Raw genomic sequence first — 128,139 nt, 5'->3', positions numbered from 1 at the left:
TTTTATTAACTAGGGTGGGACAGGGAGAGGTGAGATGGTAGAGAGAGAGAGAGAGAGAGAGAGAGAGAGAGAGCCAGAGAGAGAATAAGGTGTGCAGGGAGTCCCACCAGGTGCTAATAGATTTCCTGCAGCTTTGAAACGTTTACTTGTGCCGGTCTCCTGCAACGGACTCAGGTTTCATCTGCAGCAAATTACCCGGACCCAAGTTTGACCTCTCTTCAACGCAACCCCCCCCCCCCCCCCCCGCCCCAAAAAAAAAAGACATGCCTGTGTCACACACATTCTGACACACACTTCCATAGAGGGACTGACGCGTGCATGCCCCGACAGTTACGGCTGCACAGCACTGACATACATCTACAGTGGTGACATGACTTTACAAAGTGGTTTTTTTTTGTTCTTCATATTTTTTTTTTTCTTTCTTTCTTCAAACGGAAAGCTCAACATGTTGAGAAATCGATCCTGCCGGTTCTCCTGATCCCTTTCTGTGTTCAGACAGGAAGCAGGAGGAAGCAGAAGGCTGCAGGTAGCTTGACTCCGCTGACATTTTACAATCCAGGCAAAGTTCCATGTCCGGGAAGTGTTGTAAAAAGAAAGAAGAGCGCAGAGAACTGCAGGAGGTTATGCCAGAGGATACAGAAAAATAATAAATAAATAGATGCATAAATAAATAGAGAAAAATTAATGAATGTGAGTTGATGAAACAATTCATAGATAGAGAGATAGAGATAGAGATCGATAGATAGACAGATAGATAGATATTTACACAATAACCAAAATGTATAACTGGAAACCATGTTTTTCACCTCATCTACTGGTTCTTGGACTACATTTGGGAAATATGGTGTGTTTTTTTTAAACATGGACACCATTTCTTTTCTACCAATCAAGAAGTATGCTTGGATAACAACAAGCATGTTTCTAAAACTACGTAGTCAACTAGTTATTAAGGTATTTAACAGATCCTGATTGAGATTGAGAATGGTACCTCTCATAAAGTAAGTACAACTGTCTCTGCACTCACTCCCCCTGAAGTAATTACCCTCAAACACATTTGCACTTACTCATCTAATTACCTGAGCCCACCCCCCCCCCCCCCCCCCCCCACACACACACACACGATATAGATCTTTGATATTTGCGGTAAGTGAACTTTTTTGTTTACGTGCTAGTAATTTCTTCATTTCCCTGTGTGTGCGTGAGGTGCCTGTGTCTGTGGTGAGTGTTTGTAAATGAGTCAGAGCAGTTACCTTTGCTTGGGGGAGTGTACATCACTTTCTCTATAGGCTAAAAAAAAAAAAAAGTTTTTATGAGTTTGTTTATCTGTTGTATGTGTATTTTATGCATGTGTATGTATGTTTATGCGTGTGGGTTTGTCGAAACGCGAGCGTAGAACTCCAGCTGTGTGACGCAGCTGGAGGCTCGTTTGAGCCATGCTAGACAGAGCTTGGCGTGTCTGACGATCTTTAAGAGTCAACTTTCTGTGTGTGCCAGACTTAATCACCCCGTGTTATTCCACACGGATGAAACGCCGCCTGGCCGTCCCAATCGGACACCTGGAGCTCACGGCGGAGGAAATAACTCACCCTCCACCAGAACGTAAACGTCTGCCACGTCTGAGCGTCGGTGTTATGTCACCGAGGTTCTATCTGATGGGGCAGCGAGAGACACCCCACCCCCCCGTGTGAGAGTCAGTGCAATCGGTGGCCCCGCAAACCAGGTCACCGTTCGTGACTGTGAGCTATGAATTTGTCTGAGGGAGACAACGACAAGCCAACAACAGTCCCAGCAGAGGAGATGTGGATGCTGACAAATCACAGACAGTTGGATTTGCCATCAGTGTTTACTCGGCATGCGTGACTGATTCAGCATGTATCACTGCTTTATCAGGAATTCTCTCTTATCGCAAACTAAATGAGCGTTTCCTTCTCAGAACTGACTCATCCACATTAAACAGATTTACCCACTTAATTGTTGACTCTCACGATATCTAGAAATATTGTTTTATTTAGCTACTGAATCATTTCAATGCATCAAACTTTGTCATTTTCTCCAACATTGAAGTGAGTTTCTCCTCTTGAGTTTCAGATCCGATTTACTCGCGTAGTATTTTTTTGGTTTGAACTTCAGTGTTATGCCGTTAGACGCTCTGCAATAATTCAATGAAACTGAATAAAAACTGCACACAGGGTGAAACCTAGTTGGGAAATATTACTATACAGAAAAGTTTCATTACAACAATGACCCTATCCATAGTCGTCAAGTCTGTTACCATTTCCAAACTGGTTTGAGTGCCTCATCCATCCTTTAACTGACTCAGTACGACTGAGGACTGCAGTAGTATGTTGCATGGCAGCGTGAACCCTTTACGTTAATCACATTCACACACCAATGGAGACTGCGGCCATGCGTGGACAGGTTGAGATGGGAATCAAATCTGCAACATTCCAATTGGGAGACGACCACTGTACCATGCCCCCCCCCCCATTTTCAGAGCTGATAATTCTAGTTAAAAAAAAAAAAAGGTGGAATTTGGTCTCTGTGTTTTAAAATATTTACAGTGGTGTTTGTTTAACTCTAGCAGACGTTCGACTGATTGATCCTGAAGAAAGGTTATATGCAATATGACACTTTATTACCAAAACAAGACCTATTAGAGGATTAATACTACAAACTTGAGAAACATGTACAGAACATCAAAAGCTGGAAATGTCACTTATGTTACCAAACGTCTTTGTGCTTTTACTTTTGATACTTAAGTATATTTCACAAGAGGTACTTTAAGACTTTTACCCAAGGAATTATCTTATGGAAGACTTTCACTTTTACCGAAGTAGATTTCAAGCAATGTATCTTTACTTTTACTTAAGTTACGGCTTTCAACTTCTTTTAAAAGCGCTGGATTCTCATGTGCCAGAAGTTTTAAAGTAACTCTACTAACTAGTCGCTGTAATACCAATATTGTGAAAGTCACACAACCCTGTTTAAAGGAGCCAACAGGAGTTTCTCAAACACGTTATTGTATTAATGATAAACGGCATGAGGAAATGTTTGAGAGTCAATCACAGCGACATTTCCCAGTCGGTGTTGAAAAGCAGCCCAACATGTTTCCTTCCCTGTTTTGAGCAGCATCGTTTAAAAGAACCGTCTTGACAGCTCGTTTCTGGAAGTCTTTGTCAGTGCTCCTCTGTTTTCTCTCTCCTCTCGCTCGAGATAAGACCCAGTCATATTTTCAGTCAGGGACAGCTGATACAGAACCATGGGCGATCGCCGGTGATTCAAAAACCACATCAAACCTCCGGTGCTGGTCACTGGTGGAGGGGAAGCGTCGCACATCTGCTCAAGTTATTTTTCTGTTTTCTTGATACAGCTGGGACTTCAGTGTCACTTTCTCTGTGGTAAAGAAAGAAAGAAAAAAGACAAAAAGAAAAGCAACATGAAAGGAACATGAAGCAGCAATGCTACCAGACTGCAGCAATTACAACAAAGTGAGTACATTAATGACCCGCAGATGAATCACAAAGCAAAAAAAAAAAAAAATCCCAACAGGGATCCGAAGCGCTGTGGAGACACAACAGGGCAGGTGGAGGATATTTGCAACTTGAGCTGTTCCGCAAGCATGAAAAGAAGATTTTGGACTTGGCCGAGGCTATTTTGTAAACTTCGAGTTCCTCGAAATCCTTTTTATCTTTTCTTTCAGGGAGTTCACGTTGCATGAAACCATGTGGACAATTTCTTTTGATTTTTCTTCAGGAATTAAGCTTGGAATCGATTAAAAGACACTTCTGTTTACATGGATGAAAATATAGGCCTTTCCCATCTTTATCTGTGTCAATTTCCCAATACGAGGCTTAATAGTTTCAAGCTGACATTCCATCTAAAGTGAAGGCCACGAAAATACTCTCTTGGCAGCTGTAATTCTCACATAAAGATGCTCATTACGTTGCAATTTTATCATTGCATTCATGTTGTGATATTCGCCCTGCAGGCAGAAGAGAACATGTGTGGTCAACAGGGAACTCCAAGCTTGAAATGAACCCAAGACTAAACCTGCCTCTTTTGAAGCAATCGTCACACTTTAGGGACGAAAACCCGTGAAAAATAGTTTTCTACTTGTTATCTCTTTGGAAAAAATGGAATAGGATTTTCCATGCAAATCCATGTGGTAGTGATTGTGTTGCTGCATCCGCAATCAGGTATGTTTTCTTGAAACAACAGGGTACCAGAAGATGCTCAGTCATGATAAAGGAAAGCCATACTTTGACTGTAATCTCTTTCATCCTAATCTAATATGTAAAAAAAGGCATAGGTTTATGTAAGGCGCTGTGGGCAGTCGACTGTTCACCCGCAGGGTTCGGTCTTTCTGAAAAAGAGAAGCACATTTTGAAGAAAAAACAAAAAAGTCCCGTGGGGAAGAGCAAGATTTACCAAACATATCAATCTCAGCTCCCCTGGTGCCTTGTAAGCATCACAAGATATTTATGACGGCGGCCCTGATGGGCTCTTGAGCCCACGCCAAACAAATGCCTTTATGAGGTGTTTGAAATTTAAATGATGGGGTCTGAACTAAATTTGGAATGGCAGTGGTTAGAAATGTCCCCCGGGAGCTCTGAGTCGAAGTAACGACCTTCGAAATCACACAGGGAAAAAAAATTAAAAAATGAAGGGGCGGGAGATGTGGAAACAAAACAAAACCTCAGTAATGCCTTGGTGGTCTTGTTCTTTGTTGTCAATGTTGTTTCCTCCTAAACCCACAGTTGTTCGCTCTCCCCAACAAGCACTGTGCGTAACGGGACGCTTTGTAGCCTGCAAATGCAAAAAACAAAAAGTCTCTCGGCGGTGTTCGCTTGGCATAAAACAGGTTTCGTGAGGGGACCGACGGAACCTCCAGTAATCTAAAACCAGTCCCTTAAACATCACTTCTATGGAGCAGGAAAGGAAAGCGCAGGAACCATATCTTCTTCATCTGGCACGCTGAGGAATGCAGGAGTAAGCATTAGCTGAGAAGAGGGAGAGAAAGGGGGTTTGAGAGCAGGACATGCATATGAAGCACTGAGCCACACTATAGTGACCATACAGGTATTTAAGATACCCTCTTTTCAAAAAGTACTTCTGCTGGTGAACGTGTAACATCACCTCGACGCTCGCTGGGAAATCTTCTTTTTGAAAAACAAAAACCGCTGCTGTAATGAGAGATTTGTTAATACTTGCAAATGTAATTACTTACATAATAAACTTTTCATATTTACTCTGCGAGCCGTTTACATATGGGGACTTCAGGCCAGATATCAATCAGTGACAGAAGGCCACAAGCCCAGAGACTTAGGATAACAATCAAAAACACAACAGGAGTGACCTCTCAGCGTAAACCAACAGGGTCGTCTTGTTGCCAGACGCGAAATCCAGAGCCCCTGGCAGGAAATCCACCGTGTGCTGTTGACATCGCAACTCATCCGTAACAGACGAGGAATAACACTTTTTGGAAAGGAAGAGTTTGGGGAGGAGGTCAAAAAAAAAAAAAAGAAGTGGGAGACCAAGACAGACAGGGTGCCGTCACAGGAAAACAAGGCTTTTAGCACAGCGATAAATCTTTCATACAATATTCACTCAAGAAGGAAAAAAAGAAGAGAATACATTAAAAGCAGAGATTACACATGGCAAGAAATAAACTCCATTTTCAAAAAGAGATTCAGAGGATGCAGGCCTAAGGGAATGTACTGTGTCATTTCTTTGCATTACGGTGGTTTCCTGATTGAATGGAGATTGTATGCAGACCTTTAATAAAGGCGATTTAATTTAGATGAACAAAAATAACAATTTTCTAACATGCTATCCATCTTCAATACCCACTTTGTCCGCGTTAGGGTCGCAAGGAGTTTCATCATTGAGTAAAACAATTTAGGTCCTGTTAAATGTTTTCAAGTGAAAACGTTAAATTTAAGTGTCCATTTCCACGACGATGGAGCTCAGGACCACTGGAAATGGCTCCCAAATGGAAACTTTTCAAAAATGCTCCATCTCTGTGGGAATGGTAGAGAATGCAACTTTTTGAAACACTCCGACTTTCCATGGAAACGAGGGAAATTTAACTTTTTCTGAAACGCTGCTACTGTGCATGTGCACCACGGCCGAAGTAAATAGTTGGATGGAAATGCGAAACATTTCTGAAAAGTGCGTATTCACATCAAACGTTGGGCTAACGTGCACCTCGTTCTATTATTGGAGGAAGTTGCGATACCTGGATAAAACATCCACACCGCGAGAACATGCAAACCCTAACCCCAAAATGCCCCGACCTCGATTCCCGATCAACCCTTCTCACTGTTAAGACCAGACCTGTACCCACCACACCACCGTGCAGCCCTCTGTAAAACACATTATTTCAGATTATTGGACTCTATGTGGTCATTTAACAGCTGTGCTACCAACAATAAAGGCCCATTTTTCAAAATTAAAAATAAATAGTAAAAGACATTGTAATTGGTCCTTGTTTAAAACGTCCCTGAGCGCCTGAAGGATTTGAGGTTTTTTCCCCCTCGTTCGTCATGGCTTAGCAGCGCTGCATGCATACAGGACCAGGGTTAGTTTAACGTTCTATAATAAAAGCGTAAAATGAGCCTGTAGTTTGTCTTTGGGGGGCAGTGAGGAATAGTAGCTCTAAGACTCTGGACTTGAGCACAGCTGGTTTCAGGTTCAAGCACAAAGCGGGCTGCGTTAACGAGAAAGTCACTTCCCATTTGATCAAGGCGGAATAGGGAAAACAGGAATTATTGCAAATTTATGACCAGAGGCACATTAGAGTTCGCTGTTAATGGACGCGTCCTTGAGCTGGACTCAGTGTTGCGGGGAGATGAGGCCGGACCTCCGAATCCTCGGTTTCTTTTCCTGGACTGTTGATCTTGGCCGGACGTCAGTTTCTGATGTTGGCTAGACACTGGGAGAGCAGACTCAGGGTGCTTCCTTCTCATTCTCACACACATTTGGATGGGAAATGTACGTTGGCAATGTGACAGGAGTTAGTAGAAATCTGATCCACTGCGAGCGAAAAAAAAGACATTTTGCAAAAAAAACCAAAAAACATGGAAATCAGCCAGAATCTAAACACAATGCAGCTTATAGTAATCATAAACCTTTATTCTGAATTATACCTTATTTGCACAGGAATAAACACGTTGCTCCTCAGGATTATAAACATTGTTTTAGTTTTTTCCAACATTAATTTTGTATTTTTTTTTTTTACATGTCGAATTCTGCAAAGAATCAGGTTCCACTAAAGTGTAACATATTAAAGCACAATCGAGGGAGACCGATAAAGAGGCCCACCAAGCCCCTCCCAGAACTTACTCTGGCGAGGCGTGACTCGGTGGATACCTCCATCGAGAGCCTGCCATAAAACCGAAGGCAGTGGACGATTGACTGACTGGTCCGTCAATCACCTGCCGAAGAGTGGCAGCCCGGGAAGAGACAGGAAAAGAAAAAACACACACGCACACACACACACCGAGCAATCGTAAAGAATCCAGAAATAAAAGAAGGCCAACCCACCCGATCCATACAAAGAGCACCAACAGAATCAAAAACACTTCATATCACATCGACAGTAGATTATTCCTGAGGTGACAGCATCTGATTTTAGCACTTAAAGAGTTGAATGGAACATCTGGACAACTGTGAAGCTCTTTCTCAGGTTCTCCAACGTCTAAAACGCATCCAGTTCCTACTTTTAGTCTGTATTTTTGCGCCCAAAATGACCATACCAGCATTTCACTTCGCCATATTTTACTACAATCTTTCCAATTAGAGACCATTAGGTCATGTTTGAATAATGCAACTACAATAAATCAAGACAAAATCAAATGTACAGTTACACTGATTGCCCCAATAAACAGTAGGTTGGTGAAATAGTAACAAAGGATTTTGATCATGCTAATGACAGGAAGGAATCTGAACAGTTGTCCTCCATTAAAGTTTCATAGCAAACCGTCTGATAGTGATCGAGACGCGTCAGTTTTTTCTCAGAGAATCGGAAGTCGTGACTTTTACTAATTAGGTTAAATCGCTGGTATGGTCATTTGAATAAAAGTGACTCGCAGATGGCTTGAAACAATCAGACAGACCCTTGAACGCCACGGCGATTTCCCCCTCTTCCCTCCAGTCGACTCAGGGCGGAGCCAAATGCTGTCTCCCCAAGAACACGGCAGTATCAGCTGATCAAACCTCAGTATTTCACAAACAAACGCCTCACGGTCGAGATATTATGCTTCCCGACATCGTACACTAAAGCAGGAGCACACCAGGTAGTTTTTTGTTCAATCTTTTTCATTTTTCTTCTTCTTCTCCATAATCAGCATTACCATGCAGCACAGGAAAACAACGTATGAAACGTATGTCTTGCCTCGGTAACATTGCATAAATGTTATAGTAATGATAATAGGTTTCTCCATGAGAGAATAAGAATCCTACTGTATATGGCACTTGATATTTGAGTGTTAGTAAATGAGGAGCATAAATACCAGTGTTAGTTTCACCACAGTTTCGGTTGGTTATAGTTAAAGATAGGAAAAAAAAAAAAGTAAAAAACAAATAAATATGCGTCAGGCTTTTTAGACAGTGATGGATTTGTTTTAATTATCATGGCGTCTCTTTGCCACAAAAGAGAAATGCTTACTGCACAAAACCCGACACCATAAAAGTTTAGAAGAGGATAAGTGTCGGTAGAAATATGCAATGTGGCTTTCGCTTCCCCCTGGGAATTAAGCAGAATTCCAAACATCCCACTCGTGTTTATCAAATAAAGTCTTGCGTAAAAGAGGACGCACGCGCTGGTTGTGATTTGGTGGTGAAGGGAGCATCCTCAGATTCCCTCCAGCGTTGACGTCTCCAATGCCAAACATGAAAATGCTGCACATTTTCAAACCACGAAATGGAAGGAGAGTCGGTAAATAGGTGATCAAATAAGTGAAGGTATATAAATGTATCTCACGTCGCCTCCATATTGATCAATCTTCCTTGTACTTGTCAGACAAAAGCAGAAACCAACATCGTCTGATTTATCAAGGGTAGTAGCATCAAATAGACCATAGAGTGTAGGTAGCTTGAGTAATATTTACATCATATCTTGACAGGCTGTGGATAAATAAATTACCCATAAACACACTACATCTTCAAAAGTTTCCATACTGATTTCTTTTTCCAGTGTCCAGTTCTGGTTCTGTGAATTTAAAGTATTATTCTTGATTTTTTTTTTTTTTTTAACGTATTATTTGGTTCTGCATCAGTGGCTGAATTCTTATCGGTGCATTTAATAAAGAAAAATGTCTGGTTCCTTAAAAACCATGTACAGTAGCATGGGCACATTGTCTTGCCTGCTTATGATGCATTTATATGGACCGAATATGAGAAAAAGGCACACTAAATGAACGGAGATGAGCTTACATGGGAGGAGGAGGAAGAGTGTGGACAGACTGCCGTTGTATAGTAGTTTTCACTTGTTGACTTCACAGTGTTCTAAACTGTAAGGAGTTTCACCACTTGTGTTGGGACAACTAACTGCATTTTCCTTTTTTTTCTCCCCGTACAAATTTAGACAAACATGTCCAAAGCCATGTTTCCATCTATTTGCATCCGTCAAACTGCGTTTTCACCACAGCCCAGCTTTTAAATGTAGCTTCAATTACAACGCAAAGGCACTCTGAGTGGCGAGGATATTTATCTGGATCTCAGGGAAAGTTAAATCTTAAACAAAAAAAATATATCGGTCCGCTAGTGTTTGAAGTGATCCGGTTTACAAACCAACAAACAAACCAACTGGAAGTAATGAAAGCATTTATTTACCTTCCAAAGACTCCAGAGGGTTGTTGCATTCTGGCAACGTTTCATAGTAATTGAGTTCTTTTTGTCTGTTTTTCCGCTCATAAACAGCATATGGGGATATACGGAGTTTGCCAACATAAATAATGAACTTGACGCTGTTATTTATGTTGATCTTTTTTTGTTACTTTTACCTGTAATTCATGACAATAAACAGTTGCTTAGTTTTTACATCCAATAGTGGATTTCGTCATGTATTAGGAATACAGGAGAAACGCAAAGGTCTCGATTCAACGTATTGTTTTTTTTCCATTTCTGGAACAACGTTTGAAATTTTTGGTTCATTGTAGTTTTCCTGTAGGGACACTAGTGGGTACTGTTGTTTGTTATTGTAATGAAAACACACAAACGTGTGCAGAGAACGAATCACTGAAAACATAAACAATGGGAGAACACAGACATTCGTATGAACAGACAATAAAGTTGGATTGTGATTCTGGGTGACTCAACTATAAAACTACCAAGTACCAGGAGAATTTGTGCAGCAGTTCAGAAAAAAAAAAAAGATTTTCTTTTTTCCTGTGGCTCTGAGTGCTCATCATGCATTTTAATTTAAATTCAACTTTCCACTCCATACATGCCTCCCCCCCCCCCCCCCCCCCCTCACACGGAACAGCAGGTTGATGCTATAATGGCTGTTATTAAATGAAATATGAAATTTCGACTATTTTTGTCAGTGTCATACCAGGATAGCATAGAATACATTAATACTTTTAGAGAGAGTACATATTACTTTGACTTAAAACACTCCAAAATGGTGTCTTTTGATCTTACCGTACCTTGCATTTAAAATTTATTTACATTATTCCTGTTTAAATATTGCAAGGAAAAGGCATTCTGGGAAATACTACTAATTTTAATCAGTTTCCTTTTACTTTCTCACAACCAGTTTCTCTGGTCCATCCAGAGTGAACTGGCACATTAAATCAGATCATTAAGTCAGATTCTATATAGACTGCAGACTAAAACGCTATACATTTTGGCATTTATAAGATAAATAAATGCTGTTCCCATTTTCAACTCATGCCGACAGCATGATTGTGTGGAATATGTCTGAAATTATTTTATGTCAATCAATGCCTTTGCTGTCTTGCATAGATTGTAAAATGTCAGCGAAAAAAAAACCGTATAGTTTAAAATAAAGTAATCTGAGGCTACTTTCACACAATCAAATGTGGCCGTCATTTAAGTATTTGAACGCCCTCGCCTTATATTAAAGGTTTTGAAAGACATTTTCTTGGTGCTCAACTATTCATTTTTGACTGCAATCAGATGGAAATAAATAAAGACAATGTCTGGGCGCTTGCGAGTGTATGAGTTGGCAACAGTGGTAAGATAACGTTCAATATACAGTCTGACTGAAAACCGGTCATATACTACAATTGGAAACAGATTTCTAGTTTCTGGGACTGTCAGATTATGGACAATGGATGGTGTTTTTAAATCAAGAAATAGCACCTCTAGGGTGCAGGAAAGAGAAATAGTCAAGAAGTGAACCCCCTTTACAGGCTATTTTACTAGCATCAGCAAAATAATTGCATCCAGAATAATAATAATTTAAAAATAAATAAATAAATATTTGACAAAAAACTATTTATTTGCTGCTGGGACCCCAATCTGGATTAAAAAAAAGAAAAAAAAAATGAAGATAATGAGTCGACTTTAAGCCCCACTCGCAAATACGACCACAAAAGCTCTTCCTGTCCCTGCAAACACTTTACTTTACAAGCGGCGGTTATGTATTGCAACCCGAGTGAGCTATATAATGAAAGAACAACAGGATCATGGAGGTGAGCCTCATGAAGCCGTGACCACATTAGGCTGGTGCAGTGAAGACAGTCTAATGAGCGGAGGCTTTGGTCCGTCTATCCACGGGCTAATTTGCCAAATCTCTGTGGGTTTTTGTTTTTTTTTCTGGATTGTGGTGAAAACGCAGACAACAAAAGGGCCGAGGGAACGTTTAAGGTTGTCGGGAGCTTGTCCTGGGCTGGAACAGTTCCGAGGGACCTTTGAGTGCAAACGTGGGTAGCAAAACAAATTCTTCTATAACCCTCATTCAAGTTTATTTTATAGCGTCATTCAAACAAGCGGTAAAAAGTCATCCTGACACTTCATTCGGCTAACCAACAAATCGTCAAATGAACGTTTACACTACGGCTCTTTCCATTCCAAAACTACCATGTCGGGGTTTAAGTCTGAGTCACAGAGTTCACATGGCACGAGAATCTTTAGTCCACCGAGGGAGCGCAAGACATCAGCCAGGCTCATCCTGATGGGTTAATGCTCGCTATGGCACCGGAGTTTGGACTGGATCAAGGCAGAAAGTCTGATTACTATTCCCACTCCTGCTCAGGACCATCAGCTAATGAAGGTAAAATTCATACACTCTGAAAACAAGCGCTCTGTGGCAGTGGAAAGGGGTTTAGCTGTTTGTGCATAAACGGAACGACAAAACACGATTTCCACACCGCAAACAAGAGTATCCACATGAGAAGACGCCAATGGCTTCAGAGAGAGAGAAATGTCCTGGGTGGAGTGACCTAATCGACTCAGCCGAGAGGAACAACTTGGCATCAATTTCGGAAATCTTTGCCGAACGGCGTACCAGGAGGGGAAAAAAAAAAAAAAAAAAAAAAAAAAAGCAATAAAATGCCTAAATAACTAACCACTGCAAATCGATTCAAAGTAAAAACAGAGCATACTGCTGCAAAAGGGAAGCGCTGTTTCTGGCAGTGGTGAATGAAACAGGTCATTTAACAGCGAGTCCCCACATCGTGATTTAAAGTCCAGGATACTGTAAGGCAGTCCCAATGTCTTTCTTCAGTGACATCAAGCTGGATAAAGTCCCTTATTTGCCAATCGAAAACAAATGTTCCTCTAATCTCTGCTGGCAGGGACCTTTAAAGGGACGAGGAGTAGAGGAGTAGGTCAAAAGGCCTTTTATCATTCAAATTATCATCTTGTCACATACATTTCTTACGTCACTTGTACCCCGGTGAGATCACTTTGAGAAACCCCTGAAAATGAAGAAGAAACTGGCAGAACGTGGAGCTCACGGGTTTTTTTTTGTTGTCGTTTGTTTTGTTCGTTTACGAGCGCTTCTCGCCTAGCGTTCCTCATTTCGGTGGCAGCGCTGCATGCCGGTTTGCCAGGTTGGGGATACGGAGGGAGGGACATAAAGATGCAATGTGTTGTTCAGAGGTCATGATGGGATGGCGTGGCGTCTGGAGTCGGTGGCGATCCAGAGCAGCACCAGCTGCAGGGCCACCGTCAGGCAAACCGAGGGGCTCAGGCTGGACACCCCGCCGCATTCAGGATCCTCCTCCTGGTTCCAGCCGAGAAGGCGGGGGGGGGGGGAAAAGTTAGTTATTTGAAGAAAAACACTTCACTAAGGGGGGCAAACTCATTCATTAAGTTCAATTTAATGTCAAGTCGCTGGATCAATATCATGATAAGATAATAGATTTTACATTATTAAGACCATTGTAATTAAATATCGTTTTACAGAAGCTGGACAAGTTGTTGGTTTTTTTTATGTATGATAAATGCATTTATACTGTTACTCAAGCAAGATGTATTAAGATTGTTATCCTTTTTTTGGGAATTCTTGTAGCATACATTATATTTCAATTGGAAAATGAAACTGATGGACATTTGCTATTCACTGATGCTCATTGATTCTCAGGTTTCTGCAGCTTTAACCTCGTATTTTCATTTATGTCGATAATGTGACTTTATTCGCAAAGAGTAAATCCAACAGATCTTGTCATGCATCCATACATTCATTAAGAAACAGTGACATTGATTACTTCTTTTCAGTTCAGTCCCTGTTTGAACATTTCCAGTGAAAATGCATGGTGAATTTTTTAAGACTGCAGTTCTGTGCGTTTGACAAATTTGTTACACATACAACTGAAGAACCTTATTTTCCCTGTTTAAAGCTTTTGTGACTCTGATGTATTGTTGGAATTTAAGTAGCAGAGACTTCTGGCACGACTTTCCATGCAGGCCAGATTTGCACAACATCAGACTGAATAAAGGCATATGCGTTTTGACAGCGACAGTGCTACTTACAAATCCACAGATAAAACATCTTTTTGCATCAAATGCTCTGCAGTTGGTTTAAATTTGTGCCAATGAGGAAACATTTTTTCTATATATATTTTATTTTTTAAGTCATCTTGGACAGAGTTGCCTTGTCTATAGTTTTCCCAGCAGTTGTTATTATTTTGCATGTGAATTTCTTAACTAAGATTTATGAATAAATCCCATTTGAATAACTGAGACTGTAGTCAAACATTGTAATCTACTCTATTGACATGAAAAGGAGAGAATCATCAAATATTCATATTGAAATATGGCTGAAACAGCCCTGATAATATACTATACTGTGTGTACTTACTTGTTTGGATAAAAGGTTCATAATGCTGGCACATCGATGAATTATGGTGTCATTTTGTAAATGGGTTATCGACACGATTAGCCTGAACAAGCAGTGTTTATGATTTTACACGGCCATATTTTGAATGACTATTGGTTCTGACTGGGTCTCTGGCTTGTTTTGTCTCTCCAACCTGACAACAATGCCATTTGAGGATAATTTTTTAACTCCTTTGCCATGTTCACAGATATCAAGAAGCATTTATTTAGATGACGTATTAGACGTTAGAAAGATGTCACACCTCCAATGGAGAAAACATCAGTTTGAGGTTTCTATAAGACTTTGTGTCATTACTTTATTAATAATAATAATAATAATAATAATAATAATATGTGTCAAGGCTCACATACACAATTAACCAAACAAGTTGACAAAAATATATAAACATAATAATAATATTAATGATAACTTTTTTTGGACCTGTCTGGAAAATTTTAAGTGAGCAAAAACGACAAAAACTGCTTGATAATGTATCACTGTAGGGAAAGAGAGAGGTAAAAAAACAAAACAAACTTGAGACATATTAAAAAGGACACATGAAAATCTCGATACAAATGAGAAGTGAGTGGTCTGTTTTTGAGAGCGTCTGCACACACAGTAATCATTAGAGACACGAGAGCCAGAGACAATAATGATAGATGGGAGGCTGAAGAGCATGGATTTCAGTTCAAAGTCAGGTGAGTCGGAGGAAACGTTGACGAGAGACAGAAACGGCCGGGGAGGTAAAAGTCGGGGGGGGGGGGGGGGGTGAAGTCAGACGGTAGTGTAATATATGAGAAGGGAACAGGTGAGGGGGACGAGTGTGGGAAAACGATGGAAAGAAGACTCAAAGAAGTGGGAGAGAACGAGAGAGAGAGAGAGAACAAGGAGATAAGGTGAGGAAACCACAGCGAGGACAGGAAACTCACAGCAAAGCCAGAGACTGGAGCATGAGGTAATGACAACACGGTAATGAGTGAGTGACAGAGCGAAAGAGAGAAAGAGAAAGAGAGGGAGAGGGAGAGAGTGTTATGGGACTGACCCGAGACAGGACATGAACAGTGGCAGCAGTAACATGAGCAGAGAGGCGGCCAATGGGGAGCCTGCGCTCCGTCGGCACATGGCCTCATCCTAACCATCAACAGCCAATCACAAGGCGGGAAACAGAGAAAAACAGAGAGAAAGAGAGAGAATCATGCAGAAAAAAAGGTTCATACTGTTAGCAAGTTAGGAAGCAAATCGCAGCATCGATTAGTTCAATAGTACAAGAGTGAGGCATTCAGAGAGTTAGTGTGTGTGTGTGTGTGTGTGTGTGTGTGTGTGTGTGTGTGTGTGTGTGTGTGTGTGTGTGTGTGTGTGTGTGTGAATGAGACAGTGCAGGCAGAAGAGTTCATTTTAAAGACACTGACATTAAGGAAAAAAAAAAAGACTATAGAGTGAAAACAAACAGCATTCAAGCAGTGAGGTTTCACATGCAGAGACTCAGCGCGGCTCATAAAACATGTTTGTTTGGCTTAGTTATAAGTTGAGTAGCAACCAAGCCGTTTGTCATCGCATGGGAAACCTGTACACATTATAGAAGAGAGAGGTGAGGAAAAAAAGGACAACGTGCACCACGTAAAGATAGAGATAAGTAGCGGAAAGCTGCAGTGGGTAGGATTCCTCCTCTGATAGAGTGTTTCCATATCATGGGAGCAGCTTAAGTGTCCTGGAGCGTCGCCACCGACGAGACGTGACCTACTAAACCGGAGTGAAAGCCTTCTGTTGTCTGCTGCCAGATATGTTTCTTGTGCACTTCCTCTCGCTTTTCAGGTAAAATAAGGAAAACCGATTAAGCCGAACAGGAGCAAGGGACATTGGTTTGATCGTTTTTACACATAAAATACATTATACAGTATGTTCTACTACTTTAATACTTCTTATTGGTTGAAACTACAGATTGTGAATAATGAATAATTTCCAATAGTATTAGATTGTAGGGGTAATTCTAGATTCTCCTCACTTGTCTGTACTCTCTTCTCCTGATATAATTAAAACCAGCCTGGTGGTTCTTTTAACCTGCACGGAAGTAAAGTTTTAAATTCTTAAGCCCTAATGCATAAAAGGCTGATATTGATCTTGATGTGAACTTGATGTGACTTTCACATGAAATATTTTCTGTGTTGTACCTCAAATATCGACTTTGCGACTGATCATCTCCCGTGATACAAACATGACACTTTTTCCAGGAAATTGTTTTGTGTCAACAAGAGCCTAATGCTCACACAACTCATGGGAATACTTCTGTTTTGCTTGTAATGTCACTTAAGGTGTTATTCATAGTTGATCAATTGATACATTTTTTTCTACTCAAAGCTATGATTGGATTGAATCATGCTTTCTTTCTTTGCAAATCATTACATTAAAATATTTTAAAAAATTCCTTCTGGCATTAATAAAATATTAATATTCTATTCTAGTTAGAGGTTTTAACTAACTGTTTTGTGCTGCTCTCAACATCTCTCCAATTATACCTAAAAAAAATATGGAAAGAAACAAGTTATTTCAATATCTTAAAATGTAGCTTCTCTAACCATCTTACATTCTCTCATTTGTTTATTTCACAGTTTTAAAAAGCACCATGACACACAAACGGGAGAGTTCGAATGATGGGTTTTAGCTTGTTTTGAATTGTTACAATGAAATTATTTAAATTAAAAAATGAAAACAGCAACAAAAAAAAAAAAAGCAACAAAGTCAATGTTTAAAATATGAAGTTGTCAATCAAAAGTGGGAGTGAAACACCTTTTCAAATGTGTTCAAAATGGACGCAATCGGAAAAAAACCCCTCCTCTGACGATTTGACAGGATCTGTAATAGCCGTTTAATTTTGGGGGAAAAAACGCGGCAAAGTTCATGTTCAAAAAATGTATTTCATTCATTCATTCATTCAGTCTGCCCCAGTTTTTATACACGCAAACCCTTAAATAGTTCAGGCCATGTGTGTGTTGGTGACACATGGAGTCAGTTGAGAGTCTTTAGGTCAAGTGGTTTGTTTAAGTAGGTGTTGGATCCTAGAAGGGGAGAACGAAGAGCTGCGACGTCAGAGACTCAGGCCTCATCATCTGTCTAATGATGGTGGTACGAGTTAGAAATGTCTCAATTTAAGGTTTAAGAATCGGACATAGTGGGATGATGTTCATTTTGTCGTTTCTTTAAATGGACAAATTATCCCCCGGGCCTCATGTTTGACTTCAGCATCTTCCTCTCAATTGTTTTTTTTAAACATAATACACTCCCCTTGTTTCCATTCAACGCTCTCGTGACAATTTCCAGTCACATAAGAGCAACGGTTCATTTAAATCTGCTATATACTACCTGTTCTCTACCAGATAGCGGGTTAGCGACTGTCTTGTGAACGTAGTGGAACATTTAGCAGCTGTGGAGTCGGATATTTCCCCCCCAGGAGCCAATGAAAACCAAAACGGAGCCGAGATGGAGTGAATATTTTGACTCCCGCTCACCAGGTGGCTGGGTACAAGTCCCATAATGACACTTAATGTTAGAAGTAAATAAACACCGATCCGCTTCTTCAATGATTTAGCAGTTTGGTCAAAATATACATGAAAACCCTACGTGGAATGAAAAAAAAAAAAAAAAAGGAATAATGCAGTTGAAATCAAGCAAAGATTGTGACGAAAGCTACTTACGTGTTCATTGTTGTCAAAACAAGCTGCAGGCCCTTTCCTGTACCGAGGATTGAGGGCCATTTCGCAGGGATTCGGACCATTAGCTGGATGAGTTCAGTCAGGAACAAGTCACAACTTGGTGATGTTAACAATAAATATGGCTTGCTGGCTGGCTGGCTGGCTGGTTGGCTGGCTGCTCCCCCCCCCCCCCCCCCCCCAAACTTGTTTACTGCACAGGAAAAGTTTATTATCTTGTGATTATTAAGGAAAATCCTGATTTTTAATTAAAATCCTAAATCTTCAACTAATTGTGGAAATAAAAAATAAAAAAGTTGTCTCTCTTTCAGGATTTCGAGCACATTGCCCAATGCCTCAAAGATGTGGCAGTCATTTTTGAGCATTTGTGTTTTCCAAGCAGCTATATCTGTAATTGAGCACAGCCCTGTGTGTTTAAAAGAACATCATAGATTTGTTTGTAAGCTGTTCAGCAGACTTATCCCACACGACCATCTGCCATACAGACTCCCGAGCGCGAGCCAGCGCGGCCGAGCCTCAATTGCGAGCCAGTTTGTAAATGTCAATTACCGCGGAAATGCGCGCCCGTTATTACGGCTGTGGGATTTAGAAAAGACGCAAATGGGTGGTGGTGGTGGTGGTGGGGGGGGGGTTATGAACGACGGGAAAACAACCTATTTGCAAAAAGGCAAGAGGCTATGCGCTCTCTCTTCACGGCGAGATTCTTTCAAAAGGTGAACGGTGGAAAAAAAAAGTGAAATAAAAAATTGCATCTCCCCATGACCGGTTTGTCAAAGCTGTAAAACATCTGCTCACTGAATCAAACGCGCACGTCCTCTGCCAGATGATAGCCGCGTTCGGTGAAAGGATACACTGCTGTTCGTCCTGTATTAACGGCTTCGTGTCACAGGACGTGCAGGTGCCTTTTGCATCAGCGATGATAAAGACCAGGTTCGTCTTGGGCAGCTTTTCAGCGTGGTAGAGCCTGGAGAGGAGCGCGCACACACACACACACACACACACACACACACACACACACACACACACACACACACACACACACACACACACACACACACACACACACACACACACACACACACACACACACACACACACACACACACACACACACACACACACACACACACACACACACAGGAAAACACACACAAGAGACACACCAGCAGTTGTTGACACGTGGGCTCGAGTCAAGGAAAGATACGATTTCACTGAAACGCGCTCACGAGAGATGCGGGAAGTTGAAGACTTCACCAGAAAGAGGAGGTTTGAGCAAGTTTCGGTTGCCGGATTTTATCTTTGTTTCTTTCTTAAAAGCTACTAAAGTAGACAGTAATTATCCGCCACATGTGATCAAGAAAGCTTTCATCTTCAGGCACAGTGAAAAATGCAGCACTCTCCGGGCCGCCTCTATGCCTCGGGGCGGCGTAAACCTGCTGTGCCACCCCGCTGTCCTCTCACTTTTACTGAAACCCACATGTCGCTGGTGCGCAAATGATTTTCTCTGCTTTTTTTTTTTTTTTATGGCGGTCGTTAAAAAGAAACGTGTGCGCGGCTAATGTGCAGAACGCCGCGCGGCATGCGGGGCAAGCACTCCATTAGCCGGCACGAGGGGGTCTTAAAACACCGTACATATACACACACATATAAGAACGTGCCAAGACGGTGGTCCACACCAAGTGACTTGACTTCACCTTCATGGCATGTGAATTTTTACAGCCCCGTCTTTAGCGCCATCGCTGGGGACTTCATTTGTATCTCATGGACGGAAAAAGTATCGGCCACAACTCAAACTCAGGAGCTTTGGTATAAAACATGCATGTTTGTATAAAAGCCTGCTGCGTGAGGTTTTTGTGGCGGACTCTCGCGTGTAGTTTTTTTCTTTCTTTCTTCTTTTTTTTTTTTTTTTTACCTTGAGCAGTTTTCACAGTCGACGGAGCCTCTGAAAGACAAGCTGTCGGTCTCGTAGAAGTACTGCGTCTGCTCCGTGATGCACACCTCCTTCAGCATGGCGTCCGACGCCTCGTCGTCCATTTCGGCTGCAGGAGGCCGTCACGTTCAGATTTATATGGCACGTCACAAACTTTTTTTCAATCCAGCAAACAACTTTAAAGTCCCACAAATAATCAAAATGCAGAGGTGTGTTTCAATTTCAGGTCACTTGTGGAACATTTTGTGCTTTAATCCAAGCACAAAAATTACTTTTATTTTCACTGGGATTTGGCAATAGATTTCTAAATTTGTTTCAAATTCTAAACCACAAACATAATGGAATATGCTTTATAAAGTATAATTTTTACATGATTGTTGGTATTTGTAGAGAAATTGAGCTGAACCATTGGCTAGTTTTGTGTTCAAAGAGACTTTTCTTTTTTCTTCTCTTTTTCTGTATTTATTCAAGTGTAAATAACTTCTGCTACTGACGCTTGTTAGCCTCTGGTCAGGCAAACACGTCTGCAAAAACTTCAGCTGCCAACTAATTCTGAGGAGAACAGATTTGTGTTTGTGGTCATGACGGCAGTGAAAACTTATTTTTACAAAAAAAAATCAAAAATAAACACAGACGCTTATTTCCATAACGGATGTTACACTCTTTAACGGACCACAAATGAGACATTGCCGTCCCGTCATTAGACAGCAGTTTGTTGTTTTGAATTGCTAATGACATATTTGTGTGCACACAGGATATACACACAAACACAAAATCCGCATTTTCACAATCTGGCAACATTTGACATCCTCTGACGACAAGTATCCAACGGTGATTACAAACTATATCGCGAGCACATTATTCCACCATCTGCTGAGTATTGCGTCAAGATTTTAAGACAGAAAACGAGCTTTTTAAAAACATTTTGTGGTTAAAAATGCACATATATAACAGTTAAAGCTGCACAGTGGGCCATGGAGAAAAAAAAAAAAAACACGATTAAAACCTATCCGATGTATGAAATTGATGAGTGCTCACCTGCGTCCAGGAAATTAGGGAATGTGATGCTGACCAGCAACTGTTGCAGTATTGACCTGAGAGCAAAAGCAAGTCCCAAAGATGAAAAATGTCTGGATTCATAGGAACGTATTCTACAATAAATCATTTGTGCGACTGCTGACGCAAACCAAAACTAAACCAACAGCCCGCTTATGTGTGTGTGTGTGTGTGTGTGGGCCCTGAAGACAGATTTCTTTCTAATTTTAGAAATTAATTTTAAAAAGCTCAAAATTCATATATATGGTCACACGGTCCTTCCCCCTTAAGATACGTTTTTATTGGACATATTGTAAAACAAGCTGTTAATGACATCAGGATGGAGGAACGAAGCATAAATCAAGAGAAGATTTTGTGGAATGTCGACTGTCTTGGGAACAATTCAGCTATTAAACAGATGCTATATGTCCATTTGGAGGAAAAAAAACCAAAACAAAAAAAACTCTTGCCTGCTTTCCATTACAATCTGGGTTTAAGGACTTATAACGCTGGTTTTTATACTGTATATTTCTGTTTCTGGGAAAAAAAAAAAGAGGATGACACTAATGCTAAACATATTAAAAAATGTGACCAAGAAAATGGACTTACCAGGCTGCAGCTGTCGCCCACCATCCTAAATTCAAAATATCTGCTATGGTAGGCTGTGAGGGACAAACAAAATGAGGATTTTTTATCAGTAAAACACTTAATCGGACTTATGAAGTAGAGTTTTAACAAATCATTTAAAGCTGGTTGTTAGCCACTCTGAACATCCTGTTTATGTTTACAGTGGCTGCAGACGGATCAGCTTTACCAGGCACAAAGACCAAAAGGTCCAGTCAGAGATTTTCCCTTTTTCCTCCCTTTTTGGGAGGAAATTAGAACGCAATCCTCCTCGACAGATGTGAGGATAAATATGTAAACAAAGGAGCAGTGAGAAAACAAAGTAGCACACGGTTTGAATAACGGCCCCGGCATGCTGCTTTGATTAGGGTTAGCATGCGAGGGCCTTGTTTTGGTGAATCAGGCCTGTATTCTTTTCCTTCACTCCTTGATGGCTGCTTGAGTCATCAAGGAGTCCCAACTAACCGTGTTAGAGGCATCACTGACTGTTGACAGCGTCTTTGATCAGGGGGAAGAAAAAAAAAAAAACCTACAATCTTTCATCTCACCTTGGCCACTCAAGCGTTCTGTACACATTTATGGTCCCAGCTGGGAAATCGCAAGTTTCACTTGCCCTCGATTTCTGAAACTATGAATACTGTTTTTTTTTGTGGGAAATCTTTTTTTATTAGTTATCAGCTCATTACCACTCCCTGTAATATAAACCTTTCAGCGTCGGGGGAAATTCATCACCGTCACTGTAATGCCTGCAGACAATTTGCATCATTTCACTGTAAGTTAGACGTTGTGGAAGTGATGAAAACCAGCACCGGTTTCTACATCTCTCGCCGCGTTAGCCAAGCACGCCGGACCACCTAATCCTGTTACTGCGACTGCAACTCCCCACTCTAACGCTTTCACCATACCCTCTGTTTCCCTTCTCATCTGCGAGATCTAGATTTATGGCTCCCCTGCGAGCGATGGTCTGTGTGTGTGTGTGTGTGTGTGTGTGTGTGTGTGTGTGTGTGTGTGTGTGTGTGTGTGTGTGTGTGTGTTTCCGTGAATGTGTGTGACCGATTTAAAGTGTAGGTCCAAGCACGACTGGCTGTTCTTGTATTTGCCCCTCTGCTCATATTGGGAAACAAGTAAATGTATATGTACGGATATCAAAAGGTGTGAACATGCTTGGAGCTTGCACATATGAAATTGTGTGTGCGTGTGTGTGTGTGTAGTCGGTCTCTGGCTTATGTAACTCACCACGTAGACGGATCGCAGGCCTGCAGCCGCCTTGCTCTCTTTTTCGGGGTCACAGAGTGACTGGTAGTCGTAGGTGCTCTTGGAGGTGAACAGGGATGAGTTGACCAGGTTTTTCATGAGGATAGGATCGATTACGCCAAAGAAACGCCCGATCTGAAGTTCGGAGGGATAAGGGGTAGAGAGTTTAAAAAAAAAAAAAAGGCTTCTTTCAACGCAGTTGTGCAGCAGGACATTTGATTTTTATGATATAAATCATAAGACACGTGTCTGAGGGCTCGGAGGTAAAAACCTACCAGCGGGGGTTTGACCTCTTCGACCCCAACAGGGGAATAATATCAGAAACAAAGAACCATTGAAACTTTTTAATGAAGAAAAAAAAAATGCTTCTTATGATAGTAAGCATGAACAAAAGCATACATGTGTTCACAGCGAACAGACACTGACGTGCTGTAAATCTCCCCCGGACTAGGATGATAGACTTCAGAATAATCTGATTAACACAGTCCACCAGACGGCCGTAAATTTCCACCCCGAGGAAGTAGTTTGTCTCGGCATCTCAGAGGTGTGACACGACCACGTGCATGGAAGCGTTTAAGTTCTTGTGTATCCAGGAGGGAGTTTGTACAGTAAGTAGCACCCATCCAAGTGTGTGTGTGTGTGCGTGTGCGTGTTCAAGATGTGGAGCTGTGTGTGCACCCATGATGAAATGCAAACTATCCTTTTCCTTTGCCTTTTGTAAGGTCAGTGTTAACAAGCCGCCCTCCATATATCCATTCCACTTTGCTCCAACAGCCAAAGGATATATAAATCTTCCAATCTATAAGGTAAAGGCAAGGCCTTCTCATCTTTCCCTGTGTAACAACACAAATAATGAATTAACAGTCACTGCCCTGTTGGCTGCAGACTCCCCGAGGGTTTTTTGTTCTGGAGAAAGAAAAGGCAGGCGCGAGAGAGACATAAAGCGGGAGAAAAGGCGAGAAGCTTTCAGAGAAACTTTGCTCCTGTAGGAAATATGATTGAGGGCACACGGTCTTTTCTCCAAACAAGGTCTCCAAGTTTTAGTGCTGCTGCCAAAACTTCAGAGGGCAACTGATTTATCCAGCGCGCGCCGGGCCCTGATTAGGAAGGAGCTGAGGCCGCATGAAAAACATTTACTCAGACGACGGCGGGGGCCCACTGTTAGCAGAGTGTAGCGCAACCAGGGGGTCGAGAGGTGCGGGCTTTTTTTTTTTACATTTGGGTTCATATCAGTTAATGGTAGGAAACAACGGGTCAAATTGTGTTTTCATTCTTTACTAATATCGAGAAGGGCAATTTGAGACTGATGAAGGATTGTGAACAGGTTCTCACCCTTCAGGACAAAGTGGGTTCTTGTTTAGGTTATGAGCAGCGTAGATTTAATTTCAGCGCATTAATCAAAGCTCCAGTAGTCTGAAGGTGTAGAATTCCTACACATTTTAAATGAAAACATTTACATGGTGGTAGTTTTACCAGTAACTAGTTTCAGCTGCGTTTTATGAATACATTTTCCTCCGTTGCCATGGAAACTGATCAACTGTTATCCGACCCCTCCCATATTCAAAGAAAAGCCCTTTTCCTCTAATCTTCCTTTTTTTTTTGGGCACCGCTTCATCCAGAGGTCACCGGGAGTCGCACCTTCTGGCATTTTAGGGTCACCACTTAATCTCAAATTCACTGCCGGAGGAAACTGGAGTACATGCAGAAACCCCAGGAAGACAAAGTTTCCCCAAGAGTTGAACCGGGAACCTCACCACGAATGCATCAACTGTAAAACAGCTGTTCAGAGTAAATAATTAAAGGAGTGTCAGGCAGAGTTTAGTTTAAGGGACACATACAGCCCATTGGAGTAGTGCCATAATAAGCTTCAAATTAAAGCTTTGGGGCAGCGTATTCGTAATGAAAATGTTGATGTCTGAGCAAAAACTAAACAATTACTGAAGAAAATGATGGCGATCTAAATAAAAAGAAAATTTTGATGAGAAACTTTGGTGCAAAATACAGTGAAATGTCAAAAACGCTGTTGCATTATTGATGTTTTTACAAACTCTCGCTGGCAGCATGGCTCACAGGCTTTATGTTTGACACCCTTGAATTAAAGAGCAGAATTAATTCAATGGACACGTCGGTGGTGTCTGCGTCGTATTTTATTTTATTTTTTTAGACAATCATCGCGACAGATGTTACTGACGTGGATAGTCATGACAATTTAGCTGAAATTCTCACATCAATGCGAGAGACTTTGAACTGCATTCAGCCGCCACATGACTGAACAATACTGCGAACGTTTTTAATAATGTTCAGCTTTGTGATCTGAGCTCCATCTGCATACACACACAATCTCAGAAGGTCATCCATGTGGCGAACCAGCGGTTGTTGCTTTCTGGTTGCCTCAGATCTTGAGAGTGCCTGACAATAAAGGCAACAGTTTGTAGTGTTGATTAAAAAACACAAAACAGTGTGGATTCAAGAGATATTTTTGCAATATGTTGTATTTCATTCAAAAGAACAGAAAAACCGCCACTTGTACGGACAAAACTGTAGCAGAGCAGAAAATATGAGTCATTACAACAGTAGATAGACTTCTACACGCTGTTTAAACAAGACTAAAATACTGTTTATGCTCACATGTTGCACTACAAGTAGCCATCTTGAAAACAAAGATACAAGTCCTTGAAATTGCCCCGAGTTCACCCCGGGATGCCGATATGAAGGGGGCGGGTCTGTTAATACTGGGAACAGTTTGGATTTCTGAGCCTTGACATATTTGTAAAGCAGCTGAACGCGAAGTTTACCGAGATGTCCTCAACATAAAGGTTCACCTCACAGACTGCCTGCGCCACGCCAGGAATGGATGAAGTACAAGTATGATGGAAGTTTGGAGGATTGCTGAGTTTTGCTTGCGAGTGTCCGGATTGTTTCTTGCCTTCGGCTGGACTCTGCAGCAGCATTTCCTCGGGGCTCTTGGGAATAATTTGCTTTTAAAACAGCAAAGTATGCAGACTGTTGTATGTTTTGCATGGGAAAAGTTCTAGTTTACACTGGGTGTGTCGGCTGAACTGATATTTTGATTGCTTTTTTTTTTCTTTTTATTTAATTGTGTACTACTTCTTATTTAATTTTTTTTCTTATCTTCGTTACTTCACTTCTATGGGCACTGATATCATGAAAATAACAATAAATTCAGAAGATTAAGAAAACAAATTGAATAAAAGTGGACTATGAGTAACCCCATAACGGTCAGATAGCTGAACGGACGCAAATGAACCAAGCTCAGTAGAGAAATATTTAGAAGTTAAAGGTTGTGGCTGTCATTTCTACAAAGTGCCTTATTTGGGATGCTTATTGATTAAATAAACACACTGATTATATGATGCATGTTTTCTGTTTAAAAAAAGGGGGTTGTCATTTCAGAAAAAGAAGCTCTCATTGGTTTTCAAAATTAAACTGAAGAGAAATAAAAGACACTATAAAAACAGATTGTTTTAACCCTTACCTTTTAAAATTGATTGTGTCGCTTAAACATCAGGACCCAAACACTCAATCTTGCATGGACTTTAAATATACTCAAATAAATACAGAAAGTCTCCAAAAAGGTAGATTTTTGCAGTTTTATTCATAAATCACCTCTGGCCTTTTCTAACCACTAATGGAGTTTTAATACTGAGGAATAAATCATTACTTACTCAAGATAACTGTACCGCCTCATGTATGAATTATAGCTCATGGACACACGTTGGTATCGGTTAGTAGCCGGTAAAAAGACCCAGGTTCAATTCCTCACTGAGGGCCTGTATCTATGGAGTTTGCATGTTCTCCTTGAGCTACTCCGGTTTCCTCCCACAGTCCGAAAGCAAGCGTTTGAGATGATAACTTGCTTTTAGGTGTGAATGTTTGTCCCTTTGTGTGCTCTGTGGTGACCAGTCAACAGTGTGTTGTTGTGGCATATGAGTGATTCTCGATTACATGGATGTGAGGACATTTATCTCTCCGTGTCAGCCACACATGTTCAGAGTGTATTCATATTCCATCTAATGGCTTCTCTCCTCACGATAAAGCAGGCGAAGGAGATATTTGGATGGAGCATCTCATTCACAAGTTCAATTGAAATCTTCTCTGCTTTTGTTTTCTTGTGACGGCTCACCTGACTGATGTATTCATCTCGGTTGGACATCACCAGGAAGCCGCCGTCGTCCAGTATCACACAATCTACGTACTGTAATTACAAAGAGCGGTCAAATAGGTGCTGACTTCCTGTAAATATAAGTAATACTAGAAGATATGAATGTGGATCACTCGCCTCATCATTCCTTTGACAGCCGCAGATCTCATCGTTGCACTTTAAGAACAGGAGAGCAGGTTGATGACACATTGTGGATCAAGTGTGTACACCCACATATTTCTGTTTGCTCCACAGATGTAATCTACTTACGTTTGTCTTGTACGTAGTGTTGATGAAGCTCGCCATCCATGACCCGATGTCCAGCTTCACACCGACCACTGTGACGAGACACAAAAAGCCAGACGTCCTCGATCATGTTGGACCTCCGAGTAAACTTTACACCCTGAACTTATAAAATGCAAGCTTGGCAAATGATCACAGGCCTCCAGACAACTTGATGTGTGGTTTGTGTACGTGTGTTTGTGTGTATGTGTCGGACCGAGAGGGAGAAATAGACAAATGAGGTGAGGTGGCCATTAAATAAGAGACCGAGGGCGTGTCTAGAGATATAGGAGCACCAATTCAGTTTAGGCTATAGGGTTGCAAATACAAAGCACGACAGTGAGAGTGAGCGTGTTTACGTACAGGTGGCAGCGGAAAAGACACAATTTGAGATATAAGATTTAAGCATGCAAATACAATTTGTGCATGTCTGTACTTGTGTGTGTGTGTGTGTGTGTGTGTGTGTGTGTGTGTGTGTGTGTGTGTGTGTGTGTGTGTGTGTGTGTGTGTGTGTGTCCTCACCAGCCGGCTTGAGCGTGATACTCTTAATCTTCAGGTTTATGGCTCTGCTCACGAGCACCGAGTCGTCGCTTGCTGCAAGAAGAACAAAGGAAACGCTGTACGGAGACTGTATACACATTTCATTTTTATTAAAACATTTATTGGCTTTCGCATTACACGCACTCTCGCTGAGTAAAGTTAGTATTTTTTTAACTTCGGCCCGATTGTGTCCCCATGCTATTGTGACATCGGTGTAAATCACCTTGAAAGAACAGCTCGGATCTAGTAAATCTCAGCATAATTCAACACACGTGCGCTAAATCTCGACTCCAACAACATAAAAAGGTTCAGTTATTATTCAATTAAGGAAAAAGTGGCATTTCAGCAGGTGTTTCTTATATGTCAACCACGAGTTAAATAACAGAAACCCACTTCAATGACTTTTCTCAAAGTAAAAAAAAAAAAAAGATTATAACGAAATAAGCAGCGAGTTAAAGTATTTGTTGTTTAATAGAAACACATTTTTCTAAGACTGAGTTTCTTTCAGGTTTAATGGAGAATAAATTAAATGATAAAACATTCTTTAATGCAAAGCCATAATTGAAACCTTTATGACAGTTGCAGACTATATAAATCCTCTCACATCGATTATGCAATAATCTCTCACTCACTGCCATTCTCATTGGCTTGGTAGGGTGTTGGAGTGAAGATGTACAGGTCGTTGTCCAGACTGCGCTTGTAGAAACTTGACTCGTACGTCTCTGCCTCTTCTTTCCAGTTCAGCCCAGCACTGCCCGACAAAAGACACACAGATAAACACGATGCCATTGTCAAACCTTTCATTGAGAAAAGACAACTCATCCCACAAAGCAGACGAGGACACTCCTGATCATCAAGGGACATTGGTCTTTTTTTTTCTACAAGATTCATCTTCACAATATTCATGAAAATGGAGTGTATAGAATATTCCCAGTTTAAGTTAAAGGGGTCATATTATGCAAATGTCACTTTCTAATGGTTTATGATCTAATTGCCTCATCTCTGAATGGTGTTTTATCCATTTGTACATTTCTTCCATCAATAATTTGTTCTTTCAATGCATATTAAAATGTTCATTCTTTTTCTACACAAGTCATTCCTTTAAAAAAACAACAACACATATTGACTTCCTCTAGTTTTTGTCTTTACTTCCTACCTTCCTTTGACCTTCAATGGTTGAACTTCTCATTATTGTTCATCGTCAATGTGTCAGTTTCTAACCTCCACAGTGAAGTAGAATCTCTGCTGCAGCTCTTTAGTTTAGGTAGTTCAACAAAGTCAAACAAAGTCCCCTGAACTAACTCGTCAATATCTCGCCTGGTCCAAGAAAGCCCTGAGTATCCGAGGGAAAACCCTGGAGAGAAATAAGCCCATAAGAGGCCACTTGGTTTGGCCTTTACCCCCATGAACCAGACACTGGCAGTGACTAAAGGACTTTTTAGAATTCAGCAAATTATTTGATGCTATAATTTCTGAAAGATCAAGCGTGACACGGGGACGTTTTACCTCTCTCAGCAGACCGCACCATATTTCTTTATCAGATAATCCCAAACATATTATCCACCTCTTCCCGTGCTCCTAAATCAACCCGCCCTCCTCTATCTTTTGACAAATACCTTTTGGGGTAGACTCGTGTGATCCCTCCATCAGTGGCAACAAATCTGGCCAAGACACCGGGCCTGACGAGCAGAGAAAATAAAGCTATAAAACATACAGTTACAAAAATCTGGAATGTGACTCCTGCCTGTTTGACATTTACTGTCGATGCTGAAATACTTGAGCCATCTGTACTCCATTTTTCCACTTGGACATTCATTATCAGACACCAAATATTGGCGTTTCACTCACTGCAGCTTGCTTCCTCTCCAAATCTTGATCAGGTCTGAGGTAATGCCAGCGTCCAGGAGTAATCTGTTCACCAGCTCCACATTGCCTGAAGAGCAGAATGTCAACGTGTTACCGTCTGCGTTGGCTTTAGAAGTCTCTCGGTTGGTCAAAACAGCAAGCTGAACCCTTGGAGGTCGTGAAAATATCTCCTTTATTTCAACATTGTTAATGGGTGTTCCGAACAGGTTGGTGACTGGTGTAAGAAAGTCTTTCTGCAGACGTCCTACAAGACCACATGACAGATGTAACAGCCGATAAAAGCTGCTCGCCCCTCGCCCACTTTCTCTCTGGGCCTTGCCCGCCACTTTGAACCCTCCGACGACCCGCTCCAGTCCATTAGCATCGAGGCTCGTTGATGCACACCCACCACCTCCTCCGACCTTTATGACACACCACACACATCAGAGAAAACAGCTGGCGCAACACTTTATTTCCCCTCCTTCTCCACCTTCCTTCCCCCGTGCAGTGGTTTTCATTAGAGATTCTTTATTGGAGGCAGCCGAAGGAATTCCTAATGTACTTCAACTTCTTCGCCACTGCAGTGGCTTAACCAAGCAAGGCGTGTAACGACGCTCGAGCCGCCAGGAGTCCACATGGGCCCCGAGCTCCGAGCTCCCTCCACCTCCGCGGACTCCATTAAACTCGCAGCCAATAATAGTGAAAGTAATATCTAAATTGAGTGCAAAGTTTTATTGGATCGATCGCGTCGAGACGTTTGAAGTGAGTTTTTAAACGCAAACCATCAAACTGAACTATGGCGCATATTAAAGGGGCCCTTTTATAAACACCAGGGGACCTTTTGTTTTACTCAATACCCCCCCCCAAAAAATCAGCGATTCATATCATTGAGCGTATGCAAGAAGTGGCAAGGATGTTAATGCGTTGGTCAGATGTTAGGGAGAAGGTCCATTGGCCCCTGATTTGTGTTTTATTGCTCCGCTCGTGCTCGCGGCTTGACGTGTCCTGCTCTTTCTCACAAACACACAGTAATTGGATGAGGTCGAGCGGCTATAGGTGGGGTGTGGAAGGCATATTACTGGTGAATACTGTGCGCGCATGGGCGTGTGTGTCACATCTAAGCTGACGTGCCTCACACATGTGCAGTCAGGCGTGTGATGGTCAGACTTTTAGAGTTAGCATCAAAATGGGTAACACGAACACAGGGGGGGGGGTTACACATTACAAAAAAGCTTTGCCTGGTCATGCACACCAAAACCCTCCAGCCAGGTCTGCATTTCACTGCAGAGGGAGACCTCTGGGAATACGTTTTGGTTGGCGCAATTCCATTAAATGTTCGTAATACTGAGCCAGATGTCTGAGATTTATTCACATAAACATACTGGAGCAAATATTTTCGGGCTTAACACTTTCCCTGGCGGAATCCCTGGCATATGAACTTTGTTTCTTGAGGACAGAAGAAACTTTTTTTTTTTTTTTTAAGATACGTACACATAGGATTGTTTGGAGTCTTTGTGTCGATGTACATGTTAAAATCCATGAGGAACTCGGTGTTGTTGGAGTTCTTCTCTGGTGGCTTTAGGTCCTTGCAGTAAACTCTGCGGCGGAATCAAAGCAGCCTTCGTCAAACATCGGTGAAAAAACATCAAGTGGAAAATACAAAAATGCACGTGTCTTACCTGGGCGCGATGAACGTGTAGCCATATTCGTCAAACTTGTCCGCCATCAAGCTTTCAGAAACTGGTGGCAAGTTTAAGATATGATGAGTTTTCCTGTCACGTAGGTTAATACTAGCGAGGTTATTGCTCTAAACATTGAACTGAGAGTATAGAAGAGGTGTTGCTCCACTGGAGCACAGTGCAACACTTGCTGAATATTCAACTGTGCCGTTTAGACAAAACTCCCACAGAGACCACAAACTGTAGTGTCATATCTGCACATTTCTGACCGTGTGTGGCCTATGTAACATGAAGGGTTCTGGAATAAAAGAAAACGGAGGCTGGATTTATCACCCACTTCACATAACTGCACTAAGTAGAAGCAAATGGTCTGAGAGCTTAAACTGCGCTGACAACTAACACAACAAAGGAACACGGTGCTGCACATCCACCTGAGAATCAGGTTTGGAAGGAGTCGGGGTGGGAGTCGGCTTCAGCCAGGCGAGCTGGGTGAAGCACGACGTGGGTCTGAGGACGGGAGGAGAGAGAGGAAAGTAAAGAGAAAAATACTTGCCATCTTTCCCTGGAGTGGAAAAAATCCCAGCAGAGAGAAAGTGAGCGAACAAGAGGATCATCCCCCAGGGAGGTAAAGACGAGATGGGAGGGGGAGAAATGGGAGGATGGGGGGGACAGGGTAAAAAAAAACAAAAAAACCACAGGGGTTAAAGGTGACAATATTTTATTCACAGAGCGAGTCCTGAATAGAAATATTGCATTCTGAACAAAAGGTTTTAGGTCTTTGGATGTAAATGGGGACGGTGCCGACGGGGAACACAAGGAGAGTTTTAAAATGTGGCCAGAAGGTTTTTAAGTGGTACATCTGTGTTTTTAGCATTAGTATTAGCATTTTTTTTGGTGAGCACAGTCGATCTGCGGCGCTACTAGACGTCTGTGATGTGTTTGCATTACAATAAAACAAGAACGGGGAGGACTTGACCGCAGTTCTCGGTGTTCCTTTGACATGCTCCAAAGCACGTCGCATCGACTGCATGGCAAAATTTCACATGACGACACGGCTACTCCTTCCTTGGTGGTCAGAGTTGGTGGAGGTAATTGCACCCATGTGGTCTTTCTTTGATATCTGGTCAGTGCTCACTAATCCAACAAAGTATCCAGTAATGATGGATAGCGGTGAGATTTGGGGAGTGACGACGGAATACATTTGCTGGACTCCCGCACGCCTTTGTGCTCCGATGACATTTTTGTCAGTTTTATAAATTCGATCAAATTTTCACTCACAGACGTGGATGAATTTCAACATAGCACAGAAACACAGGAGAAAGGCGATGCTGGCTTGGCAAGTCGAGGACTAATGTGAGTGGGAATTGCTACATGACAGCTTTTTAGCCTTTTTCTGATACTCAAGTTGAACGTAACACACAAAAGAATGACCAGCGAGCTCTACCACTGTGCTGCGGTAAACGTTCAATCTGAACCCACAAACGAGGCTGAAGCTGATGGCGAAGTACACAGAAGGACAGACAGAATAGACGGGGGCCTAATATGTTAAGAGGGACCCTGTCTTTCATTAGGAGTTATTTAAAAAAAAAAAAGGTTGTAAAAACCCAGTATGAGTCAAACAAGAGAAAACCAAAGAAAACAAAGTCACACAGCGGCTCATGTTTTGGGTACAGACTCACAGCTTTCTCCTTTATGGCTTCACCTTTAGGTAATACAAACATCCTGTCCTCTGCTGCACTGGGTTAGTGCCAAAACCACATCTGAGGGCCATTGCAACAGGTGGGGGGTTAAACACATACATGCAGCCGCAGACACACACACACTGTCTGTGACACTCGATGGGCACGCATTGCATGCGAAGCGCTGGTTCCGAAGGCAAAAGGCCAGCTGGATTCAGCAAAGCATGAATTGTCATTACTAATCAGAAGCCAGTAATTGAAGAGAAACAGATAATGGACGGAACAAAATGCTCCTGGGTTTGTGAGCTTGTAAAGCCACACAGAAACAAACCAAGTTAATAAGTGAAGTTACATCCAAAGTCTGCGTGCGGTATGAGAGGGAGGCGCGGGGGGGGGGGGGGGGGGGGGGGGGGGGGTTTAGAGGATGAAGCACAAGAGGAGGATACTTGCCCAAAAACGCTGCAGAGGGGTGTGGAGGGGGGGTGGGGTGGGGTGGGGGGGATCCGACACACCGGGAATGGTCAGGGGGAGGACGGGGAAAGAAGGGATTGGAAAAGAGAGCAGGAGAGGAAATCAACCAACAAGGTTTTCACAATATTTTATTCAAGCTGACATTGAATAAGAATATTGTATACAGAAGTAGGAAACACTTAAAAGTTTGAGTAAGCAACTGCTGGAAAAACACGAGAGGTGTTTCGAGTAATCCAGGAATCAGAAGGGGCGCGGTGACGTGTTACGACGCTAAGACACGGTGCAATCCTTCACAAACATCTTCGAGATGCGTTATTTACAGTAACTGTTAAACAGTGGAGAGTGAGTCATTCAAACACAAGAGTAACTCAGTAAATCAAAAATGTGAGTTTTCTTTTAAGGGAGCCATCAGCACGTGCAGTTGGAAATGAAAGTGAACATTTCAATGTTAGTTTTGTTACTTTAAAATTGTTTTCATTATTGAAATTAAGATTGGGACATTAATCTAGTGGTGTTTTATGTTTCCCACTTTTCAACTCAGTGCACCTGAGGAAGCAGTGGAGTTGTTGAAAGTCTGCTCCCACTGATCAGCCGACACAGTTTAAGAGAAGATAAAGAAGTTTTTAGTGTTTTGATATTCAACGGACGTTTAGTCGAATGATTGGTTCTAAATTAACATAATTCTTACGAGATGATCTCCACAGTTGATTTACCGTCACTGTTGTGTTGGTCTCGTGTGGTAAAAATGTCTTCGCACAGCTTTACATGATCTTATGAGTCATAATATTCCTCTGTATTATGACGATGTGGCTAAAATTTAAGTGCCAAGAGTTTCTTTTGGGGAAATATACAATATTGGTATCCAGATTACAAAACACTTAAAACGCAGTTTTAAATAAATAACCAATATTCAGTATGATCCAAAGTTTGCGATGGAAGTCATGTGATGGAATCATTTGCATATAGTGATGTCACAAGACGGTGGCCATATTGGATTACACATTTTACACAGTAAAATTCTACATAAAAGCAAACATTTAAAGGTATAAAAACACACTTTCAGCATTTGAAATTGAACTTATTTGGACAGTAGATTTATTTTTTCTTGTCATCAACCTCTTTTGTAACTCTTATCATGACCTCCGCTGTGCTTTGGGTCATTTTGTGCTTACACACACCTCCCTGTCAGCCTCGCTTCTGTAATCCTTGTTAACCCTCTGGGGCCTGAAGCATTTTGTGCCGTTTTTCACTACAATTCATTTTTCCTTTATATCTCAGATATAAAATTCTTAAACCTTGCCTTTTTTGGTGTCATTTTGTTCAGGACAACCTCATAAATGCATTTCTGAAGTATTTTCATCACTTTGGCATACTGTATTAAAACAGTGGATCTAAAAACACCATAAAATTACAAATTCGGGTGGTAAAAACATAGATTTATTGACTATAAAATTCACAGACATGGTTAACGAATCATTTAGTTTACTTGTAAAGTAAATCTAAACTATAATTAACTAAAATGTATCAAAACAGGACTGAAAAAACAGTCCTATACAGATATTTACAGTGAAATAGAAGCACTGCCTCAGGCGTTTTTGTAAAACTATTTACAAAAGGTCACACATATAATGTCAGGTGAAGACAAATGATTTGTGCCACTCAAAAAAACAGATTCTGTCCAACACAACACAGAGGGACACATCACACATGGCATTTCCATGAAGTGTTTTTCCTTTTCTTGTATTCCTGCAGGCAATTTTTACATTTTAGCCTTTGGCTGTTGTGGTGGAGCTGGAATGGTGGGGACAGGGGTGGGGGACAGCTGTCCTGGTCTGGAGGACACCTGTCTCCTCTCTAACAAAAATAAGCTGAGGTCTTCAATATTGTCATCAGAATCACTCTCAAACTCAGTGTCAGACTCGATGCTCTTCTTCTTCAAAAAAAAAAAAAGTCGGAGCGCCTGATTGACGTTCATAAGGCGCGTCATTGTTTTGATAGAAAAAAAAAAAGAGTTCACTTGAAACTAAAAAACACTCTAATCTCACTAACTACGCACTCACTACACACTCACTACACACTAACTACACACTCACTAAAAGGTCAAATCATGATAATAGTCGCTTTTTCTCTGATATAAATCTCACCTCACTCTCTCTGTCTCTCTCTGTTTACTTTTTCACGGGTGAACTAAACAAAATGACACCTCCCACTATGGAAACTTTTGATTGGACATGGGCTCTTCTTCTCAACCAATGAGTGAAAGGTATACTGGCACATTACAAGTGTTGTTTTTTTTGCTGCTCAGTTACTTTCACTTTCACTCCTGACCGCTCTTCTGCACCTGACGCACTAAAATATCGCGGAAAAACACGGACACAGTTTTCCTCATATCTCCGCTTTTATTTGGGCGATCAACATCATTTAAAAACGAGCTTGTAGTTTTATATCTGCACTTTCGACACGGGTTGAAACACTGGACCAGATGACGCTGTGCTGTGACGCTACTGCCTTTTCAAACGGTCATGTGATTTTGACGCTGCAGAGCGTCAATCGGCCCCAGAGGGTTAAAGCAAAGCCTCAACATCCTCAGCGTGCTTCCTCACGTGGACTGATCATTATTAGAAGTTAAATATTCTCTCTCACAATCAGTAAGTTCCTTACCAGTGGAAAAAAAAAATCTCCCTGTGTTGATGTGTTCCTGTAAATCGCTATTTATCCCTCCAGCTCATCACGCTGCCGAGACGCTTACATAGAGGACAAGTTATTAACTTGTTATTTCAAAAACGCTGAATATAAACACCCACAAATGACGTCAGGAGCGAAGCCACATCTGCCTGCAATCTACTAGTAGCAGATAAAAACAAGATCAGGCAATATTGCATGTGTAACTACGGCTTTTGTTTTTTATATTTCCACTGATGCTTGTCACAGTATTAAGAGTTCAGTGCCCACAGGGTTAATATTGTGGACAAATTTGAAAAGCTCTTCTAAAACCACCAATGTGACATCTGGTTTAAGCTCATCGCTCCTGGGTCAAAATGATCTTTCATCATTAAAACGCTTTGTGACCTTTAGAAATGATGTGGAAAACACACAGTTGTCAATGCCGAGTTTGAAAAAATAAAACCCAGAATGCTGATGTTGCGCAAGCATGGATAAATTAATTTGCTGAAAGAGTAATCTGAAACAAAATGTGTATGAATTGAAAACAGTTTTGCATCAAATAGCATGCTATTGAAATGCATTTTAATACAATCCTCTAAGTAATCAGATATTTTCCCAAATAACTCCAATTTTTTATTTTTTATTTCAGTTTGTGTGAATCTGAAATACATGAAAGTGGTTATTTTTCTGTTGTATTTTCATAGAATTGTACTTGTATTTCTGTCTTCAACACGTAACAGAACCACACAAATGCAATTCCACTGAATTAAATCATTAGAAATGCAGGTATGCGGCACTCAACCTGGCTTGGCGAGCTGACATTAGGTTATAATTATTATTATTGATATTAAAGGTATAATAAGGCCATGTAGAACTGCAATCAGCACCATAGTATTGTATGTATTATAAGTACAAGTACATTTCCCACAGTAAAAAAAAACAAACCCTTTTCTATTTTTATTCCGAGTTAAACTGCATTAAAAAATTAGACCGAGTTGGAAAAGACGCCGAGGTGATTTCAAAGGAGACTTACATTTCGCCTGGGTGATGGTGTCACCGATTGTGGCTCGGATGTAATGCATACTGTACTCGGGAAGGACCAGGGCCAGGCTGGGAGAGCACAAAAACAAACAACAACAGAAAAACAACTTTTTTTTTTTTTTTTTTTTAATTCACGGGATTGCATCATGGTGCCACTGCAAAGCATTTTCCTGCAGGAGGAACGGATGATCTCAACATTACAAAAGAGTTATGAACACTTACATCCCATTGCTCCACCTCAGTGACTTTTAATTGTCTCGGGGCTCAAGATCACATGCCAATCTCAGCGAGGACAAAACGTGTCGATGGGAAACATCTGGGGTTTCTTCGCAGCGGGGCTCGTAAAGTTTGCTATCTGCATGCAATGGGGGCTGTTATGGCCGAAAGAATAATGAAGTTTGTTTACCTGTAGTCGGTCCCCTTCACTGGCGCAAATGTGTACGTCCTCATACCTTGGTCGATGTAACGCTTGGAAAACAAGCACATTGTCAGTGCATTTCTAAACAGATGTTCCTCCAGTTGTTTCTCCAGCAAAATACAATTACCTCATCCTGAGACTTCACCAGCGTGGATATAGTGTAATTTCCTGTTAGTCCATCAATCATTTGTTTCCGGATCTGTTTGGTAAACAATTACGTTGACAAAGTGAGGTTGTATTTTTTTTTCTCTTTTTTACACGAGTTAATTTAATCACAAGTTCTAATCATCTGTTTTCCAAACCTCCACTTTGATGTCATTCTCCAGCTCGGCGTCCAGAAAGTCCAATGTTACAGGTTCATGAAACTTGGCAGTCTGTGCAGAAACGTAAGCAATTAGTCATCACCCCACGCTTTTCATATTTTAGCTGGCTTAGAGAACCAAGGATAAAAAAAAATTATAAAAAAAAAAACAACTGACCAGAACACTATGGCTTTTGATCTTCCGAACCCCCCCACACAAAAAACAAAATACAGTTTGTAGTCTTTGAACAGGAATTAATTAGAAACTAATTCTCTGGTTAATGAATGTAATCACATGTAGCCAATCAGTGTGCATGTAATACACCAAAAAAGTGTGTTTTTCAAATGGAAATGAGTAACATGTTGCCTTTGCTTCCACAAACGTTATCCTAGGACCACAAGTTAAAAAAAGGACCAAAAAAAAAATGTACACCCAAAATATAAGCACGACAAAAGCAAAAGTATACTTGGGATTTCTGCAAAACAACATTTAGTAATGTAATAAATGGGTTTATTATAACTCGGTACGGCATTTCAAATGTTTGCAGAAAGACTGAGAATTTGTGTTTCCACCATAACAGGTAGATTGTGATGAGTGACATACACATAAATGTTTATTAAAAGTATAATTTAAAGTAATTTTAAGTTGTTTTTTTTCCTTTCTTGTGGCGCTGCGTATATGTAATGAAAACGTCTATATGTTCTCAAAAACAAACAAATACCAATGAAAATGACTATGAGCTCAATATTTGAATGAAACCTTCTGTTCCAAAATACATGTCCAAAAAAAGAGGTATCTATCTTTCACAGCAGCATCCCTGATATATCAGCTCTGGTCTCAGTGTTGTGTCCTCTCGTCTTAAGAAAAAAAATCAAAAAAATCAATGTATACTTTGAAACTGCTGTTGTATAGAAGAAGAGCAACTCGGCCTACCAGAGGTTGAAGATTGGGGTGGAGCAACACATATCCATTGGGATCAATGGCAAAGTAGTAGCCATTTGGTCCAAACTATGGAACAAAAAGAGAAAGAAATAACAAACATATGCTGATCTGACATAACATTATGATCACCTGCCTAAAACTCTTTCCCAGCCAAAGCATGGACTCCACTACACCTCTGAAGGTCGAACACGGTTAGATACTGATCACCACGGACCGATCACAACTTGTCAGGCTCTCTAAAATCCATATGCTTGCAGTTATTCCCGCGTCTTGCGCGGCAAAATGTGAGGACAAAATGTTCACTTGCTACCTAATATGTCCCACCAACTCCCAGCTGAGGTGAATAACCCTGATACAACTGAACATCAGCCATCAGTGGTTGTGATGTTATGGTTGACGTGTGTATGTCTGTTGAAGAAAAGAGTTTAAGAGGTTAAAAAGAGGATCCTTCTGGGAATATTCTCGGTCATTTAGGTCTCGGTATATCCGTGCCGCATTACACATCTGTTGCATACATTCCGTAGCATTGTGCTAAACATGGACATGCATGTGGGAAATGCTCTTACAGTAAACCGAGGCGTCAGTCTCTTGATATCTTCCAGCGAGACATCAATAGCCATAACCCCCAAAATGAGCTGGTTTTGAGACTTCTGAGGGAGGAAAGGGAAGAAAAAAAAAATAGAAAAGGCAGTCAGCGGTGGAAAAAGTCACTATAAGATCCCCGTTTGAGTCCTGTTGTTTTTTTTGTGTGTTTTCTTTAATGGATGAGTCAAGTCCCTCTGTGCATACTGAATGATTTCAAGGAAATGGGGTGAAATAGAAATCTGGACAGTTCAAATCCCAAAAGGCTCCACGTGCTGCAATGAGTCACTGAGGAGGCATTTCCAGACTCGTTTTCAGTCACAGCGGAGGTAACCTCCACTTCTTATAGGGAGACATGTAAATTCATCTTGAAACACTTAGCTACTGGATCATTTTTCTTGTGTCCGGTGCTCCATCGTCAATATAACTTATAAGGAAGGACCAGGAGGAAAGCGGTGCATTAAAGGATAAGACAATAGTTGAAAGCATTTGGGGTGTTTATTTTCTGGCCTGGCAAACATTATGTTTGCATCCTCAAACCACAGACTTAAGATCTCCTGTGGGCTACGTGTAAAAGCTATACAATAAATTCGGTTGACGCAGACAAGCGATGACAGAATGAAATCGTCAATCAACCGACAGTTGGGGAATAAACATGTTAAATATGAATTAAAGGTGACGGCGCTTTGCAACAGATGTCAGTCTGCTAGTTGATTCCATGGCGCTAATTCTGTGCTGCTGTTGGCAAAGAGGCATGTGTACTACAATGTCGATGGATAAAAATGAAAAAGAAAAGTCATTAAAAACATTTTATCAAAAAAAAAGGAAGGGATTTGACATAAAAAAGACTGTAAAAATAACTTTTTGAATGTTAATTTGGTCAAAATCGAGAGATAAATGATCTATTTGTCAAACAGATTAAGAGAAAAGTTGAACAAAATATTCCAACGTGCGCAAAAGTTAATTTGTTCACTCGATCTTATAAATAAGACATCAAATGAAATCAGTAAGGGTGTATTTTTCAATACCTTGGAGCCCGTGTTCGTCTTGTTGAAGACGGGTAGAGTACCGGTGATCACCAGGCCAAGCTCCTGGAAGATTAACACATTTAACACATTCATTTTATTTTAAATACTTCGGCAAACAAACATGTCCACGTGGCATACGTAATGTAAATTCCATCGCTGTAATTTATGTGAAAAGGAAATAATAAAAGACAGGAATGGAACCACATAAGCAACCAACCAAAATCTTCATTATGACATATTGAGGTCAAAATGTCTGTGGTGCTGACGAGGTCAGTGAAGATATGGAAGAGGACAGCATCCAAACCATTTGGCTTCACGTTATCAGTCTGCGCTGTTATCTATAGTCGCTTAAAAGTACGTTTTGACAGAAGCAACACGAGAGAACTGCCTCCACGCAGCACTTGTGAAGGAACCCACTCTTTCCCAAGCGCCAGTACATCAGAGTTACGTTAACCAGGATGACACGACGGGAAATGTTTACTATAACTGAACATGACTTATCTGCAATTCTTCACATGACACGAAACAGATTTCCCCTTTTTCCCGCAGAGCTCCATATCAGACGAGAGATAATTTCCTCTGGTCTCTCGTCTTAAGTGATGTGCAGCCGCATAATTCGCAGCGGCTGTGGCAGATAACGTACCAGCGCATCGAGGTAGACGTTGGTCCACTGAACCTGCTTCGCCTTTTTGTCAGCTTTAACCATCGGCCTCCCCAGGACATCCAGGTACTCCTGCCAGGGGGGGGACACAGGAAGACCTCAGCTGGGTTTTTAACACTTGCACATCAGCCATTGAGCCACAAGAGGGCACAACACACAACTTGCATGGCTGCATTACAAGGCTGCATGAGTGTGCCGTTTACCTGAGTGTTCAACCTGATGGCGCCAATAGACGGGATCTCGTAGTAATAACCTAAAAGGAGGGAGTACTTTTATTATTTGAGTCGATGTACAACTATAACATCAAGGTAAATTAAATAATTACAGTAAACACATGAAATAACAGGGTTTGGACCGTTTGAATAGATATGATGATGGATATGTGCACGTATATGCTTATATCAATAACTGAAATCCCCCCCCCCCACTGTGGGGCTAATAAAGGAATATTTAAGCCATGCTTTTTAAAACTTGACTTGTATTTTCAATCTAACAGCCCTATCTAATTACATGACTAAAACAAGTCTTGTGCTTTTCAATTTCCTTGAATATATTCCATAAATATTTCCCACTTTGTGTTGTGACCATTGTGTTTTAGCATTAAAGAAGTACACTTTTACATAGGCTTGCATCGTCTTTAGTTTGTGCAAACCATAGAAGGTATTTTATGTTTTTACTGATGATATAATGTAATAGAGAATAAAGAATAGTTCACTCAAAATGCACAGTTGCCTCTCACTAGTCTATAGGCCAGTATTGGATCGGCAATATCATAAACAAGGTGTTTCGGAGAAGAAATCCACCAGTGACAGATGAATTGATGTTTAATTACCTTTATTTGCACAGGCCATCCACTGTATTGGTCCTTTGTCGTAGTTGTGTTGACCTACTGAAAATGTAAATATGCGAACCTACGAGGGTGAGAAAGTATTGTACAAATACGACATTAAAAGAGTTCTGCCATCACGTGTTCTGCTTTGTGATAAGCTGTGTGTTTACAGTCCTACCGCTTGCTTTGGGTTATACTTTTCAAAGATCTCTTCTGCCCTTTCTTCTCCTCCATCAGTGAAGAGCATTATAATCTTGTTACAATTGGCCCTGGACACGTTCACCTAACAGATACAAAGGCAAGCAGGCAACTCAAGATAATTGAAAGAGACTGCAGGAAGAAAAAAAACAAAAAACCTACAAGAACAGCTGCAGGAAATCCCTCTTTTCTTTTTTTTTTGCACTTTACACTCGTTGCAATGTTCAGAACAACCAGTAGAGGTCCTCACATGCTCACTCTTGACTCACCCACTGCTTTGATTGAGCCATCAATATGTGACAAACTCCAATTACAATCATAATTAAATGACAATGACGAATTCAGTTACTTCGTAAAGCTCATTCATTCAATGAGCCGCATGAAGCCATCGCACTTGCATTCATATTCAGATTTCACATTGGTTCCACGAGTTACCGTTACTACCACAATGCACCTCCTCTCCTACATTAGTCATCTAAGTCTAGAAGGTTTCACCGAGAGTGCACACGCTGACTCGTTACCTGTGCAAGCTGGCTGAATGCCAGCTCGAAGCCACCTTTGTAGTTGGTGATGCCTTTGGCAGTGATGTTCTCCACGGCGCCCTTAAGTTTCCTCTTGTTCCGCACGTTGGCCTGCACCAGGTTGTGAAAGCACGACGCGTACGTGGCCTTCTCGTTGAACTGAAGGGAAGAGGGAAGGAGGGATGACGGGAAGTGGAAGGGAAGGCACTTGCACATATTTCCAATTAAATATGTGGCCTTTTCTTTTTTCTTTTCTTTTTTTTCTCCCTTCGTCGCACAGACATGCAGTGTCCCTTAAAGATTTAGGATCGATTAAAATGAAGCATTTTAACAAGGAGATTAAAGCGATTCCATTTTTTTTTTTTTTAAGTGAAAAGTAATGAACAAATGAAATCAGTTTTAATCAAATCTGCACAGACCGAAGGGGGCTATAGGAGCAGAAGGAAGGATTGGAAGGAAAGCGGGGATGTGCAAACAAGTGGCATAAGGAGGTAAAGAAACAAAGAGCATGATTATGGACGGATAATACGCCACAGAGGCAGACATTACCAAAACTGGTTAGACTACATTCACAACAACCACACATGTGAAGCATTTCAGGATAATATTGGTGAATAGTTAATGTCGGCAAACAGATGGAGCCAAATCAAATCATGCACACCTGCTCACACACACACACACACACACACACACACACACACACACACACACACACACACACACACACACACACACACACACACACACACACACACACACACACACACACACACACACACACACACACACACACACACACACACACACACACACACTATGGAGGGATTTGATACGGCTCATTAATACCAAACATCTGTTTTTTTGCCTGGACGACACTCCTCAAATCACAATCGTGTTGAAAACATGTGCAAAGACACACAAAAGATGCACAAATACATAGATTTTTAACATGTTTATAAAAATGTGGCTACTTGAGAATTGGATTTTCAGATTAAATTGCACAGTCGTCCTCCTGAAAAAGATAAAGGTAAAGTGCACAATCATTTGACAGGGACATCTACAAAGAGAAGTTATATCAAGAGGAGTGACAGTTGAAGTAAATTGTCAAATCAACAGTGATTGAAAGAGTCACCAAGTAAAAGCAACATTTTCCTGCTGAAGCAGGAAGGAATGTTCCAGATCAAACTGATTAATATTTCAAATCAACTCCTTCCAGCAAAAGGCTAATTGCAACTTTATCATATTTTCTCACTATTTTCCTGGCTTTAAATGCTTCGACCACCGGAGAATGCCGCTTTCTCACAAGTTTAACGATTTCCAAGTATTCAACATGCTGGCAGAAGTCTCAGGGCCATACGCTGCCAAGACATCCGTCCTCCGAATCTACACTCCTACACACACACACACACACACACATGCATGCACGCACGCACGCACGCACGCACGCACGCACTCAGTTTGAACATCATCTATCCAATAACACACTTCTCAGAATATCGCAGATGCACCAATAACGAAAAATTCTGAACAACATACTGTGTGTGGGTGTGTATAAAATACTAGTATGTGTAAATAAAGAAGTAAAATCTGCATTAATTGCCAAATAACTTTCATTTAAGTGTCTATTTATATATAATTAAAGCTTGTGTGATGTGGTATTTGTAAAGCAGCAAACAAAACCTTGGATCTCCTAGAATAAGACCAAAAAAACCAAAAAAAATCAAAACATATGTTTTATTGGAAGATTTAACGAGGTTCCTGGAAAAAGACAACAGAAATAGAAACAACTGATTAAATTACAGGAAACTCTGACTCGGAGCAGAAAACACTGATTGACTTTGAGGTCGTGCAGGCCAGCGGATGATCGCTTTAGGGCGGAGGGAAAATGCGTTGGCCTGCACATGTGAGCCGAGGAGATGACATGAAGAAAAACCACAAACAAAACTAGTGAAAGGAAGGAAGAGTGAATCAAAAAACACGTGTGGAGTATTTCTGTGAAAAAAAAACACACGATAGAAGTGAGATTTCAGCAGAAGAGACAAATGATCAGATCATTAAGAAAAGAACCGGAAAAACACTCATCATATGTACTATACATTTTATTCTATTTCAAAGAGATATGTTTGAAAAATTCTGTCCATCTTCCAAATGTTTGACAATAATACTCGTCGATGCAAAAACAAAGAAATACCTGTGGGATTTTTTTCAGCTTGCAGCAGTTGACAGATACAACCGACAGTCTTGTTGTTTGCTTGCTTCTCTCTGACCTTTTTCATTCACTCATAAACTAATTAACTGCACCTCGGCAGCTGCAGGGCCTTTCGATGCCACTACCGGGAACTGATGCGCGACCACAGGTGGATCAACAGAAGCATATTATCAGAACAGCGGCGGACCAGGAAGCTGTAATGCGTCGTCTGTATCTGCACATGAGGTGCGGTGCTGAAAAGTGTGGCTCACACATGCAGCACACATTCATTTGTCAGATTTATCTTGTGGCATTTCAGGGCCTGCCCGAGCTGTGTCATGTGTTCACTCGATTAGTCACATACACACTTGGATGCCGCTCCGGAGACGCTCCCATCATACATACAACCATATAATACAGACACATGTACAGCCACACATAAATGCATGCGGAGATATGTTGAGTCAGCCAAATGAGCGCACAAGCATGCATGCATGAACATATGCATCCACGGTGGGGATCCATCTGTGTGTGCTCCATTAAGTCTTTGCAAAGGTCAGAGCTGCATTTAAAGTGATGACTCAAATAAGGCCAGAGCCACTCAAACAGTCGAGACATGAATATGTCGACGTTCATCAATGAGGGCGCCTGCAGATTCAACCCATTCAGCACGGATTTTTCTAATCAGTGTTTCACTGCTGTAAAAAAAAGGTTTGAGTGAGAAAAAAAGCCAATCAGAAGTGGCCCCGGGCTGAGCGCGGATACTCACATAGACCACGTTCACGTAGTCGTCGTCGGACAGCGTCTCCAGCATCTTGCTGACGGACGTTTTGATGAGTTTGAGAGTGAGACCGGACACACTTCCGCTCCTACAGTTGTGGATACAAAAAACACAGTTACTTATTTAGAAAAAAAAAAAAAAAAAGTAATAAATTAATCAAAAAACATTCAGAACTACATGTTATACCATAATGTTACATGTTACAGTGATGTTATCATCTAATGTCATCGGCATCTTAAAATATGACATCACTGTGGAAAGTTCTCTCTTTTATTTATTTATTTAGAATTTTCCAACAAAACAATATCCGTAAGCCAAAAAAAAAAAAAGGGGTCTTCACAAGCATTTTCTGGAGGCAGAGAAGGGATAGACATGTGGGGAGGGAATGTTTCTCCTTGCATAGTGACTAAAGCGACCTCACCAGAAGGCAGGAACAATTACAGTCTGGAGACTTTAAGTGAATCAGAGATGTCATCGCTCAGGCATTAACCCTTTATAGAGCAATAGAATGGAATAGAAAATAGCTTCCACATATCAAAAACATGTCCGATTCTAAATTCCTATAATAACAGACACTTCTGTATTTTTCCCCAACTTGTATTTCATGTCTCCAAAACTAGCGCAAATTTAAGCTTTTTTTTTTTTTTTATTAATAAAATGAGATTGTGGTACACACACATTGAGTAGTGAACACATTGTAAAAAAAAAGAATTTGGATAATTAATCTTGAAGACATTTTAAGATGATACTTTCCAAAAGAAAACAGAATTTACCAAGAGAGTTACATATACGAAACAATGGGCAACATCAGAGCGGAATACATATTTTGTGGTGAAAAACTGATGATTGAAAGTTTTAAACTGCACATATTGAAGCAACATTAGTTCATTAAACACACAGAGGTGGGTGTGTGTGTATATATATATATGTATAAAGAAAAACAACACTGTCAAAACTGAGTCCACTAAATCCACTGTCAAGTTGCTCGAATCTTGACAGGGAACCAACTCAGACGTCGCTATAAATAAATTGCCAAATTGGTTCATGTAGAAGACTAAAAAAGGACAGAAAGTCCGGGAAAAACGAGGAGCGCCGCTCCTTTAATGATCTTTTCTCTGAAGCCTCACAGCCTCATTAATCCAACGTGTGCCAATAACCTGTGCAGTATGAAGAGATGCAAGTGAACTAATTTGCTTTTTCATTAATCACATTGCGTGGTTACGTTGCCCCAGTGTGTGCCATGTGTGTCATTTATAATGAAACTCCACCTCAGTGGACAAAAAAAAAAAAAAAAAATTTTTTTAAGAATGTCCCAGATTTTTGAGTCAAAGGGTTCATGCTGCTGATTATATTGATGAAACGAATAGATGTTTTATGATCTCTGTTGGTTGGACAGTTTCATCAGTCGAGAGTGAAGTCATCACTTATAATAGAATAAATACAATATGAATAAATAAAAATGAATAATACTAAAATTGAGGGAAAAGGCTTTTTAGCATAAAGTGTATATTCCACGCTGCTTCTCTCTCATGGTCACCTGGTGACGACCCTACGAGACAGAGAGCTGTCTCTCGACCGGTTACTGGAGAGAAACCCAGGAGCATCCGCAGCATTCTGTTGAGCATCGCTAGGAGACTTTAGCATCCAGAGCACATCCTTTCCATTTTTTTTTAACTTTTGTTTATTGGGTGTTTTCCAAATGTTTTTAAATGTGTCATTGATTCATTAAAATACCAATGAATTGCTCGTTATATGTTGTGACAGGGATGCGGTAGTGTGCGACACTGGGGATACTCAACCACACCGAATGTACCCTCACCTGCAGAAATAAACCAATAAAAGTTTTTAAAAAAAGAGTTACACACCTATCGGGGAGAAAGATGCTATTGATTTTAACGAGTGGATTTTGCTCTTTCACATCTTGTTTAAGAAGTTTCGTTGAGATTTTCCAAAAGTATAGCTTGGACCTAAATGGACACCACCTACTAACTATTCCTGCTGCATTATTATACTTTATGTATAATTGACTGTAATACAGTGCTACTCTGTTCTGACTCTTCATACAGATGCATGCAAATTGATACAGAACTACTTTACAGGATCAAGTGTCTGTCGGAACTGCAATTAACCAGTGCAACACTCAAAAAATAAAAGTACCTTGCAGGCATCTGTAATTGTACCTTTAATAAACTCCATCGTTCACAGTCTTTAACGTATCAAAGTGAAAATGGCTGAGGGATCCAATCTAAGTCTGCACCGCTGTCCAAACCATTTTGAATATCTTATAATCCCTTAACTTTAGATCCAAGGCATATATCAGAGGAGGGAGATAACTGGACTGTAAATAATGAAGTTGTCCGGCACGCTGGCCGCGTTTGTTCGTCAGTGTGACACGTGAGCCGCGACGCCCAGCGGGATGAAGCCGGTCAGGAAACTTTGTGTCACGGCCTTCTGGCACCGCAAAGGAAAAAAATAAAACTCTATAGGATGAATCATGGTCGTCACTCACGCATCCACCAGGATGAGCATGTCCTTGGGTGAGGCCGCCCCCTGAATGTACCTGGTGAGTTAAAAAAAAAACAGACAAGTGATGCATGCTGTGCAAGAAAAGGTGCAAACACACAGTAAAAAATATCCAAATATGGAGACTTTATATTTTGCAGTCTCATCACATTTAGTATCAGTAGTATCATTTGCATGAAAAATCAATCGGAGTGCTCTTTTCTTTAATTACCTATCTCGACTCTCATTTCTTCAACATTCAGTTGTGTGTCTTTTGTCAGTACCCAACGGGATGTCTGACGCAAAGTAATATAATATTGTGCTCAAAAGCATTCTGGTGGCTCCCGGCCAGGTTTTTAATTATTTGGAGCAGACTAATGAAGCTTTCGTATTGGTACCCTTTGATCTGCAGTGGCTTCATCATCAGAGTGCTCTGATCTGTTCATGAGTGGGTTCAGGATTGGCCAGAGACCTGGATTAGATTGTGTTGAAGTGTGTGCTCGTGTGTCCTCTTATGCAGTTGATGCAACATGCGGCTTTCGAAAATAAATGTCCGGTCACAAAAAACAAAACAAATGCACCCATACAGTGAATGAGTCACGTGTCAGCCTTAGTGAATGATGAACGACTCGAAGCGAACTACTGGATACGACATAAAAGCCGGATATCCCGTCATGAGAGGTGCCACTCACCACGGTCGCATGCGCACATCGTAGAGGTCGATCTTATTTGCTGAATTGCTTGAGTCGATCCAAGGGGAAGCTGGGAATGGGAGGGACGAGAAAATATTAAAGGTTTGGGATCAAACTGTAGACCAAACTAACAGATCACCAGTCCATCATATCCAGACGACACATACTTGCACACACTGGGCAAATCATAGTAACCCATTAATATACACAAATCATATTTATATTCTCAGACTACTTTTCACAATTTCCAAGCTTTGCCGAGCTGTAATTTCTCAAATCTACCAAGTTGAAAAAGTTATCGTGCATTTTCAGACACCTGAGACTGTTTCAGAAAATATATGGTCGCCTTTGCCCACCCAGATGGTACCACTTTGTCAAAAAATTGGCCTCTGGCCCATTGACTATATATTGCCTTGATGCCGAGATACTAACATGCCCACTTAAACACACACTATTGAGCTAATGCTTGCGTCTATATCTGGGGTGTCAAACACGTGGCCCATGAGCCAAAACCGTCTGGCAAGAGGCTCTAATCCAGCAAACCAAACCACCAAGCAAATAGTAAAAATACCAAAGAAAACCCTACCAAACTAGCATTAGGCTCAATGTCATGCTCTCAGACTGAGCTTGTAAAAACACGCATACTGCCGCAGCTTTTATGACATTTCACTGTATTTTGCACCAAAAGGTTTCACTAAAATTGGCTTTATATTAAGAATATAGTCATTTTCTATAGAAATTGTTTGGTTTTAGCAAAAATAAATATTTTCATTGCATACACTCTCGATCTCAACAAAGAAACTTAAAAGTTAAAATTTAAAGGTTATTATGAGACTATTTGAGGGGTATTTAAGATTAATGTGGCCCCACATCCTCTGTACTTGAACATGCAATTCAGTTTAAGCTTCATCCAGGATGTTCCCAGAACCATTTGGAAAAGATTGAAATCACTGAGATGTGAGTTGGCCCACGACCAGCCGGACTCACCTGGATAGTACCGAGCCAATCCGGTGGCGGAGCCGAACACCTGCCAGAGGAGTGACGGGTCGTCCTCTTTGTTTTTCCGGAATACATCCTCCAAGGCTCTTGTCCAATTCAACTCGTTTAATATGATGGTGGCTAGAGAGTGTAAACACGCAAACAGAAAGATTAAATGACTCATTTGCAAAGACCATAAAACATAGAATGTCAAGGCTTTTCAAAGTGAAACATTAACTCCGAAAATCTCATCTGAGAAAAAGCGATACCCCGCTTCAAATCTCTCCTTCACACATAAACAGATTTGGCAGTATTAGACTGCTGACACTGACGGCGGAGAGGAAGCTTCTTCACAGATATTGAAACTGACGTCAATCTGCTTTCATGAAATTTCCATTTTTTCACCTTTTTTTTTTTTTTTTGTTGAGCTTCACTCTCCCAAAACACCGAAATTCTCCAGCAGTGAAAAGACAGCAAAGAAGAGGGCGAGAGATTTCCACAGAGAGGGACATGGTGGAGGAAACAAAATGATTCGATTTGATATTTCAGGAATACGACTAAATCATCTTCCGGGAACACAGTGGCCAGACATACAGTAAACGTTTTGTTTACCTGTTTGTCTGCAGAGGCTCTTACTGGCTTAATGCTCTACCAATCTAGTTTGATCCAAAAAGGCAGCAGCACTCTGCCCGGGAGAGTGGGCTGCTCGTCCAACTGACGCTGTGTGACTCATATCTGTGTGTGTGTGTGTGAGAGGTGGAACCCAATCATATAAAATTAATGTCTTGTACAGTTTAAAGGGGTCATATTATGAAACATTTACATTATAAAGGTTTTCCAACAGTAATAATCGTCCCCATGCCTGGAGCTACGCTCCAGAAGTGAAGAAAGTGTGTCCTCTCTCTGTGTGTTGCTCCAACCAGCCAATCAAAAATCAAACCCTATACAGTGTCATCTGGGGTTTAGCCAATCACAATCAAGGTAGGTCCTCCCTTCGACTCCTCCCACAATTAAGCAGCTCTGCTGTGGCACATGCAACCACGAAAGGAAGTACGTCCTCCTCTTCCTTCTTCTACATAGCAGATTCTGAATGCAGCTCACATGATCCAATATTCAAATGGTGGAACATCAAGGAAAAGCTGGATTAACATTCAATTACATTCATTAAATCATCTTGGATGAGAAAACGTGTTTTCCCCCCTTGTTATTCCAGTTAAACATGCTTACTTAGACTAAACATGTAGAGATCAAATATAATCTGATTAAAACCAAACTATCTGCTCAGTTAAATATGATAAATGATCTGCTGAGAGGAACATGAATATCTGCTCCATGCACACACACTTGACCATTATGAATTGTAAATGATTGTCTGGATTTTCTGCAAACAATGTCTGGAGTCCATTTACAATTACACATGAAAACACAATGCTCCAATTCTGTATCCATTCACTGCACAGTCCACACACTGAAGAAAGACATTACCATGAACACATAAAAAAAAGTTACAGAACTTCCAGAATGCGTATTTTAGCTTTGCACACTGAAACCCGGAAGAAAATGTAACACGAGTTCCGATCATAGCAGATGTCATTAAACATAGAAAATACGATGCTTTCCGTCTGACACCTCCAACCTTCCTCACCCACATGTTTCACTGAAGCTCTATTTCCTTGTTTTGTCGGATAAAAGAGTGAGTTTAGGCCAGGCCTTAAATGGCTCCCCGAGGTATTGCAGAGAAAAGTGTGTCCTAATGATAAGTGGTGACAATTTGTTCAGGCCTGATCTCCCTGCTCCCTCCGGACGGCCCTTAATGGATTGGCCCTGCTGGTTTCTGTGACATCAGTAACATGAAATCTCTCGCTAGCAAGTCCTCAAACAAGAAACATGACTATTTTGTCTTCTTCTTCTTTTCACCCCCATGGTGCTCATACTGAACACAGGAGTAACGGGAAAAGAGCACTCTGTGTTTAATGTTTTCCCAAGCCGTCACTGCAGGAAACCAACGTAATGACCAATCTATTTGATTTGTGCACATGATGAGGGACAAAATATAGCACTGGCAAGACGCCAGCAGCTTCTCTCACGGAGTGCCATTCTTCTCTGAAACTATGATCATTTCCCCATGGGAGTTTTAGACGTAGAGACACATCTCTCACACACACCCAAACAATAAACACACACACACACACACACACACACACACACACACACACACACACACACACACACACACACACACACACACACACACACACACACACACACACACACACACACACACACACACACACACACACACACACACACACACACACACACACACACACACACACACACACACACACACACCTGAATGAGCAGGTTGGACCTCCCTGATGAATCCTCAGCAGAAACATTGGGCCACTGCGAGGCAGTGTCCTCTAATCCGAGCCAAATACTGGAACAAATCACAGTTTCAGAGTAAACAGATCCGTCTCTGTGTTGATGTGTGTGTTGTTGACTCGAGGTCACTATTATGAGGCCGAGAAATGAGAAGTATCGCTGCGGCAGCACAGGCTCCAGTCGGCTCGATTTGTCTGGGGTGGCTTCACGTCCCCGGGGGACGTTATTTTGGAGGGGAGGGACATGTGTGTTCGAGTGTGTTTGAATACTTACAAACAATAAACATGATTTATAAATTTTTTTTAATCTCCCAAACAAAAGCTGGCTTTCACTGAGAGTTTTTGTCAATGACGCATGACTAAAAAGCAATGCCAGCGGGTCACAGACGAGTTTTCGGTCGCAACATGCGACTCGTTCTAGATTAGATGGATGACGGCACATATGAGTGAACAGAGAGAGACCAAAAAAAAGTGGGATGAAATGAGGAAGAGAAAGAATGAAGCTGTGACGTTGTTTTGACAGGTACGTTTAGTCAGTTTGCACCAAGCAGCATTGTGAGTGCACAACCCGCTCTGACATACATGTCAACCGCAACAGTTTATAGCGATTTGTCCACATTCGGAGAAGGACAACGAGAGGAACTATGACGTGAATAATGTAGATAATGTTAAATATCTATTATTCAATCTTGTGTTAAGCAGGACTACACATTTGTGTTGTTTGAGGACACAATCAGTATTGTATCTGTAAAATCACAAATGACCCTTCATTTTCAGTTCAGTGAGAACTTTCCCCAAATACAAGGAGTCATTTTGGCTGCTTGATTCAGGATCTAATTTTAGTTCCTGGGTCATTTTATCATCCCCAAAATGGGTGATGTCTGCAGCGCTGAACATATCCAATTAGATGACTACTTGCTTGTATTGTATTTTAGCCAGTTTATTTGAAAAAATCTCGCTGTGCGCTGACTTGTTTTATTTTCAATTCATTCATCACCACTATGCTTTTATGATGCAGTGATTGACTTCATGTCAAGCAGTTTGGATCTGGCTTGCTACTGAAAAACATTCGACATTCTATTTCTATTTATAATTGCAACAAAGCACAACTACTCCATGTTCACCGTCCATCAATTTTTCTGTGGTGTCAGTGAACTTACAGTCAGAAATGTAAAGTGGATGTTGTTGAAAAGTCTGAAAAATGAACAAATTTAAATGGATTTCAATTATATCATGTTTTGGCAACAAAGGCAATGCATTATTGATCACATTCACAGATGGCTGCAATGCAAATCAATACCATCCTTTTCTGAAACTTTCTCTTTATGAAGTCTGCATGTTTTCCCAGGTTTTCATGTGTACTTCTGCTTCTTCCCATAGTCCAAAAATATGCATGCGAGCCGAAGTTGCCCGTAGGTGTGAATGTGAGTGTGTGTGACTGTATGTCTCTCTACATTTGCCCAGTGATGGATTGACAGTCTGTGCAGAGTGCATCTCGCCTTCACACCTTTTTATTGCACATCTCATTGAGGTTCACATTCAAAAGTGCCCGGGCCCTTTCATAATACCAGATCATAGAGAAGTCTTTTTGTGTGCGTGTGTGTGTGTGTGTGTGTGTGTGTGTGTGTGTGTGTGTGTGTGTGTGTGTGTGTGTGTGTGTGTGTGTGTGTGTAAAATCAATCAACCCCCCCCCCCCCCCCCCCGACGTTTGTTTCGGACAATTAGACATAATCTGATTTAGTGTGGACAAATTGAAGGTGGTACTTGTTAAGTGTCTCCAGCAGGACTCAAGTTGGTCTCATTAGCTTGGTGCCACTCGACGTCTGTGCTACTTTGAGAATGAATAAAAAAATAAGCAAGGGCTGAAATATTGCCTCTGACCACAATGAATATGGGGACAAACTGAGGCAGCCTAATAAATCACACAGTTCATATATCAAATGTTTAACAAGTGAAGACATGTGAGAGGGGGAAAAAAAAAAAGAAGAAGAATGATTCATGGGTCAAGAAGACTTGGGAACTGAATATGGAAAAGAATATTCAAAATATTCCCCGTGAGGCATGGAGATGCTTTGACAAACAAATCCTTCAGGATCCTGGCGGTGACTGATGGGGCTGATGGCCGTGGTGAGGGAGGGGAGGAGAGGCTGCACGATGCTATGCCCCGTCAGATCGCCCATGGCTGAAACCACCTGTGCATTTCAAAATAATCATGTAGACTATGTCGACTGAATCAGTGAATACCTACAATCACCCTATCAGGAGGGGCTCGATACTATATGACGCCGACGGTCACTACTCATTGTGATGCAAGCACAATTGCACTACTTCTGTATGCAGTCATTTTTTCTGACCATAAAACACCATATTAATAGTGGTATTGATTGGAAAGCTAAGTTAACAGGAAGGACAATACATTCCAGGATATTAAATCACAAAATAGGGAAAGAAAATAAACTCCCAAGAGGTAAATAACACAGGCAAGTAGTTATGATTGAATTCAGTGAAAGCCAGAAGGCAAATATTGAAGGTTAAAGTAATAACATGGAAACAGAGAATGCTTAGCAACAACAGTAAGAGCTTTTTAGGGAGAGATCAACATCAATAAATGATGTGGACTTCATTTGATTTAGACCATGATGCCGACCAGACTATTGTACAGCACTTAAACTGATTTGAGTGAGGGCGAGTTACAATATCACCACGTGCCGTATCGGCCGACGGTGTTTGCTACACCCAGTTTCAGCGGCGTCCTTGTAAACACTGCTCTCTGTTTGATTGTGCAGGCTGTAAATTCCGGTCATAAACCTTGATGACACGCGTGTTCTTTTGCTGATGCAAAATGTCAAGATTGTCTGTTTACATTGATACAGCTCTTCCAGCGGTGGAGAATAATATTATCTTGATAGATAGCAGGGTGTACAATGTACATTTGAACCCGACAAACTCAAACTTCATTCATTTTGCAATAACTCTCTCAGCTACAGTATGTAGTGTTTCGAGTTGTTTTTGTAGTTGTTAATAAGCGACATAAGTCATCATGTTATTCCACTGATATCTATGACTTCATTTAAAGTACCACCCTTTTCGGTGGCTGGCAGTACCAGCGTTGTGTGAAGCAACTCCCCAAACGCTCCGAAAGTTTTCCATTTTCACTTGAAAACGTCGCCTCTGTGTCATGCTTGCATGAGTAAACGGAACAAGATAACTCCAGCTTGTCCCATCTTGTATATGAAGCATAAACTCTGTCGTCAGTCCAAATAAAAAAAGTGGAAATTCAAAGATAGTCACAAAGCAATTCCCAAAACACAGCATAAACTCGCAAAAATCAAACATACAAAGATACAGACTGAAGCGATAGTACAGTGACTCACTACTGCCACCGAGTGCATAAATTAGTAAATTAGTCAAAAATCACAGTGTGTTTCCTGGAATTTCAAATGTCTTGGTAAAGACAGTATCAATAAAGAAGAAGATTGAATGATGAAAATGGATACAACAAGGTGATACATTGCCGGTTAATGTGTAATTAAAGGGTAATGTGTGTAGACCTTCTGACAACTTTCATTAGGTCGTTAGGTGTTGAGACTGCAGTAAATGGTGTGTTTAATTAAAGTGTGAAAAGAACCAAAGGTGATATGAAGATGTTGACATGAAGCACATTTAAAGCGGCTGTGGCCTGGAGGTGGGGTTGGATATAGAGCTATGGACACTGGCCCACGCACACAGACATGACTGCCACGTTTATTTACATTGCATGTGAAAGGACGTTCATGAGGGTGAGAAAAGCACTTTCAGTAATCTCTACCAGCCAGAGCTGAGAAGCAATCGTTCAGACACCAGACACGCACACCCGTGTCTGACTTCTGGAGAAATGGGATTTTACAAGAAGGTAACTTTTTCTGGACGCACGCAGGAGACCTCCAGCGAATCCCAATCAGCTGATTACAGCATCGCAGGAAGGACATCCAGCGTGTGGCAAGGACAGATGCAATGACGGCGTGACGAGGAGGTGGGAGGGAGGAAGGAAGGAGGAAGCATGGAGGCAGAGAGAGGTGAAGGAATTGACTGTTGGCACTGTAAATCAAAAACGACGTGTTTCAAGTGGCACGAGAGTGCAAAAAAGAAAAGGAATTCAGTTTACATGCTATGAGCTTGGCTGAGGGGGCCATGACTAAAACACACACACACACACACACAGTGTCACAGTATCTTAGCACGTCGCAGTGTGTGCGTGTCTTGGGCTGACAGGTGCCACACAGCGTTGATGCAAACGGGCATCAGACGAGCCTCCGATCTCCTGCCAAGGCCGCAGCCCTCTCCTCTCATCTCCTCTCATCGCATCCACGCCAGTGCTGCCTAATGAGCGAGAAGACATGCACACGCAGCCCGCGAGATCCAGCATAGTAGGTGCATGCGATGGGACGGCGACTCTCACACCCCAAGTGTGTACTTCCTCCCTCTCTCCCTCCTCCGAACACATGCACGCAACACACAAGACGAGCTGATTCATCGCTGGCATGCATGTGTGCACACACATAAACATGATAATAAATCCCAGCCTGACCACCCACACTGGGATCAGCAGGGAGAATGGTTTCCAATCAGCAGGACTAATGCGGGGGCGAAAAGACAAGTCGCACATTTGTCTCCACAGAGCACACTATTAATATGCTTAATAAAGTGGAGCAAAGCATTGGGGGAAAGGATGAAGTGACAGAGGACGAGAGAAAAGACAGTTAGACAGGGAGTAGAAATCGTAAAAAGAGAGAACATGAAACAATACGAAAAGAAAAAAGCAACAAGTAACAAAATAATACGATTACGGAAAAACAAATGTAAGAGTCTCAAACGCTTAAAGGAGGTGAGTGATGCTGCAGCTCTCCTTCAGCTACAAGGACGCCAGCCTCGTCTAGACAAAGTCCCTTAATCAAGTTACCGGCCCCTCCTCCATGAAACAAGACAGAGTGGCAGGGCGTGTCCAGGAAGCGTACGTACGCCTCCTACACTCAGACAAACACTTCCATACACATCGCCATGGCAACGCAGAGGCAGTGCCGGCCAGCCAGAGAAGCAGCGATGTGGCAGCCTGTCCTTGGAGACAGATAGTGAGAGAGAGAGAGACAGAGAGAGAGAGGGGGGGGTGCAGCAAGGCTTCACTGCTGGACTCCACCCAGCCGCACCCTCCACCAACAACCTGAGGGCTACTAACAACACGGTGAATTCCTACAATGGGAACTCAGCTGGAGACTGAAGGCCATCGAAAACATTATAACACAGCCTGCAAGGCTCTTTTTTCCCCTTTTTTTTACAAGCTCAAATATATGAAAATAACAAGGCGGATAAAGCTCAGTAATTAGTCACAGAAAACCGTGTTGCCTTTGAGGCACATTTTTCTATTCATATTCACACATTCTGCACAGTCAACCGGAAATCTTAGCATTGATTCACAAGAAGATGAAACAACAAGCCTGGCTCTGTCTTGCAGTGATGTGTTTAAAGGAAATGAAAAGCTTTGTTGTTCAATCGGTTCATAACCTGGCTTTGGCGCACCCTCTGGTTTCCAGTTTCATACATGCGTAATTGATCACTGCTGAGTGTTTTACTATAAAATGTAATAATATAAGTAAGATTTTCTCCGTTAGCTCCGAGACAAAGAAAGTAAAAGTACATGACTCAGCAACAAATAGACTTTGAAAGAATCAACCTCTGGCTCAAACAAAACTTAAAAACATGAGAGTAATACAAAAGAATATTCATTCATTGGCTTCAATGGATGGCTAAGAGTGGGTTAACACCAAACCAGCAAACAAAGTGTAAAAATATAAAACAAAACATTAATTTTGTCACAAGAATGACTTTGCTCAGCAACATTCGTACTTTTACCAAATGGGCAGAACTGATTTAGCAGCACCTTTGTTTGTTTTGTTTCAATGCAACAAAGGTCCGCCGCATTTAACTCCAGAGAATCCTCGAAGCTAATGCTGTTAAACATGTAGAGTACATTATTATTTTAGGAGAAAAGTGTATTTACACTCTAAATGTTAAAGCCGAGGGATAAGAAAGACATAAAATGACCATGTGTGTTACGGAAAAAGAATAAAAGGGCAGACTGATGAACCACGCCAGGAGCAACCCCCTCCTACATCAGCCTGACCCACCACCCATTCTTTCATGGTTATTGCAGCAGCTTGTAAAAATAACTGGGTGCATTTGGCCATTTGGCAATGACAAAAATGTCTGCACAGTCAGAGGCCTCAGAGGAACGTCACTCTGCATATTTATAGTCCAACTTATGTGGAGGGAGTTGCTGCATAAGGGCATTCAAGTCATGTGAGGGAGTCCGCTGCATTTAATAGATCTACTGTGAATATTATTACTGTAATTGATATTGAATGCTCAACCAACGCCTGTCAATGTCAAGAAGGATTATTACGCAATCCCAGGATATTAAAACTATTTAATATATTATTTAATTGCTTTAATGGCTGGTGCACTTTTGTGTTATGTGACATGTAAATATACCATATTAGTTCAAAAGTGCCTCCAGTAAAAGACTCAATTTTATCTTTAACTGGATTAAATATGTGTGATTACAGTGAAAATGTCTTCAGCAACTTGTATTTCACTACATCGCAAGCCTATTGCTATCCTTTCTTTATTTGATACAAATCTCTGAAATGCTCCACTAAAAAAGTGCTTCTAAATCTGTATCTTGCATGAAAGGACTCAATGCCATGTTTTTTTGTATGTACGCAAGCACCAGACATCTTTGAGTTTATGTGTGTCAGCGTGTCCTTGCACTCAACAGTGCCCGACCACATAAGACTAATAAACCCAGAGGATTTGAGCGCAAGCATGCGTACAGACGTCGTCTATTATAGAAGGTTGCACTCAATTTTAGCCATCCTTGACTCTCAAGTGGTAAAAAGTGACTTTCTGGATGGATTTCAAAGCTACTGCATTTCATAGTTCTTTTGGATGCTCATGTCTTGAACGTTCAGTCAGGCGACCTTCAGCTGTGAGATGCTTGAGCTTCATTGTGCCCGAAGGTCTGAGAAGTATTGACACACTGTCTGTAAAATGTACATGTACAGAGGCAGTGATTCCAGTCTGGGATCTGGAAACAGAGAGGTTTGGCGAATTGCACTTGCTTCTTAATTGGTATGGCTTGTGGGGCTTAGCCTCTTCCCACTGTGGGGAACGTTCTAGTGTGTGGCGGGGCAGATTGACGTGATTTCATAAACAACATGCACCTGTAATTTAAACCAAAATCCAGCATTTTGCATATGAAAACTATATTCTGCATTCATTTCCATTTCACATGTGGCACTGTGAGGTCGCTAAGGACTGGCCACATTCCGTAATTATGTTCCAATTTAATCACTGCGGGCCAAAGCCATGAAAATTGGTCTGCTCTGCTTTCCTGCTTTATTAACAACACAGGCTGGAAGAGGCAATAGAGGAGAGGAACGGTACATTACCCCGATGAAGTCATTTGTATGTTATTAGACTATTAAGGCCAGAGTCAACATTTGTGTTCCTTTTACGATTGTTTGCATTGTTGCTTTTCCCTTGCGAGCTGGTTTTTCCTTTCACATTCTTCCATGTTGTTTCTTTTGCAGATTACAGTGCATTTTATTGAACGGCGGTCGGTCGTCGGTAAGATAACATCATCTAAATGGCTGCAAGGATTATTCAGCTCCTGAGAAACAGAGGCTTGTGTCGTTCTGAGTCAGATTTAGATCGGCTACCAGCGTGAGAAGTGTAATTTTGTTAAAAATAACACAATGGGGGGGGGGGGGGGGGGGTCGACATATTTAAATGCAAAAGCAGCATAAACCTGCGATTGCTTTGATAACTATAACGACTGTAGCCCCCAATATTAACCTCACGTCTTCCAATTTGCTAAAATGTGCACATGGTGAACTTGTTGCATTAAAACATGAGACGCATACGCGCAACACCAAGTAATGAAATCCAGCTTGCAAGAGCAGTTCTGATCCCGCACAGACTGTAAACCTTGGAGCAAGGACACATTACATGCCTCGATGTTTTTTGGCAGCCCATTTCATGCTCCCTTTGCCAAGTAGTTAAGATGATGCAAAAATAATGATTCTTTCATTTATTCACGACGCAAAAACGATCTAGCACTGTGAAGAACACTGCAAAGAAGGTGACTGTGTTGTCGGCACACACTGTAAACAGGAAGCTGAAACAGAAGCTTTTGCAAAAAAAAAAAAAAAAAAAAAGACCGTTCAGCGCTGGAGGTGCTGACATACTGCGCAACTGTCCAGAGAGGTCGGCGGGGCACAGCGTCGGGCGTGAGGGAAAACAGCAGCTGGTGACCAGGGTAAAGACGGGTGGGCGGACGGGCGGGTGGGCGAGCGCCGACCACTGGGATGCTGACATTTGGGTAATATATAGAGCAGCAATATTTAGAATGGCTTAGCCTTGGTGTAGAGCGGTCTACAGTGCAGACAGTGCTGGAAATCTGTACAGTAGATTATGATGACAGGGATAGAAGGAGACAGAAAGCAATGCATGTGAGGGTGTATTATTATTTATTTATTTTTTTTACTCACAGCCTTCATATATATCTGTCGGGATATGGACGGCAGTGGTGTTGTAGGAGACGGGCCGCTTGAAGTCCGGGTCGATGTGAAAATCATCTGGAACGTACCGGTATTCGTTGTCTGTCTGATTAAGCTGTAAAAAGAATCAAAAGAGAGTAGAGTATTTAGTTTAGACGCCATCATGCAGTATTAAATTTTTTTCCCCCACTTTATACACATATGTACACACATGTGAGTTTTAATTTTGGATGTTGAGAGATAAATTCAGATGTCTTTGACAGAGACAAAAAGGGGCGAGTGCCTGCCAGTCAGACAGAGTGACATCAGTGTGCTGTGGGTGTGTGGTTCTTTCCCATTGGGACAGTGGAGAGGAATTACGTGCCGATCCATGTTTATCATAGCAGACAGATGACGTCTGAGGCCAGGATTCGATGTCTCACAGGTGCTCATTTATCTGCGAGCATGAAGCCCAAAACACGTACTGATGGCAATGCATGAAAAATGACTCCTTTCATACAGAACAGCGATATCGTTTCATCAGGGGGTGATTTGCTGAAAAGATAGATGGACTATATATATCTTGATCTCTGGATCTGCCCTGCTGAAGTCATTTCTAGGGTTTAATATTAATCAACCCAGAAGAGATAAAGCCAGTTGGTTTCACACCAAGAAGTAAATTTTTGTTAAATTCAGAATTTCCCATATAAAAAAAACCAACAAAACAAAACAAAGGATTTTGTTTTCAAAAGCAAGATACATATACAGTCCATGAATGACATCTGTTGATGGGCAACTTTTTTACTCGACTCTTTGCAACTTTAATTTACTTTTTTAATTTCAACAAAATCACTGTGCCTTTCAGCACGAGTCAAACTTGCATGTCATGGTTAAAATAAATAAAATCTCTTAATGCACATATTTCTTGACAAAAAAACTTTACGTTTTATAGAGTTTAAGCCAAGCAAAGTTCTGAGCTCCATAAGATTTTTAATAATACTAATGAAAATATTCCACTATAGGGCTTCGTTGCCTTGGTAATAATCTCTAGTGCTGGATTATGGTCGAATGTGAGCAAAAAAAAAAAAAGGATCAGGTTGATTAAGTTTTACTTACGTCATCTTTGGCATTGTAGTAAACAATTTTGTCGTCCTGCAACGAAATAAAAATGAGAAACAAAGAGATGAACAATGAGTGACACATTCGAGGACGTGCAGACACACAGAGGTGAAGCATGAAGAGAGAAGTGCTGCTGCTCACATGTAACAGAACTTTCCAATGTGGCCCAACCCTAAGTTTGTTTTGTTCGGTTGCACCCTGAACTGCACCGAACAATGACGTGAAACAGCAAGACGATATGATCCAATATCATCCACAAAGCACGGCGAGACTCTTTACTTTTACGTCTCAAACCGTTATTGAAGCGCACATTGCAAATACCTGATGGAATGCACTGATTCCTACGTAACCATCTTGCATAGCAATTATCTGGCACTGATTTCTTTGAAGTATGGATTTAGTTTAATCCCAAACAACAACATGTAGTAAGTAACACTTCCACGTTTGAGTCCGTATCAGTGGCCGTGCCAGTGGTTAGTGTTTGACGCTGAGCGTCGGTGAAGGAAGGGGTGTTGTTTTGCTCCGACTCGGCTGCGCTCCCTGTCAAGTGCACGGACGAGCAGGGTGCAAACAAGTTAGCCAGGCTGCTGATGTAAAGATGCCCCGGAGTCACGGACCTGGTTCACTGACTCCCACAACCTGCCTGACACCTCCGGAGCGGCTCGCCCACACTCCAGAAACCGTGCCTGTCCTTACTACCGTTATGTAACGTACCGCGAATCAGGTGTTTTAGCGAAGAACGGTGCGCGAGGCACGAGCATCTGCTCTCTGCTGCAGCTGTGATACCAGAAGATGACTATATATGTGCAGCGTCAAATATACCAATATGCATGAAAAGCAACAATAATGTATTATAGGGTCTGCTCGCGGGGGGTAGACGTCTCCTGATGTCTTCTGTCAGGTCAAGTTGATGCCAACAATGTGCACCTTCAGAGGTGACGATCACACGGAGATCACACCATCACACTCCTCCACCGCATGCAAGAACACTTTATGTGTGAGGGATGAAAAAAAAAAAAAAAAAACAGGGGGGGGGGGGGGGGGGACAAACTCAAGGAAAGAAAAGCAAATACTTTTTGATTACTGAGAAAATTGTGTGTGGTATGAACCGTTAATGCTATGCAAGTTGATCTTTGCCAGGTGGAGCTGCAGTTCATTTGTACACTTGTAAAAACCTAGTGACTCATTCAATATGCAATCCACTCCCTGGAAACTCCAACATCTGTTCTCACTACTTTCATGACTGTAACTCTGGTATGCCACAAGGTTAAAAAAAAAAAAAAAAATACCTCATTACCAACAATAAAAGTCATCAGAAGTGTCATAATCTGCAAAAACATGTTGTCTTTAAACATACACAACGACATTTTAAAATAAATAGATCAGGGCAACAAATACCTAAAGCGAATATGAGAAACTGAACACAACTGATATCTGCTAAAAAATACTGGATACAGCTTTTATAAATAGCAATAAAGTCAATATGATAAACTGAACAGACACATGCGGGTGTGCAGTTCTCAGCTGTCACAGTTTTTAAGTGTTTAGTGTCAGCAGGGAGAGGTGCCCAGTAGTACTGCCCCACTTATCAAAGGTGAAAAAGAACTTGCGCATGCATGTGGGCTCACGCACTGTATTCCGATGGCAGCACTGCTCGTAACTTAACAGGGCTGGGTAATCTGGGAAGATTATTTCCTTTCAGATATTGCGATTAAACTCAAGATGTTTTTTTCTTTTTAAGTTTCATGATTTGAAAGGCAACCAGTGGCATTAAACGGATAGATTGTTATACACATACTGTTATAAATATGCGTTAATACGTTAAGTTCTTGCACATATTTAAGGTACAAGCTGGTTAATACAAGCCTTTTTTTCGTTCCCGCTGTGTAAGCACACAAATAGATTGAGCCGTCATTACCTGTTTGCCGTCAGCCTTCAGAGCACCAACACAACAGACATGTTATCGCGGTCGTAGGTGGCATCCTAACTGTTGTTGCATGTGTTAAATTGTTGCCGCCGAGCGATGTCAAACATGTCATCATCAGTGTGGGAGTCTTTTACACTTCGAGAGGACTACAGGGGTGTTTTGCCTTTTGCAAAACATGTTTGTGAGAGTTCTGAAAGGAGGGAAAGGCGCTCCGACTTTTATTACAACAAATGGTAGGGAGACGGAAAGGATTTCATCAGCTATGAATTTGAAGCTGCACTCCTCACAGATGTGTCCCTGAATGCACCATGACTTGCACCAAACAAGGTGATGAGTCACTTAAGTTGTACAATAAATCACCTTTTAGACAAACCTGTTCCTTATTCTATTCTATCATAAATCTAGCTAGAAATATCATTCAATAACTTTTTCACTTTTTCACTAACAGATTCCTTTTATCAGTCACAGAAGCAACAAATCAAACAGTACATGTCTTCTCCATATCCACTTCAATAATTTAAATTGCATGGCTGGGTGGCAATTGACCTCATAGTGTGAAGTTCATTGATTTGAACTCAAGCTGGGCTTTTCTGTGTGGAGTTTGCACATTTTTCCAAAGTTAGACTTAGGCTCTGTTCACACCGCGGATCTTAATGCTCAATTCTGATTTTTTTTGCTGGGATCCATGATCATTTCAAACGCGACCTGCAAAATAAACAAAGCCATACCGTCATATCTCGCAACGCCGGTTAGCCCGTATAGATCTATTTTCAACTGGTTGTTAAATATGAGCCGACAGATTCTAGACGACCTGATGAAGGAAAGAAGAGGGAGAATGAGGGAAAAAAAGAGCACACAGCTTTTAATATTTTGGCGGAGCAGTGGCATGAAGAAAAATATCCGAATTGGTACCACATACGAACGAGGCCTTGCTTGGTCTGGCGTGAAAAAAATCTGAATTGGAGCTTTCACACAGCTACAAAACAGGTAGGATATCGGTCGCTTGCGAGCAAAAAAAAAAATCAGAATTGGGTAGGAAGTCTGGGCAACTCTGCTCAGACTGCTGCCTCCGCGACCCGGCCCCGGATAAAGCGGTAGCCAATGGATGGATGGATGGATGGAATTGGGTAGCATTTTCCTGCAGTGTGAACGAGGCACTAGTGTAACTGCAAAATCCATTAATGTCCATCCCTCCAGTCATGCTCTACACTCTATTACCACAGAGCAAAAGACAATAACCACTAAACACATTCACAGCTGTGGCTATGGCTTCTGTCACAAGGGAATAATGTCACATAAGGAAAACATGAAAACTCCACAGAGTAGAGTCCTGACCTGTAATGAAAATAACCACAGTAGCATTTCACGAGCTTATGCGATATAGAATAGCTGCAACACTGCTGTAGATCTCTGCCTATTTGTTTTGATACTAGTTATGTATTCATATTGATTCGGTTCTGCGATGCGAGAATCCCCATTCCATCAACCAAACATTACTTACAAATGTTAGGCAAACATTGTGGCCTGCTCAACTGTGCATAAATCAATGTCCAAGCAAAGCAAAAAAAAAAAAGAAAAGAAAAAGGAAAAGCTTGATTAACACGGTTTGTCAAGTCCTAATGATTTTTTTTCCCATCGTGAGCAGTTGTAAGGGTAAGAGGATAAACGGGTAAGTTGAGTCTCTCTGAAGTTCCTCCGCCACCGAGACGTACATAGAAGACAATTTTTCATCTGTTTAGTAGCTGCAGGGGAAGTTCATTTAAAATCTGCTCATTTATTATGGAAAGGCCAGAGGTAAAACGCAGGCAAGTGAGAAGCTGAAGGAGCCACGCTGTAACTCCCCGAGAGACCATCAACGCAGAGTGAGGCGCCGCAGTCTGAAATCACAATGTGTTCACGATATTTTATGTACATTCCACTGTAATAATGCTAAAATTATGATCACAAATGGACGGTATGAGAGACCCTGCGTGTTTGCATGAGCCTAAGCATGTCTTTTCATCACGGCCACGCCCGCTTTGCTCATTAAGCAAAAATAATGAAACTCCATTTTTTTTCACGGAGTCATTACAACACTATTGTCACCGTAATGAGGTTTGCCATCCAATCATCGCAATCATATTGGATTATGAAGAACACACGTGCTCCTTCTTTAACCAGCTCCACATGTAGAGTTCACGGTACTACTTGGTTATGGGCGCAATGCGGCTGGTGTTGATGAGGGCGTCGCACGGCCTCTCGCTCACCTCACTGTGTTCCCTCCATTCATGCTCCTTTTGGAACTTCTCTGCTTCCAATGCCAGTTTCTGAAAGAAAACAAGAAAGAAGAGGAAAAACACATTATGTCTTTGTTCATGTTTAATGCCACATCGACGTCAAATCACGACTCTCGTCTCAGGATGACTGTCTGCGTGAGCCGAAAAGCCAATACCACGTCAGCTCCAGACATATTTACACCTAAAATGTAGTCCGAAAAACCCACACACAGAAGCACAAGCAGGGAAAATACCTCCAGCCGGTCCAACGCCACCAGGCAATGACACAACGGGGCACTAAAATTAGACCCTCGCCTATTCCATCCTTTCCCTGATCTGGTATTAATGACTAGGTTAATAGGTTTCTAATAGACACAGTTTCTAATCTGCCGCTGGTCCAGAAATGTACTGTACTATTAATTTCCCCAGGGAAATGTCAAATCCGGATCTTTCTGCTTATTTGTAAGGCACCGAGGAGCTTCAAGTCACTCTGAGGGAAACGGAAATTTGACAGGGGAGGGGCAAAGGAGTAAGTTAATTTTCGAAATAAGACGAGGGAGGGGGTTGATATGAATTATTGCATTAAATCTGTTGTGAAATTAAACAAGATTGCTGCAATTCTCAAAGGAAACCCGAGTCGCAGAGCTTTGGGGGCAGATCAATCTTGGAATCATTCAATCAAAATGACTGGAAATGCAAACGGTCAACTTTTTTCATTGTCGCTTCACAATCCAGATTATACGGATGTGATCACATTACATAATCAGACATTCAAACAGCAATAGGGTTATTTTAATTTTTTTTTGCTTTTGATCCATCTCTGTATTCTTTCTTTTTTTAAATGTAATAACTCCCTCACTGTGTAATCAGCTGGCGCCGAGGCATCAGTGTGATAATGACCCTCCCTCCTGCAGATCTGGCTCTGGATCACTCGTCATGCCCGCTGGGGGCTGACACTCTTGTTGTCTAAAATTCGGTTATCTCAGCAGGCTCACTGTTGTCTCTCATTACATGGGAAATTTAGCAGCAGCAGCAGCTTTGAGAGACACCGGGGTGACCTGAAAGCAAAGTTTTGTCTCGACACCACATGGGATCAGACACCCAGAAAGCAGTGAGACTCCGGTATGATTCCCATTTGGGGAAAGTCCCCAAAATACCTGCTCGTCTTTACTGCTATTTTGTCCATGTGGCATTGATAATGAAGAACAACGTCATTACATTAACATTAATTCGGTGTGTAACCTGGCAAATACCACTCTAAATGCATTACTTTTCAGCTAAAATCCCACAATATCGAGTAAATGAACCATCTATCCATGCTCTCTACATGTTGACAACCCAGATGGAGACCTACTGCACTAGATTGTGTAGAAAACCGATCAAATGTCACTTCATTACTGCAACACGACATCAAAGATGGTGGCAACAGGCCAGAAGTCAGAAGCATTAAAGCACCAAAATGTAAAAAAAAAAAAGTCGACAAACTTCTCCACTTCTGAAACCCGGCTGGTTTGAACTGGAGACGCACATGTGACATGAAGGAGTTTCAGCTGGTCAGTTAGGTCACAAAGTAAATACCGCTGAATCAGTTTACTCCATGCTATGCAGTTTTCACCCATTCTGTTGATTATTTAGGTACATTTTAATTGCTTATGTAAAAGTATGGCATATTGTACCTCTCATCTTAATTCACCTCGCATGGAAACAAAAACAGCACATATAACATACCATCATAATACCACATCTGGCTGTGCAGAGTCAGTTAAAAGTGCTCAGCAGATCACACTGACCTGAAGGTAATATATCAGTTTCCAGTCAGGTCATTATTGATGCAACAGTTGCGTTGTGTGTTGATACTGTGGACGAAAAAGCCTCGGAAGGTCATTTACTCTGGATGGGCTCCATTTCAAGTCCAAAACGTCACAAAATTACATTTTTAAAGGAAACCAGGAAGCTTGTGTGGATTACAAAGGCAAAAGCAATTTGAATATAATTGTGTAATTATCTCCTGAAAGAAGCTGACATTTACACAACGAGTTTATTAAACTGTCCAACCAATCCATCTCGTGATGTTTCTTTGTGACTATGTGTATTCTCCAAAAACAAAAACAGGCAGCTGTGGGTAAATTAGGTCATCTTCCAAGGTTGTTCAATTCGCCACGTCACCCTGACCATGTGTCAGAGTTTTGTCCTTGCAAGTCATTCATCACCATTAGCAGGAGAGCGAAAAAGCAGGTCGACACAACTCATCTCTGATACAGAGCGACACACAAACACGTTTAAATGCACTCTCAAGATTCAATCACTTATCAGATTATTCGAGTGATCATGTAAACGGCATAATGTGATCGTCTTTGTCAGATAGCAGCGGTTATGGGATTGTGGAAAATGTGAGCACTCCTCTTGGAAGCAGAAGTGACAAACAAGGACAAACGTCGATCAAGAGCCACTCGTCTCCTCATCGACTTTCATGTCGAATTAAAAGTTTCTGACTCGCGTCTTTATGTACCTTGAAAGAAATCCAATAATATACAGAATCTCCATGGCATATAAAGATGAATAATAAAAAAGGATTTCTTTGAAAGGAGTCATTAAGAAATTCATAACTGTGTTAAAGTATTGAACAACTTCAACATATAAACAGTAATTCTCAAATGAAATTTAGTGATTTGAGTTGTGATTAACACAAGTGCAAGGGAATAATTTATTGCAGTAGGTGTACAGCACATATTGACATCATAACAATAAATCTGGAATATTTATAGGGAAGCAGAGTGGTTAAAGAAAATGTGTGGTTGAATCAAAAACTGGCATTTTAAACAGACTTGCTCTGCAACTTGTTTTACACTGTAGAATATAAAACCTCCAGACCTCTGAGGTCCTCAGGAAGACGTTTACGTGTTCCTAAAAGTCAAACAAATAAGGTGAAGCACCTTTGAGTTCCTACCTCCTCACCTGTGGAACAAACTTCCGAAGCACTCATTTCTTTTAAATCAGGACTTAACATTACTTGCACAGGCTATTGAATAAACAATAGATTGCACTTTATTAAATTTATCTTGAAAAAAAATCGCTTACCCTATTTATTCTACTTTTTTATGCCGTTTATATTACATTCCTCATCTCATGTTTTACGTCTTTTCTCGATTTCTTTTATTTCTTTGTAAAACACTTGCCCCATGTTTGAAAGGTGCTCTATAAATACATCTGCCTTGCCTTGTTAACTTTGTCACTTTCATGTAGCTTCCTTGAGGACATCCTGACCTGCTCTTTGATTCCTTTCAGCCCACAGCGAGGGCGGCGGTCAACTTGGATTTCCAGAAACAAAACACACACCTGCACATCAATACCCAGAAAGGAGCGAGCGCTCATTAACGCAGAGCTCAGCTGTCGTCCAGGAGGTCAAGGGTTCAATGGGTCGAAGGTCTGGCGTTGTACTTTATAGATGCTCCTTTAAGCCGACGATGAGCTCTGTGTGCTTTTGATTTATAACTCATTTATAACTTAGAACTTCTTATCTTAATGTGTTTTGAGCCAAAAAAATTACGTGGCATACAAGTAAAAAAAATAAAAAAAACCTAGAAGTAATGAGAATAAATAAGCATGCCAAAATGTGGACGTGCTAATGAGCTGGCAGGGAAAAAAAAATGTATATCAGCAAGCTGCCATAAGATGACTAATGAGCGCGTATTGCCGAGTTACAGAACGGATAATGAAGGTGATCCGTTCGGTTCGTGCTGCGAAGCTTCACGCCTGAGACTTCAGGAATGGGTTCCAGTGTCGTTAGCCAGTCTCCATGTGGTCACCACCTTTTGTAACAACCAGAAAAAGTACACAACTTGCACCTTCATGAGGATGGAGCGGCAACTAAACATAAGCGATAAGAGAAGGATGGATGGATAGGATGTGTTATGATTATTACTATTCGAAAAACTCAATTTGAATGGAGGGAGGTGATCCCTGAAATGTGAGAAATAATTAGGTGAGCTGATTTTTTTTTTTTTTTTTTATCATGATGCACACTCAAACCGATTTTTTAAATTTCAAAGCGAGTGGGACTTGAAAAGTATGTGAAAATCATACTTTACTGGTATTTTATTCGACAATAGTCGACAGCAAGTGGCAGGCACACTGTAATGCAATGTAATGTATTTTTTTTTCATACAGTAAATAATGCGCTGATAAATAGAAATGGCGGCACCTATCACCACTATCAATCTCGTACTTTTTTTTTTCTTCCCCAATTTACTATTAGAGCAGGTCTGGGTAATCGAGCTTTCCGAGAAGGCCAAATGAAGAAATACAACAGTGGAAGGCTGAGAAATAATATCTAATTCATTCTGCTCACTGTAACACAGTGTTTTTTTGTTTTTTTTTTATAACCTGGTTTATTTTGCACTGCATCAATCCAAAAAGTTACAATTGAAAAATTCAAACAGAAATCTTCAAAATGAAATTGAACACCAGTGTTATTGCACAGATCTCAATCAGATGACAATGAGAGGGTGGCCTCTCCCGTTACCAATAAAACCTCCCACTGCTTTATCATGCAGGAATCGTCTAATTTAAATGAGATTTTATATATGGATGCAGGCGGGGTGTTGGAGGCTGTGGAGAGACGGAGCGTTTACTGCCAACGACTGACGGGGAAATGGGATCGATTAATGTGAGCAAATTCTTTCGCTCGTACACGCTGAGCCCCGTCGCCCCCTTAAAAAGATCACAGATTTAAAACACTGTCCTCTGAAACTCCTGTGATTCTGCATTTTGTAAGCCACTCACAGAGGTGTATGCCATGTAAACACACGCTTGCATCTCTGCCACCCGCTCCTGGCAGCGTGATTAGAGCACGTCGTCCTGGCAGGACAGAGCGTGCACGTACACACACACACACACACACACCTGCCATCCCACTGATGTGTAGGGAGGCACGGGAGAGCAGAGGAAACATGAGCATCTGCTGTTGTGACTGGCAGCACTTTAGTCAGATCTATCCTGCTCAGCCTGTAGGGAGCCAGGAGGAGAGTGGTGAGAAGAAAGAAAGAAAAAAAAAAAAATTGAAAGCGAGGATAGAGCATTACACATGCATATGTAACCACACACACTGGTAACAGAAGAAAACAACTGTACAGTGAGAATCCGTCACTTGACAAGCCAACTCGTATCCGTCGCACGTCGAAGAGGAGTCCTCCACAACACGCCCTGAAAGTGAAACCGCGAGATGTGCGACCCACCGCTGTGCGCCGGGACGACAGCTCATCATTCTCGCAACAAACTCTGTGCCAGCTGGCTGCCAAGATCTACCAATTACAGCTGTACCCAGCTGTAACGCTGGCTCTCCTGCACATGCATGCACCTATACACACACCTCATCTGCTGCACGTTGTTTTAGGGAAAAGAAGAAAAAAAAAACGCCACATTTATATCACCCATTTTATACGTCAGAAATGTAGTCAGACGTGACTGCGGGAGGTATAATGAGCCTAATGTCAAATGTAAATTCACTCTTTGTATGCAGATACTGTACATCTGATAAGTTTCATGTAGGAAAACAGAGATGACAAACACAAAGCTGGAAAACAGTGGAGACACGCCGAGAGAGCGACAGCTGGGCTGACAACGGCACACACACACACACACACACACACGGTGGATAATGAGTCACTCGTGGCCAAAATCTCACACACACACTCAGTGATTCGACAACATTTCTGCAACATTATAGAGCTCAAATATTCATATTTTTAGCTGACAGACACAGAAACGTGTTTGTACAACATTGCATCACATCAAACACAAAACTCTTTAAAAAGTGGAAAAAAACCTCCACCAAAAAAAACACCTTGCAATGTCTACACTGTACATGCAATAGACCTTTGCTGGTGAAACTACAAACACACAGCCTGTAAGCTCGGATCACCTTGCGTACGTCAATACCACGTCTTTGCCAGCGTTTTGTTGAAAAATCTGTTTCCATCGACTGTAAGCAACATGCTAATTGTGTATACAATGCTAGGTCAGGTTAGGATTTTTAAATATGTTGCATCCTCTGGAACGCAGCAAAGGAACGAAGCCAAATTGGCTCGAGGCACGCAGCCTGAGCCCAACAGCAAATACCGGATCACAGGGGATTTTATGGATCAGTCTCGGAGTACACCTGATCAATCTGTGTCTCAATATGTGAGCATGAAACGACTGCAGTAAATGAACCAGGAGATGTATCACTTTATATCACTGCATGTGTTAGGGATTGCAAGCCTTGATTGCAATAAATACACTTAAAAAAGGTGTTGTTTTGCAATATTTCATGATCTATAAATTATTCAGAATATATTTACTAAGGCAATAAATGATTAGGATAGTGCAGAAGCACTAAATTGACGACATAAGAAACGTTAACAGTCACTCTTGCACGTGCTTTGTCTGACATCAAGGAGCAATATTTGGATGATTGAGGTCTCGTTTACGTGGCGATTCAACTGAAAACACATCGTTTTTGCATTTTCATTTCATTTTGAAAACGATGTCCATTTATGCGAAAACAGCAGATACACTGGGAAAAAAACCCTATGTAGAATTACCCTTTGTAATTAAACCACGCCTTTCCATACAGCCTCGAGCAGTTCTGCGTGTTACACTTGTGTCTTTTTTCTTCGTATTCATTGCATTATTTATACTATTTTCACAAGATATCAAGTTGTATTATCGATGTTAAATGTACCCTAGCAACTATCAGCAAAATAAACATTTGATGCATGTTCTTTTTTGTATAAATCATCCACATTTGTGCATGTCCACTTGTCCTTAAAGGTTTTAGTTTTTTATCACACGTTATTGGTTTCTTGAGTTCATGTAGTCAACGTAAATACAGCAAAAAGTGACTAGTTTGCTGATATTTGTCAATTTCTGCTTCTAGAATAATCTTGAATAATGATATTTCACTACAAGTTATGATCCTACCATTAATCATGGCTTTTTGCAGTTTCCCTGCGACTGCAAAAGGCAGTATTTTTAACAATGTCAGACTGCTCACAATATTAATCATGTCCATAAAATCTGCAACAAGCCATTTACTCTGAAAGGGCCCCTCCACCGTCAGGCTCCATCTGTATAAATTAACTGCCAATAATATTGCCTTACGATGTGAAATGTAAAAAAATGTTGCATTTCATTTGCTGAGCAAAGATTATAAATTCAACAAGCGTTTCCGTAAATCACATTCATTAATATAACTGATAAAAAAAAAACAAAATCAAACTGATGTTTAGGTGCAAATGGATATAAACTCCTGGGAGTGTGTGCAAGGAAAACAGTTTCTACTTTGTTGCACAAATTAATAGAAAATGTGTGAATGAGGAGCCTTAATGTGCATGTTTCTGTGTGGATCGGTGCATGTGTGTGCCTACTCTATGATTAGGACTCTTAACAACAGTATCTAATGACTCACAGCATGTCATCCAGTGGTGTTTTAATAACGCACTCGCAGACACTAGAGATCAGCGACTGCATTGTAATTATGCAACACCACATAACACAACAGTTAAAAGAGTGTCAACGCTCGTGCTCTCGTTCTCTCGTTGACAGCTTAATGAGCACGACTGCTGCCAGACAGGCAATCTTGCGTTTAAGCACACGTGTAAGGTAGATGAAGGAAGAGATCAGGATGCTTGAATAAAAGCTTCCCCATCTTGTTTGCCCGGTGTAAAAGTGGGTGACATGGACAAATAGGAAAGAAAGTGGCTCATCTTGGGAGTAAGGCATCTGTTTATGATGCCCGGGGGTGCTAGGCAACAAGGATGTCATGGTTACCTGCCTCATCCGTGGTCCATGTTCTGTGGAGAGCAAAAGCTCCCATGCGATGGCATCGCCAGAGACCAGGAACATTTCGGCCCACTCACAATTAAGGACATTTCGTTTTCCCCCTCGGCAGCGACGCAAGTGGCCCCGAGTGGTTAAATGACTGTTGTTTTTCTTTCCAAAACCGCCACCAATAGCAGTTGAAACTCTGGTGGGCAGCCAAAGGCTTTCCAATCAGCAGCCAAAGAGCTAAAGCAAAAAAATAAATAAATAAACCCTCACCAATCAATATTCAAATAGCACAGTCCTCCTCTGTCTGTTCTGTCATCCTGCAATGTCTCCTCCACTTGTGCTCTTTTTGTTTCCTCTCTTGGATGGTCACTTTTTTTTTTGTCTTGTAACTCCTTTCAAAAGAACGGAGACCTCCTTGCCTCTGCTTTTCATTCTTACACGTTCTTTTTTTTTCTTTTTGCAGGTTGGTCTGGTCTCCGTCTGTCTGGGAGGTCCTGGCATGCTGCCATCTGTCCCTCAGGAGGTGCTTTAGTCAACAAGCATCCCTAAAGGAGGCTACAAAGCATGGAGGAGAGGTCCTGGAGGGCTTGCACACAGACCAACCATCTTTTTTTTTTTTTTTTAAATCAGAGCAAATATTCAGTTTTAAGCCATCTTTCATATACTTCAAGAAATGCAAAGAATATGTCACTATGTTCATGGAGTAATTCTGTTGTGTGTGGTGAAGAAAGAAATAATAATACACAGGCCTCAACCTATTAGATTCTATCATTTTAAAACAGGCTTCAAAATGCAAGTTGATTTCAACGCTTCTGGTTTCAGAGGATATGTTCAGTAATTCCTTGTATTTTTTTGCAACCAGCATTACGTTTTATGCCCACCACTTGAATTTCCTCAGTTTCATGATGAATGAACGCATCTTAAAATCTCTGCCGGTGTCAATGTGAAGAGATAAATGACCTATTCCTCCGGGGGACGTTAACCACTGGCTCCATCAAAGAGTATTGGTTAAGAGGAACGTTTCAATAATTGATGAGAACGGAGTCAGAGGTGGCCTGGATATCAGAGAGAGGCTCTCTGCTGCCGAGGCGGGTTAAAAAAAGAAGCATGGGTCAGTGTAATGAACATTGGACTGACGGTGTGTGTGTGTGTGTGTGTGTGTGTGTGTGTGTGTGTGTGTGTGTGTGTGTGTGTGTGTGTGTGTGTGTGTGTGTGTGTGTGTGTGTGTGTGTGTGTGTGTGTGTGTGTGTGTGTGTGTGTGTGCACGGGTGTGTTTGTCTGTGTGATGACCGACTGACTCTGTGTCAAACCTGCACTGTAGGTCACAGTTATGTAGGATGACAGAGGCAATTAGGAGCCGATGAAGTGGAGGAGGCTGTGAGTCATTGACACACAAAGAAACAACTTCAGCGAGTGGTGGGACACAATGCGGGGCAGCATCTTCAGACAGTGTTTTAATTAATACATTTTTTTAGACAGCAACCTTTAAAAAACCAACCAAGATGCACCTGAACATTTTATGCTTTTTATTGTTTGTTTGTTTTACTGCTGCGTATGTGATGACTCATGCAATCAGTGTTCACAACCTGAAGCACGGAGGTATTGGCTGCACTGTGAAATAATAGAATAGAAACAGAAATATTTCATAAATCCCAAAGGGGAATTATTGAATAAGAAGACACAAACGATGTTATGCATGAAGTTATAGACATCTATTTGCCATCTATTCATATTCTAATCTGCTATGACAAACTTGTATTCATGTTTATAGCGTATTGTTCCCGGCACAAGCAACACCCCTTTGAAAAGTTGAACCTCCGAAACAAAGAGCTTTGTGGGAGGTAAACTGAGGCCTCATTCACAGGACAGTGTTTTCAAGTGAAAAATGAAAATGTTTGTGGAATTGTGGCTGTTCGTTTACACAACAACGGTGCTTCGGAGCCACTGAAAACACAACTTTTTGAAAACCGGTATAATCTCAGTGTGACCTCCACCCAAAAGCAGGCTTTAAATGCTATTACATACCTCAGTACAAAATAATGTCATCAAGTACATCATCCATGAGCTAACCGCACAGTCAAGAATAAGCAAATGTAACCCAGAATTAAGTTGTTGGACGAGAACAGAAGGCAACAGAAAATATGGGGTGACCCCGTGTTTTAAACACTGCAGGGTTGCATTGTTTGTCTGCTGCATTTCCATTAGTTGGTGTGTTGCCATAACAGCAGTCACACTGTAGAGTAAAAGGCTGTTTAATTTCTTACCTGATCATAAAATATATTGCCGGTTATTACAGGCTTGACGACAGCTGTATGTAAACCCCTCTCGATGTACAAGATAAGACGATCTTCTTAAGCCATGACGAACAATATCAGCAGTTTTATATCTATTAAACTGGCAGGAAAATATACTCTGTGTAAGTGTACATAAACAACTGATGTGTTTTTCATGTGATGCTTCCCACTTTCTCCTTCAACTTGCCAGGTGTATTCAGAGTTCAGACACTCAGAAGCTCAGTCATTCTTTCATTCTATGGAAAGAAAGGTCTGAAGTCGAGACATGCACAGAAAACATCTATAATCGAGGAAATAAGACAGGACAGAAGGGGGAAAAAACAGGAACGTAGGGCAAGAGAGAAATGGGAATGAAGAGCGACAGAGGTCAGGGTGACGTTACGGGAGTAAGACAAATAGAAGGGCAGGCTTGGAGGAATGAGAGAAAAAAAATAGATGAGAGAGAAATAAAATGCCACTTGTGACGAGAAGGGTACAGAAAGGTGGATTTTGGAGAATGAGCAAGAACTGAGAAAGGTAAGAAACACAATTATGTGTATGAGCATACAAATGGTGGAGTGAAGCTGGTGTTTAAGTAAAGCTTCAGCTGTAATCTCCAGAGTTGTTTTAGCAGTGAAACTAAGCTCCGACAGTAGCTGCCTGAAGAATCTGACTCATCTGCTGTATCCAAGAGATGTGGGGGAAAAACTTTTAGTCTTTCAGTCGCAGTCGGAGACTTGCTCACACATCTAAACACATCAATACTTCCCTCCCTGAATGAAACAAAAAAAGATGAAACTTTGGGGGGGGTTTGATTGAGGCAAAGGATTGTTCGGTTCTCTCTTTCCTGTCGGGAGTTACAGTTTTACTCTTTGAAGGACAACGCACACTGAATGCAGAATATCGTGGCAGCACATGAGAGGTGAAAACTCTCATCATCATGAGCGGTACAGATGCAAAATGATTTCTCCTGTCAGACCACCAGTACTTTGGCAACATTAACTTGAACTGAGGGAAGCAGAAGGGTGGGCTCTTTAAAAACCACACAGTGTATGTGTGAGAGAGGAAGAGAGGGACACATTTGCAGCCTTTAATACTATCACACTGACGCCTAACACCATGAGACATTGTTATAAAGTTCCCTGAGACAGTCTGACAATGAAAAGTTTGTGCCATGCATTCCAGTTTGCAATGATAAAAGTATGAGAGTAGTTAGAAGAGTGATATCACCTCTGGGATGAAAGTGCTTTTTTCTTTTTCTCCCAAAAGAAGAAGGCAGATCTTAATAGAGTTCATTGTAGGACAGTGTGACAAAAATCATGCAGCTACGTGGAGCTAAGGGAAACACTGGGTGATCTAACAGAAAACAGTGACAGGAATGACAAGAGAAGAAATATCAGACACCTTAGGTAGCATCCATCAGACCTGATATGGCTCGTATGAGACTTACATCCTCTGAGATTCTGGTTTGTAAACCAAAGCAATGCAATAATGATAATATAATAAAATAATGACCATGACAAACACATACATTGCTGTAGATATTTGTTTTTTTCTGTAGAATTTGTGACATGCGAAGAAGCATTAGCCTCAAAGCCATGATGCCAGGGTAAGTTTGAAAAAACCTGCATAATTCAATAGTTTTTTGTTTGCATTTCACTGTATTTTGCATGAGAAGGAACCGTTAAAAGTAGCTTTGTGTTGAGATTGCAGTCATTTTCCTTAGTAAAAAAACCCCCAATGTTTTTAGCGAAGAAATAAACATTTCCATCACAAACACTCTGCACCACAACAAAGAAAAAACTGGGCTGTATGTGACCCCTGAACTAAAAAGCGTTTGACATACCCTGATCTATATATTCCCCTCCAGCCTCCCAAAGGCCTAATGTATATAAGTGCTGTGCAACATGCAACTCATCCATGAATCCACAGCTCAAGGAAGTCTCGCAAAGAGTTTTTCTTGCCTCCTGCACCACATGACATAGATGGAGCCTCAGTAAGTGTAATAATAATGTCAGTTGTGGCACACATTTTAACTGCCTTCTCTAAATAGCAACAGCTGCAAACGTTTGAGAGATTGCATGTCAACGGACCACCGTTGTGAAATGTAGTGATTGAATTGAGGCGACAGGACGGGCAGATGTCACAATGACGGACAGAAAATCCAGACAGGCTACTGATTAAGTTAATGACAACAGTCATCATTCTGATGGGCTGGGGTTCACTGACAGTTGCTGGGCCTTACATTAACGCCCAGGGCGCTACACACAGGAAAAAGCAAAGCGTAGCCAGAGGCCAACGAGAGTCTATCCTGCTGAGGTGAAGCTTGAACTGTAAAGTGACAGATTTACGTTATGAATATACATGTTTGACATGATGCGTTTCTACGTTCCAGGGTGCATTTCTTATATCCGTTATATACAGAGTTACTTTTTTTTTTTTTTTCTACACTGAAAAAGAAAAGAAACTTGAGTTCTTGACACAATATATATTAACTTGTTCCATCCCCTGTTTACACAACATTTCAAATAAATACGCACTATTTTTGGATTTTGGGTTTTGTGTGTCAGGACAAGTGAGGAGGGACCCAAACACAGACTTCCCAGTTTCTATAATTATATTCTCCAATATTTGTCAACAAGATAACTTTCATGCTCTTACCTTTAAAATGTTCTGACACCAACACTACTTTGAATGAAGCAGGTATTGAAGGCAGATGAATGACTTTTATGTCATTTGTGTTTGCGGTTATCGATTTATTCTCTAATACATTCTTCCGATGGATGCACGTCTTCATAGCAAAGCCTTTCAAAGCAAACAAGTGGATTCAGGGAAGAGGTATCCTCCATAAGTGCTGTTGGCAGAATCTAAATCACTAAGTAACTAGAATTCATGCAGGGTAGAGTAGCTGTGGGTGGAAACCTACACCTGTGTGTGTGTGTGTGTGTGTGTGTGTGTGTGTGTGTGTGTGTGTGTGTGTGTGTGTGTGTGTGTGTGTGTGTGTGTGTGTGTGTGTGTGTGTGTGTGTGTGTGTGTGTGTGTGTGTGTGTGTGTGTGTGTGTGTGTGTGTGTGTGTGTGTGTGTGTGTGTGTGTGTGTGTGTGTGTGGCAGTTTCTACGGCTGTGAGTCAGTTAGATAAATGGCTTCAAAGGTTCAAACAGTGCAGTGGGAACACAGGAGACAGCGCTGCCTGTTGAATGGTGTACTAAAAGGCTGCCATCCTAATGGATTGGTGGTTTGCACTGGGCTTCTAGTCTATTGCACGCTTCCTCATGGGAGGCATGCCGTATCGTGTGCTCATGGACTTCCTGCTGCTCTCCATCTTCTCTTTTACACTCGCCATCACCATCTTTCTCATCAGACAATTCCATCTCAAACTTTCCCCTCTGACAGATAGCAATTCTTTTTTACATGATCGCTTCTTGCTGTGCGTGATCAGCCGGGTCTAACTGAACATGCAAAGTGAGAGGAGTCAGAGAAAGAAGATGATTTCAGACACAAGAGTGGGGGTATAGAGGCTGGTAAGCGAAATGGAGGGCTCCTTTATGGCAGGTTAAGACTATTACAGATCAACAGTCATCTCCGCTTCCATTTCAATTCATGATTCAGCTAAATGGACCATGTGACTACTTATGGACCCTTGCATAAATTGCCTGCCATAAAGCTGACTCGATTTTATTTCATTATACAGAACGCCGTTTGCAGTCGCTACCATGACACCAAAAGTCATTGACTTCTAAGTGCTAATGCCGTGCACAGCCCATACCACACTATATAGTATGTGAGAGTAACAAGGCCTCAGCATATGGTGTTTGTCTTAAAGCACATTTTAAAAATTACAACATTTCTTTGTTTTCACAGTTGCATTAAAGAAATGAACTGCCAACACCTGGCACAGGTGAAATGCAGCAGATGGTGAAACTATAGAGTCTGTGGTGCAACATCTCTCTCTCCCTCTCTTCAACTCTGTACACAGTTTTTGTTCGTCTCCCAAGGTGCAACGCAACGACGCCCAAAGCTAATTGTACCCAGTCGCTTGGCAATTACTGGGATGTACGAAAAACAAAATGCTGGGTGAGATTGATGGGATAATCAATAGGAGGGTAGCTATGGCAACTGGGTGTCAAGGCTTTAATTAGACATTTCTCTCCCCTTTGAGTACGATTGATCGAGATTGGCAGGATCCCCGAGATACTAATACACTTGGCCAGATACTGTAGGATCCGTGAAAGGGCGACTGGATCGATGGCGCTCGCCGGATACGGGAAAATAGAGAACTGAAATTTCCCTATTTTCCTTTCTATTTATTGTTTATCTGTTTGTTTAAAAAAAGTGAACATTTAATTATTGTCTCGCACTAAATACAACATGAAAATAAAATAATCAAAAATATCAATAATGGATGGAATTGTGATAGTAAATAAAAATGTAAAGCATCATTGTTTATTTTTTGTTTGTTTTTTGTGTCAGGGACATGAATACAACCCAGACTACGAGTCAAGTAATCGCGCTGGAGGATGTCTGATAACGTTGGATCAGAGTTTGGCCTGAAGCGGCTGCCGAGTTGTTAGTGTCCGTTCTGATGTGAAATGGCGAGAAGCAGATTGTTTTGCGTTGCGTATCCTCCTGAGCTCCGGCCACTGTAACCAGAGGCCCGATGGACCAGATCTTAGCAGCAGTTTCAACCCTCAAACTGCCCAATCACCAACACTTATTGATCGCAGTTGTCAGAGCAATGACTAAAACAACAAGTCTTCGTATGAACAGTATGAACTCACCTTCAGTGCTTGGGAGCGCTTAGCCAGGAGTCTCTCGATGTCCCCAGCAGCCGTTCCAACCAGGTCCCTCACATTGTTGGACTCCACACTGAAGTGAGTTTTGTGGTAATCGTAGATCTAAGACAATCAGCACATAGAAGCTTGAGTCAGAGTGAAGTTTAACAATATTGAATAGAAGCAGTAATGGCGAAATTTCTTTTACAAAGACAGTATTCTCCCTCGACCTGTGTTTGAAAATGTAACCCGGAAAGACAATGATCTCCGTTTATTACAGTATATTGACAGAAAAACTCAGTTACAGTGTTTTATTCAAGGAAGATGTTCTGTGCAGAGCCAGGAGGTCAGAAATATTCTAAACAGCGGTCTTCTCTTCTTCGCTGGACATCGCTGACCAACGCACACATGATTGCTAAAGAAAGCTGCACATTCTCTGATTAACTTGCAATGTCAGGTTACATAACAAGACCATTCACTGTGCTATGGAGTATGCTTCAGAAAGAGAAATAAGGAACACAAATGCCAAACAGCCAATTATTTAGCAGCCTAAAGGGATATCATTGTCCGACATTCAAACCACACGACTGAGGCACGTGCTTGTGTTTGCCTTCGTCCTCCTGGCGTCCAGATGGCTTTGGCTTTAGCACAGGAGCCATAATAATAATAAAAAAGTAATATTGGTGAAGTTTATATGTAGACTGTGTTAATAAAAAACCATCCTCTTTTTTTTTTTTTTAATATTGAAATGTCAATATTGTATTTGCATGTTTGAATTGCACAAAATCATGTTTTATTTTGGATTGTGGATATTGGAGCTTAAAACTAACGAACAAAATCCCCCAGCAGTGTGTGTTTGCCATCATTTGAGTTCGACAGCACATTACTCATCTAAATAGATTATAAAGGTTGCTCCATTAAATGTCTCTTCAATTCCACCTCCACACTTTCTGTCTGACAAAGTGTGTCCCCAAAAGCAGCGGACATGACGGCTCAGCAGAGAAAACTATTTCAAAGTACATTCAATTCTCTTATCTTGTCAAGTCATTCCACAGCATCCGACACAAACATGTTTTGCAATGAATTCTGTAATGTTTGAGAGACGACCGATTGTGTTGTCGAGGGAGCCAAAGTGTCCGACGCATAGTGCCAATCAATGTGGATCTAAAAAGCTTCTTCAGCCACCACGACATAGCTGTGACGCCGAGTATATCCGAGTATGTACACTGTGCCAGCAGAAGGCCACGAAGCAGCGTTATGTCTAATGAGAATCGGCTATATATAGACTAGTGATGTGTTTTGACAGCTGAGGTCGAGGGAGGAGGGTTAATGAGTGTGAGAGAAGTGACAGAAAGCATAAACCCTAATCATAGTCCATATTGAATCCTTGGTATTGATATAACGTGAAGTCAAAGTGATATCCAAACATATTTTTGTGAAGAAAACAGCGCCTTCAGTGTGAGGTTTGACTGGATTGCTCATGTTGTTCAAACTGATATTTGTCTGAGTCTGTGTCACTAAATATAGTTTGGCTGTAGCGTAGGGCTGCACAATATCAAGTGAACAAGGAAAGTGCAATAATCAGTCAGAGAGGTTCAAATTAAAGCAACAGCTATTTCTCCCCAAGGAATCACATGGGAAAACTAAAAGCAAACAGCAGGGTAAGAAGTGAAAATGGATCATTTTGGTGTTTAGCATTTAAACAGCAAAATATTCAAAACAATGTCTGTTTACATGGAAACATTTTAGTTTTTCTGTGGGGTCACGGGATAGTTGTTTGTTAAATGAAACTATAAACAATATGCTATAAACACGAACAATGGGAACAAACAGACATTCATATGGACAGACCACCAAGCTGGATTGTTATTTCGAGTGACTGTCAACAATAAATCTACCAAGTCCTCAGAGAATATGGACTGGAAGTCATGCCACTCTGTTATTGTCTAAGAACTCACGCATGTGGAAAAAAGACTGTTTACTATGGTCATGGTGCGCAGGCGCAAGAGTGGAATGTCAAAAAAAGTTATTTTCAACAGAGTCAAAAACATTTTCAAAAAGTTACACACAGTAATCAAAATGGTTTTTTTTTCTTTTTTTTTTTTCAGTGGCTAAAAAACACCTAAAACCGTTTTAACTTGTATTCATTCCCATGTAAACAGGGTTTGTTGACTTTGGATGTTTTCAGTGATATTTTTCCTTGATTTAAGTGCCTTTGTGCTTCTGACTTGTGTTCTGCGGTTGCCACCGATGATGTCAGTTATGATCGGTGTTTATAACCCATTTGAAAAATGACCAGATAAACAAAGCCTTTCACGTTGAAACGTCCTGACTGACTTGATCTTCCCTCCCAAAATCTGTCACAGCTTCAATGAATATTATGCATACGTAACGTCAAAGGTGCTGAACATCGAGCCGCTCTAGATAGAAACAAGAGCATTGTTAGGAATGACTTTAAATCATTCAGGACAAAGTTTCACTGCCGTACTGGAGCTAGAAACTGCCTTTTTGCAGCTGGACATCTAGCACAGTCAGCGTCATATGATTTACCAAATATGTTGACATTCAGTGAATGACTGCATCAGAAACATGATTTATAATTTTATTCTTTATTGCACTTCAGTCAGTGTAATATATTATGCAGCCCTCCTATAATAGCACTTAACCAGTTGAGTGAATTAATAGATGGCTGCCTGTCGATATTATAGAGCCACTTTGTGATTCAGTTTACAAAATTGAACACAGGGAAACTAGCTCATGTTTGCATTGGGATAAGTGTAATCAAAGAATAAATTTTTAGTTAAATTATGAAGATGAAAAAAAGAAGAGATGCAAGTAAAGAGAATCCATTACAATAATAGGAGGATTTTTTGAAGCATTAGCTTTCATTGAAAATGGGTTAGGGTTATAAAAGCATTATTGACCATTAAGTATATGTATTTGTGTGATCCAGTGTGACTTTAATGTCTTCATGCAAATCTGCTTGTCATCATTATGTGAATATTATAAATTATGCAACGCTAACACACCAACATAAATTGGGGCACAGATTGATATTGCCACAATCGCAAAGTTCAAACTGTCAATCTCTTCTTTGCAGCTCTACCTTGCTGTGATTGGTTGATGAGGGAAAATCGATGACCATGTACAACTTTATGTTCAAGTTTCCTCGCTACCCCCAAAACCAAAATAAATAGCATTAAATTACAGTGCAGCACTTGCCACATTAAAAAAAATATATAATTCTGAGAAGGAAACATGTTCCAAAATGTGTAGTGCCGAGTTAAAATCTGCATAACATGCTAATATAACAATTAAGTTAACCCCTCACTTTTTGGTCATTTCCAAAAACATATACTTTTGTTCATGCATGGAGCTTGAATTGTGTATTTTTTGTTAAATTGTGCACACGCACACGTACACACACACACACACACACACACGCACACACTATGTATCTGCCTGTGTCAGTGGTGACTAACTTCCAGCAGGTAGGTGCTCTGCAAAGGTCAACTTCAAACAAAAAACACCGGCTCAGACAGTCTCAAGGAATAAAATACATTTTGAACCAGACTGCATTTCATCACTTCATGTATGAAAGAGGTTTCCCTACTCTGTTAACAATTAATATTTCGTTTAAAGAAAAATGCACCGAAATTTAAGGAAAAACTGCAAGTGTGTGTGTGACAGAAGGCCGCTTACCTCTATGAGGTTGGACATGCCGCTGGACGTGTCCGTTAATGTGATTAAATCTTTTTGCATCTGGTCCACCCATTCCTTTATCCTATAAAGACAAGAGGAAAAGAAAAAAACAAAAACAAATCAGTCATTTCAAATTTGCGGAGTTACTTCAGTTTGAGAATTACCCGCGTGATGACATGGAGAGCGCATGAAAACATTATGTTTATGCGAGTGAATACACCGCTCTACTCCACATGAGCTGTGCATTCAAGCCGCAGCTATTCATAGATGTACGTATGAAAGAGTAACATCCTCAGGGGTGACACGTTGGTTATTGTATTCCTCTGACAAAAAGAGGATTGAAAGTAGAAGTGATGTAAAAGAGCAAGCCAGAAACAAATGTTCATTCATGAAGATTCAAATGTTTTTATATACCCTTACCACTTTCAAGCATAATCGGAACATATCTGAGATTTCTCAACTTAATCAGAACTGATTCGTCAACCTGTTCCATAAAACATCAGTGCCTCCTGTGGAATTCTACAACCTCTGTGAACATATCAAAACAATAATAACCAGCGTGTCTAACCTGTTGTGAATCAAATTCATGGCCTGTAACTTAAGCCACGAGGATTTTAAGGACACCGACTCCTTATATGGAATTCACGACATTCAGTGTAGTTCGGGTTGTGCTTGTGTGTGAGCATGTGCACAGACAACCATGCAAGACCATACCCCCCCCCCCCCCCCAACTATCACAACAGCAATGAATCTCCACTTGTCAGATGAGATATGACACGGCTGCAGACCTCACGTGCACCAACGAGTTATTTAAGGTTATTTCTAAAGGACGGGCAATGAACTTGCAGGCTTTCTGGAAATGTTCACAGATGTTCACAAGATAATTTGTGCTTTAGATGGTTTTTATTTAGCAGTTTATATAAACGTTTTCCTGTCTTTTTATCACTTTTTTTCCCCCCCAAGACAAGGGTTTGGGTTAGTATTTCAAATTAGAGCCAGCAGGACTTTAGAGTTTCAGAACATTACAAGGAAGACACTGGAGACATTTAAACCAATGAAGCAGGGTTACCCAAGCGAGTCATGTGATCCATCAGTAGTGGGATTTGAACCAGCACAAATGTATTACCTGATGCCTCTGGGCCAGGGGAGACATTTTAGCTTAGGAGCCACATACATATTAATTTTATCTTGACGAGGATAGATCGTTAAAATAACAAGTTTTTCTTTGTCATTGCACAGTGTACATGATGACAAACGCCTATATTATTGCAAAAACCAAACAAAAATTCACGAAAATTACTCAAATCTCAACATTAAGCTTGTTGTATTTAAGAAAATGTGGTATTTTCAGACTTTTTTCCTTCCTCAAATTCCCACGAAACAAAATCTCTATTTAACCCACAAAGCAATCAGTCTACATGTTGACATGTACAACCCCCCCACGCCTCCGCCCTCTGAGGGCAAACAGTAAGTACACCTATAGACCTTCTCCCTCAGTGTGTACTGCAAGGCAATAAAAAATACATGAGAAAATCCATAAAGAAAATTAGCTTCTCTATGCCACCCTGTGAGTTAACCTCTTCACCTTCCACACTGCAGAGGGGCCTTTGACACATGAACCTCGTCTCTGTTATCGGATTTAAAAAAAAAAGAAATACAGTGAAATGTGAGCCGGGTTAGCTCCCGCTGGAAATGCGCGGCACAGCAGCCACATAATATATTTAGCCATCTGAGAAACAGCTGCTGGTGGCTGACGGAGGATATAGGATGTACGTACTGTCAGCACATTGCTTTTGTCACTTCCACGACACGGTGACACACACAGGCTTACGACGGGTTTACTTGGAAACACAACAATATAGGATAACCTTCCATTGGTAGAATTCAACAGGTTGGATTTATTCTACAGTTATGTTATAAATACAGGCTCAGCGTAACAACAAGTACTTAAAGGTGAAACTGAACAAACTATTGCTCTCATTTTCAAGCAAATGCTGACTTTGCACTTGTGCCAAGTTCAATCTCCACCAACTTCAATTCAGTGAATGAATATGAACCACTCTGCAGAAAATCACATTCATCACATTTCCTGAGAGTACTGCAGCAAATTCTCATTAAATCTACAGTGCGCTGGAGAAATTTAGTGTTGACGATCCAAGTTGAGAAATGCACTCCCGGATATAGACGGTTCTGGTTGCGAAAAAGCTGGCGCCAATCCTGCGACGACACAGCTTCTTTTGCATAGTACGAATGAAGGGGGAAAAAACAACATGATGCGGGGGAAGCACCCGAGTACATAAAGTACAAACAAAAGTGGTTTGATCCGACTGGCAACAAGCAAACAGAGCATCACAACACAATGACTCTATGAAACCTGTTCCACCACAACCCATCAATTTAAATATAATGCTTTATCCGAGGTGCTGCAGCTCATCCTCATTATGGGCGAAAGGCAGGATATTCTCTGGACAACGTACAGAGCAAAGACAGAGAGAGAGCTCATCAGACACGTATTGATGAACTGTTTACAGAAATATCTTCACCCGATATGAATGAATGTTGACATTGGGAGGAAACCAGAGTGAAGACCTTCCAGTCTGGAATCAAACTGGGGATATTCATTACAGCCGTGTCATCATCAAGCCAAAGTCACAAGATCGATGGATTTAGAAATCATCCTAAAACCGGAGTTTATATTTTTTGGGTTCATTTTTAGGATATAAACACCCTTTTAAAATACAAAAAAAAAAAAAAAACTAACTTATTGCTAATGGCTCGTCGTCATCGTCATCTGTTTTGAAATCTGTCTGATCTTGTTTTTAATAAAATCTCCTGGGTAACAACTAAAAGGCTCAACAGCACAGTGATTAGCCACTTCCACAAGCTGCCGTCTCCCTCTTATCAGTAAAAAGGATGCATTGAATGCACAACACCAGGATGTGTGGTTTCCCCTTAAGTGAAGAAAGAGCTTGAAGCAGACTACAAACATTGTCTAAATGTGGAGTCAAAGAGAGGAGAAGGAAAAAAAGAAGGAGGAGGAAAGTACTCGTACATGGAAAAAACAAGATAGCATCATTATTCCTCCCCACTCTCCACTGTACTCGGTCCCTCCCTCATGGCCCGGCTCCTTGGGGGAATTCGAAGGGCAGGGGAGGGGGTGACAAGCAAAGAAAGGAAGCATCTAAAATGGCTGGTGTGTGTGTGTGTGTGTGTGTGGGGGGGGGGGGGGTCTGCAGCGGTTGTTCACCGCAGGCCCAGAAATGAGAGGAACCATGTGAAACTCAGCCAAGTGTGAGACCTGCTGGCAGCGCAAGCCTCTTTTCTCTCTCACACTTGTCTCACTGAGTCATTAATATCACCCACTTATGAAGCAGACTGTTTTTATGTCAGGAGCTTTTTTCTCCCCCCTTTTAATTGAGACCCCTTTTTTCTGCTTAACGTCTTTTGTTCTTTTTGCCAGTTGTGGTTACTCTCTCTTGTCACTTGCTTTTTTACTCTCACTCAGACGCTGAGAACAAGTCGAGTTTTAACCATTGAAACGGCACAGCATGAATCAACATGTCGGACTGATAGGGTTCGGTCATTATTGCAAAAGCTGTGCATTATGAAAGCTCAGAAGTGCTGTATATTTACAAAAGTTGGCCTTTTGAAGTCAATAATATTCCTTTTAAGATGCAGCACATCAAGTGAAGATCCACTGCCACAGTGAGGGTGAATCAATCTGTCAATACCAGTGTATGATGTATTCTAGAGGTTCTATTCAGGATCCCATTTGAGGAGGTTCAAATTCAACATGTCAAAATATCAAAAAATTATATTTCTGTTAAGAGTTGAGGTTTCAGTTATGTGATTTATCCTTTTGGAGCAAATATTTCACAGGTTTAAATACATAAGTAAACACATTTTAATAACTTCCAAGGAAACTAATGGCCAATGAACTGCAGTCCTTTTATAGTCGTCACAAAAAGACAGAAATTTAAGTCCGACGTTCACAGAGATATTGTATGTTTGTTTGGTTATCAATCAAACTCCTGCACTTCTGAAAAGAAAACCTGTAGTGTATTGTTCCACCATGATTATAAGATGAGCTCCCTTCTTTCATAAAATGTTTGGCAGACCAAATTAAGTTTTTTTTTTATAAAGACGTCAATTGTACTTTCTCCAATAATTCCAACATATTAAATCAAACCGCTGATTTCTTTAAAGCCATCATATCTCCTGCGTTCCAGTTCCATCTGCTTATCCTCTGGCTGCCGTCCAAAGGATTTGTGATGCAGCCTTTAAACAGCCTGTTCATAACACCGAGCACCTGTAGCCGCTTTGTTTTCCTCTCAGTCTGACCACTACGTCACCTGATGCTCCACTGGCTCCACCATCCAACTGGTCCTTCTTGCTTCCGAGTCCTCCGTTCTGGCATTATGCAGAACCCGGCGTAATACCGGTAGCAAAATATTAGACCCCAAATATAAGAGAACCCCACTCTTCCACACCTATTTTATCTACAGTATATGGCTGGAGTGTGAATAAAGCACAATAAAAATTTTTTTTTTTTTTTCAAACAGCAGGAAGCAGGAAGTCTCAACATTTAGTGTTTTGAATGCTACTGTTTATCAGAATGTCTGACATCTTGAAAATCAAGGTCTTAAGTTGTAAAATATTGGACGTTTTTCACAAGCGTCTCTATCAATCGCAATAGAGAAAAAAAAATGTCGAAGTTCCTTTTGTAGAAGTGTACCACATTGTGATTCATCTCCTGTGTACTTAAGGAATTTGCGAAGAAGGCTACATTTCATCCGAGCTGCACAGGAACATTACCGGAGCGTTTGATTGATTCAATCCACCATGACTCCAGCCTGTTTGGCATTTCTGTCCCCAGAAGCAGCTGCCTGTCAGCGGCACAGAGGAGCTGAAAGGGCAGCGTGACAAACAGTCCTCGCCAGGTTACCTGACAGCAGAAATGTTCCAGATTTTATTAAAAAAAAAACATACTCAACCAGGTAGGAAATACCTATCAGCCTGCATATCATTTTGAGCAGCTCCAGTCACTTGCAATCTTGAGATGATAAGGGACTCATGCTGACCCCCCCCCCGGAGCTGGAAATGAGCCATGAATTGAAAACACGGACCTGCTTTGCGTTGGGAAAGGCTTCGTACTTGTTAGGCCTTAAATGACAAACCTCTGAAGCCTCAGCATGCTGTTTATGAAAAGTGACTCAGTGTGCATACGGCAGAGATCATCCCAGGTTCACTGGCATCAGAGAGCTGGAGACACACTTGGCTGGAGCTTAGACAAACAGGTTGTCCGATGTAAGGGCTCCAACTGCAAAGGGGGGATGCCATTAAAATTTCATCATGATCTTTCCACGTCCTCAGTCACGAGCTACAATATGCCAGCGTGCTAAATGGTGTGAAACTAGATGAGGTGCCGGGCCAACAGTGGCAACACCACTACAGATAGCGCCGCGGCACACCTCGGCAGAGCAGTTCAGGGGGAAATATACTAAAAGAAATGAGAGTTCCTCACTGCTCAATGCTCAGACGAGTGAGTATGTGTCTGTAATTTGTGCTTGACCCATGTGGCCTGGAGTACAGTGGCTGGCGGGGGGGGGGGGTGTAAAGCTGCCCCTCCCCTTCTCCTTTTAGCCTCCATCTCTCTAATGACTGGAAGAGAAGCTGCCTCCATAAGGCCAGCTGTCATGTGAATGTGTGTCTGTAACAGGAGCAGTCCGGTCTTTCAGGGGAAAGCAGGGGGTGACGCTTTGCTACTGTATGGTTCTCGTGAGGGGTCACCCAAGGTCAAAAGTCAAAAGGATATGTGTACCTCTTTTGTTCAATTAAGAGGTAAGGAATATGTCAGCATGCATTCGTGATAACATAATTTCACCAAAGGATGAATTGATGAGCCTTAGGCTGAGGCATTAGGTGTGGAGTTTGCATGTTCTGCCTGTGTGTGTGTGTGTGTGTGTGTGTGTGTGTGTGTGTGTGTGTGTGTGTGTGTGTGTGTGTGTGTGTGTGTGTGTGTGTGTGTGGTTCCCTCCGTGTATTCCAGTTTCCTCCCGCGGCTCAGAAACACGCATGTGAGGTTAATGTGACTATAACTTTTACTTACTTCCATGAAATCAGAAACTAAATAAATGCTTGAGGACACAGATCATTTTGATTATTTACACGCTTCGTGTAGTATACAGTTATGTGAATACCATCAAAAGGATATTTCGGCTCATACGTTGGGTGTCTAAGGAAATAAACTATCACCAGGATTCATTTAAGGCTTCTGCAACCGATCATCTGGATTTCACTTCATATCGTTTCAGAAATGCAACCATCAAATTTAAAGCATGGATAGTTTTTTATGTGGTTCTTCTGGTCATCGACAAGTCAAAACTGTAAAGATCTGGTACAATGAATCAACTGTACTCGACATTAAAGATAGCCGACTACTTAAATAAATAAACAAATAAGTAATGCCTTCAGCATGAAGAGGTGTCTTTTTAATCACATTATATAGATAGAATCTACATTGGTGAGTTGTCCAAAGATTTGGGAAATTTGTGTCTTTGAAATGGGATGACCCCTCAACAATGACATCTTAGACCTGAGCAAAACTCGAGGTGTAACTTAAGGAGAGGAGGCCCACAGATTCTGACTCTGAACGCCCCCGGTATAATGTGACAGGTGCTGCTTATAGTGGAAAGTGGACAGATACTATTTTCCATCTTGGCCTCTTTCAGCTTATTGTTTTGGTTTGAAGCCTCACTGATCTCATAAACCTTGATACAGTCAGCAACTACTTTCAACAAACAAGATCCGGCGAGCTCAAAATGGACAAACAGAGACATTTTGTTGAGACAAGAGCAGCACTGGAATGGTATTGGAAATGAATGCAGCACTTATTTGTATTTCGTGACTAACAGTTTGAAGGCTGTCCTGAGAAACACTGAAACAAAAAAACCAAAAAAAGAGCTTAGAGAGGTGAAGAAACCCCTGATTTCCAACATCGTGACTCACCATTATTACCTTAATGAAAACCAAATTGCCTCGCTCTGCCAGTGAGGAGCAGATTCGTCGGGCAAACGTGGGGGAAAGTGGACACAGTCACTCCGAGAATAGAGAGCAGTGACTCAGCATACGAGTCTTACTTTTAGCCACATTAACCCCTCGGGCTTCGCTGTGAGCGACTGTGGAGGAGGTGGACAGCGTCCTCCCCTCCTCGCTGTGTGACCAAAACCACAGTCATGAGCCGCCAGATATCATGAAGCCGTTTCATACTCTTTAAAAGAAAACAACACACAGAGCAACATCAGCCTGAGAAGTACAAAAAATGCCATCAGCTCTGAAAAAGTCATACCCATTAAAGCCCCTTGGGCCCAGTCTCTCAGGAAATCATTGAGCTAAGATTACAGGAAAAGCAGCTTGTTGTATAGTTTGGAGTGGATTTCCACTGAATAGCAACATGAATCTTATAGTTTTGTCTATATTTTAACACGTCATTATGAACAAGTCAGATGAGACAAGAGACATAAACACCTGAGAGCATGAACCAATGAATAAAATGAAGGATTGTAGCTCAGATTAACAAGAATTATCTTGTGTAGGATCGGAAAGTATTTATTTGGCCTTGATCATAATCACCATGCCATTTTCAACAGCAACATCTTGAGAAACAGGATTTAACCACTCAAGACTTCTCTTGTAAACACCCATCTCTGTTTATCCGGCCCACTGCACTCATCACAGTTCATTTCTCCTTATTTGCTATAAAATTCTGAGTACCACAAATGCATTTTAACAAAAAAAAAAAAAAATGATTAAGCTGTGAGATCATTCACAAAAGTCCTTATGCAGTGACGGTCTGATTCCCGTTTGATTTGAATACCGACAACTACAATTTCTCCTTATCTACCAAAACATTTACGACCGAAAGCTGAAAGTATGACAATGAAAGGCAAAACTAGAAAAAAAAGAATTGTGCATAAGAAATGAATTGGCCTCAATTTGTCCTTGAACATGACTTTGTTCAAACTTTCCAAGGTGTAACTTCCTCCTTTCCAGGTTTATATGAAAAACTTTTTTTTTTTTTTTTTTTTTTTTAAAGTTTGCGATTCAGCTTTAAAAGATGGTTCCCTGGTGGAGTTCATGGAGCGAAGATGGGAAAGATCTTACTCTCTTTATTTTAGAAAGTCCCGTCTCTACTCTCAAACCCTTTTCGAAATCCTTTCCTGAAGAGGCGACGTCAGGGGAACTCAGTCGATCTGTTCCATGCTGGCGGCTCAAAAGCAGTCAAGTCTTCTCACATTATGATATTTATTTTGGAATTTCATGTTTATAATGACTGTTTAATTTGTTTTAGTGTCTTTTTTTACTCTGACACCACGTAAAGCAGAAGTCCAGAATATCGATTCAGAAATGTCGGGACGTCATTCTGAGCGAAACGCTCGCCGGCTCTGCAGGACTGACGCACCAGCGGCAAAAATCCAAGGGCTCAATATCCAATCTCCGAGTTTCCACGCCAGCACCTTCCCGCCTTGTAAACATCGTGCCTGTTTTTTACTCGGAACCCAGTCCACAGATCCACATCTGATCTCTTGATACCCTCCAAACCCTGTGACAAGCAAACCTCCCACTCCCCCTCCCTCTCCCTCTCCATCACCACCTTCAGTCTCATCACATTCTGGTGTCACGGTTTCCAGTGCTGGAAGACCGTTTGAAACCTCAAATCCGCCTCTAATAGTAGTAATTTGGGCGTCTAATCTGTTGTCAGAGGGAGAAACAAGGCTGACACCATTACAGCAAGCACTAAAGAGATGGGGATGTTTGAGGATGTCGGCGTGGATGTAATTGAGCCATTGTGTGATCGCGAGTTAGCGCTTTAACGCTAAGGTAATACTTGTAATAAGCAGCCAGCTTGACAGGAAATTGAGAAAATAATAGACATCCTTTCTTCCAATCTTGTCCTTTTTGTTCTTCCCCTTCCTCTTGTTTTTTTTCCTCCAAAATCGCATGTCAAAGCACCACCTATTGGTTAAGTTCATTTCTTCCCTCTGCCACTCTTCTGACGTTTGAGCGTAACTTGATAAATCTGGACTTGTTTCTTTCACATCACCGGCAGCTTGAATCTTTCATCTAATAGACTCTGCATAATTATTATCCTAATTTTCTGCCTCACGCTATCATATTTCAGTCTGAACGAGCTTGTGAAGGAGGAACCGTCCTGCCTTTGTCACCGGCACCTCTCTGCCTCCTTTCACATGTTTCACCACAGAGTACAAAGGAGACAAGTGAGGAGATCTTCTCCTTCATTGAGGTCAATAACACCATAATTGCAGGCTTTGTAAATGTCTCTAGGCCTCATTATCCTCTGTGGCAATACGTTATTGATGTTCCTGCCTCTCCTCTGTGTTTCGCTCAAAGTGAGTCTTTCACTATGATGTGAAGATGCAAGTCCCGCCTTGACGATAGCAGTTTGCGAGCTTTGTGAAGCATTTCTAGCTGATCGTTTTGAATGTGTGTTACAGAGAGATGATTCCATCGGGACTTACTGAAAAGGTGGACAAACAGACAAAAATAAACAGCCTCATATTGAGTCTTAAATCCCGAAATGCAACCAATTAACTCTGAAAAACAGGGTGATATGTGGAGAGATACTTTATGTCCAAGGACAATTATGTGCCATCTGATGCTTCATTTCTAACCATGCTTCTAAGCGAGATCATGTCTTCAAGACTGTTTATAGGATTTTTTTTTTTTTGAGTTATGCAAACTTTAAAGTGCTTCTTTAGCCCAGTTTTACAAGCAGGGCTTTTTTTTTTGTTTTGTTTGTTTTTAACTATCCCTTGTGTAACTTGTTTTGGTGCCATAAAAGAAATAAATGAATGACTGCTAAAAAGAACTTGATGTCTCAGAAAGTTCTTAAATTAAAAAATTACCAGGGACAAAGTCCGACAGCCAAGAATCTCAGCTGTAATGGGCGACGTGTTCATATGGACAGCCCGAAAAATGATAATTATCTGAGAAAATTATCCGGATCGCTTCGAGAGCCTGACAGGAGAAAATGTCAGATTGGTAGTGGCAGACGCTTATCAGGAGTCGCTTGAGGTGGGACAGTGTCTTGGCGACACAGAACGAGACGAGCGTGTAAGCATCTCTGAAAAAGTCCATCTACCTTCAATACTGCTTCATCCAATTCAGTGACCTGGAGCTGATCCCTGCTGACTGAGGGTGAAAGCAGGTAGACCCCGGACAGGTCGTCACTCCATCACAGGGCAAAGACAGAGAGACAGACAAACTCACACACGTACTGAACAACCAGTTAATTTGAATTATCTTCTGGTTTTACAAAATCAACAATAACAGGATGAAAGTATCATCTGTTCACATGCAAATGTGACACACAATATATCTGAAATATAACATTGATTATGCATTCTTCGTAAAACACATTTAATTGGTACAAAGATCCATAAATGGATGAGTACATTGGCATTGTGACTCTTGATTGAATCACATATGTATTTAAAAAAAAAGTCACATTATTTTTGTTCCACTTTCATTAAAATAGATATGATTAAAAAAAAACATCTCCATCAGAGGCAATATTTATAAAAGCAGAGGTTAAACACTATGTCAAAGAGATTGTTTTTTGTTTTGTTTTTTTACAATATTTGACATTTTGCTCTATAGGAAAAGTTGTAAATCGAACAAATTAAGTAATACGGACAATAATTGATGCTCCCATTACCAATAATCATCTCATCTATTTTTGTTCCCATGGGGAACAGCTTGGAGTGCATCATTTGAGGATTCTGTGGGTCTTTTTGTCAAATCCATTTGGGCTACGTACACAGTGGTGTAGTGGTTAGCAATTTCCTCTCACAGCACAAAAAACACCAAACTCCATACAGAAAGGGCCCCAAATCTTTCCTCTGTGGGGAGTTTGCATGTTCTTCCTGTGGATACTGTTTTCACACCAACTGGGTGCACATTGAACGATGCTCTCTTGAATGACTGTGTTTTTGTGCATTTATAACAGTAATAGACAGGCAAAAAAAAAAAAAAAACATGGATGCACTCGAAGCGTGTTCAGATGGGATCCGCTCCAGCCCCTAAGAAGACCTGACCTGGATCAAGTTGTCTGCTCACTGGAAACAGGAATCTGTTAGATCTCCCGGAATCAGCTTAATTCCTACGCTTACCCACATCTGACCTCACGCTTTATACCACGACGAGCCCGGACCGACTCGGCTTTCCCTCGCACCTCGTCCGCCTCCTCTACACCCTCCGTGTCAAGCGGCGTACAAGTCCTGACAGAACTAACAGCTCTCATTGTATCACCTCTCCCAGCAGGTGTCTGGACACATTAGACCGGAGGACGCAGAACTGTTGTGACACCTGCAAGTGTTTGTGCTCGCCGCGCAGCGATATCACCGGCTGTCGAAGTCCCCGTGCGCAACCGACGTGCGAGTTCGAACATCAACAACTGAATTAATCTCACACGACTGATGTGAATACAGCGTACGCGAGTAATGCTCGTGTTTGATCTGCGGTAAGAAATATGGGTCAGGTTGTGTCTTGAGGGCGTGATATTGATGATCTGATCTCTTTGAAGATGTTTTTGAGCCGAAGGAGAAGCAAAGTTGATGAATGTCAGAGCGGAGAAGTCGATTTAAATCAATACATTGGAATGCCTTCAACTTGAAACACCATGAACATAAAAAAAAGCTTGTCAATGACATGGGGTTTTTATGCAGTTTGTGGTTTCACAGTTGTGCAAATGTAGACTCTCACAGAAAGTAATAATTTGCTTTTCTCCGTCGTGCCCCCTCCAGCTGGCATCCTCTCTGCTACATGCCATGGTGAACACCACTGAAATGACTGAATCCCCACATCTCTGTCACCTTCACACTTTATGAGCAAACATAACCCGTCCACCCATACTTCACCCAGCCCTCTTCAGCTTCACTAAACACCGGCAGTCTGGTACCATGTGTGCAAAAACAGAGATTTGAAATCCTTACCCGCTTTGTGCTCCCACTGTCTCTTAGCCAAAATGTCCAATTAACGTCAATTTCGACGCCCACGCAGCAGAGAACCGTTAGTGCTGTACTGAGTGCTGGTGTCCCTGATGGCTCCACAAACTGTACGCTGTAGTCTGAGCACTGGCAGAGGCGGCTCCATTAGGCGGCTCAAGAGAGGCCATCACGGGTCCACTTTTTGAGGATCTCTCTCAAAATATCCCACAGCAGATGGACTAATGCTGTCTGCCTTTATATTTTCTGCACTTAATGTCTGAATAAGGTGATTAGATTAATGGGTCCTTAACCACAGCGGTTTATTTGTAGTAAACTTTCACAAATTGAACAGTGGGCACACTCTTTATTATCGTGACAATCGGGGGTTCAACATTAACACCCACCATCCTGCCAAATAAGGGTGAGAAATAGTCTTCTTTCTGGAAGTTTGAGATCGCATGATAGTGTCAGAAACTGTTCTTTGAAGAGGCACAATTTAATTATGACATCCTCGTGTTGATTTCGAGATCAACATTCAATAATCATAAGCCACCATCCAATATGCCCCAGTGTTAAATGTTCTGTCAAGTTTTAAGGTTTTTAAGTGTCTGCTTTAGATTCAAGCTTATCAACCTTTATTTACTCCCAGAAAGCGTTAAAATCGGCTCCAGAACACCTGAGGTCTCTTGTTACCAAAACATTCATGCTCGAGGACAAATATACAAAGTTGGACTGTTTGAAATATAATCTTTATAAATATAATCCAGTGCTGCTCTGGATTCTAGAGATTGTTGTCTTAACCATAAACAGTAGTCTTTTTCAAATAAAAGTTCAAGGATATATGTAAAATGTATAAGCTTTAATTTTATAAACGTCAAGAATTGCCAACATCGCCTGGAATTAGTTTTTAAGTAATCTATGTAACCATTACATCACCAAACCATTAGCATTAGCTACATAACCATTTCTTGGAGGTCAGCCAAGGGCGGCATGGTTTCCTGAAGAACACACAAGTATAGGAAGAACCTGCAAACCTAAAACAGAAAAGTGGTTTTACCATATTCTACAATATTCGGCTTTCAGTCTCACTCAACATGCAACTATTTGTGTTTTGTACCCCTTTCTAACTTTGTATATCCACTTTTAATAATTCAAAGTATTTAAACGAGTAGGGAGTGACACATGCTCAGTTTACTATCCTCCCTTTACTTTATATTTCCGCATACAGATGTGCTTCCTGTACCAAGCAGGGCTCCCATCCACACAGCTGTTAACTATTCCCAAGGTTGCCTGGGCAGCAGCGCAGTGGAAAATTCTTGGGAATTTCCATGTGGCGAAGGATTCTGAGTTAAATAATACTGCCTCAGCGTTGCCTGAACCCCCCCCCCCCCCCCCTCGCGAGCTTTCCTCTCACATACACGGAAGCGAGTATCTTGAACTTGACGGCAGAAACTTAAACCAGACACTAAAGCAAACTCGGAGGCCAAACATAAGCGAAAGATCGCAAAATTTCAGTATATGAGGCGAGGGAGATTGATAGGCAGCCCAGCCAAGACACTCGACACCTTTCTGTCCCATATCGTCACCTCAATGTCTGCGGTAGGACGCTTAAGGGCTTACCTAAATATAGCCAGGGTTGAGATGAGGGCAGGCGGGCAAGACTAGTAGAGCAAAGATTAGAAATCACGAGAACATTTGTAGGCATGGATAGAAATGGAGAAAAAAAAAAAAAAAAATTACAAGACAGTGAAAATGACAGCAGAGAGAAAACTGTATAAATGGACAGGGATTTTGCTCTGTCCACCAGATATAACCGTCAGCTGCCTGATTGGAGGCACCAGCATGTCTCCTGAAATATACCTGCTTGCTCAAACTCCCTTATGGCCAAGAGGTGCAGATCACAGCCAAGGAAACCCAAGACCCCCCCCCCCCCCCCCAAGCTGATCATCTCCATCTGCTGCCCGTCACACTTAATTCATCCTCTTCGAATGTCCCCGTATTAGCACTGTCATACTCCCAAGTTGATGGAAAAATCATATCTATCTGGCTTTCTTCGTGTATATTTGCAGCGTTTTATAATAGATGAGACATTCCCCACACCCCCGCGTCTCTGCCAAAGAGAGAAGCACGAGTGTGTGATTCGATCAAGAAGCAAAGCCTGCGGCACTCTGCATCGACGAAAATAAAGCATCATTTAAATGAATGAAATAATAAAATGTCAACGTGTCGGACAGTGCGACTGTAGCCAGCGTGATTTTCCGGGGATGTAGCCACATTTTCTGGTTCGCATCTTGCAATGCGACGATGACGCAACTCAAAAGAAACATGAAGGCTACTGCAAGCCAATTTGTATATTATGATTTCAGTCATTTGTCTGATAAAAGCGGAGTCGATTAAATGCACGATTAGTCTCTTTATCTTCATTTTGGAGTTTTATGGTTGCAAGATGTTACATTTTATGACTGAATCTACAGGCCGAGCATCTGGGATCCAGCAGAAGCTTTCCCATGAAATAAGGTGCACATGTGTGACTGCGTGCGGGAACCGAGACGTGTCCATTACAGGCTGCTTTTGGCATCAGTCAAAACAGCTCCAGACACTTTGCACATTGCAATGAAAGTAGAAAGTTATCACTTAATCAAATGTACATTTGTGTCATCGTCACATCTGTTTGATAAGAGAAGCAGATGATGGCTTATAGTGGCTAAAAACACAGAGAAATAATCAGGAAATAACAGAATTCCTCTACACCCTCGCTAATTAAGATGAGCTTTGACTTGTGTTTTTTTGGCTCGGCCTCATGCCTCGTCAACACCATGAGGTTGTCCGTCCAGGAGCTACAAATCACTGAGGACTGCCAAGAGGAAGAAAAAAAAAAACTCATGAATAAAAGCTCCCTTTGCTTCTAAAATGGAAAACAATGTTATTCTAACATTTTTGCTTTTAAAGAAAAGCAAGCACATTTTATCAAAATGTCAAACTATTGATAAGCAATTATATTTTTCCCCAGGAAGCCACTTCAGAAAAACTATGACTACTGCAAAAGTCCAGGCTGTAAACTAAACCCAACTCTTGAGTCCAAATTTTAAATGTCATGTCTTTGGATTCGTTTTTTTATTTGTGCTATGATCTCATAGTTTGAGAGGTAATGACTCTGATAGCCATCACTGTGAAGATGAAACGTACTCCCACAAGCTCAAACTATGCACACTGAATAATAAGATAATAAACAAATAAGCCAAGTTCAAAATAGCAGTAAAGCAGTTGTGTTTTGAGGAGGTATTGGACTCGTATAGCCACTGCCTAATTTCAATGAGCCTTTGTTTCAAAACTGCTCCTGTTGCTCTTTGTTTAGATCAAGTACCTCCTCACATTATGTTCACTGATCGCCGGAGACGAGGCCGCAAACTCGAGAGGCACGGTTCTTTAGCTGGTTGAGCATGAAATCTAGTTATTCGTGCAGAAGCAAGTGAGAGCGGGAGAAGCAGAGAAGAGGGTGACACAAACAGTAGGGACATATGTCTTTGATTTGAGTGAAGTCAAGAAAAATGTCAATCTTTAAATAGAAATAGATTAGAAAATGAAAATCTAACATTTGTTGGTTGTGAATTCAAATCTATATAAAAGATACTAATGCAACCAAGAAGGTCAGACAGTCTGGATTTCTCTGCTTCTCCGTCTTGTCTTTAAGTCTCGCCCGGCGCGCTGGAGGGACGCTCGGATCTCTGGGGCACAGTCTATGACATCAGACTTTGCATTTCAGATTCGATGATGTTAATCATCTGCCCTCTGGCAACAAAGAGCAGGGGAGACGAGCGGAGAGGGGCGGGAGATGAAGACAAACATAGGGAGAGGGGCAGGAAGAAGATGGACAGGGAGAGAGCGCGGGGCGGAAGCAGAGAGCGATGGGGAAGAGGGTGAGAAGGGATGGAGGGAGGGAGAGATGCACAGAAACATCTGAAATGGATAGATGCTGGCATGTGAGGGTTGAGATGGAGCCCGGATTTACAGTCACACTTCAAGCCATGAGATGATGACACAAAGAAAGGAGACTATTCCAATGTGTATTTTCACTTATTAGACACGACTCGGGATTTTTGCTCATCCACATTTTGTGAATTTCCTGAAGGAAAGTAACACTGGGTCAGTCCCTCCAGTCTTGCCCTTGTAGTTTCTTCTCCTCCTCTGTTGTTTTCACCTTCAGGAGTCAATGTGAAGCTTGTCACTCAAAATCACCATCATCACAACAGTACACCAAGACAGGCTACATCTAGGCTCGGTAAAACTGGGGAGATAAACAGACGCGTTTTGATCGTCTGCGTACTTAAAAAATAGTCCAGACAGATTTGAGATATCGTGAGATGACGGTTAACCCACTTTGATTTTTTGGGCAACCTTTTACCTGAATTACCCTCTAATTCAAACAAAGACACTTACATCAGCGAACATGGGGTCTGCTGTTTTGCCAAGCCTGTGTGAATATCATGTACACAGCCCACAGATCAATCCACTTAGTGCCCATGAAATATAGGGAGCGGGCTAGCCACTCTGCAAGTCTGACATCATTGTAGTCGGCCATTAGGCTAAGTGCCATCATGCAGCTCTCTGGGACCGCTCTTTGGACTGCATTCAAAACCAAACCCTGTAGGCCTGGCTCGCTCAGAACCATCTGGAGAGCGCTGAACCTGTTGATTAAGTGTGAGGTGCAGCGTGGCCACTGAGCAGGCTGGAACACCTACATGTTTGGTTAATTTGAGACCTGTATTACTGTGATTGTTGATATATCATCTGTTGCATCCATTAATGCCTGACTGCAACAAGTCACATTTAGAAAGAGAGAGTGATACCTGGACTCTTCCTCGTGCCAAATAACCATTCTGCAAGATGAGAGTATTTTCCTCAGAGTTGAAGGCTTGACGATACATAGACTTCAGGATTGATAAGCAGATACATGACTGAATGTGGGAAATCATCAAAACTTATTGCAAATGGATATAGAGCCCCCACATAAACCAGTTGCTTCAAAGCTTTGTGGTCATTTGGAAACTTTCAAAGCATCAAATAAATGAAGATGAACCTTCAACGGTGTACATAAAACCTTGAAATAACTGGTTTGGGTTGACTTGCTGTTTTGGTACATGGAGCAATTGTACGTGTAATAATGTTAATTACATTAACAAGTAAAAGCAATGGAAGACAACTTTTCATCCTTTTTCACAAAAAAGAAAAAAGTTATTGTCCGTTGGTTTTCAAAGACAGAAAAATAGAATAGCTGTTGATGAAAACGGGTTGCCTGTGTTATTTTCTGTAACTGCAACCAACCTATTAATGACTCCAGCCGCCTTTTCTTTAAATAAAACTGTTCCCATCAGAGGAGCACGTCCTCCCAAGCTCTCCCACATTTACAGTTTCAGCTTCTACGTACTGTAAAGTAAACCAGAAACCCCCTCCGGTGCGCGTCCCTCTGAACTGTGGCTAAGAAAAAGTTCAGACCTCAGTCTACCTCCATGTGACAGACAGCCGCATGCCACACTGCTGCAGGCTGGTAATACACGCACATGGGGCTTTAAATATCACGTTTCACAAAGTTAAGTAGCATCCTTCAACTATATTGTCACCATCAGCTCTTGGAAGGAGAAGATTAATTTCTGAATTCACGCAAATAAAATGTAGAATCTTTAGTGTTAAAACTCTTTAGATAGATATGTTGTCATCCCTCCAGACTGTCACCCAACACTTTGAGAAGCCAACAGGCTGTTTTCAAGCTGTACTCACATCTGCGCTGTTGGGAATTGTCCGGTCGACACAGACGAAATGGTTGTCAGGAGTAAGAATAGGCAGATGGAGTAATCCATAGCTTTGTTTATTTCCTTTCCCCAAGAAAAAAACAACAACAAACGATCCGGACGGGGAGAAGACGCAAGAAAAATGTCCACAAATCCACCGCGCCGTGCGTACTTCTCAGCGCGCCCCTAAAAAACAAAACCGGCTCACACCGCCATCGGTGCGCGTTTGGAAACAAATCTCATCCGGCGTCTGTGGCTCTCCCCCCTCCCCACCCACCCCCACCGGTAGAGTTGAGTGTGCTTTTTTAGCTTCAGTGGGAGCGCGTGTGACTGTTAAGTAAGTGTCTCAAACTGCGATAGGCTATTAGAGCTCGTCCACGGCGCGTGTCAAAAAAAAAGAAAGGAGGAAAAAGTGGGAGGGCGCGTTGTACGCTCGACCGGCAGAGCGGTGCCATTCTGCATACTGCAACAACAAAAAATAAAAATTAGTCACAACTCAACACGCCCCAAAGTGTGTTACCCCTTTATTTTGGATGTAACGGTGTGCAATTCAGAGGTTTAAGGTTGTTTTTATTGTCTTCCCGGTGCGTAAATGGGTTCTTTGCCCACTGTCATGCATGAGTCCTCAGTCATTGTAGTCTTACCAAGCAGCAGGTAAACGCCCCCTCGTCTTTTCTCAACAATACTTTTCCCTAGAACCGTCTATAGTCGTTATTGAAATCAAAGTGAAAGTCAAACTAAACTAATTATAGTTAAATATTCCCCTTGGGAAAATTCCTTTTCCCATAATTTAACTGCTCTATTCTCGATGCGGTGGGCAGCCACAATAAGATGCTCCACTGAGCTGACAGGGGTCAAGGGTCTTGCTCAGAGAGCCACAGTGGTGACCTTTCATGCTGGAGGATTCAAACTTCCAAACCTCCAATCCCAAGTCCGCTTTTCTGACCGCTAAGGCCACCCCTGACCTGGTATGGACCTTCCTTCCTTACAGAAAGCAAATCATTTCTCCTCGCATACATCATTTGATGTAAATTATTTCATATGACGAAACTATGTAGATAAAGTGTCGAGCAGCTTTCATATTGATCCATGATTGATGGACCCCACTATTACCCCTCAATAAAACTGCTCTGACAAGTAGATGGAATTTTGTTTTTGCCTGGTCACACATGACGGCCGGAAGCATTTCGGGCCGTAAACCCACTTGCTTTCTGCGTCACAATCAACCATCTCAACAAAAGGACACACAGCTCCCATCTCTGGTTTATTATGTATAATATAAGGCTTTGTTTAATTTTCAACAGTGCCGTGCCTCTGTTTATGCAGAGATGTGATAATTTGCACTTGCTCCAAGGGCTGTGCCAGCTTAATACAAAGTGACATTTCCTTTTGGCTTTACAATCAGCAAGGTAGATCACAGATGAATATACTGCATTTTATGATTTCAGTCATTTCATTGGAGTGCCCAAGTCATTTTTTTTTTATTTAAGTTTTGGGCACTTTGGTGTGTAATATGTGTGAAATGTGTCTCCCATTATGGGTCATGGCAGACAAACAGGGCAAAGTGTTGCTCACCTGCTATTATTATGTGACTCACACAAATAGATTTACTGTGCAAATAGCTGCCCGCTCAGGTTTCACTATAACTCATATAAAAGCCACTCCTCTGGGACTTCGTGCCGGGCAATGCCGGGGGCCGGTGGCAGAGGGGGTATTTACAGAGCAACAGTGAATAGGAGAGGTGGGTTAGGAGGGAGAGAGAGAGAGAGAGAGAGAGAGAGAGAGAGAGAGAGAGAGAGTCAGCCATACATAGACAAACAGGAGAGATCTTTTAGAAATTACACACAAAAGAACGTGAAGATGAGTGCATTAAAGGCAGGGACTGATCAATGAAGTAAAATCGAAACAAATTCCAAACCCTCTATGATCCAACACTGGTTGCTCATGCTGCTATAACCAAATGCAACAGTCTCCTAAACGGCTTTATATGGGATTTTCACAGAGATTAGTATTGTTTTACATAAGTCCCCCCCCCCCCCCCCCCATCTAATTCAGTTTGACTAAGTGCATCTCGTTTCTTCGGCTGGTAAGATTACTGACAGACAATGTTGTTTTCGGTTCATCCTCAAAGCTGCGCTGATCAATATTTATAGATTGAAAGAGCAGATGAGGATTATGAGTCATGTCAAAGAAATCTCTTCTCGTGACAAACCCCATATAGCCACATATTAGTGTCTTTTAGCTCACTGGTTTGGTTTGAGTGCCTCCATCTTTTTGTTTTTTTTAAATGCTTAATCTTGAACAACCTCAGTTAGTTTTAGTCAATTTTACTAAATAGTGATCGTTCTTAATATATATGCTGTAACAATTTCCCTACAATTATGAATGCAAAGTCTTACAGGTAATCTTACAAGTTTCTTTTTCAGTTAAAGTTTTATTGTACTTGGGAGTTCATGTGAATAATTTTAAAACACAGTTTTATGTCAGTTGTTAGAATTTTTCAGCAGTGCTCGAAGATGGGAAAGATTTTCCTTTCGATTTCTAAGCTTTTAACGCGAATTGCAGCCAGCATAAGTTTAACAAAGGCTTGGTTATAGTAAAGGAAAACTGGGAATTGTTGGAATAAACCTTATGTAAAGGTTATCTTGATCGCTGCACATTTACTTTGACCTGTTGACCACAGAGATACTGAATGCCCCCGGTCATGTTTCTGGAAAAGAGCAATAGAGGTAAAATCAATGGGAGTGTAACTGAGAGTGACAGGACGGCGTGTGCGTGTGTGTGTGTGTGTGTGTGTGTGTGTGTGTGTGTGTGTGTGTGTGTGTGTGTGTGTGTGTGTGTGTGTGTGTGTGTGTGTGTGTGTGTGTGTGTGTGTGTGTGTGTCAGCAGGTGTGGCCTCTCTCATCAGTCCGACCCCTCCCACCTGTCCGGGGAATTGCCCTGCTGCCGTTGCCTAGCAACCCCTTCGGCTGTCTCCACGCCGAATCCTCACCACAAGGCTGTTGTTTCCCCGACCAGTGAGCGCACGCGTCACGTAGGCATGCCGAGAGCGGCACAGATGAAAATAGCTTTCATAAAGAGAGGACTTTTCCATTTTAAGCTGGTGTCTTCTGACTGACACTTTTTCTTTCATTAAATTTCACATTGAAGATGTCACCATTTGACAAGATCATTTCCACCATTGCACATATATAATAAGTGATAAAACATTTAAGTAAATGCTTAAACCTTCTATTAATCTTTTGTAAGCCATTATTTATTTTCTCATTGATTTTAATGACTTTCATGTGATTATTAATTGTAATTATTTATATATTTAATATTCAAATTTATATAATCAATTTGACTGTCTTTATGGTATCTTATTGCAGGTTTATTTGCATTGCTTAAATAAAAAATCCAAGTGAATCTTGATTGTTTTTATAAAAAGTTGCCTCAAATGCTTTATTTTTTGTCATCCTTTTTAATAACTGCTGTACTTACTATTTTTTGGTTTATTATCACACTTTCACTCATCTGTGAGGCACTTTAAAATATGCTATAATAATAAATGTTGAGTGATAGATAATTTATGACTAATCAACCAGTGCTCATAAACTTTAATTTTTAATGCGAGAGCCAAGATGAGAAAGCAATGCCTCAGAACAAGGTTTAATTCTATAAAGTTCAGAAGCCAATTAAATCATATTTGCAAGGCAAAAAGCCTTTGTGTTTCATTAAAATTGAATTTTAAACGAGGTTATGTTTCCTCACGTCAGAGTTAACGTCAACTAAAGAAGACAAATGGTGTTTACTTTCAGCCCCCTCATGTATTTCTCATCATCTTAAGAGTTTTCCTTCAGTCGAGCTGCTTCTCCGTACGCCGACATCACTGGAAAAATGCCAGCTGTAAATCCTACCGAGAGCAGTCCACATGACGTGATACAATATGATGAAGCATCTGTCAAAGCTGACTCCTGTCTGAAAAGCTAAGATGTCACAGTCTGGAGCGCCGTCACATTTTTCAAACTTCTGCAAGACAAACAAATTGATGTCTGTACTGCTGAGCCTTCACTAAAGGGGAACAGATTCAAAGAAACTGCGTTCATGCAAAAATATTGCATTACAACGTGCGCCCCCTTCCCTCCACATCCTCCCCCCGCTTCCCACAGGCTGCCAGGCACAATTCATATATTAATTCTTCTGGGTGAGTGCGTTACCGTGGCAACAAATGATTTCCAAGTTTAAAGTTTAATCACCATCTCCCCCGGCACAGTGTCGCCCTGGCAAAGAGGACGGGACATGTGTTTTATCTCCACATAAACCGACACAGATGTAGCCTCTCCTGTCACTTCCAACGGTCGGACACGAAAGAAGATGGAAAATCTGGACAGAGATGATGTTAAACGACTATTGGATAAAGAGGATTCAAGTTTGTTGTGTTGAATGGGAAGGCTGGTGCCGCTTTGTTTGCTCGATATAAAACTACATGAAGCTAGTTTTGGTTCAGATAAAATGATGAAAACAGGGTTGATTTGTGCATGAAACTATCAGTGGAACCTGTGGTACCTTTACTAAATGCGTTATTGCTATTTTATACATGCATTTATATTCATTATGTCTCCGTGTTCACGCATTTGCAGAGCTGTTGGTTAAGACAGCATGTAGAAGAAAGCCACAGTTTCCAGGTCAGACCCCAACCACTGAAAGAAGCGCTTGCTCTGGCCACAAAGAAAGGTCCTGCTCACTAGCACAACAGCAGAAGCTCATCTTACTTCCTGATTATGTGCGACCAACCATGCCACCACAAAATTACATTTACAGGCAACCAATCTTTATTCTACCCGGAAGAGACAAACGCCTGAGGGAAACGATATATTGTGAACATAAACGCATCTCTGGGCTCTTTGGGGGTTCCTGCTCGAGTTCGCGGTTCTGTATAAACTTTACCCATTATCCTGAAGTGAAACAACCGAGTTTCCCCCCACAGTTGCCATGGTACCTATTACCATGGCATCTTCAGTCAAGCATCATTGCAGTATTTTCCATTAAGAACTGGAGAGGACAATATCTTCAATATCTTTCTAAAGTACAGTGGGGCAAAAAAGTATTTAGTCAGCCACCAATTGTGCAAGTTCTCCCACTTAAGGCCTGTAATTTTCATCATAGGTATACCTCAACTATGAGAGACAGAATGAGGAAAAGAAAATCCAGAAAATCACATTGTCTGATTTTTATAGAATTTATTTGCAAATTATGGTGGAAAATAAGTATTTGGTCAATAACAAAAGTTCATCTCAATACTTTGTTATATACCCTTTGTTGGCAATGACAGAGCTCAAACGTTTTCTCTAAGTCTTCACAAGGTTTTCACACACTGTTGCTGGTATTTTGGCCCATTCCTCCATGCAGATCTCCTCTAGAGCAGTGATGTTTTGGGGCTGTCGCTGAGCAACACGGACTTTCAACTCCCTCCAAAGATTTTCTATGGGGTTGAGATCTGGAGACTGGCTAGGCCACTCCAGGACCTTGAAATGCTTCTTACAAAGCCACTCCTTCGTTGCCCGGGCGGTGTGTTTGGGATCATTGTCATGCTGAAAGATCCAGCCACGTTTCATCTTCAATGCCCTTGCTGATGGAAAAATCTCACGATACATGGCCCCATTCATTCTTTCCTTTACACGGATCAGTCGTCCTGGTCCCTTTGCAGAAAAACAGCCCCAAAGCATGATGTTTCCACCCCCATGCTTCACAGTAGGTATGGTGTTCTTTGGATGCAACTCAGCATTCTTTCTCCTCCAAACACGACGAGTTGAGTTTTTACCAAAAAGTTCTATTTTGGTTTCATCTGACCATATGACATTCTCCCAATCCTCTTCTGGATCGTCCAAATGCTCTCTAGCAAACTTCAGATGGGCCTGGACATGTCCTGGCTGAAGCAGGGGGACACGTCTGGCACTGCAGGATTTGAGTCCCTGGCGGCATAGTGTGTTACTGACGGTAGCCTTTGTTACTTTGGTCCCAGCTCTCTGCAGGTCATTCACTAGGTCCCCCCGTGTGCTTCTGGGGTTTTTGCTCACCGTTCTTGTGATCATTTTGACCCCACGGGGTGAGATCTTGCCTGGAGCCCCAGATCGAGGGAGATTATCAGTGGTCTTGTATGTCTTCCATTTTCAAATAATTGCTCCCACAGTTGATTTCTTCACACCGAGCTGCTTACCTATTGCAGATTCAGTCTTCCCAGCCCGGTGCAGGTCTACAATTTGATTTCTGTTGTCCTTTGACAGCTCTTTGGTCTTGGCCATAGTGGAGTTTGGAGTGTGACTGTTTGAGGTTGTGGACAGGTGTCTTTCATACTGATAACCAGTTCAAACAGGTGCCATTATTACAGGTAACGAGTGGAGGACAGAGGAGCCTCTTAAAGAAGGAGTTACAGGTCTGTGAGCTTTATTTGCAAATAAATTCTTTAAAAATCAAACAATGTGATTTTATGGATTTTTTTTCTCATAGTTGAGGTATACCTATGATGAAAATGACAGGCCTCCCTCATCTTTTTAAGTGGGAGAACTTGCACAATTGGTGGCTGACTAAATACTTTTTTGCCCCACTGTAATTCTTGAACTCCAAAAGGCTTTGGTGAACTTTGCCAGCTTTTCCAAAACTGAGATCACGGAAAACCACGAGGACGTGCAGTGCTTAGACAGTATGGGAGAGGACAAAAAGAAACTGCCAAAACAAAAAGATTTGAGAGAGAGGCAGGTGAGAGAGGTAAGAAGGAGATGACCTTGACAAATATAAAATACCAAATTATCAACAGTGTGGGTTTCGTAGAAATAGGTCGACATCTCGAGCAGTGATGGATTTTGTTAGAGAAAGTACAATTGGGAAACATTAAAGGAACTGTATAATTAAAAAAAACAACTTTATGTTGCGGCATCCCCCAAGGTTCTGTTTTAGGACCAAAATTATTTATTCTTTCCTGAAAATAATATTTGTTGTGTACCAAAAACATTTGAAAATGGTTATTTTTGCAGATGATACAAACCTATTCTGCTCAGGACAATAACTTATTGTCCGATTTCCATTTTGTGTTTTTGCTTCATCTTCATGGAAATATTATACTTCTATACTACTTACAATACTACTATAACAGTAGTATTGTACATCTTGAGATCTATTTTTTTCAGGAAATAATCTGCACTTGATTGCTCTGTCCTACATTGCTTCAGATCTATGCCATTCACTTTGCATCCTTATTGACACACCGCTTTAGATCCCAATGAATGAATTGAAAACAAACATCTGACTTTCGCGTTTTGCGTGGTCATGGCCACTGTGGTTACACCTTGTTGGCTCAGTGAGAGAGACGTGATGCCGGGTGTGTGTGATATGATGTCTCACTCGGGACAAGGGCAGCCTCGGTCCCCTCTGTGCACTGACTGATCACATTACTATTAGTGAAAGCTATTCTGTCAGGAGGAGAAGTTATGGCCCAGCCAAGGAAAGCCTCGGGGTGAAACAGGCATCCAGTGACGGGAAGTCTTCAGGGGGATGTGAGGTGATTGGATATGAAGGGTCCTCGCTGTCCTGCCCCATTTTCTTTTTCGTACTTACAAAATCTTGTTTCCTTCCTACAAAATTGAATTGAGCTTTTTGTCCTTGTCATTTGACAGATAATCCTCACCAGAAGTCCTTGGGATTTTTGCCAATATAACCAAACCACTTGTAGAATACTTACAGGCGTCTACCACAGGTGGCTGTAACATAGGCGCTATACTTCAAATGAATCCATCTGGACAGCTGATGATGCACAGCCTTATAGTTTGCATCCAGTCCGCAACTCCCAGTCACATTTCCAGACAACCATAATCTAATATCAAGAGTCTTCAGATGATGCACAGCCCCATCTGTGCATCATCTTGACATCTGAACTTTTCCAGATGTCACGAAAACTAATTTAGCAAGAAAAAAAATTGAATCCAGATCCACAAGGTTTTTTAATTTAATTTTACTGTTGAGAAAAGAAGTGTTATCAAAAGTCTGCTTTTGCATCAACGTGAGCGTATTCTTTTCAGTTTCACATCCATTTTTCACCAGACATAGTAACATTTACATTGAATATAGATTTCATCTAAAAACCATGTCATGCCACAAGTGAATACAAAGACTAATTTTAAAGATTAAATCAATAATAGCCTGAGCTCTTTAATAGCAAATGTGAAACTAACCTGCTGGCGACCTTACAAGACACACACCACAAATGCTGGAATGTTTAGCAATCATTCATTCACCGATTCATTTATCCAAGTGAGTAACGGGGGAGCTAGAGACAAGCCGGCCTGACTCTGGGCTGAAGTACATGATCGCCAGGTGCATTGCAGAGACAGTAAATTAGTAAATTGCAAATGCTGTAAATATCGACTTTACACATTTAGTATTCCAGTTGATTTGCTGTTGTATTTGTCCTGTTGTATGTGGACTGAGATCTATTTACGTTGGCAATCACAGGTAAAACATGCAACTCTACACAAAGGTCAAACCAGGGTCATCTTACTGACATGTAACAATGCAAAGTCTTCATAAACACAGCACACATTCCTCTTTGAATTGTCCCTCGAGCACAGCGCAGAAAGCCACCAAGTCTAGAAAAAAAGATCTAAGAAGTTGAAATGATTTTATCATCTCTTCTCATGGACAGTGCCAACTACCACTTCTCTACAGTTCCCTTAAAAGAAGTCAGGTTATTTCAGTCTGACCAGAAAGAGCTGGCTCAACCTGTTGACGAACAGACATACCAGCGTACAGAGCCACATCACAGCTACAATGAAGGTTATTCACCCTCACCTCGGCATTAACATTGACAAAATACGTTTGATCTTCCTCAGGGTAATGCCCTCAGCAGTAATAATCAAACCCCCTTTGAGAGAGGAAAATATCCAAGTGACCCCCTCAATTGAATGTTGACGACTGCCGTTTGGAGATCAGGCCACGGTGGATGGATGCGTAACCGCCGGCTGACCTTGAACGGGCTGATGCATCCGGCGACGTCTCCTGATGCGGCCTCGCCAGATCTCTGTCGTCTCGATCAGCCGCGACACTCGGTGAATCAGAAACGCAGGACGACAGCAGCGTGTTCTTAACCCCCCACACCTCCCTCCCTCCCTCCCTCATCTGATGCCGGCCATATCTTTTGAAGGCAAAAGGAGAGGAACAAACATCTTTAGATGTGAAGGATCTGAGGGATCCATCAAGAAAGAGACGTGGTATGGAGAGGGTGGATATGAAAGACAACACGGGAACATAAAACACGAGGGAGAGACTGAAAGGGAATAATGTAGACAACAGACGGGGACCCAGAGAGAAGCTTTGATCAAACTGTTAACATTTTCAGCAAGAAGCACACGATCGTGTCCTTCAGTGCTTTTTGTCTTCTTGCGACATCCCTGGGACTGAACACTTGGAGAGCCTCGGTGGGAGCAAGTTTATTGCAGTAAGTAAAAGACCAGTCAGCAATAGCCATTTAAATTAATAGAGAATAATACTGTCCAGATTCCCATCTTTTGAGTTCTGTAGATTGGTTATAGACATTTTAAAGTAGACAATTCAAACATCCTGTACATAAAGGAAGGCTCGCTTTAATTCATTATAATAGTTCAAGGAAGGTTACAGAGGAAGCATGTGACAGGAAGGTCTCTGTTGATACCCAAAATATGAAGGTGGGATCAAACATTCAATACAGTAGCCCGACAAGGCAGACGTCACAAGACAATCATTCATAAAAGTTTATATTTAGCAAAACATTAAGGGATCGCTAAAAGCTTCACCGAGCAGTGAGAATAAATGAAAAAAATGGCAGTGTCGATTTTTCAAAAGTAAATGATCCCCTTGAACCAAACCACTGCAAATAAGTCAGCTGTCACACATCCCGAATAGCTTGTGGCAAGAGCTTAGTGCTCTGCTATATATATATAACACGTTTTATCTATTTAAAAGTACAGTTGAAACCCTCTGCCAGTCGTTTTAGCCCCCCTACAGAGTTCATATCCTTCTATGGGTGTTGGCAACAGGTGTCCATACAAAGACACAATTATATCATCCCCCATGATGAAGGGTTCCTACATTCATCATCATTACTAAGGGCAGGCGGCAGCAATCAACCCAAGCATTTCGACTATTCTGAAGTCATGACCATGGCTCTATATTCTAGATTGATGGGCTATTACATTCAAAACAAGGTTTTTCATAGTAGTGGTTTAATTTTATTGAATTAATACAGATTTAAGGTTGTTTAGCATTATTTCCATCAATATTTATATATTGGCACATTTCAACCTTTCATGCAAAAACTAAACACTGATAATCATAGTTCTGATTTATAAAAAAAAAAAAAAATATGGGTGAGACTGTAAAATGTGCAGGTGCAGAATCAACATTGAGCAGGTGCTGACACATACGACCCGTCACACCCACACACACAGTCTGGGGTCTCTGAAAATATGAAGGCATCGACACAAAAACACACTGGGGGATTGTAGGTGGAGAGTCTGATACACAAGGTCTATCCATTGACGTGGAGACAGACACACAGACAGGTAATTTAGTCACCAACTCACCTCAAATGCACGTTCATGGACTCTGTGAAGAAAACTTATAAAGGCCCACATCTGGAGAACGTGAAAACTGCACTAAAGGTTCCAGTTTGTAATCAAACAGACCAGCTGGTCACCGCTGCTTTTCGTTGCTGCAGGTGATTTTACTCAGATTAAGTGAACTCACCTGTGTAATCAGCGCTTCAGGCTGCACGGTCACACAAGTCTGAAAGCATTCCGGCTCCACCTGGTGGCTATTTGTTGTTACTACAAGATCCGTGAGACCCGTTCGTCAATTTGTACTGGAATCATGCAAAATAAAAACGTAGTTTTAACCTCAAACTGTGTAATGTTGAGTAATGTAATGAGTCAATAGACAGCAACACCACTTCCTTTGTACTGATATTTAATATTTAGACATGGGGCAACAGCCATTTTTACAGCACATTTTGCATAATTTATCAATACCTCCTGTATACAATCACAAAACCATGACAGTAGATTTTATTAGGTTTACTTACAAGTGAAAAACCAGACAGGTTTTACAAGCATAATCTTTGTACAGTCAGCATACATCGCCAATAATTATAGATTTTTCTTCATAATTTCCCCCCCTTTATAACATTTTTGTTCAATATCTCCCTCTATCACGGTCTTGTTTTTTTTTTTTTTTCTTCTTTAATAATATCTGGACACAAAAATAGTATGAACCACCAACGAAACATGCAACATCCAGTGTGAGCACATTTATATTCTCCTGCAACTACTCGAGTTGTTAAGATAGACTTCTGTGTTAGAGACTCTGGTAAACCTTTAGTGTTTAGTGTAAAGGGTCGGGTAAATCTGGGTCCCCACAGACAGACACAAGCTCATCTCCCAGTCTCTCTGCTGTACAGTGATCTAGAGAAAAACTACCTTTCTTTTTTCCCCCCTTCTACGTTCACATACCTTGTTTTGTTTTTGTTTTGTATTTTTAGTCTGCTAAAAGACCTATTGCTTCCCAAACCCCAGTATAAAAAAGCTATGTATTTACAACGTTGGAAATAGAGAGATGGCATCTGTGAGAGTGTGTGTGTGTGTGCGGGTGTGTGTGTGTGTGTGTGTGTGCATGTGCGTGTGTGTGCACAATTCAACGTGTGTTACGAGAGATTTCAGAGCTGATAGTCCGACAGACAACACTTAAAATAAGACATATGCACTAGAGCCGATGACATGCATGAGTTTGGTATGAAGATGCGACACATACAAGCACATGAGTGTTAAATGAATAAAAACAAAACAAACAAAAAACTCACACACACTTAGCTTAAAACTACGACTGTTTCAGGTATAATGTCCACTGATTACAAAGTTCTCTGTTTTTGTTTTTTTGTTTTTGGTGGGGGGGGGGGGGTCGTTTCTCATACACATATGTGGAAATGGATCATTTTCAATATGGGAAGTGCATATCAAGATGAAGTTTATTTGAATAGGAATGTAAAAATTGTTGTTTTTTTTGTTTTTTTTAAACCTTGATTCATAGCTACATCGCTACGTGACCATTTTCTTTAAATATGTGAGTGTATGTTCGTGCACAAGGGCAAAAATGTTGGTTCTCTGAGTTTCAGGCCCTCTAAACATTGTAAACAAGCACTACATTGTGTATAAAATCAAAACTTATCGCATTTTTCTTTTTGTTTTTTTACTCTGTACACCTGATATGTACTGTAAACAAATATAATACAACATATGAAATAGCCTCAGGCAATAAATAAAATTCATATAGCAATACAAAACAAATCTCATGTGAAATAATTGAAAAATCATATTAAAGCAGTAACCATTTGGTAAAAGATATGAAAACACAGCAGTGCAAAATTAAACTCAATGTCAATGTGGTTGTTTTTTTTTGTCACATTTCTGGTAAGCCAAGATGCAGTTACTACCTTTACACAGCAGATGTTGCATAGAAATCACTCAGAGTAAAGTTTCACTGCCTGGTTTGACTTTAAATGTTGAATGAACCAGCTCCAAAATATACCTGAAGACCTTTTCATTATGACTTAATAATAAAGTAAATAATTTAAGACACAATTTACAGTGAGGACATGACAAAAAAAAAAAAAAAACATGCTACAGTGATAGAAATGCTGTATCTTAGGATAGTATTAGTGATAATACGGCTTTTTTGAGGATAGTTTCTGGCACTTTTGCCTTTTTAGTCGCTTCCCGGTGTTGCCATTTCCTTATTCTACTTCCTCACTTTGGGGGATTTAAAAAAAAAAAAAATCTCTTTTTGTTACCAGAATGATGATGATGGTGATGTTAGTTATACATTCTAAGCAGAAAAAGTGCAAAATACCACAAAAGCGCGCATTGTTGGGTTGACTGCCCTTGCGAACAAAAGCTCATGTAAGAATCTAAATGTGCTTGGATCTCACGAGGAACAAAAGTGAGGAAATGCTTAAATCTCATGTGGTAAAACATCTCACATTCTAAGGGGCATCATGGGTAAATAAAACGTCTATGCCACAATCATCAAGACTCGATTGTCTGTGATAGAGATATCTATAAATCTATTTATATAAGTTAGAATTAATGTCCACCTATGACACTTCACTATATACAAATTGTACCTTAGAGGTAATTTTTTTTTTCTGAGTAAAACATGTGGCACTCCATACCAAATAGATAAACTCATGCGCACAACATATATAGTTTCCAATTTGAATATATATTGATACTGAGGCATTATCAAACCATCATTTGATAGAACTCTGGTGGGAAGGGTGCGAGACAAGTAGTTTGTGGAAATTAAGTCAAAAACATGCTTGCGGCTATTTCTTTTGAATTGGAATGATAGGTAGTGTGTTATAAAATATACTTTTAGTATTTGATTGAGAAGACAAATGATAGAACTCTACGCTGATATCATAATACAAAAATAAATAGGAGGTCCCTGTAACAGAGTCTTCATTATTCTATTCCCGAAATGCTTTGTAAATGAATAAAGTTCTGCGGATCTTAGTTAAAGCAATGAGGAGTCTTAAAATGGATAAAACATCTATGTAAATAAATAAGAATCTACAAGCGAGTCCATTCCCTGTATCTATTAGAGTTAAAAGTTTCTCTCCAGGGTGAATGATGGGTGTGCAAAATTGCCAAAAAAGTAACTGAGTGCATGGGCGTGTGTGTTTGTGTGTGTCTGTGTTTTTTCCTGTAAAATAAAGTGTGTAATACCTGGTTGATTTCGCGCTTGAACCTCTGAGCTCAGCGCCTGTGTTCTTCTCCCCAGCGCCGGCTATACTGCTGTACACTGAACTGTCCTGTAAACATGTGTTCATGTCCTGTAAACACATCACCGCTTCCTCTAAGCTGAGGGAAATCCGTGTTTTAAAAAAAAAAACAACAACGTTGGAAAGTCCGGCTGTCTGAACTCTGAAAGCAAAAGACTGAAGGAGGAGACGTTTTGGTACCCTCCTGTGAATCTCTTGCTTTCACTTCTTGAGATTTCCCGCTTCCTACGAGTGGATCTGAGCCGTGCTGGCGAGCAGCTTGTGCCAGCTCACCACTCGCTTCCGCAGGTCCACCTTGTCCAGCCACACGTAGGCCTCCCCGATCAGGGTCTTCTTCATGAACTTGCCACCGTTGGACACGAGGAACAGCTGAGACAAAATGAATAAATAAACAGAATGTGCGTCATGTGATATTTTATTTCAGGCGACACAAACGGCTCAAGTTGATGGAAGAGAAAATATGGAAAACCGAGTTTGAGTGCAAAATTTGTGTCCACGTGTTTTTAAAAGTCCAAATTTGCTGACATTTTTCAGAAATACATTCATTTGTTGGCAGCTGAGTAGCGACAGTAGATTTTACTGCTGCATCACTGATCTCCTGCTGATCATTGTTATCACGACCGGTTGCTGTTCAGTTCAGATTTTGACCGTTGTTGTTGTTGTTGTTTTTTTCTTCTTCTTCTACTTTTCCTGAAATATCTCAACCTGCAGTGGACAAATTTGTTATTTCTACACTTTGCAAGGCTGGATAGGATCCTCTTGTTGAGAGAATTTGATCCACAATATAAAAAGCAAGCCATGTTAAGAAAAAAAAAAAAAAAAAGTTATTTTTCAAGTTTGCAGCTTTCTATTATGTATTTTTAGTTATACGTGTTTTCTATTGGCTGGGTGGACTGGATGGAGATGAATGTCAGAAGTGATTTGCGATGGGTTAGTTTAGATACGTGGGACTGAACATAGACAGCAACAGAGACGCTATTTAACCACGTGGAGCACAATAAGTTGGATTGAATGATTGATTGATTACCTGGAGTGAGTGTCCGGTGGGATTCATACAAAAGCGGAAAGTTTCATTAAAAGACGGCTCGCGGTCGTGCCGACACACTCTGGTCTTCTTCTTGATGATCCTCTTCTGGGTGGCGATATTCACCACGTAGAGCTTCACGTAAAGATCTGTGAGGCACAGACACACACACACACACACACACCTGAATGAGGCTGGTGTCATGCTATGATGAGCATTTCAATTTCTTTCATAAACCCCACGATGTCTGTGGTGATAAATTCAATAAAGTCACTAAAACCAAGAAAAAAAACCCAGCAAAAAAAACAACAACAACTCCTTACCATTTTCTGAAAGCGACAATATACCAAACTGTTAATGTTGTGAGTCACTGAGAGAAATGATGTGTTTCCGAACAACCATACATTGACGACGGCGATAAATCTCTGTGTACAGGTCCCATCTGGAAGCGAAAATGCAAATCAAACAAGTCGCCGCCAGCTTGGGCATTAGGATGTAAATCTTACAAGAGGAGGCGAGAGGGGCCGCAATCTGTGTTTTTCCTCAAGGAAAGAGACTCCTGATTCTACAGAACAGACCAAAGAAGGTGTCTGTGCAGTGTTTCGCAGTCGCGGTTACGAGCAGTTTGTCTCAGCACTGATTTATACGGCTATATTTTCAACAACCGTAGTGCTAAACTGCTGGATGATCAAGTGCTTCATACATTTTCTGAACAAGTCTCGCTTTCAGCTCAGTTGCTTCATAACTTTTCAAGCTTTATACAATTTGACAGTGTTGTATACACCCTCAACCGCTTTCCAGGACCACCGCAAATAGAGATATATTATTTTACTTGCACAAATGGTCAGATTTAGAGTTAACAATCAGGCTGATAACATTTTTGAATTCTTTGAGGATGACAATAGCCTCAGGATTAACAAGAAAATGCAAATTCCACACAAAGATCACATAGCTGGGAATCAAACTTGGTTAATTTTGCTGAGGTGATGTAAACCACTACTGGCCTTGTATTGCTTATTATTCAAAATCAATACATTTTTAGCATTTCATTTTCATGGCCACTTTTCTTAATATTTTATTAAGCTGCTCCTGATTAAAATAACATGAGCTGTTCTTTTTCTGTTCAACATTGAGCTAATCTCACCTCAGTTTTATTTTTGTTTACGCTGTGTGTATGTATTTACAGTGAGTATATGAGTTTGATGTACTATAATCAAATGTGGGCTGAAAAAGAAAGAGATGACAGTTGTGCTGCAACCATTAAAAAAACAAACAAACTGGCAAACACTCGTGGTGAGATGCCAGAACAAGTGTCAGTGTGGGCTTCCCAGCTGTCAAATGTAAAACATTATATGCCTCATTAAAAATCTCAGTTAAAAAAACAAAACAAAAAAAATAAACCCTCTGAATATTATAGGAAGAATATCAACGGGTATCTTTTTGATTACCAGGCAGGTGGTCTGGACTCTTGAACTTGTAGGTGATGTTGCGGCATTGAAGAATCTCAAGGACCAGATGTTCACCCTCCGTCTTCATCTCCTTCTTCAACGCAATCTTGATCTCACCCATTACCTGAGTCTTGCCTAAACACAAACACACACACACACGCACACGCACACGCACACGCACACACGTAAATGTAATGTAATGTAAAAAGCTCCAGTTTGAGCCCCACTTTGTCAAAAATAATCCAATTTAAGGAACAAATCTATGTGCAATGTAAAAAAAACAAATACAAATAAAAAATCTGTTTGGTGGATTATAACTTGTAAACTAAAAAACAAAAAACAAAACAACACAATTGTCCTTGCAATAATACACCCCTCCAATCTCACTCTGAAATATAACTTCATCTTTCACAGTTGCTGACCCCTAGTGGACAAAATTTATAATTACAGGTTGAGTAATATCAAACATTGGAAACTGAAATGTCTAATGGATTTTACACTTTTATAGGATTTCTACTGATTCAGCAGCCCTCTAAATTGTTCACACACCAAAGGAGCAGTTTGAGGTTCGGAGTCTTGTTCAAGGACACATCAACGTAGGAACAGAGGAGAGATCAAGTTTACAACCTCACAACCTACAACTGAGCCGCAGCCCACCGACAGGCAATAACAACTGTAGAAGCTGGATCAACAACACTCTGGCAAATGATAAATGTGTGTGTGTGTGTGTGTGTGTGTACTTTTATTACTCCTGTTGCGAGGACATAAATCTGTCTACAGGGTTGCATTGTGGTGTATTTAACGCCCTACTGGGACAAAAATCCATAATGTAAATCATTATGTCTCCATGTGGAGATGTGGGTAAGGTTGTGTGAGGTCAGCCCTCAGTTTAGGTAAGGTTCTGGGTTATTTTCTTCTAAATAAATCAATGTAAGTCAATGTGGTGTCCAATTAAATGATAAAAATACAGCTCTCTGCAAGTGTGTGTGTGTGTGTGTGTGTGTGTGTGTGTGTGTGTGTGTGTGTGTGTGTGTGTGTGTGTGTGTGTGTGTGTGTGTGTGTGTGTGTGTGTGTGTGTGCGTGTTATAAAAAGATAAAGCAATATAGGCAATGACTAACAGCAGATGATAAAAAAAATAAAGTTAAAAAGAAAAAGGCTGTGAATAAGTAGAAGTGCATGTGTGTCTCACACTTTTCAGTCAATTTGTGAGCAAGATAACAAACCTCGGGTCTCTGCTGCTTTTAAAGGTCATCATTGCACCACTATATTAGTCATAATACCGTGACTCAGTAGCTCTCAAGGAAAAAAGGAACAATGAATCGGATTAATAGAAAAAAAAACTGAAGGTAATAACCTGTAAATGTGGTAATGCGTGATGTGAATGGGTTATAATAAATCTTTTTTTTCCCAAATACATGAAAAGAAACTATCTTGAAGAGATGGAAAGAGAAAAGCAAAATGCATAAATACTTCAATGAGTAATTCATGGCTGTACTGCAGGATTTTACATAAAGTTAAAACGTTGTTGCTTGAGGCAACATAAATCAACACCACCACCATTAATGCATTTAAACAGCTTAATCAAGAAACGTTTGACATACATGTACTGCAAAAAAAAAAAAAAGGCTTTTTAACCTTCAGAGTCACTGAGTCCTGTAGATTTCATGCCATCTGTGCCGTTTGGGATCTTTCCACTGAGAACAGACAAAAGAAAAGAAAAGAAAACATTAAAATGTTGTTAAATACACAACATATGACGAGCAGATCGTTTGATTTCACTATAGGTGTTCAGGAGCAGTGAGGGTTAAATACTCGATAGACGTGTTCAAACTGTGGATGGGAACTTACAATCGAGGCACCTGGAAGATGGCACTGTCCACCTCATTTGCCTCCCCTTCTTCGTCCAATAAGCTGTAGGCGCTGCCGCTCAGGCCGCTGTCCAACGAGGCTGCCGTGACCGGAGCGTCCCCGGATCTGTAGCTCGTCCGAGCTGTGTGGAGATACGACCACACGCATCACGATAAAGGGAAATAATGTCAACTTGCACTTCTGCTGGTTCCAAGTACTCCTGGGCCAAGAAGCATCAGTTAATTTTCTTTTTTTTCTGCAATGGAAATCCATCACGATCCACATTTAATACCGAAAATGATTAATGCCACATTCAAAAAGCGAGGCTTGTTCAAGGCACACGACACTAGACTGGACTGTAATGAATAGCAAGGCAGACATTGAGGACTTGCAACAAGCATATGGATAGACAATATATCTTAAATCATTATCTGAACAAAGACTCAACAGTAAAAAGTACGCATATAAAGCTAACACAAAGCAAATAAATCACATTTATATGTTATGCAGACTCAATGAGAGGCACAAAGATCCTGCTGACGTTGTTAGTCCTCTGTATGGAATATAAATAGTGTTCAGATGTCTGGAATTTAGCAAGTAAAGTTACAAAAAGTGTCAGATCTGGAGGAATTGTTGAGGATGTTCACGGTGGTCCTGTTCACAAAAATACGTTTACGAAAATGTACAAAAATAAATAAAAAAATAAATAAAATGCATGTTTGATTTTAAATGTTTTAGATTTCAGCATTCTGCTGCTCGGGCGGTGTGAGAGAGTATGGAGGATGTGAGATGCAGAACGGCATCCATGCCGACACGCTCTTCTCCAGGGCCACTCAACACGATGTCGCCGGCGGAGTGCTGAAGCTCACTAATAGCAGTACAATGAAGCAACGGGAGAGTCGTGACGCCGCAGATGTGGCGCAGCGTTCACTCTCAATGAATCACACCCCGAGAAGCATTGATCTCCTGGCATTAGTGAGCTGTGTCGGTGGCCGACAGGAAGTGTGTCTCGCCGCATGGATCGCCGGTGATGTGGTGACTTTCTTGTCTCTTTTCAAAAAGCTTTGCAAGAACCCCCCCCCCCTCCATTCTATCTCCCTGCGGGTGTGCGTTAGTAGTACGGCATCCTCTCTTTCTCCCCCCTCGCTTCCAGCTGTGCTGCAGTCACACCACAGAGAGGAGACTCTTGGTGCAAACGCTCACCTCCGATGCTCTGCGGCCTCTCTTCTGACACGGCTTTCCTGAGGGTCAGGTGTCTGCCGTCTGCTCTGCTCCCTTTGGCCCACACAACTGATGGCAGGGCAGGCAGCCAATCGGACTGGGCTCTCTGAATGGTGAGCACGCCAACTACGCTGTGTCTCTGGTGCCTCAGTGAGAGGCGGCCCCTTTGGCCTGGATGTGTTTGTATATCACAGGTCAGATGTCAAGGGGGCGGGGTCAACGCCAGGAAACAAAGGTCACGGGGATGGGGGGGGGGGGGGGGGGGGGGGGTCGAAGTTCAAGATGGAAGGAAGTGGAGGGGGTTGGGGGGGGCAAGATGGAGATTCAGAGAGCGGTTTATCTTCATCATGGCAGCCAGCTTGACGGACAACTGTCATGCAGCCACAGTGTGCAGTGCACGTTTGCCCCTCCCCTGCACACCTCTCAGGGGCAAGGTGTGCAGCATCGACTGAGATGCATTGTGAGTCCAGGAGTTTTTCAAATAAAAAAAAAAGGAAGGAAGGAAGGGGGTAGCAGACTGCATGCACAGCCATCTCAGTGAGGGAGTTTAGAAATGCTGGCCTTTTTTTTTTCCTCAACGTAAAAAAACAACACAAATCATAAAGAACTCCAAAGAGATTAAATAATAAAAAAAATATTAAAACAGGTAAATGATATTTTCAGGAGGGAGGGAGAAGGGGGTGACAGCTTTCTTCTGTTTTAGTAGTTGGATGGACGAATCTTAAAAACTGGTCCTAAATGTAGTAACATCATTTATAATTTCCTGCTTTGGTCCTCCGAGAAAACATGAGGTGTTTTGTTGATCTTTTTTATTTATTGTAGACTAACTTACCTCAAATCCCAAAAGTTCTAACCTAATTTTAATCGGATAATTTTTTTCTCTCTTTTTCGCTGCACAAGATGTACATTTAAATGGTTGGTTATATGTATTTTAAAGAGTTTAATAAATCAGAAGACGTTGTGCTACTGTACAAGTGTAATGTTGGCTCGAAACGTCTAAACACTTGTGCAGGCATACAGAAGAGAAGCGATGGAAGGTCGACAAACTGTTAATGCACGAGGAAGGAGAAACAGAGGGTGTGGGGGGGGGGGGGTCAGGAGGAAACCAAGTACTGGAAGGGAAACTCAAGGAAAATGAAAAGAAAAACCCAACAGAAGGTAGAACAGATGAGAGTGAGGAGGCCATGCTGCGTAGGCTTTATTTGCGCCTTGGTTTACTTGGTTGGAGGCGTTGCGGCGGCGGCTGCTGCGACTGCTGCTGGGCATCGCCCGCTGCTAGGGCAGCGCCCCCGCCGCTTCCATTGCTGGTGTCCTGGTGCTGTTGCCGTGCGGCGCTTTTGCTGGAGCGTGAAGCACCGTGCGAGCGAGAGTGTTGGCTGTGTCCGTGGCTGCTGTGGTGGTGGTGGTGGCTGTGGCTTTGGCTGCTCTCGGACGGGGAAGGCTTCGACGTGCCAGGGCTACTGTGAGATTTCTCGATAGTGGGCACCTGCGTGTCTAAAACAACCAAATTACCCAAATTACCCAAAAAATAAAAAGGTATGTATTTTATTATTTTTTTAAGGAATTTACAGGCTTTGCAAAGTTGCTGACTTGTGCAACCGTTGAAGTATCTGCCTCATAAAGTAACAATCTATTATCATTGTCATTCTGTTTTCTTACAATGTTACTTTGAGAATTTTTTTTTTTTGTTAATCAGCGAAGCATTCAAAGCCTTCCACGGCCACGTTGCCCTCGGTGTTCGAAGGAGGATGGAGCTGGGTGACTTCATGGCGGGCGAGAAAACAGAACCACGAGAAAGCAAACAAAGCATGAGGCAGAAGCCACACTGGGTGTAGAAATGAGCAGAGAAAGGTGTCGGCAAACAAAACCAAAATTGCAGAGTGAGAAACCGGTGGACAGAGGCAGACACTGTGATAAAGAAGCAGTGATAAATAGAGAGCTAAAAAGAGAGGTGGACAGAGGGAGGGAGGGAGAACAGAAATAGAAAAGCAGCAGAGCCCCGGAGGGGAGGGGAGGGGAGGGTGGGGTGTTAGTGGGTGACGGTGTTTTAATCAACCGGGTGAGAGGAACTCATCGTGTCCTACCCTTGGCTGGGTCTGGGAAGATCCCGTGGCTTCGGCTCTTGATGACAGAGGATTTGGGGGAATCCTGAATATCGTGCGAGGAGCCGGTGGTCTTAGGGGAGGAGTGCTGGGACGAGGGTTTGGAGGAACCATGCCGGCCCTGGCTCGAGTGGGAGCGTCTGTGGTGGTCCCCCTCGCTCTGCTCCTTCAGGGTAAGCCAGCGTGGGATGTTGTCTAACTGAGCGGTGTTCGACAGATCAATGAGGACCTGGGAACAAGCACGGCAGTTTAACGCAACTTTTTTTTTTTTTTTTAAATGAAGGATCTTTGAACAAAAATGACGATTACCTCTCCGAGAAAATCATTGGAGGAGCACTTGTCGTAGTCCCACACGCTCACCTCCAGAGTCTTCTTCCTCAACTGGAATACACATTAAAATGAACATTAAAGCAGTAGAAGCTTTGTAGACATTAAAAAGTGGGTCCAGAATTCAACCTTGCATATAGTTTTGTTTATTTTTTAGCTTGAAATGACCTATTGACAGAACGATGTCCCGGTTTTTATGATAAGATCTAATCGTAATACCATTATCAAACCGGCATATCAATTGGTTAATTTGCCTTTATGTCACGGTCAAGTGAACATTTAAGCAGTTTAAAAAAAAGAAGGACAACAACAGTTGGCTCATTTTGCTGTGATCAGTTTGTCCTTACCTACAAAGTCAGCAGAGGGAAGTTCGCAATGACATTATTGATGAAAAGTTGGCAAATCACAATGTTTATTTTTATTTGGGTAATTGAACCTTGAAACCGGTTAAATTGAGAGTTTTCCTGTATTTTCCACCACATGTGATTATTGTAGATCTGGAGAAAGTATGAAACACACACTCCTCCCCATAAAAACTCAAAATATTACCAAGCAGAGATGGCTGGATCTCAAACACAAAGAAGTCATCCGAGAGCCTCTATATAACATGCATGTCAAAAATATTATAGTTCAATTTTAATGAAACATTCTGGTGGAAAATTCTGTGAAATATCTGAAAAACTTGTGCCTGTTATTATTAAAAATTCATGCTGACAGCATGGCTTGAGACTACTTTGCTGGTGTCTGCTTCTCTTAAGGAATTTGTTTAAAGAATGGTTTCTGAGATTTTTAATATTTCTTTGGTGGTTTTTGCCAGACTGGATCCTCTTGCAGGCCGGTTTTGGCCCACAGACTTTATATTTGACACTTATGCTCAACAAGTATCAACTTTTCTCAATGCCGACTTATTTTAAACAATGGCATGATCATATTCAAAATAAAACATTTAACTGATCACCAAAAAATATATCTAATTCTGCAATGTTACTTCATTCACAACTTATGCATAAAGAAATACTGTATTTCCATTAAGTACTAATTGAGAGGCTGATGCCAGTTATAAATGCTCAAATCCCCAATATTAGACTCCTTGTGTCCGTCGTCATGCTCTGTACCTGCTCCAGGTGGATATTCTTATAGATGACAGTCTGGTTCCACTCAGGGTTCAGGCTTTTCCCTGCATGTTTGGACTTCCTCTTGTTTTCAGCGCTGGGGGAGGGGGGGGGGGACACATCATACACATGCAGACTTGGTAAGTATAACACACCAACACCCTGCTGGGTAGGGGGCCACCAAACTGTCGTGAGCACAAAGTACTGGAGGAGGCCACAATATGACAGTCAAGGGAAGAGAATGAATGTGATGCACATTGTTGAGACGGTAACAATGTATGAGGCCTACGTGCATGGACGGCAGGGAATGATGTCAGGATGTGCTGCAAAAAAACTCCATTTATGATGCTTATCAAGCTGTTTACCATTAAGATCATTTGGTATCAAACTGGCCTGCAGCCATTCTTGGAGGAAATCTCCAAGGAAGACAGACTTGAAACAGAAAACAAGGTTAGACTAGAAAAAAGACTTTCTAGTAGATTGCTAATTAATCTATTTGTCTGCCAATTTAGTAGTATATATAAAAAAAAAAGACTTGCTGAGATGGATGTTTTTTGCAGTGTGTAGGGTCTGATCCCAGATCGTACGGTATGAGTAAATCTGTAAGAGTTAGTTTGGAAAGGACAAGGACGCTTTACTCCATGTTGGAAAACAATGGTATGAATAAAGGACTGCATTGCAAAATGATAGGAGTGTGTATTAAATGTGGGAGGGTGCTGAGGGTGCGGTATGATGTCAGGGCACGATGTAGGACAGCACCAAGGGGGTTTTAATCACAAAACGGGGACAAACTCAAGGGTGTCAGGATCAATGTTAGGGTTCCAAATTTCAATGGTTGAGGGTCGGGGGGACAACGATCATCTACCAGGACAAACCAACAGTTAGCTCAGCAAAAGAATCCACAGGATTGTTTTTGATTTGTGTTAAATAGATGAAAAGGCATGAGTAGTTTGGACTTTGCCTCCTCCATAAACAAAGACACTCCTAAAGCTGCAGGGAACGTTTGTGGGAGTCGGGGAGGAAGGGGGAAAAGTGCAATTATTCCAGGGTGAAGGGTAGTTAGTGGGACTGAGCTAATAGACATTTATCAGTTTTCCAGTTAGTTAGAAAACAACCTGTCTTTAAAAATAAAAAATCATTATTATTAATTTTTTTTTAAACTTTGACCAAGCTGACAACCAATTTGCAACCAAAACAGAACCAAAGTGGGCAAGTCACATACCTGGCGTTCTGGACAACCATGACCTGACTGAGGGGGTCCAGCATGCATTAAATATAGAGAACAACATACAGAAACAGTCGTCAGATGGAGGGTGGGTGGGGGGGAGGGGGTGTCAGAGAGTGTCTGTGGACTGTTAATGCATATGTTGGAAGGGTAGATACGCTGATACATCCGGGTTTGCTTTGGGGTGTGTGTGTGTGTGTGTGTGTGTGTGTGTGTGTGTGTGTGTGTGTGTGTGTGTGTGTGTGTGTGTGTGTGTGTGTGTGTGTGTGTGTGTGTGTGTGTGTGTGTGTGTGTGTGTGTGTGTGTGTGTGTGTGTGTGTGTGTGTGTGTGTGTGTTTTGGGGCAGAAGCAGGGAACTACGGTGCGCTGGAGTGGTTCACTGAAGACTGTGCTGTAAGTGTGTCATGAGTTGCATGTATGAGTGTTGAGAGGGCTTTCAGGTCATATGAGTCATCCATTGGCAACCGTCTTGGAGACCTGCCGCTCATTGGGCTGCAGCAAAACAGCAACTTTCTTCATCTTTCCATCCAATACCATGAGATTAAAACACATGATCAGATGCCATTCGTGTCTACAGTTGATGAAATTGACATCATTTCACTAGTTTATATGCTACATGGGTAGAAAATAGCATCATAAGAGTGCTTATATTTTTCCTATTCATATCATATACTATTAGATAAATCATAAATGTTATAAATACGAGGGAAAGTTGGGCTTTCAGTTAGGGATTTCAACACAAAGTTACTCTGCAGATAAAGCCTGGAGAGGCATGCATCTATCCTTGTGCACATGTTTAATCATGCTGTCCAGATCACAGGCGAGTTAAGTCACTGTTTTGATCCACTGCAGGATCTCCATTGTGGTTGCCAGGAGATGTGATGCAACTGAACAGCCTCTTTATGGATTGCAGTTGGTGTTGATAGTTGCGAGAGCCCATGTATATATATATACACACACACACACACACACACACACATACACACGCACACACACACCCAGCGCACACACAAGTATGTGCACACGTGTCATGTTTAGTGTGTGTGACTCCGTCACCACTTTCAGGCACCATTCTCGCAGTCTCTTTAGTGTTACCGCAGCCCCGACCTCGTCCGCTATGTTGTTTGTGTCTGTTCGAGTGTGTCAACACACACACTATATATTATTGCTGTAATGATCCTCAAAAAAAAAAAAAAAAGGAATAGAAACCTCTCGAGAGAGATAGAATTTCATAGCATAGAGAAGGTGGGAAAGTCAATAGCATTACAGTGCAATCACAGGGAGCAGGGAGCCCTGGACCTTTAAGGGAGTGCAGATCGTATTGCGAGCAGATATGAGAGCTATCGATTTTGACTGCACTCGTTCTTCCATTGGAGCAGCCATTAACAGCAGAGGGAGGCAGGTATACTATCAACCTCATACATAAGGTTTATATGATCCAGCAGTGATGCAGGGCTGATGAGTCCTGTGAAGCTTCTACAATAAAAAAAAAATAACAACAAAAAAACCCAACATTTGATGGACCTGCTGTAATGTGTCGTGGAGTGTCGACGCTATG

The 128,139-nt window shown here is 41.3% G+C and overlaps 2 protein-coding genes across 2 annotated transcripts in view; both read right to left on the bottom strand.

Annotated features, from left to right (window-relative positions):
- Nucleotides 1-7,109: 7,109 nt before the first annotated feature.
- On the bottom strand, nt 7,110-102,661 carry cacna2d1a (calcium channel, voltage-dependent, alpha 2/delta subunit 1a). Its single transcript, XM_080518153.1, has 38 exons — nt 102,420-102,661; nt 84,637-84,718; nt 80,941-81,057; nt 66,072-66,131; nt 61,896-61,931; nt 60,792-60,915; nt 49,832-49,963; nt 48,845-48,914; nt 48,160-48,210; nt 45,639-45,738; nt 42,682-42,840; nt 42,141-42,245; nt 41,966-42,044; nt 41,337-41,386; nt 41,116-41,205; nt 40,473-40,535; nt 39,429-39,512; nt 38,854-38,928; nt 37,921-37,992; nt 37,746-37,817; nt 37,607-37,668; nt 37,193-37,269; nt 31,346-31,406; nt 31,158-31,264; nt 29,670-29,754; nt 29,438-29,500; nt 28,454-28,572; nt 27,804-27,875; nt 27,270-27,337; nt 27,138-27,176; nt 26,982-27,053; nt 22,820-22,972; nt 21,569-21,621; nt 20,963-21,018; nt 19,907-20,033; nt 18,846-18,958; nt 17,980-18,062; nt 7,110-13,195 (listed from the first exon to the last, which is right to left on the bottom strand). The coding sequence occupies exons 1-38, from the start codon at nt 102,497-102,499 to the stop codon at nt 13,073-13,075; spliced, it is 3,234 nt and encodes a 1,077-aa protein (XP_080374279.1). The 5' UTR covers nt 102,500-102,661; the 3' UTR covers nt 7,110-13,072.
- A 13,837-nt stretch (nt 102,662-116,498) lies between these two features.
- pcloa (piccolo presynaptic cytomatrix protein a) overlaps nt 116,499-128,139 on the bottom strand; it is a gene marked incomplete at both ends in the record, with an annotated part of 52,298 nt that continues 40,657 nt past the window's right edge. Inside the window, 10 exons of the mRNA XM_080518149.1 lie at nt 116,499-116,642; nt 117,301-117,446; nt 118,746-118,880; nt 120,382-120,440; nt 120,595-120,736; nt 123,034-123,309; nt 123,900-124,146; nt 124,227-124,298; nt 125,360-125,453; nt 126,579-126,605. Coding sequence (XP_080374275.1) covers nt 116,499-116,642; nt 117,301-117,446; nt 118,746-118,880; nt 120,382-120,440; nt 120,595-120,736; nt 123,034-123,309; nt 123,900-124,146; nt 124,227-124,298; nt 125,360-125,453; nt 126,579-126,605 — 1,342 coding nt within the window. The remainder of the gene's footprint in view (nt 116,643-117,300; nt 117,447-118,745; nt 118,881-120,381; nt 120,441-120,594; nt 120,737-123,033; nt 123,310-123,899; nt 124,147-124,226; nt 124,299-125,359; nt 125,454-126,578; nt 126,606-128,139) is intronic.

This window comes from Blennius ocellaris, assembly GCF_963422515.1.
Source record: "Blennius ocellaris genome assembly, chromosome: 22".
NCBI classification, from domain to species: Eukaryota; Metazoa; Chordata; class Actinopteri; order Blenniiformes; family Blenniidae; genus Blennius; species Blennius ocellaris.
The sequence above is the reverse complement of the archived record's forward strand: the minus strand, read 5'-3'. Positions and strand labels throughout refer to the sequence as shown.

Bases quoted from the DNA above. Each gene is read 5' to 3' on its own strand.
- cacna2d1a (XM_080518153.1), bottom strand. From the start codon at position 102,499: ATGGATTACTCCATCTGCCTATTCTTACTCCTGACAACCATTTCGTCT. The intron at 84,719-102,419 runs GTGAGTACAGCT...TTGTCTTTATAG, and splicing joins CAATTCCCAACAGCGCAGAT to GATAAAGGAATGGGTGGACC. The intron at 20,034-20,962 runs GTGAGCACTCAT...GGCCTCCTGCAG, and splicing joins CCCTAATTTCCTGGACGCAG to CCGAAATGGACGACGAGGCG.